The 120,681-nt window shown below is 53.5% G+C and overlaps 3 protein-coding genes across 7 annotated transcripts; all 3 read right to left on the bottom strand.

The window, feature by feature from the left end:
• Window positions 1-1,383: 1,383 nt before the first annotated feature.
• LOC137450671 (protein Wnt-11b-like) lies at window positions 1,384-5,484 on the bottom strand. The gene is made up of 5 exons (XM_068157488.1): window positions 5,410-5,484; window positions 5,065-5,294; window positions 4,238-4,515; window positions 3,383-3,675; window positions 1,384-2,538 (listed from the first exon to the last, which is right to left on the bottom strand). Exons 1-5 carry the CDS (start codon window positions 5,475-5,477, stop codon window positions 2,364-2,366), a joined length of 1,044 nt encoding a protein of 347 aa, XP_068013589.1. The 5' UTR covers window positions 5,478-5,484; the 3' UTR covers window positions 1,384-2,363.
• An 11,262-nt stretch (window positions 5,485-16,746) lies between these two features.
• Window positions 16,747-20,579, bottom strand: LOC137450669 (transforming growth factor beta activator LRRC32-like). The gene is made up of 2 exons (XM_068157487.1): window positions 20,445-20,579; window positions 16,747-19,518 (listed from the first exon to the last, which is right to left on the bottom strand). Exons 1-2 carry the CDS (start codon window positions 20,562-20,564, stop codon window positions 17,566-17,568), a joined length of 2,073 nt encoding a protein of 690 aa, XP_068013588.1. The 5' UTR covers window positions 20,565-20,579; the 3' UTR covers window positions 16,747-17,565.
• A 5,076-nt stretch (window positions 20,580-25,655) lies between these two features.
• EDA (ectodysplasin A) lies at window positions 25,656-115,884 on the bottom strand. Of its 5 annotated transcripts, none has more exons than XM_068157611.1 (8): window positions 115,508-115,884; window positions 62,890-62,995; window positions 39,876-39,905; window positions 35,254-35,433; window positions 33,381-33,415; window positions 32,914-32,965; window positions 29,042-29,172; window positions 25,656-27,006 (listed from the first exon to the last, which is right to left on the bottom strand). In XM_068157611.1, exons 1-8 carry the CDS (start codon window positions 115,796-115,798, stop codon window positions 26,755-26,757), a joined length of 1,077 nt encoding a protein of 358 aa, XP_068013712.1. In that variant the 5' UTR covers window positions 115,799-115,884; the 3' UTR covers window positions 25,656-26,754. The 5 variants fall into 5 exon arrangements, with proteins under 5 accessions (XP_068013712.1, XP_068013711.1, XP_068013709.1 ...); XM_068157610.1 differs by having other exon boundaries at window positions 29,084-29,172; window positions 115,508-115,869; XM_068157608.1 differs by having other exon boundaries at window positions 29,042-29,163; window positions 115,508-115,869.
• Between the last annotated feature and the right edge of the window lie 4,797 nt (window positions 115,885-120,681).

Genomic DNA, 120,681 nt, shown 5'->3' with positions numbered 1-120,681 from the left:
CCACATCTCCCGCGGGCATTCCTTGCTATTGTGACTCCTCTCCTCTACCCCGGGCCAAGTGTGTTTGTAGTTACCAAATGCAAATCACATTTCCCACCCTCCTGGCTGAATCTCTCACTCCACAAGATCCTTCCCCTGTGTTTTTTTTCTCACCAGTTGGTTGTGCAACGCTCTGCGGAGCTCTCAGTCCCTCCTGGTTTCACCTCCCTCTGCCCTGGCCGAGCCCAGAGGTGGCCAGAGGGACGGTAGTTAAGTTAAGCAATCCTCCTAATTGAGTACCTGCATCAGCCCTGGACACAGAAACGGCAGCTGCTTTGCAGCCCAGCGGCTGAAGGCTTCCTTCTAACCCCTGACTGCATTTTGAAAGGAAAACTCGAGATGGCTTTTTGGCCCTGGGCAGCTGTGACTTTCCTCTCCCCCTGGGCAGGCTGGATCTCAGCAGCCAGCCCGAGTCGATGGCAGATTAACGACGGATACCGGTGGCTAACTGGCTTGGTTCGCTAGGTGAGCTTCACCCCTGAGCACTTCAACTTCCAGCTCCCAGCCTTGTCTCAAGCCACCTTTGACTCTCAGCTCTTATTAACCCACAACCCTGCAGCACATTAAGTGGAGGGGATGGTTTACATGTGGAGCTCATAAACTGATTGCATGACCCAGGGCTGTTCAAAGTGATTGACTGGCTCTGGAAGTGAGCAATCCTGCAGCTGGACTCGGGGCTGAGCACAGCCAGCTCCAGTCAGTGCCAGCCACAAATAAAGCAAAGCACACACAGGGCTGCCCAGAGGCTCTAGGTCATGGTGTGAGCTGTGGGGAAGTGCCCAAGGATTCCCATCACCTTTACCTGTCCTCCTCATGCTGTGGCTTCTCCTCAGCTCAGCTCAGTTTACATTCATCCTTTCTCTGCAAAGGCTGCATGGCCAGGAATCTCTCATTCCATGCAAGCACTCAGCCAGCTTCCATGCTAGGGGAGCTGGGGGCCATCAGAGCCCCATCCCTTGCTCTTCACACACACACACACACATGCCTGGCTATTCCAGCCCACATCCACAAGGATCCCAGAATAACCCCAAAGTGCCTTGGCTGAACCCCAGGAAGCCAGACTCCTTGCTGACTGGTCAGAGACCTGAGGAAGCAGGTGACAGAAAGCTTCCAAGAGATCTTCCATCTGTGCAGGATTGCAGAGGCTGACAGACAGCTCTAATTAAAGACAAACCTGGGCCCACAAGCAGCAGGAAGAACTGAAGCCAAACTGTTCCCCCACTGTGTGTAAGGGTATGGACTCAGGGAGCTTTAGGCTCATGCTCCCTGTTGACAGCTCAGGAGATGGAGGAAGGAGGTTGTCCTGGGAAAGATGTTGCAGAGATATGTGATGTAATGCATTTATTTACACACCAGAATCCCACTTACAGTAAGTATGGAGTAAAGGTTCATTCTTACTTCCAAGGGCCTTGGAGTTGTGTCCTCTCTCCACACCAGAGTGCCAGCTTACCTGGTGTCAAAGGGGTGGAAGAAGTGGCTGAAGATTTTAATGGTCTAAAAGGAGCAGGAAGGACAAGCCATGGGTATGCTACACCTTGAGCAGGCTTCCACCTCTGACACAAGCCCAGAGGGCAGAAGTTCCAGCTCTGCCATGGCTGCCTCATTAACACAAGGCTGCTGGGTGCAGTTGTGCCATGCTGCCCTGCTTCTGCAGCTCTGGGACAGCTCCTGACCCATGTGCCATCATCAGGCATCACTGAGAGCAGCAGCAGTCTCCATGCAGGTTGTGGGGAGGACTGATGAGCAATGTGTCTTGGAGCAATACCTGGCTCTGCATCTCAGATGCTGCAAAGGGCACTGGACCAGCATTTGCTCCTGAGGGAGGAACATTCAGCAGTCTTGGGTGAGTCCACAGCAGAAACCTCTCCATGGAGGAGCTGCCCATGACCTCCTCACCCAAAGCAGCTTTCTTCTCCTGCATCCTTCTCCTACCCCACTTCCCATCCATCACTCCTGGCTTTCAGGCCACTGTCAGAAACCTCCTGCCAGGGAGACAATGGCAGCCCAGGGTCCCCATTCAGCCCTGGAGAAAAGGGCTGGCGCAGGCAGAGTGATAAATGGCTTGTCCCCAGCTGGAGACAGAGGGATGGATGCTCCCCATCAGCTGCAGGAGGGCAGCCCTTTGTCTTGCTCTGGAGAGATGGAGCAGAGGTTTGCCTCCAGTCTTCAGCTTCCCAGCATCTCTCAGTTTGGGGTCTTCCATGCTAATGCAGGGGTCCAGGCCTCCTGCCCAGTGCCCTCCTTGCTGTAGCTCAGAACATCCCTGGGGGCTGGCGTGTGGTCTCCAGCTGTGCCCTGGGGCTCTCCTGCTGCCTGCCCTGCTGTTATTTGCAGACATATCTCTCCACCTTCCGCCAGCACCTCTTGCACACCACGTAGCAGCACCAGTGGTACTTGCAGTGACATCTCTCCACCACCTCCTCCGTGTAGGTGTTGTAGCCACGGCCGCAGCACATCAAGTTGCAACTCTCGCTGCCCGTGGAGGTCTTGTTGCACTGCCTGCCAAGGGAAGGATGCAGGAGCAGAGCTGAGGGAACATCCCTGCCCACCCTTGGTGGTGGTACTGACACAGCTACCTGCCCTGGCCTCCTTGGTGGTGGTACTGACACAGCTACCTGCCCTGCCCTCCTTGGTGGTGGTACTGACACAGCTACCTGCCCTGGCCTCCCTCCCACCGCTTAGGTGCTCCTAGCAGGAGGCAGCGAGGTGCAGGGAGCAGCTTGCAAATGGGCTGGTGGCAGCTCAGCGTTGCTGTGGCAGTGTTTGGGCAGCTGTGGCTGAGGTTGGGCACACTCCCTAACATGGTGGGGTCAGGAATGTCCCATGGAGAAGGAAGGGCAGATGCTGGGACCAGGAACTTCTGCTAAAGCTAACAGGGATTGTGAATCACAGCCCTGAGGCAGCCCTGGCTCAGCCCTCAAGAAAGGTTTCTTCATCCCTGTGAAAACTCCCCCCAAGCAGCAATCTCTTCAGGAAGAAGACACCTGGCAAGCACCACAGGCTCCCAGGGCTGCTGAACCAAGCTGGTTCCCAGCAGGTAGCACCCAAAGGTTGCAGGGAAAGGTGGTACTTCTCCTCCTGAGTCTGCCCTGGGTGGCTCCTGTGCTGAAGGCTGGAGCTGATGAGCTCCCAGTGAGAGCCCTCCCTTGCCTTTACACCTGTGTGGCTCTGTAAGAACAACCTCTGCATCCCTGCCCTCCTTGGGACTTTCAGATGCAGAGATTTCACAGCAGTCTGTGGTGTCCACATCTAGCAGGGGTTCGCCCATCCACACCAACCTCTGTGGTGCAGACACTGATGAAATGAGAGGCTGAGCTAGTGTGTATTTGCAGCAGTTTCTTACCTGTCCTGTGTCCCCAGAGAGCCCAGGTGTACATTTGGGGTGCAGTAGTCAGGAGAGTTGATGAGATAGACCAGGTCTGTCTCTTGCACTGGCCTGACACCCATTTCTTTGGCTATCAGCTGCTTCCTGGGCCCTATGAGCCTGTGGGTCACCTTGATGGCTGCCAGGTACTTAGATTTGAGGTCAGAGGCAATTTCATCCAGCTTGGGCAGTCCCTTCCAACAGGTCTTCACCGAGCAGGAGCCTGAAACACCGTGGCATTTACACTTGGTATCCAGGGAGTCACTCACCACCTGCAGGGGACAGGAAAAGAACCACATTTACTTCTGCCTGGCCCTGGCACCCAACCCACAGTCTGATTTGCAAGGGCATCCACGGGGAGTTTCAGGAGATGAATGAGCTCAGCTGCTTATTGCCACCTTTAAATTAACATAATTGGGTGATCAAGGACTCAGCTCTCCTTCATTCCTAACCCTTGGGGAGCTCCTTGCTGGAGCTTGCAGCGGGGCTGGTGGCCTCCCACCCAACACGGGTGCAGGAGGGCATGAAAGCACAAAACCCCACAAGTCTGGGCATGGCTGGGGAGCCCAACGGGCTTCTGCTTCCTGTGAGGGGGTGGAAAGAAGTACTGGAAGTACTGGTGTGGCACTAGCTTGTCCTAGCTGTGGAATGGGTGCAGGGATGCTTGGGGGGTGGGTAGCAGTGGGGGTTGTCTCTGCAAACACTTCTCACTCGGTTTTAACCATTTAGTCCCCTCCTGACAGCATCCCAACAGCCTGGCTGGAGTCTACCCCCTTCCATTAGGCACCTCTGCCCCCCCAGGCTGCCGTGAGCCTTGGTGGGCACCGCACTCACCTGCCTGCCCACCACATTGTTGTGCAGATGCATGGCTTTCAGCGCTCCTGTCCCCAGCTTGCTGGACTTTAAGGGACTGTCAGCGAAAGCAGCACCAAGCTGGAGGCCGTAGGCCAGGTTGTCCCCGCAGCCCCCCCATCTGAAGTCCGGGCTGGGGACCTCCGAGGGGCTGGAGCCGCAGGAGCAGAGGGGGAGCTCTCCCGAGGCGCAGGCTTGGGCGATGGTGTGCGCGACAGCGGCGGCGGCCAGGGCGTAGACAAAGGCAGACTCCCGGGTTCCTGGGAAGAAGAGGGGGAGATGTCCTTCCTCCCTGCCCAGCCGAACACCTCTCCCAACGATCTCACAATGCAAATGAGGATTTTGGGGTTTGTTCCAAGAGGCTAAACCCAAGACACGAGGCTACTCTGGCTCCGTAGTTCTAACCCCTGCCACCCGTGACATTCTGCTGTGTCCCCACCTCTCTCCCCTCCTTTTTGGGGCTTCCAGCAGCTGGGTGGTTCGGTTTTGGTTTTTAATGGAGATTCATCTCCGTCATCTCCTGCAGATCTGAGATGCACAGGGATTAACCACAGTAGAATAAAGGCAAGTAAGGGGTATCCAAGGCAAAACTGAACCCCCTCAGCTACCACCTACTGAAGTGCTGCCCACCTGGAAAGCCAAGTGGGGCAGAAGGAGGAGCACGGACACAGAAGGTGGAGCATGGACACAGAAGGTGGAAGAGCACGGACACAGCAGATGGAACACCTTTTACCTTTCAGGTCAGAGCAAAAGCTGGGAGGCCAGAAGAGGAGCACAAACTCAGCGGGAGGAGGAGGAGCATCCTTTACCTTTGAGGAGGTCAGGGCCGAAGCTAGGGGCGTGCTGGATGGAGGAGCAGTTCCACCTCATGTCTGCAAAGGTCTTCTGGCAGACGCTCTTGGTGTGGTGGGCGGCCCGGACGATGCTGTGCATGACCTCTAAGTTCCTCCGGCACATCTGGAACTGGTCCGGCACCACCCCGGCGAGCAGCCGGCAGTGGTGGCTTTCGTTCCAGGCCACCCTGCTCTCCGTCAGCCCGCTGCGGGGAGAGGATGTGTCAGTGAAGGGGGGACCACAGGCGTCCCTCTGCGGGGAGGGCGAGCCCCGGAGAGGGTACTGGGGAGTGGGGACGTTCCCCTAGGGCCGCTACTCACAGCCACTGGATGGCTGCGGAGAGCCCAAGCTGGCAGAGCAGGGTGGCGGCAGCAGTGGGGTGGCCCATGGCTGGGGCTGGGACCCCGGGGCTGGGGCAGGAGCCGGGGCTGGAGCCGCTCGGCTCCACCGCCCCCTTTTATAGCCTCAGGCAGCTCGGTCCTGCCCCCCCGGGGAGGGGAACAAAGGCGGTTTCGGTGCCATTCACAGCGGGTTAGGGCCGTGGAGAGGGGGGAGTGGAGGGGGACAGGGCTGTTACTAGCTGCGACCATGCCCAAAGCAGCGCCTGGGGAGCGACTGAGAGGTGATGGGGAGCTGGGGGCCACGGGGGCTGGCAGGTCACCCCACTAAGCGCTCAGCTGCTGGGTACCCCTCTGTGTCCTGTGAGCCACAGAGCTGCCCCAGTGCTGGATCCCCTTCTCCACCTTTGGCATCTGGACCGCAAAGCAAATTCACATCTTCGCTCGGCCTGGCAAAACTCCTCCCTGAAACTGGCTGACAGGGCAGGGGAGGGAGGTCAGTAAAGGTCAGAAGTGGTTGGCAGAGGCTGACTGCAATTCCTGCCCTTTTTTTTTCCCCTTCTTATTTTCTTTGCAAGAGGCATTAAAAAAAAAAAACATTTTCCTTGCCCCAGAAAGAGTGAAAGTCTCAGTGTCTGCTTCCTCTGCCCCCAGAAGCCCCTGAGAACAGCCAGGGCTCCGCAATAGCCCAGACTCCAGCTGCACAGATGGACACTGGGCATGGGTGTGAGCTGCAGCAGTGCTCATCTCCTTGCAGGGCCCAAGCTCCAGCTGGCAGCAGGGGTGCAGCAGGGGAAGCAGAGCCTGCTGGGCCGGGGGCGGGGGGCATGGCTTGGTGGGGCATTTCCATGGCTTCCACATGCTTGTCACAAGGTGCTGTGCTCTCAGCCTTTCCCTTCCCTAAGCAGAAAACCAGAAGCACAATCTTGCTGCTGTGGAGACCTTCAGGAACCAGGTAGGCTGGTGTTTTCCCCACAGTGGGAGGTGACATTAGGGAGAAGCCCATCTGACACCAGCTGCTTCTGGGAACAGTCACAGGTTGAGGACCTCTTGCTTTGGGCTTCCACTTTCTCCCTCACTGTACAACTTCCTCTCTCACTGGAAAGTGCTTTCCCTTTACAGAACATAACTGAGTGGTTGGTTTGTATCCACCCCCTCCTCCCCCATGACCTTCCTTTGACTTGCTGTCATGTGCACCAAAGCTAGGACATGCAGCCTGAATTGTTGACCTTCCCAACATATTCCCTTGGGTTGAAAAGGCCAAGGTGCATTGTGCTGGAGCAGTGGCCCATGAGGAAGGGTCCTGCTAGGTCACTCCCAAATCCCAAGCAGAGTTACAAGGGGCTTAATTAAAAGGACAGAGAGAAAAGAAAGAGAAGTTGTGTTCAGTGTCCCTGCAACTGCCTGGCTCCGATCCCATTAACCTTCTCTCCCTGATGCCTCTGGGCTGACACCAAAGAGCTCCAAGCTCTTGTCAGCTGGGGAATGATTTTTTCAGCAGGAGCAGGAAAGGTGCAAGAGAACTGCAGATTTGCTGAGCTGCTCGTGGGGATGCATGGTTTGGATGTCTCTGTGGAGGACATGTGGCAACCATCATCCATGGATTTCTTCTTCGGAGTGGTCTGAGCAGGAAGCCAGCCCAGCTCTGGGCATCCTGCTGGCTGAATATTGCTGAGCTGGGACTCCCTGCTGCAGGGCAAGAGGAGCCTTTTCTTGCTGCAACCAGCACTTAGCTATTTCAGGGTGGGAGATGCAGGAAGCAGAGCCACTCTTGGAGGGGGCAAGGGATAACCCAAGTCTGCAGTCACTAAACACCAAAGCCTCTGTCTCTAAAATGGGGACTAAGATGATTAAAATAACAATCCTGCCTCTTTTTGGGGACAAGATGAAGCCAGAAGGCAGCAATGAGCATACTCTCTCCTCTGCTGCTCCCTCATCAGCCCAACATAGAATCATAGAACTGTCAGGGTTGGAAGGGACCTCAAGGCTCAGCCAGTTCCAACCCCCTGCCATGGCCAGGGACACCTCACACTGCAGCAGGTTGCTCACAGCCACAGCCAGCCTGGCTGCAAACACCTCCAGGCATGAGGCTGCCACCACCTCCCTGGGCAACCTGTGGGAGGGAAGAACTTCTTCCTAACATCCAATCTGAATCTACCCATTTCTAGTTTTGCTCCATCCCCCCCAGTCCTATCCCTCCCTGACACCCTCCAAAGTCCCTCCCCAGCTTTCTTGTAGCCCCCTGCAGACACTGGAAGGCCATAATTAGGTTTCCTTGGAGCCTTCTCTTCTCCAGACTGAACAGCCCCAACTCCCTCAGTCTGTGCTCAACACCTCCCTGAACACCCTTGTTCTTCAGGAAAGATGCTGTTTGCTGTGCTCCCATGGTACCTGGGGCTTGGAACTCATGTCCCACACAAGATCAGACTCCACTTCCAGCTGGCAGAGGTGAACCCAGTCTGCTCCTACCAAGGGCTCTGCAATGAGAGACAGTCCCTGTCAAGTCCCTGGCATCAGGGATTTTGCTTGCACACAGCACAAGACCCCAGGGACTGAGGTAGAAAAGCCCTGTGAAGCAGCAGCCACTGCTGGGGCCAGATGCTGGTGCTGTGTGGGACAGGGTGGCAGCACCCTGGGGTGCCCTGGGACTGTGCCATATGACCAACAACTTGGTGTCATGAGCCTGCCTGGGGCAAAGCTGAGGTCCTTTGCCATGAAGTTATCCTTCCTGCTGATGGAGACTGAGGTCAGGCTGCTCTCATCACAGTGACACGTTGCAGCTTCCACCTTTCTTGACTCAGTTGTGTCCTGCTGGTGCTTGCTGCACTCTGGAAGTCCCTGATATTTCTTCCACATCTCCCCTTCCCACTCCTGGCTTTTGCAGATACTTCTCTGCCCTTGCCCTGAAATCAGACAGGTTCTCCCCTCTGCTAGCCCAAGTGCCCCTTTCACTCCATCCCCAGGGATTCTGGTGGTGTGAAATCAGACTGTCTGTGAGTTCCCTTTTCAGCCCTGGGCCTGGAGGGGGACATTGCAGGGGAATCTGAGCAGCTTCTCAAAGCATTAGGAATTTTCTGACCAGCTCCAGTGGCTTCTGGTCCCTCCCAGTTAGAGTCACCCTGCCCTGGACTCCTCTGTGAAAGGTGTCCTGCACCCAGCCTGCCTGCAGCAGCTGCTTTGCTGGCTGCTGCTCCAGAGTGTCCCATCCCTGCTGAGGGAAGAGGTCTCAGTGCCAGTGCAGGCTCTGCTGGGGATGCTAATGCCTCTGGGGTCATTTCTGATCTCATCTCAGCAGTCACCTGCAGCAGCCCCACAGGGCCCAAGAGAAAGGGCCCATCAGCACACCCTGTGACAGAGGGTCTAAGACAAGAGGGTCAGGAAGGTCACCAGTTCCCTAATCTCTCCTCAGTCAGGCACAAAAGAGGGCAAGCTCACCTCTGGGCAGGTGGAGGGGGAGGAAGGTCTGGCAAAGCTGCTCCAGCTGGGTGGACCCAGCACTTCCTGGTGACTGGGGCTGTCCTTCCCAGGGCAGGACTCTGCACCTCTGCTGTGGAACACCTTCCTTCCAGCTGTGCTGCTCTCACCACCGTGGCCTCCCCAGGAGCTGGATGTCAGGGGTGTCTGACTGCCTGGGTGGGACATGGAGCACTGCCACAGAATCACAGAAACATCCAGGTTGGAGAAGACCCTCAGGACCACCAGGTCCAACCCAGAACCCTGCTCTACAAGGGTCACCCCTAAACCAGGTCCCCAAGCACCACATCCAAACCCCCTTCAAACACACCCAGGGTTGGTGACTCAGCCACCTCCCTGGGCAGCACATTCCAATGCTTGAGCTGTCCTGCCATTGCCATTCCAAAGTGGGGTCTGAGTGGAGTTAGAGCTTCCAAACCGGGCTGGAGGAGGACAGGAGGGGATTACCAGCCCAGGAGAAAGGCTTCCCAGCCCCTGCCTGTCCACACTGGAGAGTCACCATGGGGAGAAAGTGCAGCTGCACTGCTGGGGCTTCATCTACAGCTGCTGAGCAGAGGGAAAGACCAGGAGGAGCAGGGAAAAGTCAACCCCCATCTACCTGCCTGGTGTTGGCTGCCCTTGGGACACAGCCAGGGGGGAAAAGCTCAAGGAGGAGCTCACAGGAGGGAAACAAGAGCTGCTGCTGGGTTGGGGCTGACTTGAATGCAGAGCTTGCTGCTGGGATGAAGGGAATTAGTGGAGCAACATCAAATAGTTGTCCTGGATGGCCAAAGGTTCTTGTCTCCCACTGCTGGGCTTTGGACAAGGGCCAAAAGAAGCTCTGATGGTTTGTGCCCTGTGTGAGCACATGGGGACCGCTCCTTGTGCACCCTCCCAGCTTGCCATAGCTTGTGGCTTCCAGGTTCAGGAGAGGCAGCTTTGTGTGGGGACCACCCAGGGCTTCCCCTGCTCTCTACCTCGTGGCCCCTCAAGCCCCTGGCACCCTCAGTGCTCCCCTGCCCCACACTCACCTGGCAGCTGCCCACATGAGGAGCCACATCCTTGGGTCTGGGAGGCTGTGACATCATGGGGCTGAGGCTGGCAGCAGCCTGCCATGTGGCACTGACATCTGCATGAGGAGCCACTCCTGCTCCCAAAGCCTGGGGGGAGATCTCCACTGGCAGACCCCCAGGTGGGTGCCTGGGAACATCTCGTGCCCTCCAGAGGCTGGGGACACTGGTGAGGGTCCCCCTGGGTGCTCAGTGCCTGCCCTGCTGCAGAGGGCTGCTCTCCCTCCTTCCCCTTTCTGATGCCGTGCTGGAGCCTGGCACCTCCCCACAGGATGGGTACTGAGGAACAGGCTGAGGGTGACAGGAGCTTGTTCCTGCCAGCTGATCTCCAGAGCTGCTTATGCATGGTGCTGCCCCCAGCTTCACCTAGCCCATGGCCTTCCAGTGCCCCAAAGGAGGGAGCAGGGCTCATGGCTCTGCCCTCACCTGAGGGCTCAAGCTGTAAGGAGGCAGAGCACCTGGTGATGCCTCATGTGCTGTGTGCCCTGGGCTGCCCACAGCCCTGGCAATGTCCCCCACAGGCAGCACACACCAAGGCAGGCTCTGCAGCACACCCTGTCCCCAGGGCCCTGGGGGACAGCTAGGGTGAGGGCATCCAGCTGCAGAACATCTGTTGGCATCTGCACTTGCCCAGGGGCAGCTTGGGAAAGCGATGCTGCAGGAGCCAGCACAAGGAGCCAGCAAGGGAGATGTGGGCCTGGGTTGCCCAGAGAGGTGATAGATGTCCCATCCCCACAAAGAGTCCAGCTCAGGCTGAGCCTGAACAACCTGCTCTGGTTGAAGGGCTCCCTGCTGACTGCAAGGGGGTTGGACTAGATGAGCTCTGAAGGCTCCTTCCCACCCAAACCCTTCTGTGATTCCATGCTGGGAGCTGTGCTCCCCAGCCACCCACTGCCAGAGTCTCCTCTGGTTGAAGGTCTGCCTGCTGGAGAGCTGATGACAGGTCACAGCCTGGCTGGAGCCCCACCAGAGAGGAAGAAAGTGTCATGAAGAACACGCCTGACCTCACTGCAAGGCTGGAAATAGCTGCTGGGGGAGCGCTGTGAGTCAGGCAGGAGATGCCGTGGCAGTGAGTGATAATGGAAAGCAGCGCTGGCACAGTCCTGCAGATGGGCTAAAGGCCTGGAGGTGACACATGGGGACAAGCCACTGTCACTAGCCTCCTATCCCAGCCCCAAGCTGCAGAGAAAAATGCCACATTAGCTAGGAGCACACACACAAAAAGCCACCAGGCTGCCGTGAGGGGACAGTGGTTTGTGAGATCAGCTGCCCTTGGGGATGCAGGCTGGGGCAGTGTCAGCAGAAAATGAACTGAAGGAAACCTTCAGCACCTCTGCAGCATCTGGAGCAGCTCTCTGACCAGGAGAGGCTGAGACACTTGGGGTGGTTTAGCCTGGAGAAGAGCAGACTGAGAGGAGAGCTGCTCAATGCTGATCAATAACTGAAGGGCAGGGGGCAAGAAGGTGAGGCCAGACTCTGGTCAGTGGTGCCCAGTGACAGGACAAGGGACAGTGTGCACAAACTGGAACCCAGGAGGCTCCATCTGAACATGAGGAGGGAGGAACTTCTTTGGTGTGAGGATGCTGGAGCCCTGGTCCAGGCTGTCTGAAAGGTTGTGGAGTCTCCACCTCTGGAGAGGTTCCAACCCCCCCTGACCCTGGGCAGGCTGCTGTGGGTGACCCTGCTTTAGCAGGGGGATTGGACTGGATGGTCTCCAGAGGTCCCTTCTAAACCCCACCCTGCTGGGATTCAGCACCCATTGTGGTGCTGTCTGTGCATGGAGGTGGACTTACCTGAGCTCTTAGGCTGGGGAAACCTGGGGCAGGAGCTGCTGGGCAGAAAACATAGTTCACTGCTGCCCCTGCTTCATGTCCTGCAACAGCCTAAAGCACTTACCTTGCACTGTCTTGTCACAGAGGTGGGGAGATGCAGGCCAGCCTGTGCTTCAGCTAAAGCCAGAGGATGAGGAGCACTCCCTGCTCTTCCCTGGGCAGCTCAAGGAGGGATGGGCAGCAGAACAAGAGAGAGGATTCTGCCACTTGGCTCTGGTGAGACCTCACCTGGAGCACTGTGTCCAGCTCTGGAGCCCTCAGCACAGGAAGGACATGGAGCAGGTCCTGAGAATGATCAGGGAGCTGGAGCACCTCTGCTGTGAGGACAGGCTGAGGGAGCTGGGGTTGTTCAGCCTGCAGAAGAGAAGGCTCCAGGGAGACTAACAGCAGCCTGCCAGTACCTGAAGGGGGCTACAAGAAGGCTGCAGAGGAACTGTTCCCAAAGGCCTGCAGGGACAGGGTGAGGGACAATGGCTTGAAATGAGAGAAGAGCAGATTGGATTGGATGTTAGGAACAAGTTCTGCACCCTGAGGCTGGTGGAACACTGGAACAGGATGCCCAGGGAGGTGGTTGAGGCTCCATCCATGGACACACTCAAGGGCAGACTCAACAAGGCTCTGAGCACCCTGCTCTAGTGGAGGATGTCCCTGCTGAGTGCACAGCAGGGTTGGACTGGATGAGCTTTGGAGGTCCCTTCCAACTCAAACCATTCCATGATTCTATGAGGTAGAAGATTCTGTGAGGTAAACCCTGGAGGTGTTTGCAGCCAGGCTGGCTGTGGCTGTGAGCAACCTGCTGTAGTGTGAGGTGTCCCTGCCCATGGCAGGGGGTTGGAGCTGGCTGATCCTCGAGGTCCCTTCCAACCCTGACAGTTCTATGATGCTATGATGCCTGCCAGGCAGTGAGCAGGAGAGTGTGCAGCTCCTGGAGCAGCTGAAGCTCTGCCTGCCTTCTCCAGGGAGAGAAAGAAAGCCCCAAACCCAAACCCAACACAAACAAAGGCTGAAGTGAGCTGCAGAGAAGGTAATTTCCACATGAGTTAGCAGAAGAGCTGGCTGGAAATCTGTGATAAAAATCTCTCTTTCCCTGAAAAGGCAGAGGCAGGGCCATGGGAAGGCTTTCCACTGGAAAGAATGAGCTCTGCTGGATTTCTCAACCAGGGCTCTAGAAAATGTCTCCATGCTCACAGTGCTTAACCACTGCTGCTGGCCTGGCAGCCTCCGGCTCCTGCCGCCCCTGCCTCGCAGCCTCCGGCTCCTGCCGCCCCTGCCCCGCAGCCTCCGGCTCCTGCCGCCCCTGCCTCTCAGCCTCCGGCTCCTGCCGCCCCTGCCCCGCAGCCTCCGGCTCCTGCCGCCCCTGCCCGGCAGCCTCCGGCTCCTGCCGCCCCTGCCTCGCAGCCTCCGGCTCCTGCCGCCCCTGCCCCGCAGCCTCCGGCTCCTGCCGCCCCTGCCCCGCAGCCTCCGGCTCCTGCCGCCCCTGCCTGGCATGGCTCCGGCTCCTGCCGCCCCTGCCTCGCAGCCTCCGGCTCCTGCCGCCCCTGCCCGGCAGCCTCCGGCTCCTGCCGCCCCTGCCCCGCAGCCTCCGGCTCCTGCCGCCCCTGCCCCGCAGCCTCCGGCTCCTGCCGCCCCTGCCCCGCAGCCTCCGGCTCCTGCCGCCCCTGCCCCGCAGCCTCCGGCTCCTGCCGCCCCTGCCTGGCATGGCTCCGGCTCCTGCCGCCCCTGCCCCGCAGCCTCCGGCTCCTGCCGCCCCTGCCCCGCAGCCTCCGGCTCCTGCCGCCCCTGCCTGGCATGGCTCCGGCTCCTGCCGCCCCTGCCTCGCAGCCTCCGGCTCCTGCCGCCCCTGCCCGGCAGCCTCCGGCTCCTGCCGCCCCTGCCCCGCAGCCTCCGGCTCCTGCCGCCCCTGCCCCGCAGCCTCCGGCTCCTGCCGCCCCTGCCCCGCAGCCTCCGGCTCCTGCCGCCCCTGCCCCGCAGCCTCCGGCTCCTGCCGCCCCTGCCCGCAGCCTCCGGCTCCTGCCGCCCCTGCCTCGCAGCTCGACAGGAAAACACAGCCTTCTCTTTTGGCTCTGTCCCTTTATTTGTTTGAACTGCAACATCCTGCAGCTCTTCTCCCCTCCCCTGGGATGGAGAAGGAGCTTGAGATGCCAAGATACCTCCAGGAGAAGGAAACCATTTCCCCTAAGCCATGGGAGGCTCAAGCTGAGGACCACTGCAGACCATGGGCCCTGGGTTCTGCCTGATCTTGTGGTGCCTCATGCTGGTTTCTGCTGACAGGGACTGGGTGCAGCCAGCTAGCTGCCCCCTGTGCCAGCCTGAGCCATGCATGCTCAACTCATACCTCTTCTCCCAGCCAAGCTCAACACAAATCACTTCTGGTGCTGGGAAAAGAAGGCATTGCCCTCAGTGCTGATGTGGACTCAGTTCTTGTTGTCCCCATGAGACCACAACCTCAAATCCTCTTTTGCTTTGAGCTGGGAGAGCACACAGGCATCCATAAAGATAACCTGATGTGTCATTTCTCTACCTCCTCACCCACCCTTTGGCCTTGGGGGTTCTTGTCCAATTTCAGGCACTCCCTTGCACTCTGCCCCCTAGCAAGGACACCCTCTCTGCCACCCTTTCTGCCACCCCAAGCTTTATGTATCTCTGGAGCCTCCCCTGCAGGATAAAACCAGTACCAGGATCCTTTCCCCTGTTTTCAGTTTGTGCTTCAGCAGATGCTTTAATCCCCAGGAGAAAACTTCAGATAGCAGCAGCAAATTGTGCCCCCAGTGCCACTGTCCCTGCACAGCTCACCCACCAGCTGCTGCTGGTCCATGGGGACATGACACTGTGTCAACAGCCCTGGGCAAACATGGCTCTGGAGCACTCAGGAAGCCTCAAGCAGTGCCTGGCAGCTCATTGTGTCCCCAGGCACCCACGGTCCCCACTGTCCCCCCAGCTCAGCGTGGCTGCAAGGCTCCAGCCCTCCACAAGCCTTAGCACGAAGAGTGATGAAAAAGCAGCCCAAAGGGCAGGACAGCCTCTGGTCACACACATGGAAAGTACAGCCTGAGAGGGGCTTTAAATGAGGAACAGAGGCCACACAGAATGTCCCAGGAACACTCATTGAAGGTGACAGCAGTGACTTGGCCTCTGGCTGGGTGGCCCCAAAGAGTGGCCCTGTAATGTCACCATGTGCCTGGGCTGAGGAAGGAGGCTGGCATGGAGATGGGGACAGGCTGAAGCCAGGCTGAGCTCCCCCACCTGCAATACATGGGCATGGAAAGCACTGTCTCTGTCCCAGGGGAGCTCGGGTGCCACCCAGAGACAGGGCACCCAGCTGAGGGGAAGGGCAGGAGAGACCAAGGTGAGCACAGGAGCTCCTGACACCCTGTGCTTCATGCCCAGAGCCCAGCTGGCTGTGTGTCCCCAGGGACATCAGCTGGAGCCCAGGGATGAGAGAGGACAAGGCTTTGTGGTGGCAGTGAGAGGTTGGCTGGCACACACTGGCACTTTGGTGGGCAGCAGGGACAAGGGAGCAGGACCAAAAAGGGGAAAGGTGTGTGGCAGCAGGAGATCCAGCAAAGTGCTGTCCCTGAGCCAGGCACTGGGCTTTCACCAGCACAACAGTCCCAAAGGTCCCTGCAGGGTGGTGACACCACACCAGGCTGCCCACGGCGCCCCAGGCGCTGGCACGGCTGCTTCCTCCTGTGCCAAGGCATTGAGTGCCAGATCAAAGGGAGACTGAGGTGGGGAGGGACAGGCAGGGCCATCAAAGGCCCCCCCAAAGAGAGTCCCTCAGGAGCTGGATGCCCATCAAAGGGCAGGAAGCTGCAGCCCCAGGGGCAGTGAGGGCAGCATGGGGACAGCAGATGTGCTGCAGCAGAAGTTGCCTTTGCTTCACAGTAAAGCCATGGCGAGCACAGGAGGGGAAAAAGGAGTTCACTGCTTGGGATTTTAAGTGGCTTCCAAGCCCTTCTGCTTCCCTGCCCCTAAGCCAGCAGGTGGATACCCAGGAGAGCCAGGGACTTCCAAGGTGGAAGCAAAGAGCTGTGAAATGTAGGTGGTTTCACAGCAGCCTGCCTTTGTTTGTCCTTCCTCAGAGCTGGCCTCAGCCCTTTAGGTCCAGCACTACTCCCCCCTGGGAAGCTGCACCCCTGGGCCAGCCAGGCTGCCATTGTGCACTGGCATCCAGCAGCACCCATCCCACCACACCAGCTGTCCCACCTCACCAGTGCAGCTCACAGCTCACCCAGTGCCTTCCCCCCAGCTGGGGACCCACATCAAACCCTGGCCGTGGGGGGGACAGATGTTCAGAAGGTGTCAGACACGCTGAGGAGCACAGCTCTGCCAGCACTTACCTCTGTGGTGGAGCTCAAGCTGCACTGCTGACTCAGGAGTCCAGGCTCTGAGGGTGGGAAGGTCCTGCACCCCCCTCCAGGAGCCCCTGAGCCAGCATCAGCCCTGCACAGCAGGGGACTGCTTTCCTCTCCTTCTCACTACCTCAGTGGGTGAGGACAGGGCAGATTTCCTGCATCCACAGCAGTGCCTGGGGCTATTTTGAGCCCTGCCAGCTCCACAGCATCCTGCAGATGACAGCTTGGCAGGAAAAGGCAGAAGAGAAGCCAAGGATTCTCCCAGAACACCCTCCCCACCTCAGCCCTGCCACACACCACAGCCAGAGCTGCCACACACCACAGCCAGAGCTGCCACCACCAGGCACCTCTCCCACTCCTTGCAGGGCTAGGGAACAGTTTGGGGAGCAGGAGCAAGTCTTTAGCCTATCAAACCCGCTTAAAAGGCAGACACTGACTGCTGAGGGAGCTGTGAAGTACTCAGGTGGTACCAATGGAGGCAATTCTCCTTCCACAGGTAGCACATGATGGGTTCAGGGTGGGAAAGATCAATCCATTCAAGCAGCCCAGGCCTTGGCTTCTTGTCCATAGGAAGGCAGGGCAGAAAACACACATGAAATGCCTTTCAGAGTGTTTAATTTCTTGCAGGGGCCAGAGCAGATGGGGGAACCTTCCTCTCTCACAAGGACAGGTGGCCCAAAGTCCACCTCTGCCCAGCCAAGAGCTCAGTACCACAGCATCACAGTATGTTAGAAGTTGGAAGGGACCTCAAGAGATCATCAGGTCCACCCCCCCTGCCAGAGCAGGATCAGACAGGGCAGTCTGTGCAGGAATGCAGCCAGGAGGGTTTTGAATGTCTCCAGAGGAGACTCCACAACCCCCCTGGGCAGCCTGCTCCAGGGCTCTGTCACCCTCACTGTAAAGAAGTTTCTCCTCATGTTGAGCTGAAACCTTCTGTGTTCAAGCTTGAACCTGCTGTTTCTTGTCTCATTGCTGTGCACCACCCAAAAGAGCTTGGCCACCTCCCCCTGGCACCCACCCCTCAGATATTTATGCACACTGATGAGATCCCCTCTCAGTCTTCTCCTCTCCAGACTCTCAGTCTCTCTTCACAGGGGAGATGCTCAAGTCCCCTAATCATCCTCATGGCTCTCTGTTGGACTCTCTCCAGCAGTTCTCTGTCTCTCTTGAACTGGGCAGCCCAAAGCTGGACACAGTATTGCAGGTGTGGTCTCCCCAGGGCAGAGTAGAAGGGGAGAAGAACCTCCCCAGCCCTGCTGGCCACGCTTTTCTCGATGCCCCCCAGGATCCCATTGGCTCTTTCAGCACCCAGCACGCTCCCTTCAGGGGGTTTGCAAAGCAGGCAGGGCCCTGGTGTGGAGGTCTGAGACACACTGGAGTGATAAATATTATTAATCAAGAGTTTTGACTGATTGCTGCAGTCCCTGCTCACACTTTGGTGATGCTGTCTGCTGGCTCCTCTCCTTTGGGCTGGAGGGGGAAGACCTTGTTGCCCTGGAGCCCTGCACACTCCGGGGGCTTCTGCCCTCTCTTCAGCAGGAGGCAGCAAGCCCCGGTGCTGAGAAGCAAAAGGCTCAACAGGACCACGAGCAGGGGCAGAGAGCTGGTGCTCCTGGCACTCGGGCACAGCCTCTGAGGGCTGCTGCTTAGCTTGGCTGAGAAGTTCCTGCTCCCGTCCTGGTAGGTGCAGAGGGCCTCGTCCAGGTCCGGCACGGCCACGCTGCTCTCCTGCAGCACCTCCAGCCAGCCCAGCGAGCAGCAGCTGAAGGGGTTTCCAGCAAGGGACATGGCCTGCAGGCTCTGGCACCAGCTCAGCACTGCTGGCTCCTCCAGCCTCAGCAGGCTGTTATGGCGAATGTCCAGGCTCTCCAGGGGGGAGCAGAGAAGACCTGTGGGCAAAAGGCTCAAATTATTGCCTGAGAGGTCCAAGACTTTGAGCATCTCCAGGCAGGGCAGCTCTGCCTTGCTGTCATCCATCTGGTTGCCCCTCAGAGAAAGTTTCTGCAGGGAGAACTCCAAGCCCCTCAGGGCTTCCTTGGGCACAAACAAGTCCTTGTTCTCAGCCAGGTCTAGGGAGAGCAGGAAGGTCTGGTTGAAGGCATAGGGCTGCAGCCTGCTGATGTTGTTCTTGCAAAGGCTCAGATGCTTCAAGTGTGGCACGTTGTAGAAGGGGGTGCAGGTGCCTCCCGGGGCTGGCACCTGAGAGCTCCCTCCTGAAACCTCCCCCTGGTCCTTCCCCAAGCTCTCACAAGGCTGGAGGCTGTTGGAGCTGAGATCAATTGTTTCCAGCTGAGGCAGAGAGGGGAAAAACCAGCGTGGCAGCACACGGATGGCATTGTCGTGGAGGTCCAGCCAGCGCACAGAGAGGGTGGGAGAGTGGTCCCTGGGCTCCATGCCATCAGTCAGTGACTCCCTGGCCACATCCTGGAGACAGTTCCTAGCCAGGCTGAGGCTGTGCAGAGAGCCCAGGCTGTGGAAGAAGGGAAATGGGAACAGCTCCAGCCGGTTGTTGCTGAGATCCAAGTCAGCTACCTGCGTCAGCCCTGCCACGGTGTGCCGGCTGCTGTTGAACTTCGCCATCTCCTCATAGAGCAGGGCAAACTCCCCTGGATGGCTTGAGCCTGGGAGCAGGGAGGCAATAAGGTTGTTGGAGAGGTTTAGGTGTGTGAGCTGCTGGGCTTTGGGGAGTGCTGGAAAATAGAGAAGTCTGTTGTGGCTCAAATCAAGCACTTGAAGCAGGTAGGACTCCGCTCCCTCCTCCCAGACAAAGAGCTCCAGAGCATTGTGGCTCAGATTTAAGACTCGCAGCTGCGTGAGGCTGAAGCCAGAGACACAGTGGAGGGAATTCAAAGCCAAGTTCACCACCTCCAGCTCTTCCAGAGCCTCAAAAGCTCCCTCCTCAATTTCCATGAGGTAGTTGTTGCTGAGGTCGAGCTCACGCAGCCGCGGCGTGCTCCGGAAGATCCCTGCCGGCAGTTGGGTCACCTTGTTCCCGGAGAGATCCAGCACCCTCAGCCTGGTGAGGTTGCTGATGTACCAACCTGCCATGTGGCTCTCCAGGCTGTTCACAGACAGGTCCAGCACCTCTATGTTCCTGAGCAGGTGCAGGGCTCTTCCGTTAGCGATGTAATTGCGGTCCAGGCGGTTCCGTCCCGCCAGGAGCCAGCGCAGCCGGGGCAGCTGCGCCAGGGCGGTGGCTGACACAGCTTCCAGCTGGTTGAAGCACAGGTCCAGGTGCTCAAGCTGCTCCAGGCCTGGCATGGAGCTGCCTGACAGGTTTTGGATGAAATTGTGGGAGAGCTCAAGGTGCTTTACCCCTCGGCCCAGCTCCTTCGGCAGGTCGCGCAGGCCGGCTCCTTTGCATGACACCTTGGTGGGGCTCTGCAGAGAGAGACAGGAGATGCCAGCTGCACCAGGCAGGCTACAAACCACAGCTCCAGCGCAGCCAGCTGGAGCCATCGTGTCCTAGCAACATGGAAATGAGCGCTGTTCCCCCTTCCCAAGCCTGGGGTGGCAAGGAGAGAGACAAAGGCACCGCTCAGAGACAAGCAGCATGTCCCCAGGGTCAAGGAGAGCTCTCCAAGACACTGCTGAGTTGCTCCTGATGGTGCAAGGAGAAGGCTCAGCCTCTGGCCCCACAGGCTGTCCTCCTCTGTGTGCCAGTAAGCAAGATGGGGTGAAAGAAGCACTGTGAGCACTGAAGATGCATCAGGCTGGTGGGGCAAACCCAGCCTCTGAGGGTACTGGGAGAACCCAGGGACTGATCCAGAGCCTGCCTGTCCTGTGTGGGCAGAGGAAGGGCACTATCCTGCTGGGCTTCACCTTCCCTTTCCCTCCAACCTGGTTTCCACCACCAGTTTGGAATTGGGAGCCTGGATGTGGAGCAGTTGGTTTCTACTCCCCTGCCCATGCTTGTGGCAGGGGGCCAGCTGCTTCACACCCAGGCTCCCAGCTGCCTTCCTGACATTCACAACCCCTGTCTGAACCCCCAGGAGACCCTGCACTCCATCCTCCTTCTTGGCAAGCTTCTCAAGCTGACACTCCCATGTCAGGGACTTCTGGAAGGTGCCACCAGCACAGCTCTGACATGGGAGCAGCTGGATGCCAGGAACCAGCTTGCAGGAGACCATCTTGGAGACAGGAGAGCAGAGATCAAAGCTGGAAAGGTTAAAAAGACGGAGGGTGGTGAGAGGTGCGGGGAGAAGACAGATCCTGTGCTTCACAGTGGGATGCTCTCAGACCGGCTCGGACCCAGGGATGCTGCTGGGGCCAGCCCAACCCAGGGGCTCCTCAGAAAGCAGCCTTACCTGCTGGCACGGCATGGACCTGGGCCTCACCTCCTCACTAGACTGGGCTTTGAGGATGAGTGGGAGCAGCCAGAGCAGCAAACAGCCTCTTTCAGCCAGCCCGTGGGCAAACAAGAGCATGTTGGGCTGCGGGTGCCGTGCCGGCCCCGTGCTGCTCCTCCAGGGCTCTCTGGCAAGCTGGGCAGGAGCCGGGCTCTGTATAAATAGGTTGCAGGATGGGATGGGGGAAGGAGATAACCCATGTGGGTGTCGGTAGTTACGGAAGTGGGAAAAGAAAGGCCTAAGATTGCAGAGGGGAAACAACAGTGCAGGAAGCCAGAAGGAAGGGAAAGAGAAAGGGCAGGATGGGAGGCAGGTGCCCGGCCGCACCCTGCGCTGAAAGGGGCTCGGCGCCGGGCTGCATCCACCACGACGCGGAGTGCAGAGCTGCTGCCTGGGAAGCCTGAGGGATTTTGGGGGGGTTCCCCGCGTGGATCCGCGCTTCCTCCAGCTTCCTCTGCCCTGTGCCGGCTCTCCCTGGGCAGCTGCTGCTGAGGACACCAAGCACAGCCGGTGAGGGCTCCCTGGCTATCCCGAGCCGGGGACTGAGCTCCTGGCTGCAGCCGTCGGGGCTCAGCCGGGACTCGCAGCAGCCCTGGGGCCGCGGTGAGCTCCCCGCATGAAGGAAGCGCAAATTTCCCTCCCCACACCACCGCAGCCCAGCCGAGGGGACTCTCCCGTGGCACTTGCCCCTCTTGGGGAACTAACAGCTGCCCAGTGTTCACCACCCGTTCCAGAGGGATGTGCAGAGCTGGCATCTCTCTCTTTCTCCTCCTCTTCTTCCTCCCCAGGAGGTTGTGTTGCAAGTGCTGGGCTCCTTACTGCCACCTCCTGCGTTCCTGCCAGGCATGGAGGCCAACTGCTGTGTCACCTCCTCACCAGACAGGGACTTTCCTTGCAGCAGCTCCAGGTGGTATCAGGGTGCCCACAGGCATTTTACTGTGGTGAACATCTCTATGTCCTTGTGCCACCTACAGCTGGCACTCACTGGGGACATGCTCCTCACATCATGGGACATGCTGCAAAACACAGTGCTCCCTGTGGGCACTTTCCATCTAAAGGAGTAACTCCAGGCAGCTGGCATGGTTGCCCAAGGATTTGTTTGCCTGCAGAACAGTTGCACTGCTCTTAGATTTGCCTGGCAGGAAAAAACCCGAACAGGATGTGACTGTATCTGAACTGCACAGGTATATACACACACACACCTGCTGCTGGTGCCCCTTGCCCTCCTGCCAGCCAACATGCTGGGCTCTTTTACCTCCTGCATGTGGCTCAGCCTTGAGCTAGACCAATGCCACCAGCCAGCCAGGGTGGTGACAGCCAGCTGGGCTCATCCCCAAGGCTGAGGTGTTTTGGGCTGATGCTCCAGCAGCAGCCGGGGCCAGTGGTGAGAGGAGAGCTGTTTTTGGAAGCGTGATGAGGACAGCACATCTGTGCAGATGTGACATCCTGCAAGCTCCAGCCAGGGAAAAATCGACCTCTGGATGAACCTTCGCCTCCAGCATCCCTCATCTGCCATCAGCAGCTGAACACAGAGCCCTGAATGCAGAAGGTGATGCAGGGGAGGAGCTGCGGCTGGGCGAGTGCTCCAGCCCCTGGCACAGCCCCGGTGCCACCTCCCCTGGGGAACCCCAACCCTCTCCTCCCTGCGGCCTGCATTGCTGGACAGGGCTCTGAACAGCAGGCATGGCAGATGAAATCAGCTGAAAAGTCCCTGAGTGGGATCAGGGACTTGTGTGGAGAGCCCCTGGACATCTGCACCCCAGAGTGGTGAACTCCCTGTGAGGGGAGCGAGCTGGGTATGGACCAAGAGCTGACCAAAGCACCCTGGAAATACCAAGAGGCTTTTCATGGACCTTGCTGAGGAAGAGTGAAACACACAGCACCAACAGGAAGAGATTTGCTCCTGCAAAGGACAGGGTATCCCATGCTTCTTACTACTCCTGGTCTCCAGGCTGGCTCCCAGCTCTCCAGAGTGGTCTGTGAAAGCAAGGTACCCCTGTTATCCCCGAGGTACTCACATGAGAGGCCTCCAAAGAATGGGAGAAATCAGCAGCAGGATAGAAGCCTGAGAGAAAATGGCATAAAATCACTTCACCAGTGTCACAGGGGTGAGAGACGCTTGCTCACAGCCTGGCCTTCGAGGAGGCAGGAGGATATGTGGTGACCTAATCATCAAATCTACACTTCTTTCCCAACAAATGCTATTTCCTGCTCATTCCTCTGACTGCAGAGAGCAGCAGGGACTCAGAAGACAAATGCTAAGCAGCTCTGAGCCAGGCAAGGGGACTTGGTGCCTCTTGCAGCAGCTGCATATCAAACTCTCCCTGAAGGATGCCTCCATCCAGCTTCACCTTTCAGCCAGGCCCCCTCGCACGAGCACAGTCAAAATACGTTCCACAGGAACTCCTGGTTTGGCTGGGGAAGGAAGTCCCAGCCAGGACATGGAGCTCAGGAACAAGCTTTATTTGCAATGAAAATCTTGCCAGTTTACATACACTCCCACCCTGATTTCTGTCCTGTGTGGCTATTTTCTGTGCAGACAGCCACTTGCAATGGTGACGTCGAAGCACAAACACCACCAACATCTCTGTGTGCAGCTCCAGCAGCTCATGGCCAGGGGCAGGTCTCTCTTCCTGCAACTCTTCTCCAAGTTTTCCTCTCAGCTTGGGCATGAGGAACGTGGGGTGGGTAGGGGCAGGCTTGTTTGGATGCAGCCATGAAGTACAGCTGTTGTCCCTTCCCTTTCCCCTCAAAGCCTGTGCCAGGGCAGCCAGGTGGCAGGACAGGAACCGGGGCAGGTGCCACCAGCCCACAGCAAGTGGCAAGACCTCCTGTGCTCCACCTCTTATTGGGAAGAGAAGAAACATGGATGAGCCAATTCACTTTGCTCATCTCCCTCCCAGTGCAGCTCAGGTGCCCTTTCCCAAGTACCTGATGCTGTTTGTTCAGTGGAAGAGTGATGAGGACAGTGGGTGGCAGAGGCACCACAGCTGCTTAGCTGGGTGAGAAAGAGAGCCAGGGCCAGGCTGTTTAGGGTGAGAGGCCACAACATAAAGCCTTTCCTGAAGAATGTCCTGCCCTCAAAAGGCTCCTGAGCACAACTGAACTGGCTTCCCTAGAGAGGAGCATGGGAGGGACAATGCTTTCAGGCGATGCATTAAAGACTCATTAGCTGCTCCCTGCCATCTCTGCAGCTGGAGCCCAGCTGGGCACCTTGGCAAGAAGGGAACCAGCAAGCACCACTGGAGAGGAAGGCTGGCACATGGGGAGCCAGTGGTGCCTGGTTTTGTGTCCACCATTTCAGGCACACAGCTGTTTGTCTATAAATGAGGCACCTCTCAAGCAGAGTAGGAACTGAGATACAACAAAACTCAAAGACATCAGAGGGTAAGAGTGGAGCACAGCCCTGCTCCTGAGGGAGTTTGTTCAAACTACCCACAGGCACCCTCCTCGTGCTTCTCTGAGCTACCCCCAGGCCTTTCAGCTCCAGTTTAGGGGAAGAGGCACCAAAGATGGTGGGACACCATCTAGGGAAGCATCACATAGAAGCTATACTACAGCCTAGGCAACCGGCACCGTGATGCTTCACTGATGAGAACTTGTTGCTGGAAGGGCCAAAGGCTTTCAACTATGAAGACTCTCCGTGGCTGCTACAGGACTGGTGATCTGCCTGCTCATCCCAGGGGGGGACACAGCTCCTTGTACCAAGGTATTCTCTGCTCTCCAACTCAGTGCCTCCAACTGAGTTACACCAAGCTCCTGCTTTGGTGGAACACAAGCATCATAAAAAGCCCATTAACACCTTCCACAGCAGAACCTGCTCCCTCCTGCTCTCCTCCCACATCCTGGGCACACACCAGAGAGGGAGCTCAGCAGAGATCCTCCTTTTGCTTCCTCCTTCCCGCAGCCAGAGTCAGGAGCAAATCCCAGAGCCTGCTGGTGGGGGACAAGGAATGCAAAGGACAAGGCACACACACTCCATCCACGGTGCCCTCCCAAGCCACTGCATTATTTATGCTTGTCCCCGAGAGTCCTGCTGCTCGGGCTGCATTCTAGAGCCGCCCTGTTAATGGTTTGCTTAATGTTCTCACTACACACAGTTGTCCCGATTCATTCTTGTCAGAGGGACATGTCCTCCTTAATCCTCTTGTAAAGGAAATAAACCACAACAGACTAGCTGAGTGCCCCTAAGGCTCTCGTTAGTCCAAGAAGTTAAGGCTAGAAAGGAGGAGAACACATTGAAAAAGAAAAGAGCAGGCCGTTTGTCATGCAGTTGTTCTGCAAACTGCATGCCTCCTGTGAATAGCCAGGCTGCAGCCAAGGCTGGGTGCCCCCAAGAAACATTCATCTCCCAGGAACTGCACACTTGGCAAGTGAGATCACTGGCTGCTGAAAGGGAGGGGAAAGAGAGTGGCAGAGCCAAGAATGCTGCAGCCAGGGTGGACCCTTCTGTGGTCACAGCAGCCAGGCTGAGACACGTCCGCTCCCACGTCCCTGCAGGTGGGAGCCACCTCTGGCTGGAGACGGAGGCCATCACCGAGGCCTTGGTCTGGGCTTTGTCCCACTTGCTACCCAGGCTGAAACTTCACCACCCTCTTTGGGTTGGATTGTTTTTTTCCCCCACTTGAAGAGGCTCTGCAAAAGAAATCCATCTGCAAAGCAACCCAACGCGACCCAGCACAAGCCGAGGCGGGGGACACAAAAGAGCAATTAGCGCTTCAGCCTTCTTCCTCAGCTTGAGCACATCTTATAGCTTTAGGTCTCCCCAGCTGAGGGGAGGTGACGGGAGAGAGTTGCTCAAGAAGCCAAAAGAAACAATAGTGTCCCAGCTCTTGTATTAGTCACCAGAAATCGAGTTGGGACTAGACTCAGCAGGGCTCAGAGGAAAGAAAAAGTGGTGACTTCATGCTGGACCAGACTCTTTTGAGACAGTTTGGGGTGTTCTGGGCTTGGTTTTTTTGGTGGGTGTTTTGGTTTTGGGGTTGGTTTTTTTTCCTCTAGGCACTCCATCACCACTTACTGCAGAATATTAGGCAGAAAGGTGGCAAAAGTAAAGGGGCAAGGGGGTGGGGGGGAGGGGGGGAAGAGAGGGGAGGATGAAAACCACCCCTAAAAGCAGGACAGCTGCTATTAAACCCAGCAGAAATGGATAAAATAGAATCATTCCTGTTTGAATATTTTATTCTTAAACATGACAAAACTTCCTCAGAGTGTTTCCACCAAGTACTTGTGTCTGCTCCAGGTGGCTCTCGGTGCAGCCTGCAGAAATGTGTTCTGGTTTGCAAAATATTAGTTCAACAGACACCTCCCCCCCATCCCCCCCACAAAAAAAAACACCCAAACAAACAACCCAAACCAAACCAACCAAACAAAACAAACCCCCCCCAAAAAAAAACAACCAAACAAAAAACCCCCAACCCAAACCAAAACCCCAACCCCAGACAAAACCCCTGACAAAACACAGGTCGCTGGAACAGCAGCAGTACGTTTAAGGCAGCCCCGGTGAGGGCAAGGTCTACCTCTGGGGTAATGGCAGGAGCTGAAAGGAGCAGAGGCGCTGGAACCGGTGGTCAGCCTTCTCGTGGGGACTGGGGGTGACTTCTGCAGTGTGGAGGCAGCTTCCTAGCCACTAAGCCTGCTCTACGAAGGACTCCTCCTCTCCTCTCTTTGCAGCCTGCTTCCAAGCTCTAGGTAGAGGCAACTCTGCCCTCCTGGCTCGCACTCCTGAGGATGAATGTAAACACCACCGACTCCGTCTTTACCCAACCTCCCTTGGCACCCCGTGGCCCTCCCAGCTCCAACTGGCAAGGCCCAAAACCAGAGCCCTCCCTTCCTTGGATTCGTCAGTGTGCGGAACAGGACAATTTGGACACAGCAGTCTTTGCCTTCCCCTGCCGCCGCCTGGGCTGCTCTCGCTAGTGCAACATAAAAGCAGAGACCCACACCGCCCTCCACGAGCCTCCTGCGAGGACCACAGAGCAGAGCATCAGTGCAGTAACACTTGAAATACTGAGACGGGGCGCAGGCGCCGCCAGCCTGCCCTCTTCACCACAGCGCCGCTCCAGCTAAGCCGAGTCTCCACGCGAGTCACAGAAGACAAACATCGTGCTGCCTGCCTTCACATCTAGGAATAAATAGCTTCTGGATCAGTTTTGGTTTTTGCTCTTGATGGCCGGATTACAGAACCCCCTGAAATACTGATAGGCTTATGCACAGCAGCTCGCTCCCCGCGTGCGGGTCCTCCGCTCCTCGGGCACGCCAAGTTCACCTAGGACGCCGGCGCCTCCCCTAGGCGTATGGCCCCGAAGAACGTCGTGTGCTTGCTCATGTTGATGGAGATGTCGGCGTGCACCATCTTCACGGCGATCTTCTGCCGGGCCTTCAGCAGGCACACCCCGGCCGTGTAGCAGGTGTTGAAGTTGGTCTTGCCGGTCTCGATGCTGCGAGTGCACTGCAGGAAGGGCTTCTCGTCCACCACCACCTCGTAGCTGGCGAAATCTGTGAAGTTGATGTAGTACACCTGATGTGAAGCAGCGAGAGGAAAGGGGTTAGGGGCTGGGCTTGGGCGCGCGGGGCCAGTCCGCGTCCCTCTCGGTAAGCAGGTGGAAGCAGCCTCTGCTAACGAGGCCTTCCGGGACACCTAGGCTCAGGGCAGGGCGGCTTGCTGGAGGCAGAAGAGCCCCGAGCCGCCCAAACAGGAGGAAGCTCTGCATTCCGCCTCACACCAACACAAGCAGCCACGAATCCATCCACCTATCTGAGGCTGAGCTATGGATCCTCACTTCGGACCTGGCTTCCCACAGGAGAAACTAGACCTGCACAGGCCTTAAGACAACCCTACCTGCTACAAAGAGCTTCTCATCCAACAATCAGACAGAAACATTTCAGCTCAAGGCCTCTTTCACTTACCTGGCCAGTCCTGCTTTATGGGTCCCATGAGCCTCCTTTAGTGCTGACATCAAAACCGCCCTAAGATGTACTGGGAGTTGTCGCCTTTGCAATGGGACCTGAGGTGCTTGCAAAGGCACAGCAGGGAAGCCACTCTCCCAGCCTCCAAGGCTGGGGAGCAAAGGACCTCGTGGTGTTTGCACTGATTTAACTTGCAGATCTAGCACCAGAGTCCCTGTGACTCCACCACTTGCTACTTAACCACCTCCTACACACTGCTTCTGAAGAACTTCAAGGGTGCCTGGGGAAGACCTGCCCAGAGTGAGGTCAGCCCCACAGAGCTGCTTCTTCCTTCTAGAAGATGACCAGCCATTCTGGTTGCATCTGCTAATTCTCCTGACACTACACCCTAGCCACAGAAGCCACACAGGCCTGAGTGCCCTTTGTTCCTTGATGGACTGCAAATAACAAAGGCTGCAGGGGCATGACAAGGTGGCCAGCAATGAGCATTAAGCACTTGGGAACCAAGTCTGCTTTGGCCCAGGTAGGGTTATCTTTCCTGTCCCCATCCAAACCAAACAGTAACCAGCTCCATGGAAAAGCCCCTAACATGACATCCATGACTCATTTCATCTGATTTGGCACTGTCCCAGTGGGGCTGCCAGATGAACAGGTCCAGCTTGAACTGAACCATTCCAGGTGAGGTTGGTTGGGGTTCTGAGCTATCTGCTCTAGTTGAAGCTCTCCCTGCTGACTGTGGTGGGGTTGGACTGGATGAGTTTTAAGGGTCCCTTCCAACCCAAACCATTCTGATCTATGATTAGAAGCCTGAAGCAAGGTGGAAGTTGCTTGGTTGTGCTTGTCACACACTTGTCTGGCTATAGTCTGCCCCAGAACTAGGACAAGCTTTTAGTCCATGGGTGGATGGACACCCTGCAGCTCTAGAAGGGCTGGGAGAGCTTTGTAGCAACTACTCCACACAGCTCTGAAACTCTGCCCAAGAATTCCAAGATGCTGGAGTGGTGCATTAGGTGATGGTCCACCTCTTGCACACCATTTGACTGGGGACAGGAAATGACATCTTCATTAGCTCTAAACTAACCACCCTACAACAAGCAATTACTCTGTTTAGCAGGTCCATACAGCCATCATCACTACCAGCTAAAGCAGCTGCTGAACCAAATGTGTGGGTCTGGAGCTACACAAAGAAGGTGGAGGCAAAAGGGAGTTACCTGGGTCGGAGTCTGGCCGAGCCACGCAGGCCAAGAGACTTCAGCTTACAAAGAGTGACGTGGCTTCACAGCCATCATGAGCTGCCAGGGTTTTGGTCTGACATCTCTGCTAGAGCACAGAGCCTAAGGTCCTGGAGCTGCAGGGAGGTTTAGATGGGCTGGTGATGGCTGCAGAGGCACCGTGGAGGATTAACTAAAGGTGGCTGGTGGTGTGTGGGGTCTGGATTGGGTAACTAAGCTCTGGTGGCGAGGAAGGTGTGACCTCGCTCTGGGAAACTCTAAAGTCTTCCTCCAACACACATCTCCTAGAGCAGGAAGCAGTGAGAAGCACAGGCAAGTTCTTGGCATTTGGTTGTTGTCTGGAGCCCTCTCGTGGTTCATGCAAGGCTTCCATTGGAACACAAGAATAGGAGTTAGGCCTAGGACCGTACTCACTTCTACCTGACTATAGATGAAGTATGTGCCGTCCACCAGTACCTCCAGCTCCCCACTGCGGGCATGCAGCTTAAACACCTTGGGGTTCATAGTGATGCGAGACCAGTCATTGAGGACTCCACCTGAAAGATCTCAGTATGAGAAAACGGCAGTCACTCAGTACCTGTCAGGATGGAGAGCGCAGGAGCACACAAAACACACAGACACTGCCGGGGCACGGCTACCGCTGCCTCACAGCCAAGCTGAGAAGTCAAGGAAACTTGGGGAGAAACCCCCCAGAGGTAAAGACTCTGCTGAGTTAATCTGGGCTCCTCTCCAGAGCTCTGACTCTGGTGGGCACCCATTCCACAAGTGCACAGCACAACTGATTTTCATCTCTCTTGGTCCTTGTGGAGAGCTTTTCTCCTCGTGCTTGAAAATCAGCTAGGCTGCGTTAATCCCCAGCACTGGATACAGGCTGGATGCCTCCTCCTGACACCAAATGGAGCCTGGCACCATGTCTGAGTGTTTTACAGGCCTGAAAACACATTCCCAGTGTCATCCCCACTCTGGAGCAAAGACAATCTGGCACATGCCAATCAGGTATTTGCTGAGTCTTCCTCTCTCCCTCAAGAGCTCAGGGACTGATTTTCCCCACTACTTCCCTACGATCAGCCACAGATCCCAAATGAGATCAGAGCTGTAATCCCAACAGCAGTTCTTCAGGCTCCTCCTGAAGAGCAGCTGTTCATGGCCCTTGTAAAAGCTTTGTCACTGGTGGCTTCCCTGGCATCCTGGAAGAAACTCTACAGCATAGGCAGGGGCAGTATCCAAGTCTCCAACAAAGATGCTCAGCTGACAGCAGCCAGCCTTGACACCATGAAATCTCCTCTGTACTTTCCATCTCATTTATTCCCCTCCCCATATCTCTCTGCCCAGTTTCCACACTAAACAAAGGGGAGCTTCAGCAGACTGTGTGCTGAGGACCACATCACCAGGTATGTCCTTGAGGACAACAAGTGGCCAAACTGCCTGCCCCCAACCCAGAGCTGCTGGGCTGGAAGATGTGGTGCTGAGGGTCATGCTTTAGTTAATGGTTAATGAGTTCATGGTTGGACTTGAGGGTTTTAAAAGGTCTTTGTGGTTCTGTGCTCTCAGCAGAATGTCTCCACAGAACCTTCACCCTCACTTTAAGCCTTGGGATGGTCCCTAGAAGAAAACTAATCCTTGCAGCAAGGGAGGCAACAGCAGCATGGAAAAACTTGTGTGCAGCTACAGGACCACCCATCTCTTGGGACAGCAGCTTAGGGGTACACAATTGAGTTTAATTCTGGGATTCCTTGACTTCATCATCCTTGACTTTGTAATCAGCATTATTTTAACACCAAAAAAAGCCTCCTTCATCACATCTCCTAGGGTTTCACAACCCCAAATAGCAACAAAGCAAGAAGCTGCCAACGCCCTCATCGGGGTCCTCAACATCAGGGACTTCATAGGTCCACCACCCCCTCCTTTGGTGGTGGAGCCAGGGGGATAACTGACACCATGAGGAGACCTCTACTCTCTGGATGGGTCAATGAGCAGAGGACACATATCACTGTGAGCCCAGAGCAGAGCCATTCTCTGTAGGTGTCTAGTTTTGGGCACCTCACCTCAAGAGGGACACCCAGGGGCTGGAGCATGTCCAAAGAAGGGCAACAAAGCTGGTGAAGGGTCTAGAGCAGAAGTCTTGTGAGGAGTGGCTGAAGGAACTGATGATGTTTAGCCTGGAGAAAAGGAGGCTGAGGGGAGACCTTCTCACTCTCTACAGCTCCCTGAAAGGAGGCTGGAGCCAGGTGGGGGTTTGCCTTGTCTACCAAGTAACAAGTGTCAGGACAAGATAAAAATGTCCTCAAGTTGTGCCAGAGGAGGCTGAGGTTGGAGGTAAGGAACAATTCTGCCCTCAAGTGTTGTCAAGGCCTGGCCCAGGCTGCTCAGGGCAGTGGCTGAGTCCCCATCCCTGCAGAGGTTTCAAAGCCATGGAGATGTGGTGCTGAGGGACATGGCTTAGTGGTGACCTGGCTGTGCTGGGCAAACAGTTGGACCTGATGATCTTAAAGGTCTTTTCCTTGGTTCTTCTATGGTTCTTTCCCCCTCAGCCTTCATCTACTTTGCAGCTCCCTCCCCCAGCTGCAGGCTGGCCCAGGCTGTGTTCTGCTGGCTGTCAGCTGGACAGCATTAATGGCTCACGGGGATGGACTGTTCCTGAGCAGCAGGGAAGGGCACTCAGGGCAATGAGCAGCCTGCACACTATGAACATCAGGGCCTCTTGTTAATGAAGAGATAATTACTCCTTAGCCCTGTCCCTGCTGCACCAATCAGAGGGAGCTGCAACCCTCCAGGTCTGGGTTGAAGGTACCTGCACTGCTCTCCCTGAGGAGCTGCATGTGGGGACTTAGGCAGGGCACAAGCCAGCCAGCTCCTCTCCAGCACTGCCAGACACCAGGAGCAGGGAGGCAGCAGATAATGAATGAGCTCCAGCTGCTGGCAAGATGAGAACTTGAGCAGAAATTGGATTGGGATCCGGGGAGGAAGGAGGAGAGCAAAGAGCTGCCTGTGGATGTGAAGCATCTCAGCAGGACTTGAGCTTCAAGGCTTCAAGGCTGTTATAGAATACCAGTGTGGTGGGGATTGGAAGGGATCTCTGGACATCATCCAGTCCAACCCCCCCTGCTAGAGCAGGGTGACCCCCAGCAGCCTGCCCAGGATCACAGTGTCCAGACAGGTTTGGAATCTCTCCATGCAAGGAGACTCCATAACCTCTCTGGGCAGCCTGCTCCAGGGCACCCTCACAGGAGAGTAATACTTCCTCATGGTCAGATGGAACCTCCTGGGTTCCAGTCTGTTGCCCCTTGCCCTGTCACTGGACACCACTGAAAAGAGTCTGATCCCCTCCTCTTGCCCCCTGCCCTTAGGCTATTGATCAGCATTGAGCAGATCCCCTCTCAGGCTGCTCTTCTCCAGCCTAAACAGCCCCAGGGCTCTCAGCCATTCCTCATCACAGAGATGCTCCAGGCCCTTCAGGATCTCTGTAGCCTCCTTTGGACTCCTTCCAGTAGTTCTGTGTCTCTCTTGAGCTGAGGAGTCCCTGTTGGGGGGGGATGAGATGCACAAAGAACCCCAGAGGCTGCAGGTGTGCATGGCTACAGCGTAACACAGGAGGACCTGGTGGCTTTGCACCTCTCTGTCCTCACACTACAGCTGTGCCTTCCCCTGCCATAAATCACTGGGAAAACTGAGAAAAAACAAAGGTTAATGGGGCTGAGACAGGAAAAGGATACACAGAGGGCTTAAAATAGAAGAGTGAGAAAGGAGGCTGAACACTGAGGGGCTGGGGAAAACTGACGACACAAGAGCAGGGTGGAGGAGGCACAACATCGGTCTGGAGGCTGGAGAGAGATCAGTGGGGAAGTTACTGGGAATTAAAGGACAGAGATCAACTGGGAGATAAATAGAAGAGGGAGGGAAACAGGGATGGAGACTCAGCAGAAGGGTTTGGGCAGGGAAATTTGACTAAGACAGTTTTGGTGCTGTGAATGGTGAGATGCTGGCCCAGGTTACTCAGAGGGGGGGCAGACGCCCCACCTCAGGAACCATTCCAGGTCATGTTGGACAGGGCTCTGAGCAACCTGATCTAGTTCAGGATGTCCCTGCTGACTGCAGAAGGGTTGGACTAGATGAGATTTGGAGGTTCCTTCCAACCCAACCTATTCTATGACTGTGTCTCATGGGGAAGCTAAGAGCAGGGACAATCAGGGATCTTGGACCCAAACAGGATGAACTTGGGCCCAGCTCCCAGCCCGAGGGTGCAGAATGAGCCCTTTACATAACTGCCAACATTATGAGATCCTTACCATTCTTGACTTGGATTGCTGAGCCTTGGCCTTGGAGGTGGACCACAGCTGGCTGCAAATGAGATCACAGGGATTTAAAGTTAATGAGACGCTCTGTGGCATTCTGCAGTCACTCCACACGCCTCCACGGCACTGCTGACCAGCAGAGGGGCAGGAGAGGACCCTGAGAGCATTCATGCTCTATCATAAATGAAACAAGAGGATCAGAGCAGCTGCCAACAATGTGTTTAAGCACTGGAGAAGAGGTGAGAAGCCCAAGATAGACTAAGAAGGCCTTCCTTAGAGCAGCAAAAAGGGTGAGCTCAGGCTGTCGCCCCACGTAGCTCTGATTTAACAGATGGCTGTGGCAGAGCTGCACCATGGAGCAGCAGGTAGAGCTAAGAGAGCTGCCAATGCTTGCCAAAACCCAGCCAAAGCTGGGGTTTGCCCCTTGGAAAGAAGGTCACCTTGAAAGAAGATCAACCAACCTGGATGTCTCTGGAGCCAGCCTTGTCTGTGGCACCTGCAAAATGCAATTTCACATCGTTGAAGAGGAAGCTTGAAAGAGCTGCAGTAAACTCTAAGTTGTTTTACCCCCTCAAACAATCAATCCATTCCCTCTTTTCAAGGAGGAGAACAGTGCCAGTGGTATGGCTGCAGCTTAAAGAAGAACAAAGAGTCCCCCCCAATCTTCCCTGGTTTCTTCCTCTTTTTCTATCTATCACCATCAACATTCCCCAAGGCTAGTCAACCATTTTCCATGAGAAGGACAAATTGCACAATCCTCCTGAGCAGTGATGGCCAAAACACCCCAAAACCCCAAACCCTAAGCCTTTGGGCTGCCAAGAGGACAAGCCTCACTGCACAGTAACTCAGGTCACTCATTGCACTTGGGCTGTGTGCTGAAATCTCTTTGCTCCGAGAGCCAGATTGTTAGAGAGGAGATGCTTGTGGGCAGCACTTGGGAGTGCTAAGGACCTCATGCTGCTCCTGGCCTCTCTTTTGGCAAGCTTTGAGACGCTGAGGAGGTCAACCACGTTTTCTTTTGAGCTATAGGGTGAGCCCCCTGATTTCTCTGGAGATGGATCTTTTCATGCTTGTTTTCACTGTTACTTTAAAGCAATTCAAATACTGTTTTCCTTCAAGGAAAGTCAACTCAGGTCACTCTAAAGTTGGGCTCTCACATTATCCTAGAGATCTCCTAGATCCTAAATCTCCTAAATCTCCTAGGTCACAGAAGCCCAGAGTGGTGTGGGGGTTGGAAGGGCCTTCTGGAGATCACCTAGCTAAAGCAGGGTCACCCCCAGCAGCTTGCCCAGATCATATCCAAGCCTATCTCCTCCTTCTCCTTCCAGCCTGCTCCAGCACCCTCACAGGAAACAATTTTTCCCCTCATGTTCAGAACAAACTGTTCCCAGTTTGTGCCTGTTGTCTTTTTTTCCTGTTGCTGGGCACCACTGAAGAGAGTCTGGCTCCATCCTCCTGTCCCCCAGCCTTTAGCTGTTGATCAGCATTGATCAGATCCTCACTCAGGCTGCTCCTCTCCAGGCTAAACAGCCTCAGATGTCTCAGCCTTGCCTCACCACAGAGATCCTCCAGGCCCCAGCACCTTCACAGCCTCCACTGGACTCTCTCCAGTAGTTCCCTGCCTCTCTTGGACCCAGGACTGGAGCCAATACTCCACACACATATAAAACAACAACACTGGTGTGAACTTTCACTGATCTGCCTGTGAAAGAGTTGTTAAATGCAGAGATTTTAACAAGTAAGTGGCACATGGAGAAACAATAGGGAAAAGGAAACCAAGAACTGCAAGAGAAACTCCTGGGTCCCTCTGGTTGGTCCTGGAGGGGAGCTGCCTGGGTTCATGTGGCTCCTGGGCACACTCAGAGGCTCTGCCAGGCACAAGCCTTCCCTGTATGGATGCCAAGCTTTGCATCAGCTGAAGAAGAACTGACACAAAGACCAAGCCAGCAGGGGAAAGAAACATCTTGCACCCAGTTTGCACCCACAGACTTAAGCCACTGGCTGACTTCAGTGGGAGGTTTAAAAGAAGCTGAGGCTCTGCAGGTCTTGCCTGCTCCTTCTCTGCATCCTCTTCCCCAGACCACTCCCAAGCCACAGCTGCTGGGCTACCAAAGGGCTGCAGAGATTCTGCTGCTCCTCTCATCTCCACCAGGGTGCCAGGATGAGCCCAGGAGCACCCAAGCCCTCTGCGAGGATGTTGCACCCTCGCTTTTGGACCCTTCCTTGCCCTCAGATGGAAACCTGGAGCTTATTTCTTGCTTTGTGACTCTGAGGCATCTTCTGCACCCTGATGATGTGCAAAGGCTCTCAGCAGAGAAGGAGACAAATAGTTACCTGAGGGGCCCTGCAGCCCAGGTGGTCCCTGAGGGCCCGGTGGGCCAGGGGGGCCGGGTGGTCCCATGACAGTTGTGCCAGGAATCCCCGGGATGCCAGGAATGCCAGGGGGACCCTGGGGCCCAGGAGGGCCTGGTGGCCCTTGGGGACCATTGGGCCCTGGAGGACCAGCCTTCTTACCTGCAAAACAGAAGATCAAACGTTAGCTTCTCCATACTCTGACTATGAGAGGGTGTTTTCCCTACAGGAAAGCTCTAGGAACAAGGGAAGCAGAAGCTGAGTGCTGGCTGGAGGGCAGGAGAAGGTCTCAGAGCTCTGCATTGTGAGGACAACGCTGCCAGCAGGGCAGAAGCAGATCACCACCTCCCAGGCTCCTTCCAGCATTAAGTAAATACATTTCAGTGGGGCAGAAGGACTCTGCCAGGCCTCCTAAGACAGGGAGGCTCAGATGGTCTCTGCCTCAGAGCTCTGGCCTGGCAGCTCTGCTCTTGGCACAGGGCTGGGAGCTCCTGCAACCCTCCAAGGCAGAGTGCCTGAGAGCTGGCAGCACCTCGGTGGCAAGGTTAGGATGCTTCCATTGCCCTGCAGCATGAGAGGTCGAGGTGCCTCACTCTGCAGTTGCTCCATTTGCTGTTTGACTGGGGTGTGAATGGTGAGCAGGCAGAGGCTTTTCCACCTGCTGTATACAGTGCCCACGGCTGGATCTCCTGGCTGAAGGACAGAGGTGCCTCCAGAGGGCAGTTCAGAGCTTAACTGCAGCTCCTTCCCACCAGCTCCTGAGCGCCCAGGGCCAGGCAGGAGGCATCCATAGCTCCGTGGTGAGATAAGGATGCACCTCACACACACAAAGAAACGGCACAGTGCCTCCAAAGAGCTCAGTGTGCAGGTGGGGATTTGGATGGAGGGGCAAGGCGAGGACTAACCCAACCAGGAGGATGAAGGAGCTGCAGAACTGCCACCACCCTCAAACACACTCCCCCACAGGGTGAGAAACAGCACAGCCAGGTGAGGAAACCCTCACCAGGCATCCACAGAGCAGAGTGCAGGCAGGTCTGCAGGGAAAGCCTGACCTGTGCTCTCCTGGTTTTCCAGCCCCCCCCGCCAGAAATCGAGTTCTTTGGAGGGAGTTTCGAACATGCAGCTTTGAAACCACTTTTATGCCACAGGGCTCTATTGACACAGCCAAATTGCTTCAATTGCTGAAGCAACACCCTCTGTAGGACAGAATTAAATGCTTTCCTAGATGACAGCAGCAGTTAGGATGTGAAATAATGGGCCCTGGGATGGTTTATGAGTGTATTTATATATTTGTTTCCCTGCTGAACATCCATCTTGGGCATGGAACAAAACTACAAGAGAAACAACAACAACAACAACAACAAAACCCCATTCATTTCAGTCAGCAGAGAAGTGGAGATCTCCACTTGGCCCCTGGCATGTGGAAACCAGTGCAGGACAATGGTGTGCTTTAGTCTCCATATGCAGAGAACAAAGTTAAACCGAGGATGGGTGATTAAAGTAACACAGGGATCCCAGGAGGGCAGCACAGAGCTTAAGGGGAGGAATAATTCACAGCAGCCTTTCTGCCCAGATGAGCAGCCAAAGCCTCCAGAGCTGGCAGCAAGCCAGCCTGCCTCTAATCCAGCAGTGCTCCTCCTCCTCCTCCTCAGGAGAGGGAGATGCTTTGGAAGCTCTCACCTTGCACCAAGCCCCTCACCTATTTCCCCTGGAGCACACTGAGTGAATTCCTCTCGTTCCCACCCGCTCCCGTCGAGGCCATCCCGGGGACCGATCCCACGCAGCACGTCAGGAATCTGGCTGCTGTCACTCCCTGCTCTCCTTCCCAAGAGGGACACCCACTCCAGCTGGTTTAACTCATCTGCCCCAGAAATCTGTCTGCTACCAAATCAGCTGCTGCTGCTGCTGCTGCTTCAGCAGGGAAAGTGCTGCACAGACCTCCAGAGCCACGCAGGGACGCTTCTTTCCCCTGCGTTACTCCTTCAAGCAGCTGCAGCTGCATCTCTGCACGGGTGGGACCTCCTTTCACAAAGTCCCAAGGCTAGAACCCAGATGTTCAGTGAGCACAAAGCTCTTGATTCATCTTCCAACCCAGGGGACTCCAGCACCAGCAGCTCCCCAGGGAGGGTCTCCGGCACCCAGGTCTCACTGTGCCACATCTCCAGCTGCATCCACCCGCAGAAGGCAGGCTCCAGAGCTCAAAGCAGATAGGACCAGCAGCTCCTCACAGACAGGTGGGGGTTGGAAGGGACACCTGGAGATCATCCTGCTAAAGCAGGGTCACCCACAGCAGCTTGCCCAGGTCCACAATGTCCAGGCAGGTTTCAAATCTCCAGAGAAGAAGACTCCACAGCCTCTCTGGGCAGCCTGCTCCAGGGCTGCTCCAGCACCCTCACAGGTAAGACTTTTTCCCCCCCTCATCTCCAGACAGACCTTCCTGTGTTGCATTCTGTGCCCACTGCCCCTTGTCCTGTTGCTGGGCACCACTGAACACGTTCTGGCCTCATCCTCTTGTCCCCTACCCTTTAGCTATTGATCAGCTCTCCTCTCGGGCTGCTCTTCTCCAGGCTGAACAGCCCCAGGGCCCTCAGCTTTGTGTCATCAGAGGGATGCTGCAGTCTCCCTCCACCACCACTCACCAGGCAATAAGCTCTAACTCTGAAAAATACCATAACATTAAACTATTTTATACAGCTGTATGCAATCCAGCTCTGTGAGGTCCCCCTGCTACTGCACAACTGCTGCCACCACCACAGCCATCATTTGTTATTACTTGGGCTGATTTAACACAGGGGTTAGGGTTCCAGAGCTTTCCTGGGACAAGCTTCTCCCACAGCAAATGCTGTGCTGCTTCTGAGGGCAAACATAGATCACAGGAGGATTCAGAGCAATTTGGTGTGCTAGGAAAGTGGCAAAGAGCTTGGCTGCTTCTGCCTGCTGCAGGTCGTGAATGCCGGGCTGGAGCCCAGGCCATGCACAGGCAGGCAGGTCTGAAGGCACACAGCAAAGTGCTGCACAGCTGATTCATTTTGTTTGTTAACTGAATGCACATTAAGTGCCACAGGTAGTAAGCAGAGAGCTGGCACTGCACCAGTCAGTGCTTTGCCTCACAGGCCTGGCCACGAGCTGCTGGCCTCCAGCACTTCAGTATGCTGAGCTGCTCAGGCTTCAGAGGCAGCATCACCCCGAGCTGACCACAGCTTCTGCACCTCCCACAAGCCACAACCCTCTGGGAGCCTGCACTGCAGCTTTGGAAACCTGCACAGAAGGGTTTTGATGGTTACAAGCACAAGTGTGGAATTGTGAAATGGGTTTGGTGGGTTTATTAGAATAAACCTTTATTAGAATAAACCAAACCAGGTTGGAAGAGACCTTCAAGATCATCGTGTCCAACCCCTCAACCAATCCAACCCACCCAAACAGCTAACCCATGGCACCAAGCACCCCAGCAAGTCTCCTTCTGAACACCTTCAATGTTTAGAACCATCCCCCCTTGTCCCATCACAGCAGGCCCTGCTGAAAACTCTGTCCCCAGATTTCTTATCACCTCCTTTAAGCACTGAAAGGCCACCAGAAGGTCTCCCTGAAGCCTCTTCTCCAGGCTGAACAACCCCAACTCTCTCAGCCTGGCCTTACAGCAGAGGGCATCCAGCCCCTGGATCCTTTCTGTGGCCTCCTCTGGTCCCACTCCATGTCTCTGCTGTGCTGAGGATCCCAGATCTGGACCCAGCACTGCAGGTGAGGTCTCAGCAGAGTGGAGCAGCTGGGCAGAATCCCCTCCCTCGACCTGATGACCACACTGCTGGGGATGCAGCCCAGGAGATGGCTGACTTCTGGGCTGTGATTGGGGTGGAGTGACCCTTTGACGTGCTCAAGCTCCAGGTGCCTCACTGGAAGTGATCTCCAGGAGTCCTGAACAAACCTCAGACAGCCCATGGGAACCTGGGGCTGCCTCCTGAACACCTCAAGCCACAACAATTCATCTTTAACCCCAAAACAACAATTAGCCTTTGGCAAACAGCTTGAGGAGCATCAGCAAGTCAGCCCAAATCCCTGTGGGCTGCCACACAAAGGAACCCTTCTGAGCAGAAGGGAGGTGCAGAGCATTATCTGCACTGCCTTTGGGGGGTCTGAAGGAGGCATCCACCTGCCTGGCAAACAGCAAGCAGCTCCTGACAGCTGCTACAGGACCCAGATCCACTCAACTCTTTCATATGGAGCACCCTCAGAATTACTTCTAGAGAAGGTAATTCACTTCCTTTAGCTTTTCAGGACTGCTGTAAGAGTGCCCATGGCTCATGCAGTCTTGCCATGGCACTGTGGCAGTCCACGGTCCTTGTTGTGGGACCAGGCACTGCATCAGTCCCTGCTCTTCCAGGAGGTATTCAGAAAAGGCTTGGATGTGGCACTTGGAGCCATGGTTTGGTTGTCAGGAGGTGTCAGGTATTAGGTAACAGGTTGGACTTGATGATCTCTGAGGTCTTTTCCAGCCTGGTTGATGCTGTGAGAGGAAACCTGTCATTGGTTTCTCCCTCCTGCTGGCTAAAGAGAATTCAGAGCCAGGCACCACAGACACAGCCAGTGAAATGAAAGGTCAAACTTACCCTTCTTCTTGTTTTTCACTGAGCTTGGACCTGGAAAGAAAAGAAAGAAAAGCAGTGAAATGTAGAGATCAGCTCAGGAAATCCTCACTGCCACCAACAGCCACTGACCCAGAGGGTCCCACCCCAGAGCTGGATCACAACTGCTAAACCAAAGCTGTGGAGTCTGCTGTTTCCCACCAACAGCCACTGTGAAGATGCAGAAGACATTACAAGGACCCAGACCTGCTTCCCCCTCTCTCAAACAAGCAACCCATGGCTGGTGCAACACAAGTGAGTGAGTCTCCAGCAGGACATCTCTCCGTAATGCAAAGATGAGTTAGACCTGGCTTGTGGCCAGCAGCAAAGCTCAGCTGACAGATACTCTTCAACCCTGGGCCTAGCTTTCCTCTCAGACACCAGCTTAGCTGAGCTCTGCTGAACATTTGCTTCCAACTGAGCTGGTCTGGCAAAGTTAATGTTGGGGGTGGGGGGTGTGTGTAAATTTCAACCCACCACAACTGCCCAGAGCTTTGCCTAAGCAACCATCAGCTCAAGTCCCCATCAGACCTACAGCCCAGAGCTTTGCCTAAGCAACCATCAGCTCAAGTCCCCATCAGACCTACAGCCCAGAGCTTTGCCTGAACAACCATCAGCTCAAGTCCCCATCAGACCTACAGCCCAGAGCTGTGCCTAAGCAACCATCAGCTCAAGTCCCCATCAGACCTACAGCCCAGAGCTTTGCCTAAGCAACCATCAGCTCAAGTCCCCATCAGACCTACAGCCCAGAGCTTTGCCTGAACAACCATCAGCTCAAGTCCCCATCAGACCTACAGCCCAGAGCTTTGCCTGAACAACCATCAGCTCAAGTCCCCATGAAACCTACGGCCCAGAGCTTTGCCTAGATAGTGTGACTGCTCTGAGCTGAGAGCAGTGACCTCAGCCTGAGGGAGCTGGGGTTGTTCAGCCTGCAGAAGAGAAGGCTCCAGGGAGACTAACAGCAGCCTGCCAGTACCTGAAGGGGGCTACAAGAAGGCTGCAGAGGGACTGCTTGCAAAGGCCTGCAGGGATAGGATGAGGGACAGTGGCTTGAAATAAGAGAAGAGCAGATTTAGATTGGAAGTTAGGAACTAGTTCTGCACTGTGGGGGTGGTGCAACACTGCAACAGGTTGCCCAGGGTGGTAGTTGAGGCCCCATCCTTGGAGACGTTCAAGGTGAGGCTTGAGAAGGCTGTGAGCAACCTGCTCTGGGGGAGGATGTCCCTGCTGAGTGCAGTGGGGGTTGGACTGGATGAGCTTTGGAGGTGCCTTCCAAGCCAGACCACTCTGTGGCTCTATTTAGGAGCCAAGTTGTTTGAAAATAATAACCAAACACTACACCAAAACAAAAGCAAAGGCTGAGCAGGAACTGAGTTATTTAAACAATGGGGATGGGAGCCTCCCTAGCAAGAAATGGAAATATTTACAGCAAAGCTGAGAAGCTGCATGACCTCCTGAGCAGAAGCTGGAGTGTCAAACACTTTCTGCTGCTTCCTCAGAGATTAATCATGGATGGGAACAAGCTGCAAAAAAAAATCCCCACAGTCCTTTGCTCTTCATCACTGAGAGCCCTCTAAAACCTGGGTTTAAACACACATCAGAGACTAAAATCACCTGTAAGGGAGAGATGCTTGTAATGAGGCTGCCTTGAGCCTGCAGTGGCAGAGAAAGAGAAATGACCAATTAGGACAGAGGTGCCAGGCTCCCATGGCTCATGAGAGGCAAGATGAGAGAAGGAGCACAGAAATACTCAGCAACCTCACAGGAGCCTTTTCAGCAGCAATATTCATTTGCCTCCCTCCTGCTCTTGGGCCATGGGGAAATGATGGTGTGGCCTCCTTTATTATTTCTGCTAATTCACCATTTCTGCACCAATCCATTTGTTCACACTATCAAAGCATGCACATGGCACAGCATGGAGGTTTCAGTCTCCCTGCCTCACTACAGAGCAACACCAAAGCCAACCCACCAGATCCTCTCCCCTCTGCTCTGCTGAGCCCCCACCTGCAGTGCTGGGTCCAGCTCTGGAGTCCTCAGCACAGCAGAGACATGGAGCTGTTGCAGCAGGGCCAGGGTGGTTGGTCTTGGGTCTCCTCCTTTGCAGGAAGTTTCCTTCCACTGTGTGACAATGTTTTGCAGACTACCTGGCATGGTCTCTTCTGCATGACAAAACCACTGACCTCATCCTGCCTCCACAACCAATACAACAGGAACCAGCAGGAGACAAAGAGATCCTTCCCAGAGGATGCCTTTGGGTCACTCTCCACTGAGTGTGCTTCTCTCCACACAACCACAGAATGGGCTGGGCTGGAAGGGACCTCCTTAAGTCATCCAGTCAAACCCCCTCTGCAGGTAGCAAGGGCACCCTCAACTGGATCAGGTTGCCCAGAGCCCTGAAGGGAGGTTGTAGCCAGGTAGCCAGCACCAGAACAAGAGGACACAGTCTCACTGACACAGTGGCCAGCAGGAGCAGGGAGGTCATTCTGCCCCTGTACACTGCACTGGTTAGGCCACACCTCGAGTCCTGTGTCCAGTTCTGGGCCCCTCAGTTTAGGAAGGAGGTTGACTTGCTGGAACGAGTCCAGAGAAGGGCAACAAAGTTGGTGAGGGGTTTGGAACACAGCCCTATGAGGAGAGGCTGAGGGAGCTGGGGTTGCTTAGCCTGGAGAAGAGGAGGCTCAGGGAAGACCTTCTTGCTCTCTACAACTACCTGAAGGAAGGTTGCAGCCAGGAGGGGGTTGGTCTCTTCTCCCAGGCAAGCAGCACCAGAACAAGAGGACACAGTCTCAAGCTGCACCAGGGGAGGTTTAGGCTGGATGTTAGGAAGAAGTTCTTCCCAGACAGAGAGATTGGCCACTGGAATGTGCTGCCCAGGGAGGTGGTGGAGTCACCATCACTGGAGGTGTTTAGGAAGAGCCTGGCTGGGGTGCTTGGTGCCATGGTTTAGTTGCTCAGATGGTGCTGGGCGATAGGTTGGACTCGATGGTCTCGAAGGTCTTTTCCAACCTGGTTGATTCTATCCTATCTAATCCTAAGTGCCACATCCAATCCCTTTCTGAACACCTCCAGGGATGGTGACTCCCCCAGCTGGCTGGGCAGCCCATTCCAATGGCCTTTTCCAACCTGACTGTTGGTGTTTCAGAGGGAGAGGCGATCGCACCGGCGACCTCCAGCCGGTTACGAACAAAACCCAGCGGAGGAGGAGAAAAACAACCAACCAACCCCCCCCAAAATGGTTTGAGGGCCACAATTTAAATAACAACAATATATATATATATAAAAAAAAATGAATCCTAGGGCAGCACAATGCTGTGCCTGTGTCTCTTCAGAGCTGGGAGTCACGAGAGTTTATTTCATGTTCCATATATCACACCCCCAGCCCTATAACCAGAGTGAAAGTACAAATAGCTGCGGCCAGCCAAACACATTGCAGCTGGATGGAACCAATTAGCTTCAAAGATGAATGGGGGGAATGAGAACCACATGCAATGTCAATGTTCACAGTCTATATTACAACACACCCATCTGTTCCAGGCACGGCAGAGAGAGATGTTAAGGGCTCTGCAAGTGAATCTTTCGACAGACACAGAAATACTTCTGACACGGGGGGGGAAAAAACCCCAACCGACAACCGCCACCAAGCGCAGCCTCAGCGAGCCCTGGGAGCTGCTCAGCCTCTGGGCTTTGCAGCTGCTCCTCTCTCACTTGGAGGGGGTGGATAATTGAATTGTAGGGTTTCACTGGAAAGGTTTGTCCCAGCCAGCAAGAGGGAATTCTTCCTCCTTTCCCCCCCCTCCTCAAACACTCATAGTATCACAGTATCAGTCAGGGTTGGAAGGGACCACAAGGATCAGCCAGCTCCAACCCCCCTGCCATGGGCAGGGACACCCCACACCAGATCAGGCTGGCCAGAGCCTCATCCAGCCTGGGCTTAAACACCTCCAGGGATGGGGCCTCAACCACCTCCTCAGCTCTTTCTCCGGGTGACAGAGGTGACAAAGAGCTTAGGGGGTTTGGGGAGAGTGCCACCAAAGGAAAGGATCAAGGGCAGGTTTAGGCTGGATGTTAGGGAGAAATTCTTCACAGAAAGAGTGATTGGCCACTGGAATGTGCTGCCCAGGGAGGTGGTGGAGTCACCAGCACTGGAGGTAATAGAATAATAATAGAATAATAAACCAGGTTGGAAGAGACCTTCAAGATCATCGTGTCCAACCCATCAACCAATCCAACCCACCCAAACAGCTAACCCATGGCACCAAGCACCCCAGCAAGTCTCCTCCTGAACACCTCCAGTGATGGTGACTCCACCACCTCCCCAGGCAGCACATTCCAATGGGCAATCACTCTCTCTGTATAGAACTTCTTCCTAACATCCAACCTGAACCTCCCCTGCCTGGATGGGGTGCTTGGTGCCATGGTTTAGTTGATCAGATGGTGTTGGGTGTTAGGTTGGACTCCATGATCTCAAAGGTCTTTTCCAACCTGGCTCATTCTGTGTTCTATTCTGTAATATCAAACCCCTGCTCCCCAGGAGGGCTGGGGAGGGACTGCTTAGAATCATAGAATTGTCTTGGTTGGAAAAGACCTCCAAGATCATCCAGTCCAGCCACTGACCCAACACCACCATGGCCATCAAACCATGTCCCCAAGTGGCATGGCTGCACCTTTCTTGAACACCTCCAGGGATGGTGACTCCACCACCTCCCTGTGTAACCTCTTCCAAAGCCTGACCACTCTTTCCAGGAAGAAAGTTTTCCTAATCTCCAATCTCAACTTCCCCAGCACAATTTCAGGCCATCTTCTCTTGCTCTGGCACCTGATGCTAGGGAGAAGAGACCAATCTCCACCTCACTCCAACCTCTTTTCAGGGAGCTGTAGAGAGTAATGAAGTCTCTCCTTAGCCTCCCCTTCTCCAGACTAAACAACCCCAGCTCCCACAGCCACTCCTCACAAGACTTGTGCTCTAGACCCTTCACCAGCTTGAGTGTCCTCCTCTGGACTTGCTCTAACATCTCAATGTCCTCATTGGAGTGAGGGGCCCAAAACCTAACCCAGTATTCAAAGTGTGGCCTCAGCAGTGCTGAGTGCAGGGGCATGATCACTGCCCTAGAAGGACCTGCAGTGAGAGGCTGAGGGGCAATGGTTTGGAACTGGAGGAGGAGAGGTTTAGGTTGGACATCAGGAAGAAGCTCTGCATGATGAGAGTGGTGAGGCACTGGAGCAGGCTGCCCAGGGATGTGGTTGAGGCCCCATCCCTGGAGACATTCAAGATCAGACTCAATGTGGCCCTGGGCAGCCTGATCTGGTTGGAGATGTCCCTGCTGACTGCAGGGGGGGTGGACAAGATGACCTTGGAGGGTCCCTTCCAGCCCAATGCAATCCCTTGGTATGAAAGGTGCTGAGGTTCAAGACTTGAAAACTTCACTTGATGTCATTGTCCCAAGCTGGACATGCAGAGAAGAGAATTCTTGCTGCCATGCTCTGCTGAGCCACACACCAACATTTATGCAACAAAGCTCAATAAGGCTTAGGTGGTTGGCCACCTATGACCTACTGCTTGGCTGTTAGTTGATGGAGCAGGTTAAATGCCTACATTAGGCAAATGCAAGTCTTTCATAGTCCTCTCCTGCTGTTTAGTACCTTCATCAATGATATAGACTGTGGGAGCAAGTGCACCCTCAGCAAGTTTGCAGGAGACAACAAGCTAAGTGGTGCAGTTGATAAGCCAGAGGGATGGGATGCCATCCAGAGGGACCTGGAGAGGTGGGCCCAGGTGTACCTCATGACATCCCACAAGGCCAAGTGCAAGGTCCTGCACATAGGCTGGGACAATCCATATCATCAGTACAGGCTGAGAGATGATGTGCAAAAGGACTTAGGGGTAGTGGCTGACAAAAAGCTGGCCATGAGCTGGACACTTGCAGCCCAGAAGGGAGATTGCACCCTGGGCTGCACCCAAAGCAGCATGGCCAGCCCTTGAGACCCATGAGGGCTCCCAAACTGGACACAGCACTCAAGGTATGGCCTCAGCAGTGCTGAGCCCAGGGAGACAGCCACTTCCCTGGTCCCTGCTGGGCACACCACTCCTGATGCAGGCCAGGATGCCATGGCATACCAGAAAGAGCAGCAAGCTGTGAGGGAAAAGCACAGAGAGTAAGAGACAGCCACAACAAAAAAAGCCCAAGCAAAAGGAAAGAGCTATGCTGGAAGCCTTCTGCCTGCAGAGCCATCCAGCTGGGCAGCAGCAAGGGGAAGCCTCCAAGCAATGCCAAGCCACTTCCAGCAGAAAGCACTGTGGCCATGGGTCTCAGCAACGAGCCAGCTGAGATGTGAGTTTCCCACTGAAGCTGCAGAAAGGATTTGCACTAGATGAGTTTCTGTGCTGTAAAAAGAGCGCAGCTGTGGCCCAGCAAGCAGCAGAAGACATCTAACCATGCTTCAGGGAGCAGGTTCTAGCCCCCAGCTCCTGGCAGCCCCACCATCTGCTGGATCACTTCCAAGCACTTCAGAAAAGACCAAAAAAAAACCAACCCCAAAACCCCAACAACAACAACAACAAAAACCCTTCCCCAACCAAACCAGATGGTGATGCAACTCAAGGATATTACATCTGACATGTTTTCTCTCATAAAGATTGATAGAGTTTACTTTCTCCCCCCCCCCCCCCTCCTTCCCTGGTTTGTCTTTCTGCACACCACACACTGCTGTGATTTACTATAAATACAAAAGGAGAAGGGAGGGAGGAAAAAAAAAGATACATCTATCAAAACCTTCTCCAGGACATCTGCTGATATAAATAGGAGATGAAAAAACCCAGCCCCCAAGCCCTGGGTTCACTTCTTAGTCCTGTGTGGGGATTAACAAGGCATAGTTTAAATTCCTGCCAAACAGTTCAAACTGGGTTTAGTGAGGGGAGCAGAGCCTTGCAATGATGGTGAGTTTGGTTTTGTCCCTCTCAAGCCTACAAGAGGCTGACCACCCCAGAAATCAAACAGGGGAGCAGCACCCAGGGAGGCTGCTCGAAAGCTCAGCTGCCAAGAGCAGAGTCAACAACTTCCAGTGTCTGAAGGGGGCTACAAGAAGGCTGGGGAGGGACTGCTCAGGATCTCAGGCAGTGATAGGACTAGGGGGGATGGAATGAAGCTGGAGGTGGGGAGATTCAGGCTGGAGGTGAGGAGGAAGTTCTTCACCATGAGAGTGGTGAAGCCCTGGAATGGGTTGTCCAGGGAGGTGGTTGGGGCCCTGTCCCTGGAGGTGTTTAAGCCCAGGCTGGATGAGGCTCTGGCCAGCCTGATCTAGTGTGGGGTGTCCCTGCCCATGGCAGGGGGGTTGGAGCTGGCTGATCCTTGAGGTCCCTTCCAACCCTGACTGATTCTATGACTTCCATGACCACATCCTCGTGGTGCCTACACGCGGCTCAGAACAAAGACATCTACTGAGGAGCAGCCCTGTGGAGAAGGACTTGGCAGTGCTGGTGAGTGAAAAGCTGGAGAGTCCCCAGCAGTGTGCACTCCCAGCCCAGAAGCCAACCATCTCCTGGGCTGCATCCCTAGCAGTGTGGGCAGCAGGACAAGGGAGGGCATTCTGCACCACTGCTTTACTGAGACCCTACCTGCAGCTCCCATGGCTCATGAGAGGCAAGACGAGAGAAGGAGCACAGAAATACTCAGCAACCTCACAGGAGCCTTTTCAACAGCAATATTCATTTGCCTCCCTCATGCTCTTGGGCCATGGGGAAATGATGGTGTGGCCTCCTTTATTATTTCTGCTAATTCACCATTTCTGCACCAATCCATTTGTTCACACTATCAAAGCATGCACATAGCACAGCATGGAGGTTTGAACTATCAATATCAGTCTCCCTGTCTCACTACAGAGCAACACCAAAGCCAACCCACCAGTTCCTCTCCCCTCTGCTCCACTCTGCTGAGACCCCACCTGCAGTGCTGGGTCCAGCTCTGGAGTCCTCAGCACAGCAGAGACATGGAGCTGTTGGAGTGGGTCCAGAGGAGGCCACAGCAATGATGTGAGGACAGATGAAAGTGTTGGGGTTGTTCAGCCTGGAGAAGGCTCCAGGGAAGACCTTAAAGCAGCCTTCTAGTACTTGGAGGGGAGCTACAAGAAAGCTGGGAAGGGACTTTTTGCAAGGGCTTGTAGTGATAGGATAAGAGGAAATGGATTGAAGCTTGAGGAGGGCAGATTTAGACTGGAGGTTAGGAAGAAATTCTGTACAGTGAGGCTGGTGAGACACTGGAAAAGGTTGCCCAGGGAGGCTGTGGATGCCTCTTCCCTGGAAGTGTTCATGGCCAGGCTGGATGAGCAAGCTGAGTCTAGTTGAGAGGCATCCCTGCCCATGGCAGGGGGGTTGGAACTAGATGGTGTTCAAGGTCCTTTCTAACCTAAACCATTCCCTGAATCTCTGAATCAATCAGTCCAGACCAGAAGGAACCATTATGCTGGTTAAGTATTAAAGCAGTCCTACTCATTAAGCCTCCCCTCAATGCCCTATCTCTGTTGGACCAATCCTACTGGTGGAAGGTGTAGAAAGAAGAGCTCAAGTGTTACTATGAGGAATCTACAGCCTTCTTTGATGCAAACTGTCCCAATAAATAGGATCAAACCCCTCCACTTGGGTCAGCCCCCCAAACCTCAGTGGCTCCCTGTAATGACATTTACATGGCCACGAGATACTTAAGGCTCTTCAAATAGTTTTAAGCTCGGTGTTATTAATGCCAGACCAGGCTGGAGCTGGGGAAAGAAGGATGTTAGCTCCCAAACACATGCTTAATCTAGAACATGTGGGGCTTGGGGGGAGGTTTGGAACCAATATGTTTTCAACATCTTCAGGAAATTTGGTGTATCCAGATGAAAGCTTCTTGGACCTGACTAAGGTATCAGTCAGCGATACAAATCCTGAAACAAGAGGATTTCCCCCACAGACTTTCCTGGAGAAGAAAGTGCTTCTTCAACAGGTCCAGAGAGGAAGGCTACAGCTCTTGGAGAGCAGCTCCCGAATACTGAGGAAACATGAGAGATCTGGATAACTCCAGAGAAGGGCAAGGAGGCTGGGGAGAGGGCTCCAGAACAAGTCCCACAAGGAGAGGCTGAGGGAGCTGGGGCTGTTTAGCCTGGAGAAGAGAAGGTTCAGGGGAGACCTTCTTGCTCTCTACAACTACCTGAGGAGAGGTTGTAGCCAGGAAGGGGTTGGTCTCTTCTCCCAGGCAACCAGCACCAGAACAAGAGGACACAGTCTCAAGCTATGCCAGGGGAGGTTTAAGCTGGATGCTAGGAAGAAATTCTTCCCAGCAAGAGAGCTTGGCCATTGGAATGTGCTGCCCAGGGAGGTGGTGGAGTCACCATCACTGGAGGTGTTCAAAAAGGGATTGGATGTGGCACTTGGTGCCATGGTTTAGTTGTTCAGGAGGTGTTGGGTGACAGGTTGGACTTGATGATCTTTGAGGTTTTTTCCAACCTTATTGATTCTATGAAGTATCCTGGAGGTGAAAGCCATTGTGCACTACTCGAAGCTTCTCACATGCCTTGCCAGAGTGGGTTTTTCATACACAGTATCACACTGGGCTGCCCAAGGGAGGTGGTGGAGTCCCCATCCCTGGAGGTGTTCAAGAGGGGATTGGATGTGGCACTTGGTGCCATGGTCTGGTCATGAGGTCTGTGGTGACAAGTTGGACTCGATGATCCTCGAGGTCTCTTCGAACCTTAGTGATCCTGTGATACACAGAATGCTCTGGGTTGGAAGGGGCCTCCAAAGCTCATCCAGCCCAAATTCCCTGCAGTCAGCAGGGACATCCTCCACTAGATCAGGTTACCCTGTTGAACCTCACCTTCAATATCTCCAGGGATGGGGCTCCAACCACCTCCCTGGGCAACCTGTTCCAGTGTTCCACTCCCCTCATGATAAAGAACTTGTTTTGGGGGGTGGGATGAGAAAGGGGGAGGTCTTCTGCTAAATGTGGAGGAAAGCTGCTGCCTGCAGTTACAGGCAGGATGGCTGAAGCCAAGGTGATGTCCTTGCCACAAGGCTGGTGCTGGTTTCAGAACACAGGGAGTCTGTTTTGTAACAGGATGGGGAGCTGACTGTTCAAAGTGGGACAAGGACAAAACAGCACTGCTTGAGACATGAGGATCATCTAGTTGAGGATGTCCCTGCTCACTGCAGGGAGGTTGGACTAGATGGCCTTTAAAGGTCCCTTCCAACCCAAACCATTCCATGGTTCTGTGGCTCTGTAAGGCCACTCCGTCTCTCCTCACTCACCATTGTTGTTTCTCTCTCTTCTTTTGTTTCCATTTGTTTGAAGCTCTTCAAAATTCAAGTGTGAACACAGCCACTCTGTCATCTTTTTTTTCTGGTTATATCTGCTACATGATGGCATCCCATTACCTCCCCTCCTTGTCCTTCACTTGACAGCACCTTCCTTCCACACCAAGCGTCCCTCCCTGGAGGCCACCCCAGCACGCTGCTCAGCCTCACTGCACCTAACCTCTGTGCGCAGCACGAACACAAGCCCTGCATTTCAGGAGGCTTTGTTTAGTGGCAGCCCTGTCATGTTCTGGAGTTATAAGCTGCTGAGTGCCCAAGACTGGCTTAGGGCCAATCTATAGCTGCCACTTCTGATTCCCCCACCCCTGTGCTGAGTGAAGCTGCCTAACGCTCAAAGGCAGTCTCCTCCAGCCCGAAAGATCAAGAAGACTTTGCAGCTCCTCTTGGCAGCCACTCTCTTGGCTACATCCACTTTTTGAGGCTATTCTTCATCTCTCTTACAGGCTTTACCCATGTCTCCATATGCCTGCAGGGGAAGTCTCACATGCTGAGGTCTGCTCTGACACTTCTGGAACACCATGCTGCTCGGCCAGAAGGGCTGAGAGGAGCCTGTGCCTCAACACCAAAGGCTGAGAGTCATTTCTCTTGTGGTGAGTTAGGTATGAGAGTGGCCTTCTGCTGCCTCACTGCTTTACTCCTCTGAACAATCTGTCAAAGGACAAGCCTACATCCATGTGTCATCCAGATGATCAGATGCTGCTCCAGGAGCTCCATGGATCAGTAGCCTGCTCCCTTCTCTGTTCCTCTGATCCTCTTAACACCAGACCCCAATTCAAGCTCATTGCTCTGAAAACAAATGGAGAAAAGTCACAGCTCATCCCTGCCCCATCTCTCAAGTCCCTGGAGCGACACTGGATTCCTCAGAGAGCCACAATCTCTCTTCCTCAGACAGCTTCAGACAATGCAAGATCTCATCAAGTAACAGGTTTTTTTTTCTGCTGTTGCCAAAGATTTTTTCCTCCTGGCAATACTCAAAGAGATTTTTGCCTAGTTTGACAACTGAAAGCCAGGACTCTTCACATCAGGGAATAACTTGGTCAGCCTCAAAAGGAATGGGAGGACAGTTAAATGCAAATATAAAGAGACACTGGCCACCGCTGCCAGTAGGTTGTGATGCTCTTTATACTCGTCCTTAATCATATTAGAGGGGGAAAAAGTCTTTAGGTCACAGATCCATAGAATGGTTTGGGTTGAAAGGGACCTCAAAGATCATCCAGTTCCACCCCCCTGCCATGGAGACACCTTCCACTAGGCCAGGTTGCTCATGGCTTCATCCAACCAGGCTTTGAACACCTCCAGGGGGAGAGCATCCACAACCTCCCTGGGCAACCTGTCCCAGTGTCTCAAGACAGTTCAAGACGATCAGAACTGAAAGAGACAGACCTAGGAGACCATCAGTCAACCACCTGTGTCATGAGTCCAAGTAAAGATGCCTTGCTGAGCACCCATGCTCTGCCTCAGCTGGAAGGAGCAGGGTGAATGGAACTGCTCTCATGGGTTTTCTGCCTTAAAAAGGACAGTGAGACCTGCAGCTCATCAGCTGCTGTTGGAGCAGCAGCCCTGCACATCTCCTAGGGGCTTTTTGGCAGGAGGAACAGCATAGGTGTAGGGCTGCAGAAGCACTAAGCCAGGACAGCAGCCATCCTAAACAGAAGCCTGTCACCTTTGCTGTCATCACCTCTGCCATGGTGTTGGTCCTGCTTTGGGGGACAGGGCTGGGTCCAGTCACCTCCTGGGATGACTACCTTACTCCATGACCTTTCAGCTGCCTGCTTGTTTGAGTAAGGCAGAGGGACTCTCACCCACTGCACCAGGAATTTCCATCACTTTGTATGGCACAAAGAGCAACCAAGTTGATTTATCTCCTCAATCTCATCCAGATCCACCTGGGGCTTGGTGGCAACGTACCAGGACAGCCTACTGATACCATGAAGGCTCTTAGAGAAACAAATCCAGTCTCCACTGAGTAGGTGCAAGCACACCACAGTGCAAATGTGTTGGTGAACAAAGGCAAATCCTGCTCTCAATTAACTGCAGAGCCACTGTTGCTGGCAAAGTAACTGTGCTGCCTTCTCAGAAACTCAAAAACCCCATCAGACATAAATCTCCACCCTCCCAAGCTCACATCACCACTCCCAGCCAAGCTCCTGGAGTTCACAGCAGAACCTGTGGCCATCACATTTCATCCTCCACACTCTCACTGGCTAGGGAAGAGGACTGTGACGTGCCTTGTGTCTTCCCTCAGGCGCTTAGGTTGGATTGCAAAGGCTGGATCTCGACAGCAGAGCTGACAAACAACGTTCCCCTTTCTAATTTGGGTATCTCCAGGCTTTTACTTCCCACCCCCCCCCCCACCACCTCTTTGGCTTGCTGCTTGGACTCCAGGAAAAGCTTCTTTTCTGTAGCCCCCTGCACCCTATTGCTTACTTTCATCAGTCCCCACATCTCCTGAGCCATTTTTAAAGCGTAGTATTACAGCTGTGCTTTTATTTTGTTTGTTTTATCCGCTTGTTGCTTAACACAAACCATCCTGACATTTTAAGTCATATCCCACTAAGATAAACAACTAACATATGTCATGAATTCCAGCAGAAACGATTCCCAAGTGGTGCTGCAGCAAGGTTCTGCCTGAGCCGGCCGAGGGAACAAACCGGCTCGCTCCAAGCGTGCGCTGCAGGCTTCAGCTGCGCCCTTCCCACCGCCGCTCTCCGTCAGGAAGGGAGGGCAGGTGGGAGGAAATCTCCCTGCCTACCTCATCCCCGCAGAGCTTTGCTTGTTCTTCTTCCTCCCCTGTGTAATTCTGCCTAATGGGCTGGAAAGCCTCTGCAGCGTGCAGCAGCTGCCTGTAAGCTCATGGCACAACCACACGGAAGAGCACGGCAGCGACATCCAACAACCTCTGTGCGCGCACAGGGACTGAGGGCCCTGGGAAGCTGAACAGAGGGCTGAAGGAAACCCAAGAGAGACCTCAGCCCTCTTGGGGAAGCCAAGGGCAGGTCCCTGAAGCAGTCAGGACGTGGGGAAGCGCTGCCTGGCTCAGCCAACTCCGGAGTTTATCTGTTCACAGCCTTTCAAACACATTAACGGACCGCACCAAATCCCACTCGCATTAACTGCATCGGTTTCCAGCCAAACAGTCCCACAACCCCAGCATGGTTGGGCTGGGAAGAGACTTCTGCAGATCATTTAGTCCAACTCACCTGCTAAAGCAAGTTTACCCACAGCAGGTTGCCCAGGATTGTGTCCAGGTGGGCTTAGAATCTCTCCAGAGAAGGACACTCCACAGCCTCTCTGGGCAGCCTGGAGCAGTGTTCTGGCACCCTCAAAGTGAAGAAGTTTTTCCTCCTGTCCAGGTGGAACCTCTTGGGTTGTGGTTTTGCCCCTTGTTCTGTCACTGGGCACCACTGCAAAGTGCCTGGATCCACCATCTTGACCCCCACCCTTTAGATATTAGAATCATAGAATCAATAAGGTTGGAAGAGACCTCAGAGATCATCAAGTCCAACCTGTCACCCAAGATCTCCTGCCTACTACACCATGGCACCAAGTGCCATGCCCAATCTCCTCTTGAACACCTCCAGGGACAAATACTCATCAGCCTTGAGCAGATTCCCTCTCAAGCTGCTCTTCTCCAGGCTAAACAGCCCCAGGGCTCTCAGCCTTTCCTCCTCACAGAGATGCTCCAGGCCTCTCAGCAGCTTTGTACCCTCCCCTGGACTGTCTCCAGTTGTTCCTTGCCTCTCTTGAAGCAGGGAGCCCAGAACTGGACCCAGTACTCCAGGTATGGCCTCACTAGGGAGGAGTGAAGGAGAATCTCCCTTGAGCTGCTGGCCACATTATTCTTGAAGCATCTGGTGTCACAGCCAAAAAAGCCCCAATGGAAACAAGTGACTGCCCTGCCTCATTCACAGGTTTTTCCCCCCAAGATTTCCCCTGTGGTGGTGGTCTCCAGCTCTGGGCAGCAGTTCTTTAGTTCTTTCTTTATGCTTACTGTACCTTGTCTACTCTAACCCAGCAGCTGTGTAGTGAGGTCACAGCTGAGGACAACTTCCCCCCATCAGCATGGCAGCTCTGGGTTTGGCTGTTCAGTCCCACCCTTAATCAACCCAAGATGAGCAGAAGGCAGATAGCCTGCAGCAGGACTCTGTGCCTGGCCTGCCACACCTGGCCATCCAGGAAGGTCTGTATCTTCAGCATCAGCTCCTCAGCTCTTTGCAGAATCACAGAACATGAGGGAGCCTCATCCAGTCCAACTCCCCTAGCCAGGGCAGGATCACCCAGAGCAGGGCACACAGGAACACCCCCTGGCAGGTTTTGAAAGTCTCCAGAGAAGAAGACTCCACAACCTCTCTGGGCAGCCTGCTCCAGGGCTCTGACACCCTCACAGAGACAGCTTTTGTGCCAGAGTAGATCTGTGACCAGCTGGGCTCAGCTAGGTGCTGAGCACACTTGTGTCTGCCTGCAGAACACCCTGTGGCCGTGGCCAGAGGAGCTGGTTCATATGCAAGAATCAAAGCTCAGCTGCAAGTACTCCAGCAAGAGACAATGAAGCCTCTCATGCTGTGGGAATCACCAGCTACTAGTTGAGCTCAGCATTTACAAGGCTTGGTGCATGGCATCCACAGTGGAGATGCACACAGAGTTCAGATGCAGTTGCATTCCTGCCTGGCTGGAACATCTGTTCTCCTCTCATTAGCCCTGGCTGTGTTTTGTAACAGAAGAAACTATCTGAGATTCCTCAGCTTCAATATTTGACCCGAGGCATTCTGAAAAGCCCCAGCTTTCAGAAGTGGAATTCATACAGAATCACCAGTCACTTCTAATAACTGCTGCCTGCTTAACATGCAGCTGTAAAGAGGAAGGGGGAAAAAAAACACCCAACAACAACCACCACCACCAAGGCTCCGAGTTTAGATCAAGTTCCAGCAAAGGCTGCTGAAGCACACACCGCAGCCTCAGCGCCCAGCAGCCCAGCCCAGCAGCACAAGCTGCAGTCCACCCAACAATGGAATCAGCACAAAGACCTGAACATGCAGCTGAGGGGGGATTCTGACCAGACGATTTCTCCTCAAGACTTCACAAAATCTCCCAAGGGTCATCCCACCACCTTATGTCAGCCAGGCAGCCCAGGGAAGGACAAACAGACCCCAGAGCAGCTCCAGCAGGGTGGAACAAATCAACAGCACCTCATCAGGGCTTTGTAAACATTAAGAAGAACGAAGCCTGGCCACTTTGAGGGCAATGAAGCACAGGCAGAGGCTGCCCAGAGAGGTTGTGGAGTCTCCTGCTTTGGAGGGGTTCCAAACCTGCACGGATGCCATGCTGGGCAATCTGCTGTGTGCGACCCTGCTTCAGCAGGGGTGGTAGACTAGCTGATCCCTAGGGGTCCCTTCCAATCCCCACCATGCTGAGATTCTGGGAGTTCAGATCACAACTGGAAGGGCTGGTGAAGAAGACAGGAGGCAAACAGAGGTTGTGTATGGACCAGGACACATCAATCATTCTGCTGTGACCTGGAACGATTTCTCATCGTGGCCATCACGCAGTCAGGCTTTGTGCCTCTCCCAGCCAGCTAATTCCTTCTAATATTTTGCATCCAGCTGGCACAGCTCATATCAGAGGTCCAGGAAGAATTCTGGACTCCCATCAGTTTTCAGACTCTGTCTCCTTCTTGCTGGCTGATGCAGTCACATGAAAATACCAGCCTCAACACAGGCTGCAGGGATGAACCTCACCACCCTGCCTTCCAGCTTCCCATGCTAACTGGACACAGAACATGACTTCAAAATCCTTAAGCTGAGCCAGCACATTGACTCAGTCCTAGATGTTCACACCTCTGCTTTTCCATCACACCTGAGGAACATGGAGCTTCTCTCAAATGATGACTTGCTTGGGGATCTGCCACATCATAGATGACACATGATTGTCTGTGGCTTCCCAAGAGAGGCTTCAGCAAAGCTTGGGAATGGATACTGCAGAGAAGGTGAAGTCAAAGTGACTTCAGCACTACAAAGTAAATTCAAGAGTAGTTTGAACCAAAGATATGATGGAAATTTGTCAGGTGTCCAAAAATGTACTGCCTTCACACTTACACCTAGACCAAGAATCACAGAATGCTCTTGGTTGGCATACACCTCCAAGATCATCTAGTCCAACCATTAAACAGCACTGCCAGGTCACCATGTCCCTCAGCTCCACCCCTCCTTGGCTTTTAAAGCCCTCCAGGAATGGTGACTCCATCACTTCCCTGGGCAGTCTGTTCCAGGATTTAACAATGCCTTCAGGTAAGAAGATATCAGATAAGAGATTGTCCTGATTGTGGAATCACAGAACTGTCAGGGTTGGAAGGGACCTCAAGGATCAGCCAGTCCCAACCCCCTGCCATGGACAGGGACACCTCACACTGCAGCAGGTTGCTCACAGCCACATCCAGCCTGGCTGCAAACACCTCCAGGGATGAGGCTTCCACCACCTCCCTGGGCAGCCTGTGCCAGGCTCTCACCACCCTCTTGGGGAAGAACTACTTCCTGACATCTAATCTGCATCTACCCATTTCTATGGTTTTTTCCCATTCCCCCCAGTCCTATCACTCCCTGACACCCTCAAGAGTCCCTCCCCAGCTTTCTTGTAGCCCCCTTCAGATGCTGGAAGGCCACAATTAGGTTTCCTTGGAGCCTTCTCTTCTCCAGACTGAACAGCCCCAACTCCCTCAGTCTGTCCTCACAGCAGAGCAGCTCCAGCCCTCTGCTCATCCTCCTGGCCCTTCTCTGGACACCTTCCAGCACCTCCAGATCCTTCTTGTAATAGAGGCTCCAGAACTGGACACAGTGCTCCAGGTGGGGTCTCAGCAGAGCTGAGTAAAAGGGGAGAATCACCTGCCTCGACCTGCTGGCTCTGCTTCTCTTGCTGCAGCCCAGGATGGGTTTGGCTCTCTGGGCTGCAAGTGCTCACTGCTGGCTCCTGTTGAGCTTCTCCTCCACCAGCACCCCCAGGTCCTGCTCTTCAGGGCTGCTCTCAAGCCAGTCCCTGCCCAGCCTCTATCAGGTACCTGGGATTGCCCCAACTCAGCTGCAGGACCTTGCAGTTGGTCATGCTGAACCTCATGAGGCTGTCACAGGCTCACCTCTCCAGCCTGTCCCTCCTAAACCTCCTCTGAACTTAATTCCCCTCAATCCAGATTCCCTCCTCCTTCCATTTCGAGGGAAAACCAGGGAGAAATCCTGGAGGCAATCAGTCAGTGGAAGCACTTTGTGGTGAGGCTGCCTTGTGGGCCTGCCTGCCGTGCTGCAGCCTCCAGGAAACGCTCTGTATTTACCCAGTGCTCATCACCATGGTTGCGGAGCACAATAAGGCTCTATCGCCCTGCATCCATCTGTGTTTCTGGGAATGCCTGGCCTTTGGGGAGTTGTGCAGGGCTGACACAAAGGCACCCATTGTTCTGGAGGCAGAGGGATGAACCTGCCCTTTCCAAAGGAGAGGAAGCAGGCAGGAAAAGTTGCTATTGTAATCTGGATGTAATAATAATATTAAAGAAAGAGAAGAGGGAGGAAAAAAAAAATGAGGCCCTGTTGCATCAGCAGCAGGAGTGTGGGGGAATGGCCAAGGCAGCACCTGTGGGAACAAGGGCTGCCCTGGGGCAAGAGGGGGAGTCAGGAACCATCTGCCACCTGCTACACCATCCTAAAACCTTCCTAGAACTGTTACTGAGAGCTGCCCTGTGGAGAAGGCCTTGGGGATGCTGGTGAGTGAAGAGCTGGGCATGAGCTGGCAATGTGCACCCCCAGCCCTCTCCTGGGCTGCATCCCCAGCAGTGTGGGCAGCAGGTCAAGGCAGGGGATTCTGCCCCTCTCTGCTGAGACTCCACCTGCAGGACTGGGTCCAGCTCCTCAGCACAGCAGAGTCACGGAGCTGTTGGAGCATGGCCAGAGGAGACCACAGAAATGATGTGAGGGCTGGAACCCCTCTGCTGTAAGGACAGATGAGAGAGTTGGGGTTGTTCAGCCTGCAGAAGAGAAGGCTCCAGGGAGACCTTGTGGTGGCCTTTCAGTACTTGAAGCAGCCTAGAAGAAAGCTGGGAACAGACTCTTTAGCAGGGCCTGATGTGACAGAAGGAGGGGTGACAGTTTTGAACTAAAAGCAGGAGATTTAGACTGAATATGGGGAGGAAATTTGTTACACTGCAGGTGGTGAGAGACTGTCCCAGATTGCCCAGAAGTGGCAGATGCCCCATCCCTGGAAACATTCCACATCAGCTTGGAGGGGGCTTTGAGCAACTCCATCTAGTTGAAGATGCCCCTGCTGACTGTAGGGAGGGTTGGCCTAACAACCATAGAATAGAATAGAATAGAATAGAATAGAATAGAATAGAATAGAATAGAATAGAATAGAATAGAATAGAATAGAATAGAATAGAATAGAATAGAATAGAATAGACCAGACCAGACCAGGTTGGAAGAGACCCTCAAGATCATCATGTCCAACCTATCATCCAACACCACCCAACCAACTAAACCATTGCATCAAGCACCCTATCAAAGTCTCCTCCTGAACACCTCCAGTGATGGTGATATGTCCCTTCCACACTGTCATCCTCTGACTCTAAAATCACCCTAGACCCATCTTAAACCCACCAAGGAACACAACCAACAGGGAGAAACACTGGATCCACCTAGCTGGCACATCACTTCCAAAGCTCTAGGTAGAAGTGTGGGGGATCAAGACAAGCTTCTGCTCTCCCTGAGTTTCATTCCAGCTAAAGCCCTTTGCAGCACTCAAACCTGTGCCTTCTCCTCAAGGACTTTCCTTGGCAGGCAGGACTGCCAAAGGAGTAGGAACCAAACTGTTGTCAGCTAAAGGCCAGCCATCTGCTCAGCCTCTTCCAGCTGCCCTGCTCCCAGTCAAAGAATGGGTAAGGATTGCTGGTGTTTCTCACCAGGATGAAAAACATCCTGGAAAGGAGAAAAAAAAACCAAACCAAACCAAAAGCCCAACCCCAAACCAAAAAGCACAGAAACCCAAACAAACCAGGAAAGCAGCCCAGCAGGGAGCTAACTGAGAACAGAGATGAAAGTAGGAGGAAAAGAAACTGGGCTGGGGCTTTCCCCCCCTGCCCCAGCAATGTTTTTAACAAGTCCTATTGGCATCTCCATCATCGTTTATAAACTCAAGCCCAGGGAATTACCTCTGTACTTAGGACCATGCTACTCCCATCTTTTGGCTCTGTCAGCAAAGAGCCAGCAGCATATTTATTCATTTCCCCCCCCCCCACTGGGGCTCTGGGAATAGAGATCTAACATTTTTGTACACAGTTTATTTAAAAGTGGACTAATTTAACGTTGGGGATGGTTCCTCTTAGCACAACTGTTGCTCATTACCAGCTCCGGAGTGATTTGTTAATCTGGGAGCAAGAGAGGTTCCACAGCAGCATAAATACAGCAGGACAAAGAGGAAAGGGAGACTGAGGGGAAGACAAATAAAAGATATTGGAGAGAGGGTCAAATTATGGTGAACTAAAAAGGGAATTCTGCGGCAGGTGGAGTTGGGAAGGCAGAGTGGGAAGCACATTGTAAAGTGGGGCTGTAAAGGGAATAACTCTGATTTTTAAAGCTGTGTAAATGTTGGGTTTGGTGGCATGGGCAGGAAGTCGCCTTGAAAGATGATCTGTGCTCCTCAGCTGCCCATTAAAGCCATCTGCCTAGGGCAGGGTGACCATGCCAGAGCAAGGCAGGAGAGCCGGCGAGCGGAGCACGGAGCTGGGCAAGCACCTCAGCCTGGGACGTGACCTCGGCTTGTTTAATTGGTTCCAGGGCACTGTGGATGGAAGGGCACCAGCAAACATTAAGCAAGCACAACCATAAAACATGACAAGGGGCTAGGAGGAAGCTGGAATCCTCAAAGGAGGAGCCCTTGAAACACTGGAGCCCTGGTCAGAAGGGCAGGATCCAAGCAGCAGCTCTGCGTCAGCGCACACGACTTGTCTGGGGCTTTTTCAGCAAGCGACAGAGAGGCAACAAAGAGGCAACAAAGGCTTCCCTGCCCATGACCTCCCAAATTCACAGAATCACAGAGTGGTCTGGCTTGGAAGTGACCTCCAAAGGTCATCTAGTCCAACCCACTCTGCAGTACACAGAGGCATCCTCAGCTAGATCAGGTTGCCCAGAGCTCCAGCCACAGCCATGGCCATCACCGTCTCCTAACTCCACGGGACCGATTCTGACCTGTCTCAAATCCACCTTTTTTGGCAGAGGACCTGAAAGGGAATTTTCCTCTACAAAAACCCTCCTAGGAAGGGAACTGTGTTCTCTCTGCTGCATAAATCATCAAAGCCCAGGCTGCTGTGGGTACCAAAGCAAGCAGGACTCCGTGGAAGGGGGACCAGGGCTTCCACGCCTGGATCGCTTTGGTCTTTCGCCGCACGTGCGAAAGGACTTGAAAGTTCATCAAATTAATTCCAGACAAATATTAGCGAGGCCTCAAGTGGAAAGCACATCTTCTTCCTTCTGGGAATTTATAGTCCATCCACTTTTATCTTCTGGGAGGCACTTTGGAGATCAAAGATTGGATCGGCTCCCCGTTTTGCAGAGCCGATGAAGACGCCGGTGTTACCGGGCCCGAGGTTTGATCAGGATCAGCGTTTCGTTTGTTGGTTTTGCCTTTCTTCTTTGTTTCTCCTTTTTTTTTCCCTCCCCCTTTCTCTCTTTCATCATTCATTGTCCCTCCTCTCTAAAAAGTGAGATTCCTTCACGTAGCTCTAAACCAAACAGCACAAAGTGACACCAGAAAGCCGCTCTGTTTATTTACGGCTTTGCAGGGTTGTTACAAGGTCAGGCCCTGCCCCTGACAGTTTACTCTGCTCTGCCCAATAAAGTGGGGATGGCCAAGCACTAAGTAACTGCTGGCCAACACAACCTGCCCTGTTAGTGTCACCAGAAACACGACCTGCTGACCTCATGCCCATCACCCTAGGGGGTCAAATCCCCTCCTTGGCAAAAGGACAGCCAACCAGGGGACGTGTGCTGTGTTTCTGGAGGCACTCAGCTCTGAAGCCTTCCAGGAACATGAAGGAAATTTTGGAAGTAAGGATAAGTTACAGAGCACAACATGCTTGTCACAAGGCTGAGGAAAAAGCTCTTGGTAGCTCATCAACTTTCAGCATCCATTCCTCACAGAGCCACAGAATGGTTTGAGTTGGAAGGGATCTTTAAAGGCCAACTAGTCCAACAGCCCTGCATTCAGCATGGACATCATCAACCAGACCAGGCTGCTCAGAGCCCTGCCTAACCTCACCTGGAATGTTTTCAGGGATGAGGCACCTACTGCCACTCTGGCTAACCTGGGACAGTGTCTCACCACTCTCAAGTGTCAATTTTTCCTTCCTTCTATGTCCTCTGAATCTCCTTTTGTAGTTCGAGCCCATCACCCCTTCTCCTGTCACATCAGGCCCTGCTAACAAGCCTGTCCCCGTCTTTCTTCTAGGCCCCTTTAAGTACTGGCAGGCCACAGCAAGGTCTCCCCATGCAGCTATTCCCTGCACATCTGGCAGTGGAAAGGCAGCTCTTCAGCAGCCCAGCAGCCCAGGCTAATTCCTCCAACATCTGCCTGCAGCACTCCGCTTACACCCTGCGCACAGTGGAAACTTGCTACTTACAGAAGTGCCTTGTGGAGGCACTGGAACACACTGCCAGGAGTCGGTGCAAAAGGACTCCGATCCTGCCTGAGCCATCTGAGCGGCACAGGCTCTGAAGATGATGGACCACAGTTAGCTGGAACCACTCAGGGAGTCTGTACCAAATGCATCATACTTGTCAGCGTTTCAGGGAGGAGGAATCTGGGGAGCTTCATGGAGCTCTGTCTTGGAGCAGAGCCACAGGGAAACGTTTTTCCACTGTGAAACTGCAGAAGGCTTCAGGGGAGATGGGAAACTCACAGAGCTAGAGAGGAAAATGAACGACAGCCTGAGTCCCAACTTGGGCTTAGCAGGCATCAAGCCATGCACAGACCACTGCCCCACTCTTTCCTTCCCTACTTTCTCTGGCATCCAGTCAGAGAATCATAGAAAGCTCTGGGGTGGAAGGGACCTACAAAGGTCATCCAGCCCAACCTCCTCTGCAGTCAGCAGGGGCATCCTCAACTAAATCAGGCTGCCCAGAGCCCTGTTAAGCCTCACCTTGAATAGCTCCAGGATGGGGCCTCAACTACCTCCCTGGGCAACCTGTTGTGTGTTTCACCATCCCCATGGTGCAGAGCTTGTTCCTAACATCCAATTTAAATCTCCTCTTCTCTCATTTCAAACCATTGCCTCTCATCCTGTTGCTGCAGGCCTTTGCAAACAGTCTCTCTCCATCCCTCCTGTAGCCCTCTTCAGGTATTGGAAAGCTGCTACTGGGTATCCCTGGAGCCTTCTCTTCTCCAGGCTGAACAACCCCAGCTCCCTCAGCCTGTCCTTGTAGCAGAGCTGCTCCAACCCCCTGATCATTCCCCTCCCCATATGAAATGGAGCAGTGCTCTTCTGCAGTAGCAAAGCAGGGGAGCTCTTTGAGGAGCTGGACAAGGAGGCAGTTCTCATGTGGCAGGGTAGCTGGACAATTGTGGAAAGAGAGCAGTGGAAATGAAAGTGCTCAGGCTGGCCTCAGCTTGCTGCCCGGGACAGGCAGGACTCACCCTCTGGCCCTTCGCTGCCTTTACTCCTCTTATTGCGACGGACCCTGCGGCCTTCTTCTCCAACGTGCAGCTTGTCCTCAGGGTGGAAGAAGTTCAGCAAGGCCAGCTGGAAGAAAGAGGACAAGGTTAAGTATCTTTGGCAAGGGTGGCTTAGCCTGGACACCAAACCCCCTCCATCAGGGATAGCTGAGCCAAGGAGGAGAGCCCAGAGAGATGTGAGATGTGCCGGTGATCCCAAGAAGAACTTTGAGGAGCTGGTGCCCTGGGAAGCAGTCTAGGGCTTAGGAACACTCAAGATGAAGGGTTTGGCCAGGGAACAGCATCTGCTGGGACATGAAAGGCTGCAGGGAGAGGGATGCAGGAGGCATCAGGGGACATCTATAGCTGGCAAGAAAAGCCCTGAACTCCAAAGCGATCATTTCTAATTCTCTACCAGACTTGCTCAATCCTGGAGCTCTTTCACCACCATTACTCACTGCCAGTAAGTTCTTCCTCTCTCAAGCTCCCTCCTGCAAGCCTCATTAGCTACTGAGATTCAAAGGTCTTCAGGGACCTTTAAACCCAATTCAGTAACACCACAGAAATTAACACTTTAAACCTAGAGCATCTTTAGGACAGGACTCTTGCCAGGAGGCAGAAGAATTTATGCAGCGACCTCTTCTTCATGATAAGTCTTTTTTATTTGCTGCATTAAAAGCTCTTTGGCAGTTAGTTATTAAACCATTTTCCCTGCCCTGAAATGGCAATTTCATCTCAGAAATTTCACCAGCCCAGGGCATGGCAGCTCACCACCAAAAGCTTTTCCCCCTCCCCACCTATTTCCAAGCTCCTAAACCCAGCGATTCCACGAGAGATTAATCAGGAGCCAAGCACCTCGTTCCCCAGCCTCCAGCCAGGGCTGCTCTGACCAGGATGGGCTCTGCTTTCTGCTGATGAATCCCCACCGCAGTTATTTAAGTGGTAATAGACACACAAGGCAAACACAGGCTAAAAGGAGACCCAAAAGGCTTCCAAAACGCAGCACCGAAAGGTATCAAGTGCCTTATTGTCCTGAGAACAAAACCTGCGACATCAAAAGCAACTTTGAAATAGCAGAGGAGAATGAAGTGCTGTGAATTGCCAGCTAAGAGAGTGGCTCTTCAAGGTAGGGGCCATAAAAGTGCCTATCAAAAGTGACCATCACCAAAGACCTCTTTTTGCCTTTGACATACCCCAGGGCTCTCCCCTTCCCTCACCCACCTGCTGGGGTGCAGGGGGTGCAGCCTTCTGATTCCTGCCCCAAAGCAGGAAACTTCCGTGCACACACTCTTAGAACTGCTGTAGTTGCACAAAGATCTTTAACACCATGAAGTCCAACCAAAAGCCCAGTACAGCCAAGCCAGCAGTAAACCACAGAGTCCCAGCATGGTGGGGTTGGAAGGGACCTCTGGGGATCATCTAATCTGCCCCACACCCACAGCAGGCTGCCCAGCATTGCAACATCCAGGTGGGTTGGGAATCTCTCCACAGAAGGAGACTCCACAACCTCTCTGGGCAGCCTGCTCCAGGGATCCAGCAGCCTCACAGCAGAGAAGCTTTTCCTTCTGTTCAGATGGAGCCTCCTGGGTTCCAGTTTGTGCACATTGCCCCTTGTCCTGTTGCTGGGCACCACTGACAAGAGTCTGGCCCCATTCTCTTGCCCCCTGCCCTTTAGCTATGGATCAGCACTGAGAAGATGCCCTCTTCTCCAGGCTAAACAGCCCCAGGTCTCTCAGCCTTTCCTCCTCACAGAGATGCTTCAGGCCCCTCAGCATCTTTGTAGCTTCTGTGGAACTTTCCCCAATAGTTCCCAGTCCCACTGGAACTGGGGAGCCCAGAACTGGACCCAGTACAGCAGAAGTGCCCTCACTAGGGCAGAGCAGAGGGGTAGGAGAACTGCCCTTGACCTGCTGGCCACACTCTTCTTAATGCCCCCCAGGAGACCACCATCCTTCTTTGCCATGAGGGCACATTGCTGGCTCCCATGTCAATGAAGGCCAAATTTCTCTTGGATGACTCAAGGGCTCCCTTGTTCCAGGGGCCACAGCTGTGGGGGAGGTTGGGGGGTGCTGGGCCACAGGGTCAGCCCATGAAGAGCTGAGCTGTCTGTCTGGGGACTGAGGACTTGCACAGCTGTGCTGGTCAGAAGAGCAAGTTACTCTTTTTCCATTCACCAAGCCCTGAGCTATGATTACCAGATTCACTTGCAGCTCTTGGACTCTGCAGCTTATGGTCTGGACACAACAGGGTCCATGTTGCTGTTAACCTCCCCTGCTCCCTGCTATTTGCTGTGGTCACGAGGAGGGAAAGCAGAACGAGCAGATGTTTGCCACCCATCGAGCAAATAAGATGCAGACACCCAGACAGATGCAGAAGGAGAAATAACCTTCAGTGAAACGCTGCTGGCTGGACACTAGCACAGCTTTTCAACAGGAAAGTCTCTGGAAGCAACACTCCACATGCCTGAAAAACAGCCAGAGCACCAAGGGTGGCTTCAGAGGGCTCCCTGCTTACATGGGGAGCACGGGAGGAGGGTGGGCAGGGATCTTGGTCACCCACTGTGGCCATTCTCCCACAGCTGAACACTTCCCAGCATTTTCAAACCACACTGGAATATTTTGGACTGTGGCACCCCAGCCCTTCTAGGGAGGTCTGAAATACATCACTGCTCTGGTGCAGAGTTTGACTCAAACTCCTCATCCTCAAAACCAGGGAGAATGGATCCTCTCAGCCCCTGCACTTGTAGGGCAGAAGAGGTTATTCTTCCCCTGTACTCAGCACTGGTCAGGCCACACCTGAGTACTGTGTCCAGTTCTGGGCCCCTCAGCTCAAGAGAGATGTTGAGGTACTGGAAGGTGTCCAGAGAAGGGCAACAAAGCTGGGGAGGGGTCTGGAGCACAGCCCTGGGAGGAGAGGCTGAGGGAGCTGGGGTTGCTTAGCCTGGAGAAGAGGAGGCTCAGGGGAAACCTTCTTGCTGTCTACAACTACCTGAAGGGAGGTTGTAGCCAGGAGGGGGTTGGTCTCTTCTCCCAGGCAAGCAGCACCAGAACAAGAAGACACAGTCTCGAGCTGCGCCAGGGGAGGTTAAGGATGGATGTTAGGAAGAAGTTCTTCACAGAGAGAGAGAGATTGGCCATTGGAACGTGCTGCCCAGGGAGGTCTTCAAGAAAAGCCTGGATGAGGCACTCAGTGCCATGGTCTGGTTGATTGGCTGGGGCTGGGTGATAGCTCGGACTGGGTGATCTTGGAGGTCTCTTCCAACCTGGTCGATTCTATGATTCTATTTCTGAGGAGGCCCAGCCAGCACCACAAATCAAGCCCTGTTTTCTCTGAAGAGCAGGCAAGAGGGGCAGAAGAGCTTGGAGCAAGCCCTGTTTCCCTCCTCCCCTCACCCTAAAGCCTTCAAATCACCTTAATTTTAGAAACACCACGTAAACCCATCCCGACTTTTCCTCGTCAAGAGAATCGCTCTAGGATGCAAAAAGGTCAAACACCACAAGAGGACAAATCCCAGGGGAAGCCACAGCTGAAAATAACTCCTGAAACAATAGCAGCAGCAGGGCTGGCCAGAGCCAATCCATTCTACCTTGCTTGCTCCCAGCAAAATAACACACAAAGGCAGGCACACAAAGCTCCTCTCTGCAGCCACAGGCAGAACTCGCCCTGAAAGCGCAGGAGAAAACTGCTCTGGGATGTCAAGGGAGCACAGAGGGAACCACCAAATCCACACAGCCTGCAACAGTGCAGAAACTCAGCTGCTCTGGAAGGATGGAGCCTCCACACACTGCAGAAGTGGGAATAAAGAGATGTGGCTGTGCATACAACACAGGAAACCAGCATGGCAGGGGTTGGAAAGGACCTTTGGAGATCATCTAGTCCAACCTCCCTGGTGGAGCAGGGTCACCCACAGCAGGCTGCCCAGGAGCATATGTCCAGGTGGGTTTGGCATCTCTCCAGAAGGGAGTCCACAACCTCTCTGGGCAGCCTGGGTCAGGGCTCTGGCAATCCCACAGCAAAGAAGTTTTTCCCCATGTCAGGTGCCAGGCTCTTTTCAGTGGTGCCCAGTAATAGGACAAGGAACAACTGGTACAGGCTAGAACACAGGAATCACAGAATCAATAAGGCTGGAAAAGACCTCAGAGATCATCAAGTCCAACCTATCACCCAACACCTCCTGACTAACTAAACCATGGCTCCAAGTGCCACATCCAACCCCCTCTTGAACACCTCCAGGGATGGTGACTCCCTGGGCAGCACATCCCAATGGCCAATCTCTCTTGCTGGGAAGAACTTTCTCCTCACCTCCAGCCTAAACCTCCCCTGGCACAGCTTGAGACTGTGTCCTCTGGTTCTGGTGCTGCTTGCCTGGGAGAAGAGCCCAACCCCCACCTGACTACAACCTCCCTTCAGGTAATTGTAGACAGCAATAAGGTCTCCCCAGAGGTTCCACCTCAATTATCAGGAGACACTTCTTTGTGGCAGTAGAATGACAGAGCCCTGGGGCAGGCTGCCTTAGAGAGCTTGTGGAGTCTTTCTCTGTAGAGAGTTTCAAAACCCACCTTGATGTGCTCCTGTGTGACCTGCCCTAGGTGACCCTGCTTTGGCTGGGGGCTGGACTGGATGAGCTCTGGAGGGCCCTTCCAGCCCCTACCATTCTGTGAGCACTTGGAAGATCAAGAGCAGGACGAATCTCCATGGAGACATTCTTTGCAGGCAGTGCTGCTGTTTTCCTGGTGCTCTGAAGTTCAGCCCTCAGAGGCTGCAGCTCAGAGCAGCAGCTCCTTGAACATCAGCCCCATTGTCCTCCCTCAGGAATCTGCCTCTGGTCACACGTGGTGTGGAACACCACCACCAAACAGGAGTAGATGATTTTCAACAGGCTAAAAAGCAGCTTGGGGAACAGCTTGGCTTTATTAGGAGTCAAAAAAAAAAGCCCCCAACCCATTCAACACATTTTATAGGTCTTGCTTTTGTCATCATTGCTTTTGCCTCATAAAAATCCCAGAGCAAACAGTTCCCATCACACCACCATGGGGATTTACAGATGCCAAGCCACAGGACAAGGCACCCTCCTGAACACACAACTCTTCCACCACTGGCCAGAATGTGGTCAGAGATGGTGATGGAGAGAGGACACTTCCTCTGTCCTAGAAATCTTGTCACCCATCTTGTTGCCCAATCTCTGGTGGTTTCAGCCCAGCTCAGCTGCATGCATCCACTCCAGGGTCTGGAGGGGGTTACACATCATCCTCTGCAAAGCCCTCCCTCCACCAGCTTCTCTCCTGTGAGAAAGCTCAAGTTTCCTCTCCTTCAAGACTGCCCTTAACTCCTCTCATCCCTATTGCTTCACCTCTCTCATCACTCCCTGTCATACTCCCACCCCATGCCCTTGCTCTCACCAGCTGCTCACCCTCCAGCCCAAGGTCCCCAAGGCAGCCACCATCAGCTTCCAGTTGATACCAAGCCCAGGACAAGCCCCCTCACCCTGATCTTCTCCCCAGGATCCTCACAGAGGCTGTTAGACCCAACTGTCATCTTCAACAGCTTTTTCCACCCAAAGCCATGAGGCAAAGCCATTCTACCATCTAGAGAATAGAAGCACCAGGAGCTTATCCAAAGCCAAGTGGAAGTTAGGGTTGATGGAGGGACTGAGCAATGCCTCTAGGCAGAAGCTGTAACAGCAGAGGCACCTCCATCCCAGGACTCATGAGGAGCTTCAGAACAAATGACAACCTTTAGAAACCAGAAATTACCTTGGTCTCACAGAAAAATCACAGAATGGTAGCAACACAGAGCCATAGGATGCTTTGGCTTGGAGGGACCTCCAAAGCTCACCCAGTCCAACTCCCTCTGCACTCAGCAGGGACATCCTCTACTAGATCAGGCTGCCCAGAGCCCTGTTGAGCATCACCTTGAATACTCCAGGGACAGGGCCCCAACCACCTCCCTGGGCAGCCTGTTCCAGTGTTCCACCTCCCTCCTGGTGCAGAACTTGCTCCTAACATCCAAAGAAGGTGGCCCAGGCAATGCCATGGACCAGTGGCACTGCACTAGCTACGTCCAGTAGAGAGAAATGCCCACCTCAGCAAACCCCCAGCCCTCAACAGGCCCCCACTGCTTTTAAAGCAGCAGACTGGAGATGCTTTCAATCTGCTGAGCATTTCTGCCCCTGGCTTGAGAAGCCTTTCCACAGAGGACTGCGCAATTCTCATTTTCAGAAGGCCAGTGTGAGCCACCCTCCAGGGTCTTCTAGGCACTGTGGTAACAGAACTCCATTAGAGAACAATAAAAGAGGAGGGAGCATATTTTCCTAAGCTTTTATTGGTATTTTAGCTTCCTCACCCAGGAAAGCCACTGCAGTTTTCAGCACAGAGCATTACATGTGACATCCACTTCTCGGCTCAAGCCTCACTACAAAGCGAGGAACACAGGGAAGGAATCAGGGAATCACAGAATCACTTTGGTTGGAAGAGACCTCTGAGATCATCAGGTCCAACTCTTAACCCAGCACTGCCAGGCCACCACTGAGCCATGGCCCTCAGCACCACATCCACAAATTGGATGTTAGGAACAAGTTCTTTGCCATGAGCGCAGTGGAAGGCTGGCACAGGTTGCTCAGGGAGGTGGCTGGGGCCCTATCCCTGGAGATATTCAAGGTGAGGCTCAACAGGACTCTGGGCAACCTGATCTAGTTGAGGATGCCCCTGTTGACTGCAGTGGGAGTTGGACTAGATGACCTTTGGAGGCCCCTTCCATCCCAAAGCATCCTATGGCTCTGTGTTGCCACCACTGCAGGCAGACACCACCTCAGCAGGGCATGCCCAGAGCACACAGCAAGGGCTGAGGTTTCCCATGCCTTACACCTGTAAAGAGGAAGCTACAAAACACAACCCAGATGTGAGGCAGAATGAGGTCACAGCCAAGCTGAACACCACCTATGAAGACACCTGCAGGGAAGCTTTTAATGGTAGGAAGAGATTCCTGCTGCAGGCTTCCCAGGTGGGGCAGAGCAGAGCTGCAGGACTTTGCTGGGAGCACGCCAGTTAAACTGTTGGAAAGTATCAATGTCAGGGCAAGGTGAGGAACTTAAATCAGTTCCTTTTGTCTCCTGAGATCAGGTTTAGCTGTGAACCAGCTCCAGACAGAGATCTGCTGCCTATCAGCATGGATTCTCAGGTTTGCACATTTTAATCACTCTTCATAGCCTTTTTCAGCCCCATTTTCAGCCAGCTGGGCTGTGTCCCCCTCCATATGGAGGTCATGGTTTCTTCTCCTGCATACCAACAGCAATGCTTCTCTTCACTGAGCTTTATCAAAGCAGTTGTGCACAGATAAAGAGCACTGAGCAGGCTTGCTGCAGGGGGAAAGCCTCTAAGCTGAAGGGACTCACTGTTAGCCTTGTTGTTTCCTTTTGCCTCTTTCTCCATCTGGACCTTTCCTCATGCTTTCTCCTGACCTGGATCTTCTCCAGTACCACCAGGACAGCAGGCAGTCAACAGCAGAATAATGCTGCTTAAAACAAAATATCTCCTGAAATCAGCTGCTGCTTCAGCAAAGAGCTTCAGGGCTCTGCTGCTCCACTTGGAGCACCTCCTGTGGACAGACAGACCTGGGTTCCCTCCAGCCTGCAAAGGTTTGCCTTCAACCACCCTTGGGGCTCCTGCTTTGCAGGAAGTTTCCTTCCACTGTGTGTGACAATGTTTTGCAGACTACCTGGCATGGTCTCTTCTGCATGACAAAACCACTGACCTCATCCTGCCTCCACAACCAATACAACAGGAACCAGCAGGAGACAAAGAGATCCTTCCCAGAGGATGCCTTTGGGTCACTCTCCACTGAGTGTGCTTCTCTCCACACAACCACAGAATGGGCTGGGCTGGAAGGGACCTCCTTAAGTCATCCAGTCAAACCCCCTCTGCAGGTAGCAAGGGCACCCTCAACTGGATCAGGTTGCCCAGAGCCCTGAAGGGAGGTTGTAGCCAGGTAGCCAGCACCAGAACAAGAGGACACAGTCTCAAGCTGTGCCAGGGGATGTTCAGGCTGGATGTTAGGAAGAAGTTCTTCACAGAAAGAGAGATTAACCATGGGAATGTGCTGCCCAGGGAGGTGATGGAGTCACCATCACTGGAGGTGTTTAGGAAGAGCCTGGATGAGGCACTTGGTGCCATGGTTTAGTTGATGAGATGGTGTTGGGTGATAGGTTGGACTCCATGATCTGAAAGGTCTTCTCCAACCTGGTCTGGTCTATTCTATTCTATCAAGCCTCACCTTGCACATCCCCAGGGATGGGGCCTCAACTACCTCCCTGAGCAACCTGTTCCAGTGTTCCACCACCCTCATGGTGCAGAACTTGTTCCTAGCATTCAATCTAAATCTCCTCTTGTCCTGTTTGAAGCCACTGCCCCTCAACCTATCACTACAAGCCTTCCACCCAACGCCTTCAACTTGCAGACATTTCCTGTGAGACAGGAGCACCAAAGTCCCAACATCTGAGGGAGCTGAGGAGAGCTTCTTGAACAGGCATCTGTGTTTTGAAGGCTATCTCCACAGCAGAGACACACTCAGGGTGAGAAATCACACAACATAGCATGGTTGGGATTGGAAGAGACCTCTGAAGATCATCCAGTCCCAGCCCCCTGCCAAAGCAGGGGCACCCAGAGCAGGTTGCTCAAGGTGGCATTCAGGCAGGTTTAGAGGCTCTCCAGAGAAGGAGACTCCACAACCTCTGCGGGCAGCCTGGTCCTGCTCACCCTCCCACCAAAGCAGCAGAGCCACCTCTTCTTGCCAGCAGTGAGTGACCAGCAGAAGAGACACAAGCAGATGGTGTTCTGGAGCTTTCCACCGAGAGCACAGCTGCAACACCTGAGCTCAGGCTGCTTCCCAGTCCTCTGGCATTTCTCCTTTTATCTTCTGAACCGCTGCACAAAGCCACAGCTTGGAGCAACGAGACAGGCCTGGATTCACTCACTGGGGTGATTCCTCCAGTAGAAGGTTACAGGAGAACATCTGTCAGACACTGCAACTGGAGCACTTCACTCTGCCTTTGCTATGAGACCTTTTCTTTGGGAATCTTGAAAAACCTTCATCATTGGGGAATCTTGCCTCGCTATAAACCCTTCAGACAAAACTTTTACAACTGCTTCTCCTTGCTCCATAACAGAACAAAGCTGAACTGTGCTCTTCCTCTCAGCACAAGGGCTTGGAAAATCCTCTTTTCTACAGCTGGATGCTAAAATTGACCTTCAGCTATGATTAATTTTTATGACATTTCACTGGATAGAGAAGGACAGAAGGGAAGGAAACAGGAGGAGGGAATCAAGTAGTCCAAATCAAACAGCGTTACCATGAGAAGACAAACAAGTCCCAGAAGCACAGAATGGTGGGGGCTGGAAGGAGCCTCTGGAGATGATCTAATTCAAGCCCCTCTCAGCTAAAGCAGGGTCATCACCCACAGCAGCTTGCCCAGGATCACAATGTCCAGGCAGGTTTTGAATGTCTCCAGAGAAGGAGACTCCACAACCTCTCTGGGCAGCCTGCCCCAGGGATCCAGCAGCCTCACAGCAGAGAAGCTTTTCCTCCTGTTCAGATGGAACCTCCTGGGTTCCAGTTTGTGCACACTGCCCCTTGTCCTGTCGCTGGGCACCACTGACAAGAGTCTGGCCTCATCCTCTTGCCCTTTAGCTATTGATCAGCATTGATCAGATCCCCTCTCTGCCTGCTCTTCTCCAGGCTAAACAGCCCCAGGGCTCTCAGCCTTTCTTTATCAGAGAGGTATTTCAGTTCCCTCAGCAGCTTTGCAGCTTCTGCTGGACTCTCTCCAGTAGTTTCTTGTCTCTGCTACTGGGGAGCCCTGCACTGGGCTCAATACTCCAGATGTGGCCTCACTAGGGCAGAGTATAGGAGGAGGAGAACCTTCCTCAATGTGCTGGCCACAGCTTTCTTAATGCACCTCAGAAGACCATTAGCCTTCCTAGCCAATGCAAAGGTAAGACCACTGTAAATGTAACACCCCTGAAATAACACAGCCAAAAAAGAGGGAAAAATCCACTACAGCACAGCACCATGGTTGAAAAAGACCATCTAAGACCATCCAGGCCAACCACTGACCTGACACCACCATGGCCATGTTCAGCAATGCAAGCCAGCCACTTCCTGTGCATTTCATTGTTTCCATGCTTGAGTCCTCCCTGGAAAAGCCTGAAATTCACAGATCAATCAATCAATTCTCCACCTTTTCCTTTCATGCAAGTGGAACAACCCTAATCACAGGGGCTGGACACCAGCACCACAGCATGCTGGGATCTTCTGAGCCAGCACATCGGACCAGCAGCAAGTGCAACCAACCACATCCAACCCAACTTTGGACTTGAAAGGCTTTTATCAAGCTGCCTGTGTAGAGAGTGAAGGTTTTCAGGTTGAGCCCCAAGGCTGCACAGTGTTGTGGTGGGAGATGGTGGCTGCCAGTTTAATCCCATAAAAAAAGCTTATCCATTCAAATAAATTATGCTTTGCTGCCTAATTAACCAGATCCACTGCAATTAATGTCAAAAGGGGACCATGACCTCATACAAACAGGATTAAGAGCTCTCAGAGGCTCATTTGGTTGCAGGGCACAGCGATGCAAACAAGTCACCGCAAGGCAGAGCCAGGCGTGGTGCCGCAGCGCTGCCAGCAGTGCTCCCTCTGCACAGGAACTGCCAAACACTGCAGCCCGGTAAGGAAAGTGGAGCAAACTGAGACTTGGGGGAAGCCATGAGACACAGCATGGAAACAGGAGGAAGAGAGAGTGTCCCCTCAAGCTTCCAGAAAGCAGGAGGCAGCGGGGTGTTGCTCAGCACATGGCACTCGGGAAGCAAGTGACAGAATCCCAGCATGGAGGGGTTCTAAGGGACCTCTGGAGATCATCTAGCCCAGGGTCACCCCCAGGATCATGTCCAGGCAGGTTTAGTATCTCTCCATGGGAGGAGACTCCACAGCCTCTCTGGGCAGCCTGCTCCAGGGCTCCAGCAGCCTCAAAAGCAAGAAGTTTTCCCTCCTCTTCAGATGGAGCCTCCTGGGTTCCAGTTTGTGCCTGTTGCCCCTTGTCCTGTCACTGAGCACCACTGACAAGAGCCTGGTCCTATCCTCTTGCCCCCTGCCCTTTAGATATCAATAAGCATCGATCAGATCCCCTCTTAGTCTTCTCCATTACTGAGAGGCTGCCTCCAGATAAAAGCAGCCCTTGCCAAATACTGAAATGCTGCTGCTGTTTGGGTCCTTCCTGGCTTGACTTCACCTGAACCTTAGGAGCTGTGTCCCCTGGAAGTGGAGTCACCAGAGACACAGCCCCCACCCCAACCACCACTACAAGGATGTAACCCCCCCCCCCCCCCAGCACTCCACTCAGGGCTCCTTCAAGCAGCAAACCCTATGGCAGCCTGACTGCATCAGCTGGCTGTGCCATCTCCTTGCCCTTCACAACTTCAGACACTGGAACAGCTTGCCCAGGGAGGCTGTTGATGCCCCCTCCCTGGGAGGTGTTTAAGGCCAGGCTGGATGAGGCCTTGAGCAACCAGGGCTAGCAGGAGGTGTCCCTGCCTGTGGCAGGGGGCTTGGAACTCGAGGATCTTAGAGGTCCCATTCTATGAATCGGTGAACTTGCCCTGCCCCGTGTTCTTGGAGGAGCTCAAGAAGCAAGAGGTGGCACAGAGGACAACAGGAAAATTCAGAGTGACTTCCCTTCAGCAGCTCTGATGGCTCCCCAAAGGCTGGCTCTACCCAGGGGGACTTCAGAGCCCAGCATTTCACCTGCAGTGGCAAATGGAGCTCGTGGTGCCTGGCTGAGCCGAACGAGACACACCGCACGCAGCGGCAGAAACAGAAACTTGGGGCCAAGAGCTGGGAGGAATTCAGGAATCTGGACTTTCCAGAAGCCACTCTCTCACACAGTTGGTCCTGAAGGCAGCAATGTGCACATCCCCAGCTGTCTCCTAGACTGAGCTTCGGGGCTGCCAAATAACCCAGCTCCACTTGCTGCAGCAAGGACCAGACAGGCTCGTAATCAAAACAACACTCTGCTGTTGCTCCCTGCATGGAAGCAGGAGGGCTGCTTTGAAAGGGAATGAAACACACCAAGGTGCCCCACAGCCTGAGGAGCCATGCACCAAGTGTGGCACAGCACCAGCAAGTGCACTTTGAAACCTAACTGAGGAAATGCTGCTGGAAGCTTGTCCAAAGTACGGCATCGAAGCTGGCAAAGGGTCAGAGCACAGCCCTGTGAGGAGAGGCTGAGGGAGCTGGGGTTGCTTAGCCTGGAGAAGAGGAGGCTCAGGGAAGAGCTCACTCTCTACAGTGCCCTGAAAGGAGGTTGGAGCCAGGTGTGGGATGGTCTCTTCTCCCAAAGAACAAGCAAGAGGACAAGAGGAAATGGCCATGAGTTGTGCCAGGGGAGGTTTAGGTTGGACATGAGGAACAATTGATTTCCTGCAAGGGCTGTGAAGCCCTGGAACAGGCTGCTCAGGGCTGCTGTGGAGTCCCCATCCCTAGAAGGACTAAAAAGCCTTGTGAATGTGCTGCTGAGGGATATGGCTTAGTGGTGACCCGGCAGGGCTGGGTTAAGGGTTGGACTTGCTGCTCTTAAAGGTCTTTCCCAGCCCGAAGCATTGAGTGATTCTGCGTTGATCTGCTCAGAGAAGAGCCCTCGGTCACACCCCCAGCTGCGGGCAGGAGCCGCAGCAGCAGCAGCAGACAAGAAAGGCGAGGTGTGAGCTGTGTGCAAGCCAAGGCTTTCTGCTGCAGGCTTTGATGTGAGGAGCAGCAGGGCACGTCTTGCAAGCAGGCGGGAGCAGCCCCGGCGAGAGGCTGCACACAGCAGCAGGCAGCACCGCGGCTCCCTGCGCCGTCGGACCAGCCAGATGTTCCCTGCCCCGGTGCCAGCCCAGCTGCTGCACAGCTGCCTCACCGCCCGCTCGCTGAGCTCGAGTGTGACAGCAGGGCTGGGGAAGCTCTTGCTTGCAGCTCGCTTAAGGGTTCCCAGAATCACAGAGTTGTCAGGGTTGGAAGGGACCTCAAGGCTCAGCCAGTTCCCATCAGCCGTGGGCAGGGACACCTCACACTACAGCAGGTTGCTCACAGCCACATCCAGCCTGGCTGCAAACACCTCCAGGGATGAGGCTGCCACCACCTCCCTGGGCAACCTGTGCCAGGCTCTCACCACCCTCATGGGGAACAACTTCTTCCTGACATCTAATCTAAATCTCCCCTCCTCTAGCTTGGCTCTACCTCCCCCTCCAGTCCTATCACACTGACACCCTAAAAGGTCCCTCCCCAGCTTTCTTGTAGGCTCCCTTCAGATACTAGAAGGCCACAATAAAGCCTCTTCAGAGCCTTCTCCTCTCCAGATTGAACAACCTCAGCCTGCCCTCACAGCAGAGCAGCTCCAGCCCTCTGCTCATCCTCCTGGCCCTTCTCTGGACACCTTCCGGTACCTCCAGATCCTTCTTGTAACAGTGGCTCCAGAACTGGACTCAGTGCTCCAGGTGGGGTCTCATGAGAGTGGAGCAGAGGGGGAGAATCACCTGCCTTGACCTGCTGGCTCTGCTTCTCTTGATGCAGCCTAGGCTATGGTTGGCTCTCTGGGCTGCAAGTGTACACTGGCTCCTACTTTCCAGCCAGAAACAAAATGCTTTGGTATGGTCCTGCTTGTCTGTCAGGACAGGCAGAGTATTTAAGTGTTGGTTCTAAATATTAAGTTGAAGATGCCCCTGCTGACTGCAGAGAGGTTGGACTAGATGATCATTAAAGGGTCCCTTCCAACCCAGACCATTCCATGATTCTATGACTATTATACAGATTTAGAATAGAATTAACCAGGCTGGAAAAGACCTTTGAGAGCATTGAGTCCAACCTATCACCCAACACCATCTGATCAACTAAACCATGGCACCAAGGAGTCACAGACTGCATGGGTTGGAAGGGACCCTCCAAGGTCATCTTGTCCAACCCCCCTGCAGTCAGCAGGGACATCTCCAACTAGATCAGGCTGCCCAGGGCCACATTGAGTCTAAGTGTCTCCAGGGACAGGGCCTCAACCACCTCCCTGGGCAGCCTGCTCCAGTGCCTCACCGCTCTCACTGTGCAGAACTTCCTCCTGGTGTCCAACCTCAATCTGCCCTGCTCCAGTTCCAAACCATTGTCCCTTGTCCTATCACCACAGGCCCTTCCAAGCAGTCCCTCCCCAGCCTTCCTGTAGGTCCCCTTCAGATATTGGAACACAGCTCTAAAGTCTCTCTGGAGCCTTCTTGTCTCCAGGCTGCACAGCCCCAATCCTTTAAGCGGGTGGATTCTGCCTGTGCCACTGCAGTAGCTCTGAGGTCCCTTCCAACCCAAGCCATTGTATGGCCCTGTGATTCTGGGGAAACATGAAAGAAAATTAGGAAAACAAGCCAATCCTGCAGCCAGGGAGGATCTTCCTGCTTCTCTGGGTGAGATGAGCAGCTAGATGGCTTGGGGCTCACTGTAAGAGTAAATAAATAAATAAGCCAACCCTGTTTACAGACAGAATTTTGCAACTCCTCCAAATGTCACCTCAGGTCATACTTTGCCTTCTGATGGGGACACACACACGAAAACAAACCCCCAACCTCTCAACTGAGAAGAGTCCAGAGCTTATGCAGCCCCACACGTGTTCACAGCAGCCCCACGTGTGCCCAGAGCAGCCCCACAGCGCTGCCAGCACAGGAGTGTGGACAAGGACAGGCAGCCACTCGTCTTAAAGGGGGACCCACAAACCTTCTCAAGGCTGGAAACTGAAGAAGGATGGAAACTCTTTGACTTGTGCCAGGAAAAAGTATCAGATGTACCCTCACTGGATTTTTCAGTTGGGTTTGGGTTGGTTTGTTGTACTTTGGGGTTTTTTTCCCCCCCTAGAGCTGGAACTTTCTAAATCATCCTGGACAAACAAACAGGGATGTGACACTGATTCAATACCCAAGCAGAGCTGGTTCCACTGGCCAGGGTTTGCACAAATTAGGGGTTCCAAAGACTTCATTTTCCCCACAGTGCACTCACATCACCTGCAAAGCCCAAGGTCATGGGATGCATCTGACTGAAACCCTGAGAAGCAAGCACACCAGCAACCAGCTGGACCCAGCAGTGCCTGGGTCACACCAGAGCTTTCAGGATCACCATGATTTAGTGGCTGGACTCTTCTTAGTGCATCCCAGGAGACCACTGACCTTCTTGGCTACCAGGGCACTTGGCTGGCTTCTGGGGAACTTGTCCAGCAGCACTCCCTTCTCTGTGGAGCTGCCCTCCAGCTGGTCATCCCCTTACTTGCACTGGTGCAGGGAGTTATTCCTCCACACTTATCCTCATTAAACTTCATAGTATCACAGTATCAGTCAGGGTTGGAAGGGACCACAAGGATCATCTAGTTCCAACCCCCCTGCCATGGGCAGGGACACCCCACACTAGATCAGGCTGGCCAGAGCCTCATCCAGCCTGGGCTTAAACACCTCCAGGGATGGGGCCTCAACCACCTCCCTGGACAACACATTCCAGGGCTTGACCACTCTCATGGGGAAGAATTTCCTCCTCACATCCAGCCTGAATCTCTCCACCTCCAGCTTCATTCCATTCCCCCTAGTCCTATCACTACCTGAGATCCTGAGCAGTCCCTCCCCAGCCTTCCTGTAGCCCCCTTCAGATACTGGAAGGCCACAATGAGGTCACCTTGGAGCCTTCTCTTCTCCAGACTGAACAGCCCCAATTCCTTCAGTCTGTCCTCACAGGAGAGGTGCTCCAGCCCTCTGCTCATCCTCATGGCCCTTCATGAGGTTCCCCCTCCACCCAACTCTCCAGCCTGTCCAGCTTAAAATCCTCTTCCAACCAAAGCAATTCTCTCTGTGATGTTTATTCCCCCTGACCCCTGGGATCAGCCAAACCAGGAGAGGCTCCCACACATCCCTGTTTTATCATAACCTTAAATAAACAAGAGGCCAAGGAGAGAAGATCCTGCCAGGAACTACAAAGGGCAACTGTAAACACAACAGCAGATCAACAACCACTTGCACTGGAGGACAGCCCTTGGGCTGTGTCTCCATGCCTGTGGGGAAAGAACTTGCTGCAGCCAGCAACCACGTTACTCAGGCAAATTTCACTCCACAAGCATCACTGGTTTGCACTGAAAAACCCCACAGATGAAATCCAAGACAGGAGCAATTAGGAACCTTGCAAGGAGACAAAAAGAAATGATGGAGGATCCCACACAGAGAGAAGGCAGATGGAAATCCTGATGCCACAGTCTTGAGGCCTCAAGGTGAGAAATGCTTCTGGTGGGCTTACTACCAGAGAGATCTGACATGCCACAGCCAAAAGGAGATGGAGATGTCCAGCCTGGGTCACATCCAGACTCAGTTCTGACCCTCTTTAGCTTTTCACACACTGAGAGAACAACGTAGAGGTTCATTAGAAGGCTGGAGAAGGTTGGGCTGGTAAGCAGAGTGACCACAGCCATCCTGAGGAGCCAGCTTCTTGTGCTAGAGCTCACTGATTTCACCCCCAAAAAAGACACACCCCCTAAACAGAAAGCAGCAATAAAACCAGAAACTACCCAAAGACCAGCCCTGTAAAATTGTTTTGGCTCTAGACAATGGTATTTTGGTAGCAGCAGCCCACAGGATTCATGCCCCTTCAGATGGCCTCTTCCCTGGCAGCACTTTCACCCACAGCCCCATGGCTGGATTCTTTCACTGAAAAAAAATTCAACCTGTTGTAAAAGTGATGAGGCCTGTGGTGCTGTCTGGTCCCTCACCCTCAGCTTCCTCCCCAGGACCTGTGAAATCTGGCAAACACACCCAAGCAGCACCAGGCAAGGCCAGTATTCAGCTAGACTGGGATTTAAAGGGTTTTAAACCCTGCTTCCTACCACAAACTTGGCTGCTTGCACTCAGCTGACACTCAGTAGGTCAACAACTCACTGCCCAGCTTAGCCCACATCTGATCTGAAGGCCACTTCTCAGAAGGGGTGACTTACAAGTGTCCTGTGGAAGAACAAAACCACAGAGAAACTATGAGAGCAGTGCTGACACACAGGGATGGGGCTTGACACTCAGTGTGGGAGCAAGCTGAGAAGGAGAAGGGAGGTTATGCAAACCCAGGCTGCCTACACACTGTGGCAAACCCAGGCTGAGCTCATTTCTGGTCTCCAGGCATGGAAATGCCATCAAGAGCAGAGCAAGATGCTGAGATGCAGCTATGCCAAGAAGAGAAGCATCAGAGCTGGAGGTTTCTCTGCACCAAGTGGCTGGAAAGGGTGGACAGGCTCCTGATGTAGCTGAAGATGTCCCTGCTCACTGCAGGGGGGTTGGACTAGATGAGCTCTAAAGGTCCCTTCCAACCCAATCCATCCCATGACTCTACTCTAGCCCCTCAGAAGGGCACACTGACCACTTTGCTTTGCTAAGGGGGGAGGCTCTGCCAGCGGCCCCACACACCATGGCTCTGGATTCAGGGCTGGACTCAGCAATACTGGGAAGAGATCCTGAAGGACAGGTGTGAAATTCAGCCACAGAAATTCAGCACTGATCAGCAGCCCCCTCCTCATTCCCAGATGCTCACATATATCACTTGGCAGGGAGAGCAGGCAGTCAGACAGCTTTATGCAGCAAGGTCAACACTCAAAAGGAGGACAAACCCAAGGCCTCTTTCAACTTTTAGAGTCAAGTTAAAAAAAAAGCCCAAACAACAAAACAACCAAGAAAAGGAGCAAGACCATCTGAAAGGGATGAAATATCCACAGCCAGCACCCCGGCAGCACAGACTGTAACCCCCCCCAAGGTCAGCTGAATCTCCTCAGCAACCAATTCCACCTCAGCTGAACGTGTGAGCCACCCTGCAGCTCCTGAGCTTGCTTCCTCCTGGGATGCTGTCATTTTTCCATTAGCAAAGGAGGGGAGGGCTTTGTGGAACAGCTGTTTCTGTGCAGACTGTACCCAGCAGCATGTCCCAACACCTTCCCCTTCGCTCCTGCCTTATCGTCTCGCCCACACCCCTTGAGTGGCTCTTTGTCAGACACCAGAGTGTTGACACATCCTGTTCTGGGGATTTATGCAGGGTGGAAAGCAACAAAAGGTTGGGCTGTGCATGTTTCTGTGGATTAGCTTGCTCTCAGCCTCCTAGCCAGGAGCAGGACTCGTCCTGGGTATTCACCATGCGTTAAGCAGAGGGCCCAATAAAGGTTAGCCATGGTTGAGAGCCCCACAACAAACAGGCACTGCCCTTGAGCTCCACACTGAAGCAGGTTTGCATTGAGACCCTCTCAAAAGTGCTTCACTTCCAGTGAAAAAGCAAATCCTCACCACTTTCTGCAAGCAGAGCAGGAAAGAGAGGCAGGGAACACCCAAACAGGCAGTGGTGGAAGGGGTTCTTCCACTTTGCTTCCACTTTAACATCTCCAAACCAGCTTCCAGCATGGACCTCACAAATGTTCAGCCATGTTCCAGCATCTCTTCCTGATGGCAGTGTCAGGTAACGTCCTTGAGATCAGTTATTAACTAGCAAGAAGGGTCTGAGATATGCAGTTACATGCTGCTGGAGGTCTTGTCATCACCACAGCCCTCTGACTGTGCTCAACCCTTTTCACCAGCCTTACACAGCTGAGAAGTGCTGTTGGCAGACTCTGGTGTAGCCAGTGAGATCAGAGAACTGTTAAGGTTGGGTTAGACCTCTAAGATCATCAATTCCAACCATCAAGCCAGCACTGCCAGGTCACCACTAAACCATGTGCCTCAGCACCACATCTGTATGGCTTATAAACTCCTCCAGGGATGGGGACTCCACTACCTCCTTGGGTAGCCAGCTCCAGGGCTTGACAATTCTATTGGGTTCTCAGCTGAGCAATTTCTTTGCCTGGTCCAACCTAAACTTCCCCTGGCACAACCCTCTCACCCTTTCAGGGAGAAGGTTCCCCTGGCACAATCCTCTCACCCTTTCAGGGAGAGGGTTCCCCTTTTGAGGAAAGGAATCTATCCTCATGTCCTTGCACCACCTTTCCTGGTGCAACTTGAGGAGGTCTCCTCTTGTCCCTTGCAGAAGAGATTGACCTCAACCTGGATCCAACCTCCTTTAAGGGAGCTAAAGAGAGCAAGAACCCATGGCTTTGAAACCCTTTCAGGGATGGGAACTCCACCACTGCCCTGAGCAGCCTGTTCCAAGGCTCAACAACCCTTTTTGGGGAAGAAATTGTTTCTCATGTGCAGCCTAAACCTCCCCTGGTGCAACCTGGGGCTGTTTCTTCTTGTCCTATTGCCTGTTCCTCGAGAGAAGAGACCAAACCCCACCTTACTCCAACCTCCTTTCAAGGAGCTGTAGAGAGCAATGAGATCTCCCTTCAGCCTCATTTTCTGCAGGCTAAACAACCCCAGTTCCCTCAGCTGCCCCTCACAAGGCTTGGCCTCTAGACTTTTTTATAGAATAGAATAGACCAGGTTGGAAGAGACCTTTGAGATCACTGTGTCCAACTATCATCCAACACCACCTAATCAACTAACCCATGGCACCAAGCACCCCATCAAGTCTCCTCCTGAACACCTCCAGTGATGGTGACTCCACCACCTCCCCAGTCAGCCCATTCCAATGGGAAATCACTCTCTCTGTCTAGAACTTACTCCTAACCTCCAGCCTAAACCTCCCCTGGTGCAGCCTGAGACTGTGTCCTCTTGTTCTGGTGCTGCTTGCCTGGGAGAAGAGACCAACCTCTGCCTGTCTACAACCTCCCTTCAGGTAGTTGTAGAGAGCAATAAGGTCACCCCTGAGTCTCCTCTTCTCCAGGCTAAGCAACCCCAGCTCCCTTCTGGTGATGTTTCTCAGATGCTTCTTCCTCTTGGTTCATCCTAACAGCTTTTGCAGGATTAATTCCCCAGGCTCTGGAGCCCCCACTCCCCAGGCTCTGGGAGCCCCCACTCCCCAGGCTCTGGGAGCCCCCACTCCCCAGGCTCTGGGAGCCCCCACTCCCCAGGCTCTGGGAGCCCCACTCCTCAGGCTCTGGAGCCCCCACTCCCCAGGCTCTGGAAGCCCCACTCCCCAGGCTCTGGAAGCCCCACTCCCCAGGCTCTGGGAGCCCCCACTCCCCAGGCTCTGGAAGCCCCACTCCCCAGGCTCTGGAGCCCCCACTCCCCAGGCTCTGGAAGCCCCCACTCCCCAGGCTCTGGAGCCCCCACTCCCCAGGCTCTGGAGCCCCACTCCCCAGGCTCTGGAGCCCCCACTCCCCAGGCTCTGGGAGCCCCCACTCCCCAGGCTCTGGAGCCCCCACTCCCCAGGCTCTGGGAGCCCCCCCTCCCCAGGCTCCGGAGCTCTGCCTTTCAAGCAGCAAAGTTAAAAAAGAGGATTTAAATAAGACACAAAACATGAGCCTCTGCATAGCTTGAGGTCATCTTTGTCTCTCTTCTGGTGGCAGGACAATGCTCCCCTCCAGTGCACTGGGCAGCTAGGGCCTGCAGAGATAAAATGGGGAGGCAGGGAGAGAAGCTTTCACGGACACGAAGGGAAGAATTCAAACACTCCGCTCATTTTTCAGCGCCGACGGAGAAGTGAAGCAACTTCCAGCGGCGCTTCCAAGAGTTGTAACAAAAACATGCACATGGGCTGGAGATGCACTTGGCCAGCTTGGAGTCATATGTTGCCTAAGAGACTTCCTAAGCTGGAGAAAAGAGCAGCACATTACCACAGTGCCTACATAAGCAGAGAGCCTTGAAAGAAAGCAAACACACAACAAAACAAAAAGCAAACCAACAAAAACAACAGAAGAAGAAGAAAGGTTACCAAACACTCTGGCAGGGTTTGAAAGAGATTCTCTAGCAGCTGCCAATCTTCCCCAGCTCAAGATAGATAACAGAGATAACTGCAAAGAGCAGCCACGGAATGGAGGAGCAATATGAGCTTGATCCAAAAATAAAAGGGGCTTTTCAAAGGGAGAACAAACCAACGCTGAAGAGTTCCTGCTGCAGAGGGACAGCAAAAAAACCAACCACTGAACACTCTGCTGGTCTGAGCTTGACCTGCCCAAGAGAGTTTAGTTTCACAGAATGCCAGCGTGGTGGGGGTTGGAAGGGACCTCTGAAGATCATCTATAGTCCAACCCCCTCCCTCCCCCCTGATAAATCATCCACAGCAGGTTGCCCAAGACGGCAATGCCCAGGTGGGTTTGGAATCTCTCCAGAGAAGGAGACTCCACAACCTCTCTGGGCAAGCAGACCCCTCATGATGTCATGCTCTCAGACAGGGTGCTGCTCAGGTCCTGCAACCATCTGAGCAGCAGTGCTGCAGGACATGGTGCTCCATGCCAGCTCTGTGTCTGCCCACCTTGATGCCAGCTCCACAGGACTCAGAGGCTCACAGGAAAGACACAACCATGCTGGGCAAGATCCTGCTCTGAAACATGACAGAGCAGTTGCCACCACACACAGATATTAACAGGGAATAGATATCTTGGTGTTTAAGGCCAGACTGGATGAAGCCTTGGGCAACAAAGTCTAGTTGAGAGGCATCCCTGCCCTTGGCAAGGGAGCTCCAAAAACCCCATAGAATCAACCAGGTTGGAAAAGACTTCAGAGATCATCAAGTCCAATCTGTGTTACCTAATACCTCCTGACAACTAAACCATGGTTCCAAATGGGCCATTGGAATGTGCTGCCCAGGGAGGTGGTGGAGTCACCATCACTGGAGGTGTTTAGGAAGAGACTGGATGGGGTGCTTGGTGCCATGGTTTAGTTGATTAGATGGTGCTGGGTGATAGGTTGGACTGGATGATCTCAAAGGTCTCTTCCAACCTGGTTGATCCTACCCTATCCCATCCTATCCTATCCTTTTTGGAACACCACCAGGGATTGTGACTCCACCACCTCCCTGGGCAGCACATTCCAATGGCCAATCTCTCTTGCTGGGAAGAACTTTCTCCTCATCTCCAGCCTAAACCTCCCCTGGCACAGCTTGAGACTGTGTCCTGTTGTTCTGGTGCTGCTTGCCTGGGAGAAGAGACCAACCCCCACCTGGGTACAACCTCCCTTCAGGTAGCTGCTGGGAGCAAGAAGGTCTCCCCTGAGCCTCCTCTTCTCCAGGCTAAGTTGGAGTAGATGATCTCTGAAGTACCTTCCAACTGGAGCTCCCTGTTGCCTCCAAGAGAGTTGCTAGAGCCTGGAAAAATGGGGAAGTCAAGGCACCATGCCAGCCAGAGGTCCTGCTGGCAGCATCTGCTGCAGGTTTTCAGGGCATGCACCTCTCCCAGCCGAAATGGTTAAGCTTCCCCTCACCAGTGCCGGCCGGGCTGCTCCTCCAGCGGCTTGGGAAGCCTTTTTCTCATTAAATCCCTCCCTCCCAGTCAAGAGCCCTCCACAAATTCAATTTGAGCAAATGGCTTTCTTGCCAAAGGAGGGGAAACAACCCAAAGGTTTCTCTTTAATGCCACTGGAGTGGATGCCTGCAAATTGAATTTCTATCTGTGCTTTGCTTTAATCATCTCACAGCGCCGGCCGCGGCGAGCGAGGCAGCCATCAGCCGGCCCCGGCGATACCAGGCTGCTGGGACGGAGGAGAAAGAGCTCTGGAGCAGCAGCTCATCAAGGTGCTGCTCGAGGCTGTGCTCTGCCTCACAGGTGGAGATGAAAGACCTTGACCCCACAGCCAGGCTGAGGATCTTTGCGGCCGCCGGGAGCCGCGAGTGCTGACGCAGAAGGGCACATTCTTTCCAAAGGAAGATCCTGAAACCAAAGACATGGAAACCAGAAACCTCAGTGTCTGGACTGGGGACTCCAAATGAGCTATTTGAGGCAGGTACCAGGGAGCACTGCTGCTGTTCCCTCTTAAACACAACCATTTCAATGCCGACCTCGCTGCAGAGAAGCAATTTCTTTGTTTAGACAGTTAGTAAGTTATTTAAATACTTAATAAGTCATTTCTTTCTTCAAATAACCAATAAGTTATTTAAATAATCAATAAGTTATTGAAATACTTAATAAGTCACTTCTTTGTTTAAGTGTGCCCAGGTGGCCAAGGAGGCCAATGGCATCCTGGCCTGCATCAGGAACAGTGTGGCCAGCAGGAGCAGGGAGGTCATTCTGCCCCTGTGCTCAGCACTGGTCAGGCCACACCTTGAGTCCTGTGTCCAGGTCTTGGCTTAGGAAAGATGTTTTAGTTTAGGAAAGATGTTGAGTTGCTGGAAGGTGTCCAGAGAAGGGCAACAAAGCTGGGGAGGGGTCTGGAGCACAGCCCTGGGAGGAGAGGCTGAGGGAGCTGGGGTTGCTTAGCCTGGAGAAGAGGAGGCTCAGGGGAGACCTTCTTGCTCTCTCCAACTACCTGAAGGGAGGTTGCAGCCAGGTGGGGGTTGGTCTCTTCTCCCAGGCACCCAGCACCAGAACAAGAGGACACAGTCTCAAGCTGTGCCAGGGGAGGTTTAGGCTGGAGGTGAGGAAGAAGTTCTTCACAGACAGAGAGACTGGCCATTAGAATGTGCTGCCCAGAGAGGTGGTGGAGTCACCATCACTGGAGGTGTTTAAGAAGAGACTGGATGAGGCACTTGGTGCTATGGTTTAGTTGATTAGATGGTGTTGGGTGACAGGTTGCACTTGATGATCTCTGAGGTCTTCTTCAACCTGGTTAATTCTATTCTATTCTAAATAACTGATATCCTCCAAGCCATGCAATCCTCATTCCCTCGCTAAGGCCTGTAGGGAAAAACAGCTGAAGGATGAAGGATGTCCATTCCTTGCAGTATTTGCAGGATGAGCTCACAGAATCACAGGATGTTAGGGGTTGGAACAGACCGCCAGAGATTGAGTTCAACCCCCCTGCCAAAGCAGGATCACGTAGGGCAGGCTGCACAGGAACACATCTAAGAGAGTTTTGAAAGCCTCCAGAGAAAGAAACTCCACATCCTCTCTGGGCAGCCTGCTCCTGGGCTCTGCCACCTTCACAGTACAGAAGTGTCTCCTCATGTGGAGGTGGAACCTCCTGTGTACTGGCTTGTACCCACTGTTCCTTGTCCTGTCACTGAGAAGCACCTGGCACCTTCATCTTGACACTCCTTGGATACTTAGAGACACTGATCAGCACCTTTCTGGTGTTCCACAAGGACCTGAAACCATTCTGACTTCTCAAGAGCCAGGAGAGGCTCAGCAGACCTAGAGCCAAGCAGCAAAGTGCTCCTTGCTGGACTCCAAGGACAGCTACAGGCTACACAGGAGCTGAGGACATCTGGTTGATCTTCCCCTCGTGATCCCAAAGGCAGGGAAAGATGAAGGTTGCCTGCCGACACACTCACAGGCCTGATCTGCTCCTGACACAAAGCCAGAAGAGACTCACCACTTCCAACCAGGAGCAGGTGACTTGCTGATATGAAACACAGCAGAGCTGCTGCCAGCCAAGGCTAGTATGGAATCCCTCTCTATCCAATGGACACCACTCAGCAGCCCTGCTCTAGGGCACACAGACTTCTGCACACCCCACAGTGATGTATGCAGTGTCCTTACACCTAGGGCCACCATGTCCCTTGAGGCAGATCTCAGCCCTCAACCTGCACAGGTGCTGCTGCAGCTATGCTCTGGGACCACCCCACAGTGATGCATGCAGTGTCCTTACACCTAGGGCCACCATGTCCCTTGAGGCAGATCTCAGCCCTCAACCTCCACAGGTGCTGCTGCAGCTACGCTCTGGGACTGAGCCACGGAGAGACTTAAGATATAGTCAGTGAGCAAAAGGGAGATCTCACAGGTAGAAGTGAGGCAGGGACATGAACACAAGCACCTTGCTGGTCAGCAGGACACTAGACCCATTCTCTGGACCTCACCATCCTTAGCTTACACCCCTGTCACTCTACCATTTATGAGCTGGAATAACACTATCCCCAGCCCAACCATGTCCTCCTGCTCTGCAGAGCTCTTGCAAGGATGAAGTCCCCCACCACTTGCAAACATGACTCAAAACCAAAAGCAAAGCCTACATTTGCAGCTAAAAACGAAGAGGCTTGACCAGATCCTCCAAATGTATCAAATAATCACAACCTGCAAGAAAGAGGATGGAGCTGAGGCTTGGAGAGAGGAAGAAATGGAGGCCAGACCCCAGGAATCCCAGAATGGCTTAGGTAGGAAGGGCCCTCAGAGATCCTCTACTCCAACCTCCCTGCCATGGGCAGGGACACCTCTCAGCCAGACTCAGCTGCTCAAGGCCTTGTCCAACCTGGCCTTGAACACTCCCAAGGAGGCTGCAGCCACAACCTCCCTGGGCAGCCTGTTCCAGAGTCTCACCACCCTCCTACAGAAGAACTTCTTCCTAAGGTCCAGTCTAAAGCCACTCTCAACCATTTCCCCTTGTCCTGTCTCTAGATACCATCATGGAAAGTCCCTCTGCAGCCTTCCTGGAGGATCCCTTCAGGTATTGGAAGCCAGCTCTGAGGTCCCCCCCCAAGTCTTCTCTAGGCTGAAAACAGAACATGTAAAAGTGAGGTGCACAGCAGAACATTGTGCCCTTTTGGGGTCATACAGGAGGTCTGAAGGAGGTTTGGGTCAGTTCAACCCAAGGGTGAGTGGAGAGGCAAGAAGCCTCCAGCTCAAGCTGGGGAAACATAAGCCTCATTGATTCCTCCTGGCAGAAGCAGGGCAGCAGCTAGAGCGAGATCTGGTAGGTTCCCAGTGTAAAAAGAGAATGGCACAAGGCAGCCAAGGAGGAATTTTCCATTCAGAATTAATTTGTTTTCATTAACACCCAATTCCATCAGAAGAAAAGTGCTTTTGTGAGCATTCCTAGGGGCTGAAAAGGCCAAGGAAAGGCTGGAAACGTTCCTCCCCACAACCGTGGATCCGCTGCACCAGGCAGGACGTGGCAAGAAACTCTATCAGCCTTCACAGTCCTGACACTCCTGAGGCTGCAAAGTGTAGGGAACCCCCTTAAAAAGCAGAGTTTGGTCTCCCCTTGCCATTAACAGCCAAGTTACTTTGTCTTCCAACACAGGAATCCCACAAACCCCAGAGAAAGCAGCAGCCATAGAAGGCATCTGAGCATCTTCAGAAATAGTGTGGCCAGCAGGAGCAGGGAGGTCATTCTGCCCTGTGCTCAGCACTGGTCAGGCCACACCTTGAGTACTGTGTCCAGCTCTGGGCCCCTCAGTTTAAGAAGGACACTGAGATACTTGAACATGTCCAGAGAAGGGCAACAAAGCTGGGGAGGGGTCTGGGGCACAGCCCTGTGAGGAGAGGCTGAGGGAGCTGGGGTTGCTTAGCCTGGAGAAGAGGAGGCTCAGGGGAGACCTTCTTGCTGTCTACAGCTCCCTGAAGGGAGGTTGGAGCCAGGTGGGGGTTGGTCTCTTCTCCCAGGCAACCAGCACTAGAACAAGAGGACACAGTCTCAAGCTGTGCCAGGGGAGGTTTAGGCTGGAGGTGAGGAGAAAGGTCTTCACAGAGAGAGAGATTGGCCATTGGAATGTGCTGCCCAGGGAGGTGGTGGAGTCACCATCACTGGAGGTGTTCCAAAAGGGATTTGATGTGGCACTTGGAGCCATGATTTAGTAGTCATGAGGTGTTGGGTGACAGGTTGGATTTGATGATCCCTGAGGTCTTTTCCAACCTTACTGATTCTATGATCTTTAGATCATCAGCAGTGCAGAGTCTGGTTGGTGGCTTGCAGCTTGTGGTGTTCCCAAGGGGTCAGAACTGGACCCAGTCTTGTTCAACATCTTCATCAATGACCTGGGTGAAGGGATGGAGTGGATCCTCAGTCAGTTTGATGACACAGAATGGGGAGCAGTGGCTGACACCATCGGGCTGTGCTGCCAGCCTGTGAGGCCTGGACAGGCTGCAGCGTTGGGCCAAGAGGAACCTTATGAAGTTCGACAAGTGCAAGTGTAGGGTCCTGCATTTGGGGAGGAATAACCTTCTGCACTAGGACAGGTGAAGGCTTGATTGCTGGAAAAGAGCTCTGCAGAGAAGGACCTGGGAATGTTGGTGGACAAGTTCACCACGAACCAGCAATGTGCCCTTGTAGCCGAGAAGGCAAACGGTGTCCTGGGGTGGATGAAGAAGAGTGTGGCCAGTAGGTCAAGGAAAGTTCTCCTCCCTCTCCAGCCTGTTCTAGTGAGGCCATATCTGGAATACCAGGTCCAGTGCAGGGCTCCCCAGTTCAAAAGAGACAGGGAACTACTGGAGAGAGTCCAGTGGAGGCTGTGAAGATGCTGAGGGGCCTGAAGCATCTCTGCGAGGAGGAAAGGCTGAGAGCTCTGGGGCTGTTGAGCCTGGAGAAGAGCAGCATGATGGGGGACCTGATCAATAATGATCAATAGTTAAAGAGTAGAGGGGAAGAGCATGGGACCAGACTCTTTCCAGTGGTTTCCAGCAACAGTAAAAGGGGCAATGGGCACAAACTGGAATCCAGCAGATACCATCTGAACATGAGAAGAAAATTCTTCCCTGTGAGGATTTCTGGAGTCTGGATCAGGTCACCCAGAGGGGTTGTGGAGTCTCCTCTAGAGAGATTCCAGACCCACCTGGTTTGCCCTTCTGAGCAAACTGCTGTGGGTGACCCTGCTTTAGCAGGGAGGTTGGACTGGATGACCTCCAGACATCCTTTCTACCCCTGCAAAAAATACTCTCCACGATGCCAGGATTCTGTGATGGTAGAGGTCACAGCGAGCACCCTCATCAGAAACCACCTTCCATACTGCAGGATAATTACTGGCTGGTAGAGAGGGAAGCATAACCCAGTGAAGGTGTTGGAACAAGGAGAGAAATCCAGGGGAATCAGATTAAGATGGAAACAACCAGTGAGGCGACTCTGTCCTCCTTTGAGGACAAAAGTGAAGTGAAAAATGCTGAGGCAGCCCTTACAGATAAATAAAAGGAATCAAAGCCACTGAGCAGGTTGCAAAATAAGTTGGGTTGGGGTGGTTGGTTTTTTTTCTTCCCCAAACTAGTGTATGTTTCACAGATGAGAAATGTAATACTGCCTTCTCTTACTGCAGAGTTGCTGCAAAACTCTGGGCAATCCACAATCAGCTGTAAATATTTACTCCTGATAAAGTTCTTTGAACAAGCAAAAGGGGATTTCACAGAGGAGTAAAAGTCTGCAGAGCTGGAGGATGCAGCTTCATAAAAGCCCTAGAAAACAGCACAGAAAACACTCCATGGTTGGCCTCTTTCTAGGTGCCATGAACAATGTTGGCTTCCTACACTCATTCAAAGCCCTTTCGTGGTGGACACCAGAGCACAGCAGCCAAGCTGGTGCAAACTTCTATGCAGCTGCTGTGCAAGCCCTGCTCTGGCACTGCCATCATTACGTGCCGGCTTGGACTTTGGCACCCTGCAGTTGAGAGGCACAGAGGGCTTGCACCCCTTCCTCAGTCACCACTGCTGGATAAAGCAGGGCTAGGAGACCTGTAAAAGCCCTAGGCTTTGCAGGTGACAGGTCTGAAGCTGCAGAGCTCAGTGGAGCTCTCAGAAACCTGCCCCCAGGAGTGGGATGACCCTACCACTGCCAGGGCAGAAACTGGATCCCGATGGCAGTGTTCTGCTCCCTGCCTGTGTTTCAATGCCCAGCTGTATTTTTACTTACAAAGGAGTGAATGCCCCCAAAACTCAGGTGATGGTAACTTCAGAGATGGATGGAAACAGACAAGGAATGGAATTCTCAGCAGCACAGACACATTGAGACATGCAGAGGAGAGGACTACAGCCACTTGAGCACTGTACCTTGTACCGCAGCACAGGAAAGAAGAATCAAGGAAGGGTTTGGGTGGGAAGAGATCTTCAAAGCTCATCTAGTCCAAACTCCCAGCACTGAGCTGAGAGGTAGGGATATCTGCAACTAGATCAGCTTGCTCAGAGCCCCAAACAATCTAAGCAGGAATGGTTCCCAGGATGGGGCATCTACCACCCCTCTGGGCAAGCTGGGACAGTGTTTCACCACACTCGATGTAAACAATGTCCTCTTACCTAGTCTAAGTCTCCCTCTTTCTGTTTCAAACCATCACCATTCTCCTGTCACAGCAAGCCCTGCTAAAAAGTCTGTCCCCAGCTTTGTTACAGGGCTCTTTAAGTATTGTAAGGTCACAAGAAGCTCTCCCTGTCGTCTTCTCCAGGCTGAAGAACCCCAACTCTCTCAGCCTGTCTTTACAGCAGAGGGCTCCAGCCTTTGGATCATCTTTGTGGCCTCCTCTGGCCCCACTCCAACAGGTCCATGTCCCTCCCATGCTGAGCAATGTACATGGCACATGCACACAGTGCTGCCCATTCATCATTCACAATGGAACTACCTCAGAACTGCACAGGGTGTCCTAGGAAAGGTTCTCACTGCTCAAGCAGGGATGAAGATGAAAGGTTCCATTTCCAGACCAGGCTGCAGCAGTCACCAAGTCTGGGCATGGGAATGTCCTGCTGCCTTGGCCCTTCCTGGAGCTTGGATAGGAATAAAAGATGAATTTAATGGTAGTACAGGTGGCAAACAATGAGCTGGATGAGTAGGTGGATGTGAACATCACAACCCAGGTTGAGCACTGACCTGCACAAATCTGCAGCTACCACAAGCCCTGTGAACACAAGATGCAGCATCCCAGCGACCAAAGATACTCAACTGCCTGCAGGGAGCCCCAAAATAGAACCACAGAATCACAACATTGTTAGGGTTGGAAGGGACCTCAAGGATCACCTAGTTCCAACCCCACTGCCATGGGCAGGGACACCTCACACTCCAGCAGGCTGTCCAGAGTCACATCCAGCCTGGCTGCAAACACCTCCAGGGATGAGGCTTCCACCACTTCTTTGAGCAACTTGTTCCTGTGTCTCACCACCCTCACGGTAAGGAACTTCTTCCTGATGTCTAACCTAAATCTCCCCTCCTCTAGGCTTGGATCTATCTTCCCCAGCCCTATCAGTCCCTGACACCCTCAAAAGTCCCTCCCCAGCTTTCTTGTAGCCCCCTTCAGATACTGGAAGGCCACAATTAGGTCTCATCAGAGCCTTCTCTTCTCCAGACCGAATCACCCCAACTCTCAGCCTGCCCTCACAGCAGAGCAGCTCCAGCCCTCTGCTCATCCTCGTGGCCCTTCTCTGGACACCTTCCAGCACCTCCAGATCGTTCTTGTAGTAGGGGCTCCAGAACTGGATGCAGTGCTCCTGTGGAGTCCTATCACTCCTTGACACCCTCCAAAGTCCCTCCCTGGCTTTCCTGTAGGCTCCCTTCCAATCCTGGAAGGCGACACTGGGCTGGAAGATGCAAACCACACCGAGGCATCCCTTGCCCCTCGCTCCTCACTGGAGATGCCAAGCGTGCTGGAGATGCCCCCGTGAGGAGCTGGGGGGAGCAGGGGGCAGCCAGGGAGGGCAGCTGAGAAAGGCCAGGGACATACACCACACGCTTCCCGGCGCGGCCCCGGAGCCAGGCGGCTCTGCTGGGGGCCCTGGTGGTTTCCACATCGCCCCTCAGCTACCAGCACTCCCGCAGCCCAGTCACGTCCTGCAGCCCGGCGTGAGCTGACACCGCTGGCTCCTCTGAACCCCAGCCTGGGTCTGTCTGGGGAGGGGGGGGAGGGGACATCATCCACTGCCCCCCCCCAAACCCAGACAGGCACCCCCAGGAAGCCCCACAGGGCACCCAGCTTCTTCCTCTGCTTCCTCAAACTTGGCAGGTTCCACCTCCCTGTGCACTTAGCTGTGATACAGCCCAACTCCTGCTTTGTTAGGGGGGGTTGATTGTATTTTAATCCTAGAGCCCAAATTCTGCTTTGTTAGGGGTTCTGGGCTGGTTTGGAGGTTAAGGGGGGGAGGGTGGGGGGGTGGGTTTGTATTTTATTCGCTTCTTAATCCTATGTTTAAAGTTGTATATTGTTCCAAAGCTTCCTTGTTTCATGTCATTGTTTGTTGCTGCGCTTGAAAGTTGGCACATATTTCTTCAATTACAGATTTTATTTGGGCTATTTGTTGAATAAAGATTATTCTTGCTAAAAGCTAAATAAAGTTGCACAAAAAACTCACACATCCCCATCAACAACAACAAAAAAACACAATGCCCCTGTCCAGAAAAAAAAATAAAAGGGGAGGGGGGGGGTGGGGGGGAAAAAAAAAATAAAGAGAAAAAGGGTTGCACAAAGCATTTCAAAATCACTCCAATTCATTATACAATAAATCCACACACAAAATAACAAGGCCTGGCCAGAATACATCATAAAACCTCATTACAACACTTTCAGACCCCAGCTTCAAAGCAGCAACACAAAGCCTCCATGAAAACCCTTGGCCCTCAAAAAAAAAAACAACCTGAATAAATTACCAACAGCCTGGCTGGAGAGACTCCCTGCTCCCTCCTAAGAGCCTCCACAACTCCAAGCAGCACCCATGGGTGCCAGCTCTCTGCCCTCTCGGCTCTGAGCCCGCAGCGGCTCCCGGCCAGCGGGGTCCTCCCCTGCCTCGGGCTCAACCCGTTGCCATTGTGCAGCTCCTCGTGGCTGGAGCAAAGATGCTCCCTCACGGCCCCAGCAGCACATAAAAGAGCTGGCAAACCACGGGGCCCGAAGGCGAGCAGGGCTTCCAGCAGCATCAGGAGGAGTCAGCACAATTGCTCCACGAGCCCCGAAAGCAGAGCCCCAGCTCTTCATTAAAGCATCGGGAGGAGCTCCGAAGCGCCGCGGAGCCTTCCAGAGCCCAGCACATTAATAACCGCCTTGATGACGGTGACAAGTTGGCTTTCCAAAGCCCAGCCAGTGAAGAAAAGAAATCCTTGCAGTTTGCCATGAGGTTTGGGGCAGAAAGTCGTGTTGCAATGCCATCAGGGAATCCCAGCCATGCAAAAGCATCCCCAGCGCTCCCGGGCTCGGCGACAGCCCTTGGCTCCGGCGGCAAAGCACAACGGCAGCCCTGGCCGGTTTATGGGGTGGTTTGAGTTGGAAGGGAGCTTTAAAGGTCACCTAGTCCAACTCCCCTGAAGTGAGCAGGGACATCTTCAACTATCAGGCTGCTCAGAGCCCTCTCTAACCTGATCTGGAATGTATCCAGGGATGGGACATCTACCACCTCTCTGGGCTACCTGATTCAGGCACCCAAAGGCATCCCAACCTGCTGCAGAAGATGCTTTAGCAATGGGATTGGCCTAGATGATCTCCAGAGGTTCCTTCCAACCTCCACCATTCTGTGACTCTGTAACAGTGGCATTTGTTATCCAACTAAAACTGCCACCTTCCCTGTCACACCAAAACTCGTTTTGGCTAAACCTTCTCCAATCCCAAGCCAAGAAGCCATGGTGTGAAAGCCATGCCAGCACACACAATGCCACTCTTATCTCCAGGTCACCTTGTGGTTATGTGCAAAGGTCTCCATCCCTGAGCAATCTTTGCTGCTCCAGTGCACTGCAACACCCAGGGCAGTGCTGGAGTCACCACCCCTGGAAGGGTTTCAAAGCCACACAGATGTGGTGCTGAGGGACATGCTTTAGGGATGACCTGGCAGCACTGGGTTAACAGTTAGACTTGATGTTAAAGCTCTCTTCCAACCTAAATGTTTCTGTGAAAGACAGCCCAGCTCATTTACAACTCCACAACTCCTTGATCCTCCCCATTGACCAGACTTTGGCATTTTGGGGCATATTTTTCTCATGTTCAGTGCCATAAGGAAAGCTCCAGGACGGAGTGGCTGCCATGCACCAGCTGCACCAGCTGCCCCGTGCTCCCAAAAGCTTTATGGCTGCAGTTACCTACTCCCCTCTGAGCAGCAGCTGTCCATGTGGATTCAGTTATTCCAGAGCAGCTACTCTGCCACGGCGCTGGCCAGGAGCCCTCCATGCAGAGAAGCCCTCAGCAGACAGCAAAGAGCCAAGAGAGATAAGAGGAAAGCCGATGGCAACGTCCAAGACACGCCAAGTCGGGTGTGACATTGCTCTCGGGCTCAGCTGAGCACGGAAAACTCTGGACTAATGCTAGGAAGACCCTGCTGAGAGGGATGAGGCTATGGAACAGCTTTCCAAGAAACATGGAAGCGGAGGTGGCTCTGCTGCCCAAAGGGGAAATGAAGAAGAGCAGCAGAACAAGGAGCACAGTGGTGAGGTCTATATCCTGACAGCCCAGGTGCCCACAGACATTTCCCACCAGGATAAACTCCTTTGCTGAATGAAAGTAAGCTTCTGCAGCTGATGCCACAGGCTGGGGGACAGGGAGGGGACAAAGACCCTTGAAAGGGCCCTTGGGGAGAAGAGCCAAGATGAAGAGAAGTCATCTCCACCCCAAAGCAGGGGTTAAAGCTATTTTTTCCCTGCCACTTCAAGCACATAATCACTTGCATTAGTCGCTAGAGACTCCTCCCTCCTGATTCTCCACCAAGCACATTGTCCCACCAGGCAGAGCAGTATGAACTCATCGTGGTTTCCCAACCCTGACCGGGGGCTCCTCCAGCTACTGGCAATACATTTAATAAGTTATTATGCAAATAAAATAATAATAATTATAATAAAAAAACCCCCTCCACCCCAAACCCAACAACAAAAAAACCAACAACTGGCCTTGGCCAAGGGAAATATGCTGTGGCTCCCCAAGCCCCATCTGCATCGCAGCGAGGAGCTCAATGAACTTTAAAATCCTTATTGTCACCACAATGGGCAATGTTCTATTCTCGTTTGGATCTGTTCCTCCCCAGCCTTAGCTTCTCATTTGTGGGTATTTTTAGACCTTCCTATCCCACTCCTCATTATGAAACTCTGGAGCTGCAGATTGATTTATTTCTTAAAAGCAAGTTGCTGTTTGCCCAATAACAGCTTTAACAAATTTGTTCCACCTGCTCAGTTATGCTCCCAACGTCTTTTTTGTGGTTTCCTTGAAGTTTTTTTTCATCCAAACCTCAAAGACTCTCAGCTCAGCATTAAAAGACAAGCTCAGCATCAGCACTACCACTCACAATTCAAATGCTGCTCCAAATTACTGCAAGCTTTCAGGCCTAAGTCGATACAGACAGCAAGATGATGAAGCGTAATGGCTGCGGGCACAGGCACGCTCTTCGCAGGGCACTCTCCTACTGGAAGCCCTACCTCGGCAGCATGCAGGGCTTGCTGCATCAGCCCCAGCATCTTCCACCATCACCTCAGCTAACCTCAGGCACCAGTTACAAACAGATCTAGTAAAAAAACCTACATATATATATATATGTGTGTGTTTGATGATCTTACCCACATTCAGAGGAGCCCAGGAGTTTTTAATCACACCAGCATGTGTCAGACGCCCCTGGGAAAGACGACAGCGTGCAAGGGATCCTTCTGGTCTGGAGGTAGTGGATGCCATGAACCTCCCTCCCCTTTTTATTCCAATAGGCAGCACTTTGAGCACAAAACATGAAAGGGAATCTCGGTGCTTTGGCCCCATCCCTGGAAATGTTGGGGCTGGCAAGAGGCTGGCCCCAGGTTGCCCAGGGAAGCGGTAGATGTCCCACCCCTGGAAACATTCCAGGTAAGGTTGGATGGGGCTCTGAGCAACCTGCTGTAGTTGAAAATGGCCCTGCTCTCTGCAGGGGGTTTGGACAAGATGAGCTGTAAAGGTCCCTTCCAAGCCAAATCATTCCATGATGATATGATTTTCATTAGCCTGATGACAAGCAGCTTTCTTGCACATCCAGCTGAGGAGCTTGATGGGTCAGTAACAGCAGATGTGCAGTCACCTCGGCAGCCAGAAATCACCTGTTATGGCAGCTCTTCAGAACTAGGACAATAATTAATGCTCTCAAACCACTCCAGTTGCTAATTCTGACAGAGGTCAAAACAGAAGCATGGAATGCCAGGAGAGCCCAATGCATTCAGCCTTTCACATGAAACCAGAACCCCAGGGTGATAAGCAGCTCCATGGAGGAGGACCTGAGAATGCTGCTGGACAAGTTCACTATGAGGCAGAAACAGACTCTTGTGACCAAGAAGGCAAACAATCTCCTGAGGGGCATTAAGAAGAGTGTGACCAGCAGGTCAAGGGAGGTTCTCCTTCCCCTCTACTCTGCTCTATTGAGGCCACATCTGGGGTACTAGTTCCAGTTCTGCACTCCCCAGTTCAAGAGAGACAAGGAACTACTGGAGGGAGTCCAGCAGAAGCTACAAAGATGCTGAGTGGACTGAGAGACCTGGGGCCATTGGATCTGGAGAAGAGCAGCCTGAGAGGGCATCTTCTCCATGCTGACCAATAGCTAAAGGGCAGAGGGCAAGAGGATGGGGCCAGACTCTTGTCAGCGGTGCCCAGCAACAGGAGAGGGGGCAGTGGGCACAAATGAGAACCCAGGAGGTGGAAGGGACCTCTGGAGATCACCTAGTCCAACCTCTCTGCTAAAGCAGGGTCACTCACAGCAGGCTGCCCAGGATCATGTCTAGGTAGGTTTGGAATCTCTCAAGAGGAGGAGACTCCAAACCTCCCTGGGCAGCCTGTCCTAGTGTTGTATTTTCACACAGCTTTAATTCATACCTGACCATAGAAGAAGCCCAAGTCTTAGAAGGATATTTTTTAGCTTTCCAAAGTAATTCCTCAGCAAATATTTCAGAAGCAACCTTTACATTTATTGGCAGAACACAGGAGCACCCAGGTGTGCATGACAGCTGCCCAGAGTTCTGCTTCATTTATGTGGCAATAGATTTTAAACTAAAAAAGTGGAAGTTCAGACTAGATATGAGGAAGAAAGGTTTGACACTGAGGGTAGTGAGACACTGGCCCAGGTTGCCCAGGGAGATGCTAGATGCACCACAGCTGCAACCATTCCAGGTCAGGTTGAAGAGAGCTCTGAGCAACCTGCTCAGTGCAGAGGATTTGGACCAGATGGGCTTTAAAGGTCTTTTCCAACCCAAAGCACTGTGTGATTCTGTGATCTATGGAGGGCTGTCTGTAGCCTGAGGGTGAACCAAAACCTGAAAGTCATCAGGGTGTTGGAGAAAGCAATGAACAGAAGAAGAGCAGCAGAAGGGAAGTCCTACCACAGACATACAATTTGCACGTGCACTCTCCTGCCTCTCTCCAACCCTTGAAGCAGGAGCTGTTCCTCCCAGCCATCACAGATTTGAGTGACAGCTTTACAGGCCTGAAAGCCATTTGGTGTTGGGAACCCACAGCACGACACAGCCCGCGCCGTCCAGACACGAGCCCCCCACGCCGGGTGCTGCACAGAGCTGTCAACATCCTGCACCCACAGACCGAACTGAGGACCTACAGAGCTGCCTGCAACACCCTCTGCTGCCTCCAGCCCGACAGAAACAGCTCTGAAACCTGACAGAGCTCCAAAACTTTCAAATCAGTCGTTTCTTGCTGCAGAACAGACCCAGGCTGGCCAGAGGAGCAGCAGGTAGCACCACGCTGTCGATCCAGAGAGAAAAGCACCCACAAAAGTGGGCAAGGCTTGGAGAGGCTGAGGTTGCTCAGCCTGGAGAAGGCTCCAGGGAGAGCTGATAGTGACTTTTCAGTGCTTAAAGGGGCCTGCAAGAAAGATGGGAACAGACTTCTGAGCAGGGCCTGTTGTGACAGGACAAGGGGTGATGGTTTCAAATGAAAAGAGGGAAATTTAGACTCGATGGAAGGAAGAGTTTTTAACTCTGATGGTGGCGAGACCCTGATCCAGGTTGCCCAAAGAGGTGGTCAATGCCTCATCCCTGGAAACATTTCAGGTCATAAAATGGTTTGAATTAGAAGAAACCTTTAAAGGTCATCTAGCCCAACCCCCCTGCACTGAGCAGGGACATTGTCAAGTAGAGCAGGTTGCTCAGAGCCCCTAATAACCTGACCTGCAATGGTTCCAGGGATGAAGCATCTAACACCTGTCTGGGCAACCTGGGCCAGTGTCTCACCACCCTCAGCATAAAAGAATGTCTTGTCTGTGTCTAGGCTGTATCTCCTCTCTTTTAGTTTAGCCCCACCACCCCTTGACACATCTCTCTTCCCTGTGGACAACAACCCTGGTAGAGGGTGATGGAGAAAACGTTTTGTAGCTGAAGAGCCCAAACTCATCTCAAACCAACCCCTGGTTCATGAAGTCTGCACAACTTACTGCACCTAAAGTTAAAACTGAGCACTCTGTGAGCCTGTTCATCCTTCCTGCAACTCAAGGTGTCAAACATCTTCACTAGCTTTCAGTAAACCTCCATCAACACAGCTTCCTACAGGAGCTCTTCCTAAATCCCTCATCTTAAGGTATGAAAGCGATGAGTACACCAAGCCCAGCTATAGTAACCAACCTAAAAGCTACCACAGCAGCTGCTGCATGGGAGTAACATCATGGACAACCTCTTCAGACCCTAAACCTCTGGTAACCACCATAACATTTCCCCATAGAAGTCCAAGATATTCAAATCCAGAGTACTGGCCTAAAAAAATCCAACACAAAGCCAGGGAACAACCCCCAGAAAGTGCCCCAAAGTGTTGTGACCCTGGAAGCAGCACACACACCAGAGCCCACAGCACAACCCAAGCAGCAGCCCATGGGGCTGTCCAGCTCGCTCCAGCTCTTCTCTGTCAAGCTGTTCCCAGAAGCACAACTTATCTGTGCTTTCCCCTCACAAACAGCCTCCTGACTGGCAGGGACATTTAATCTAGGTCCATTGTGGGACAAGACCAAAAAGAAAAAGCCAAGGAAGAAGAGGAGAAGCAATAACTCCAGCTCAGCCTTGCAGCTGTGAGGCACATTTCGCGTTGTCAGCATTTGATGTTGACACTGTCATCTGCCCTGCAGCTAGAAGACAGCCGTGGAAGCAACCCCAACTAAACCAAAGCTTCCCCACTGCAGAGCTTTCCTGCAAGGAATCACAGCTGCAGGCTCATGTTCCTTACACCCTCCCTTGCACAACCACCCTCCCAGCCCGAGCTCACAATGTCTGAGGGCTCGGGATCGCGCACGCCAAGGATGTCAGAGCATCCTGGATGCTCTTTGGACCAGCTTCAACGTCAGTGTCCTCCTGCCTCGTGCCAACGAATACTGAAAGCAAGGATCAGAATTACCACTACCACTGTATAAACAGAATGACTGACTTCTCAGAGCAGAGTGTCCCTGTTTCATACAAACGCAGTCTGGCTTCATGCTCCAGCCAAGCAGAAGGCCCGGGACAGACAGGGTGGCAGGTGAACACATGGCATGGTGGCCCACCTCCTGCAAGCAGCATTCAAGACCAACTCCAGGGCAAGGCAATGCCATGAAGTCCAGCTGGGATGGGAAGAATTGGATATTAGGAACAATTTAATCCCTCAAAGGCTTGTCAAGCCCTGGAACAGCCTGCTCAAGCCAGCACTGGAATCCCCATCCCTGGAGGGATTGAAGACCATGGTCCAGTGGTGACCTGGCACTGCTGGGTTGGACTTGATGATCTTAGAGGCCTTTTCCAACCTCACCACTTCTGTCATTCTATGGAAGTTGGCTCTTTGGGTGCCACCCTTACAGCACCCACAGCACACATCCTGCTGCACAAGCTCTGTCCCTCCGTCCTCTCCAACCCCAAACTTCTACTGCCCTAACCCAGGGTTTACTCCTGGTTGTTTCTAAGCTGCTGCTTTGCCTGCCCTCTACCAGCCTTGTGAACTTAAGTTAACACACATTCACGAATGGTTTGGGCTGGAAATGACCTCCAAAGGGCATCTAGTCCAACCCCCATGCAGTCAGGAGGGGCATCCTCAACTTGCTCAGGCTGCCCAGAGCCCTGTTAAGCCTCACCTTGAATATCTCCAGGGACAGGGCCCCAACCACCTCCCTGAACAACCCAAACCCACCAGCCCAAACCTTTCAATTCTAGAGCTTTTAAAGCATTATGAACTATCTAACTCTCGCTGGCTTCACTCTGATGAACCACTAAATGCCAAGTAGTCAAACAAAGAGCAGAAATCATTTGCTATCTTGACACTGCATCTGCTCACAAACCCTGCAGTGGTTTGGGGTTTTTTTGGGTGGTTTCTTTTTTTGTGTGTGTGGCTATTGTTCCTGGGGTTTGGGCTTTTTGAGAGAGCACTCTCCAGGATAACAAAATCCCTGGGTAAACATGTCAGGGGGACCTTCCCTGTCAGCCATCCCCTCGGGGTGTGACTGCTGCTCTCGACAGAAAAATGATTGCTGTGTGCCAGATTTCAGAGAGCAAATGTGGATCCCCCCTGCAAGGTACCTGGCACTGCTCTTGTACATCAGCAGGGATAGTTAACTGCTTCAGTACCTGATCCAGACAAGGAGCTTGAAGCCAGCTTCTCTGGGACCTGACTGAAAGTTGAACTGTCCCCATCTTCTATCATTTCTGCCCATTATCTCTTGTCCTGTCACTGGGCACCACTGACAAGAGTCTGGCCACATCCTTTTGACCCTTGTCCTTTAGCTATTGATCAGGATTGAGCAGATCCCCTCTCAGGCTGCTCTTCTCCAGGCTAAACAGTCCCAGCTCGCTCAGCCTTTCCTCCTCAGAGATGCTCCAGGTCCCTCAGCAGCTTTGTAGCCTTCACTGTATCCTCTCCAGTAGTTCCCTGTCTCTCGACCTGGGGAGCCCAAAATTGGACACAGCACTCCAGATGTGGCCTCACTAGGGCAGAGAAGAGGGGGAGGGCAACCTCCCACAACCTGCTGACTTAATGCATCTTAGGACATCAATGTCTTCCTTGGCCACAAGAACACATTACTGCCTCTTGGGGAATTCTTAGTCCACCAGCACTCCCAGGTCCTTCACAGAGCTTCTTTCTAGCTAAGGTTATCCTGAAAAGCAAGAGAAAAATCCACCTGGCAGCCTAGGGAGCAAAGAGCTGAGAGCAATCAGCTGTATCCAGAGTTCCTTGGCAAATCCAGGCTGTTGGAAATGTAGGACAGAGTCTAGAGCTCTGTGGGGCTTGATGTGGGGCTTGGGCTTTTTGATTCTCAGACAGCTTGATTCTTGGGTGCACCATGAAGGTGGTGACCAGCAGGTTGAGGGATGTTATCCTACCCTTACACTCTAGTGAGGGCACAGCTGGAGTCCTGGGTCAAGTTCTGGGTTCCCCAGTTCAAGAGAGACAGGAAACTACTGGAGAGAGTTCAGCCAAAGGAGCCCAAACAACTCCTTTCAACAGCAAGTTGTTCAGCCTAGAGAAAAGCAGACTGAGGGGACCTTAGAGCTGCCTTCCAGTACCTGAAGGGATCCTTACAGCAAGGCTGGAGAGGGACTTTTCATGAGGGTGTCTAGAGACAGGGCAAGGGGGAATGGTTTGAAGCTGAGGGAGAGCAGGGTTAGACTGGAGCTTAGGAAGAGGTTCTTCAGTATGAGGGTGGTGAGACTCTGAAACAGGCTGCCCAGGAAGGTTGTGGAAGCCTCTTCCCTGGGGGTGTTCAAGACCAGGCTGGATGAGGCCTTGAGCAGCGGAGTCTAGTCGAGAGGTGTCCCTGCCCATGGCAGGGAGGGGTTGGAGCAGATGATCTCTACCCTTCCTTCCAACCTGAGCCATTCTATGATAGGTGAAGACTCCAAGCCAACACTAAAGATGTGGCTAAGAGGATGATCCTTGAATCCTTTAAACATTACAACACTTTCACACTTTACATTTCCCAGCACACAGAAAAGTCTCCTTTCCACCTCTGAAGGAGAAAACCTCTTTTAATTTACTCCAGACACAAGCTGGGCTTCCCCTCACCCCAGGACCCCTCAGCCAGGATCCCAGATTTCTCAGCAAGGGCTAACCCCCAAATCCAGCAAGCACCAACAAGCCCACCCATAACTCAGAGGCAGCCAACCTACAAGTTTACCTCATTCTCACTAAAAAGATATTAACAGCTGCAGTTAGCACCCAGCCCTTTGTGTGTTTTTCATCTCTGCATACACCTCATCAGATTTGCAGGTCCAGCAAATCCCACAAGTCTTGTGAGAAGCAGCTGAGGTTGGTTAGCCTGGAGAAAAGGAGGCTGAGGGGAGACCTCATTGCTCCCTACAGCTCCCTGAAAGGAGGTTGGAACCAGCTGAGGTTGGTTAGTCTGGAGAAAAGGAAGCTGAAGGGAGACCTCATTGCTCCCTACAGCTCCCTGAAAGGAGGTTGGAACCAGCTGAGGTTGGTTAGTCTGGAGAAAAGGAGGCTGAGGGGAGACCTCATTGCTCCCTACAGCTCCCTGAAAGGAGGTTGGAACCAGCTGAGGTTGGTTAGTCTGGAGAAAAGGAAGCTGAAGGGAGACCTCATTGCTCCCTACAGCTCCCTGAAAGGAGGTTGGAACTAGGTGGGGTTCAGCCTCTCCTCTCAAGGAACAAGCAACAAGACAAGAGGAAATGGCACAGGGGGAGGTTTAGGTTGGACATGAGGAACAATTTCTTCCCCCAAAAGGGTTGTCAAGCCCTGGAACAGGCTGCTCAGGGCAGTGGTGGAGTCTCCACCCTGACAGGGTTTAAAAGCCATGGAGATGTGGTGCCGAGGGACATGGTTTAGCGGTGAGCTGGCAGTGCTGGGTTAGTGTTGGGAGTTGATGATCTGAAAGGCCTCCTCCAACCAAAACAATTCTGTGACTCTGGGTGAAACAGCATCACTCTGCAACTACACTGACAACCATGAAAGTCTCATTTCTGGGGCTGAACTGCCAATTTCCCTCAGTGTCAGCAACAGTTCCAGTTCCAATCAGCTTTAAACGCTTCATTCCATTTCCCCGCCCCCATGGGAAAACACAAAACCCAGTGCTAGTTAAGGTTATCAGCAGCAAGATGACTTATTTGCCAGGTTGAAGGAAATAATTGCTCCCAAATTATTTCCTGGAGGAGTTTTGCTGAGCCCAGCAGGCAGCGAAGCCTGAAAGGCTCACGCGACGTCTGTTCAGACCATCAGCATCTGCCCCACGTGTGTCCACAGCCCCAAGCCTCCCTGGGAACGGGGAAGAGCTGCTGCAGCTCCATGCACAGGAAAATAAAAGCAAGGAGCCAAAGACAGTTTTGCTGTCTGCTGGCCAAGGGACACTAAATCTGTGGTTTCTTGCTGTGTATCTGGACACACAACATTGACCTGCCCTAAGCAGCCCCCTCTTAACTGGGTCAGCCTGGGAGGGAGCAGGAGTGGGGTCAGATGAGCATCTGTAGCCAATGCATCCTAAATACCTTCTTGCCCCAGCAAGGGACCACAGGATCACAGGGTGTCAGGGGTTGGAAGGGACCCAAAGATATCATCAAGTCCAACCCCCCTGCCAGAGCAGGACCATACAATCTAGCTCAGGTCACAGAGGAATGCATCCAGATAGGCCTTGAAAGTCTCCAGAGGAGGAGACTCCACAACCTCTCTGGGCAGCCTGTTCCAGTGCTCTGAGACCCTTACAGTAAAGAAGTTCCTCCTTGTGTTGAGGTGGAACCTCCTGTGCTGCAGCTTACATCCATTGCTCCTTGTCCTAACCCAGGGAGCAAGTGAGCAGAGCCTGTCCCTGTCCCCTCCCTCCTGAACCTCAGTCCTCAGATATTTATAAACATTGATTAAATCCCCTCTCAGTCTTCTCATTTCCAGACTAAAAAGCCCCAGGTCCCTCAGCCTCTCCTCATAAGGCAGTGCTGCAGTCAGAAGCTCTGGTGTCATCTCCTCTCCTTTTGAAAGCCCTCAGTGGGGTTTTCTTCCATCAGGAAAAACCTCCTTGCAGAGATGCTGACTGCAATGGAGATGGAGAACATGGAATCATAGACTGACTGTGGTTAGAACAGGTTCTCAAATGTCATGCAGTCCATCTGCAACTAGAAGAGGTTGTTCAGAGCCCTGTCCAACCTGCCCTGGAATGTTTCCAGGCATGGGGCATCTGCCACCTCTCTGGGCAACCCTCAGTGCCCTCAATTTCTTCTATCTAGTCTAAATCTCCCTCTTTAGAATCATCAGCTCTTGTCCTGTCACAACAGGCCCTGCTGACAAGTCTGTCCCCATCTTTCTTACAGGCCACTTTAACCGCTACAAGAAGGTCTTCCTGGAGCCTTCTCTTCTCCAGGCTGAACAACCCCAACTCTCTCAGCCTGGCCTCATCCTTTCTGTGGCCTCCCCTGGCTCTGCTCCAGCAGGTTCACATCCTGCTGAAATGATTATCTCCATCAATTAAAGTGAAACAACCAAAGGCCAAGGGAAGCCTTATTCTGGAAGACAGAAGATCTCTTCCAAAGAGAGCACCTGGCCACCTCCTGCCCCCCAGCTGGTGCTGGTGCAGCAGCAAAGGGCTGAAGGAGAAGGAAATGCTCCTTTAGAAGGAATGCCAACACTGAAGTCATGAAAAATATGGAAGAGAGAAAGGGTAACACAACAGTAAAGCTGGTTCAGAAGCATGACAAAGTCACTGAGGGAGCACAGTGCAGGAGAGTCAGCACCCAACTCAACCATCATGGGACAGCCAGAAAAGCTGCAAGACATCCAGAGCAGGACCAGAAGCACCAGTGCTGGTCCCAGCATGGAGCCAGAGCCACCACGGTTATGGAGAAGACCACAACACAGCAGCTCCTCAGCTCTTATGCCCACATAGAGATTGCTATTCTAGACCTGTTCCATGCTTTGAGGTGGATGCGACTAAAGGGCTGGCTTAAACTCTCTCACCATCTCCCCCCTTCCCCTTGTTATGTGCCTCAGGAGACATCTGAAACACAGAGGTGAAGAAAATTGCAAAGAGGGATTAAAGGGGCCAGACAAAGGCAGCACAGGAGGGACAGGGCTGTGACACTGCCCTGGGGACAGGGTATTTAACTCGGCTTTGTCACCAAGAGGCTGCCACTGGGACATTGTGTCTGTTGTAAAGGAGATGAAACCAGCAGGGACAAGGAGGGACTGATCTCCTAAACCCACACTGCCATGTCTGTGGCTGTCTGGCAGCTCAGTGCTGGCCCACGCTGGGTCCAACCTAGACCCAGCAGCTACCAGCCAGCACGCCAAAGCCCAGCTGCAAAGCCACACAACACAGAGCCACCAGGACCCTGCGCATCACAGCCCCTCACTGTGCCATACAGCACCTGCTGCAGCACCACGTTAAAGCCAAGCAATGCCACCCCATGCCATGCAACACCTACTCTGGTAGAGCCATGCCATGCCATTTCACATGAGATCCACCACAGCATCATGCCACATGGTGCCCACTGCTGCAAGCCACTCAATGCCACACTGCTTCATGCTTGCTGCTGCAAACCCCTGCAGCACAGCCCCGTGCCCTGCAGTGCTCACTGCTGCAAAGCCATGCAGGGCAAACCCATGCCATCCCATGCATATCCCTGCCAAGCAATGCCATGCAACAGTGCCTATCCTGTCATGCACTGCCCACTGCTGCAAGGCCAATTCCTCCCAGTGCCACACACTGCCCACTGCTGCAAGGCCAAGCAATGTGATGCCTGCTGCTGGCATCCCATGCTTTTCTCCACCCATTTAGGTCCCTGAATGAATAGGATTAAGGAGGGCTCCAGCTGGTGTGTCCCCTCCCCACACTCCAACAGGAAGCACATCCCATAGCACAAGATCACCTGCAGGCTGAGGGATCATTTCAAGTCACCAGGGTGCTCCTCCTGCTCCAGAGCCATTCTTGAGGTGCTCCAGAGCCATTCTTGAGGCTCTCCCGAGATGTGGAGACTCCAGAGATCAGGCAGAGATCAGGCAGAGGTGCAGCTGCAGCGGGACCTGGCTGCTGGCACGGACATTTGGAAGGCATTACAGCCCTGGCATCCCATCAATGCACTCTTGCATATTTAGTACTTTGCACTTACAACAGAATTTTACTCGGGCTTATGGCAAGAGCTTGGTTTAATATCCATCCATCTGCGAGTAATTATTCTGGTTAGAGCAGCGCTCAGGCCCCACTGGCATCAGCACCAGCAGCAGACAAAACCAGCACCGTCCCAAGGGTCTAACCAGGGGGCTCTTATGACTGCCCCGTGTCAAAGCTGAGGCAAGAGCTTTTATTTCCCTCCCCTATAAAGGCACTTAAGCATTTTACAATGGTGCCCCCAATCTCCCTCTGATGCTGCACAATGAACTCTGACAGATTACACCTCCTCAGCCGCACGCTCACCACGCTGAACTCGCCCCCACGGAGCTCGCTCGGTGTTTCACGCGCCGGCGCGCCCCCTCAGCCCCGCGTGCGCAAGCTACCTTCGGCAGCCAGACACCTCCAGAAACAACATCCTCTAAAAAGTGTTGAAAGGTATTAAAATATCGAGTCATTAGCATGTAATGAGGCTGGGAATGGCAGCTCTGCGTGCTCTGAAGCGCTCAGGGTTTGGCTTCCAGTCAAGGAAAATAGACTGGATTAGTGGGGGAGCGAAATTAGGGGAGCGCGCGGTTTAATTAGCACTACAAGATACTACACGTGGAGGGAAAGAGCAGGGAAGATTTATGGCATCATGTGGTAAGGCAAACAATGTTAGGAGGTTAGAATAATATTGGTTTGAAACGGCACCGTGTACTCTCGAGGTGCAAATGGAAGAGAACTCTGGAATGCCACCGAGCGTCCTCAGGGACAGGGGCTTGGAGCACTGGCCGAGGGAGAACAGCCGAGAAGCCCTGCAGCTTTGGTCACGTGAAGGGTCAAAAGCCTTGGCAACAACAACCTTCTCCATCAAGGAATTCCATAACTGCTGATAAAGAAATAAAGCCCTGAGTCCTTGCACCGAGTGGCAGTGTTTATGGAGCGAGCAGGGAAGAGAGAATCGAGCGGCAAGCGCCGCTCCGGAAGGGGAAGACGAGGCAGAGCTCGGAAGTGCCTGGAGAGGAAGGAAGCACCCTGGTCACGTTGTCCCACAGCCCACCCTCCTTGGGCTGAAGACACAGGTCCTCAGCTCGTCCCTTCAGACACTGACTCACTCAATCCTCTACCACACGTGCTCTGTGCACGCTGCTGAGCTCTTCCCTCTGCTGCCGCTCCTCCCAGCACGGGCAGGACGCTGCCGCTGACCCCCTCCTGGTGAGCCCTTCTCACGTTATTCCTGGCTTTCTGCTTCCAGCAAGGTGAGAGCCTGGCACAGGCTGCCCAGGGAGGTGGTGGAAGCCTCATCCCTGGAGGTTTTTAAGGCCAGGTTGGATGTGGCTGTGAGCAACCTGCTGCAGTGTGAGGTGTCCCTGCAGTGTGAGGTGTCCCTGGCCATGGCAGGGGGGTTGGAGCTGGATGGTCCTTGATGTCCCTTCCAACCCAGGACTAGGGGGAATGGAATGAAGCTGGAGGTGGGGAGATTCAGGCTGGATGTGAGGAGGAGGTTCTTCACCATGAGAGTGGTGAAGCACTGGAATGTGTTGTCCAGGGAGGTGGTCGAGGCCCCATCCCTGGAGGTGTTTAAGAGCAGGCTGGATGAGGCTCTGTCCAGCCTGGTCTAGTGTGGGGTGTCCCTGCCCATGGCAGGGGGGTTGGAACTAGATGATCCTTGTGGTCCCTTCCAACCCTGAATGAAACTATGAAACTATGATAGCAGTCTGCTGAAACCTGTCCTCCTCCCTAGCCTGGCCATTGCTGGATTAGAACCATAGAAGCATTTTGGTTGGAAAAGGCCTTCAATATCATTAAATTCAACCACTCTCTAACTCAAACCCGTGTCCCTCAGCACCACATCTCTGCCTCTTTTAAACACCTCCAGAAAAAGGTGATCCAACCACCTCCCTGGGCAGCCTGTTCCAGTGCTTGAGAACCCTTTCAGTGAAGAAGTTTCTTCTAACATCCAACCTAAACCTCCCCTGGTGCAACTTGAGGCCATTTCCTCTCATCCTGTCTTTCGTTACTAGGGATAAGAGACCAACTTCCACCTGGCTCCAACCTCCTTTTAGGTACTTGTAGAGAGACAGGTGGTCTCCTCTCAGCCTCCTTTTCTCCAGGCTAAACGACCCCAGTTCCCCCAGCTGCTCCTCATAAAACCTGTCCTCCAGACCCTAGACCTGTTCTCCAGACCCTCAATTAATTCCATGCTTGCCCCCACACACTCTCTGGATAGCTAACACAGCTGACATGCTCACAAGCTTAGAGACAGAGCATTTCTTATCTTCCATCTAATTCTCTCTTAGATGTCAGATTGTTCTTTATTTTACACCTTTGCTACCCTCACCACCACCCCTCATGAGACATACCTGCAGCTGACTTGCACTTGGGGATCCCAGAGCTGCAGTTAGTTTTCTGCCTGAGTTTCCCTGTTTCCAAAGGGGAGTTGCTGAGCTCCAGCCCTTGCCGGTGCAGTGACACCCCACTGCAGACAACAAGGTGTCCATCTCACCTGCTTGGTGTAAGGAGGAGAGAAATACACCCAAACAGCATCATAAAGTGATCAGAAGGGTGCCCAAGGCAGGAACAGGGGCACCAGCTGGGCACTGCCCATGCTACCAAAGGAGATGGTTCCTCCACACACCCAGAGTTAAACCTACACATGGATGTGCCTCAGACCTGTGGGGCAAAGCTCACATCACAAAGCCACTGTCACTCTCCTGCCACTCTCTTGATGCTCTGCACCACTGTCTCCTTTCACAGGAAAAGCTGATGGATCCCTAGCAGACTGCACAGAATATTCATAGGAATGGCAGCAGAAATGTGTTTTCTAGCTGTTAGCAGGCAACCTTCTCTCCTCAGCACAGACCCTAAGCATCACACAGTCTCAGGAATGCCACCCTCTCCATCAAGGGATGGGCACCACTAAAATGTGGATGAAGGTCACCAGAGCCCTGACATGTTTGTCAGATAGCAACTGTTACCTCCCTTTTTTGCTCTCTAAGAGCTTCCTCCAGCTAGACTCAAGACCACCAAATTGTAATTGGAGGGAAGCCCCACCATGAAGCACAACCCAGCACTACCTACATTCTGGCTGCCTAGAGAGGTGGCAGATGCTCCATCCCAGGAAACATTCCAGGTGAGGTTGGACTGGGCTCTGAGCAACCTCCTCTAGTTGAAGATGTCCATGCTCACTGCAGGAGAGCTGAACTAGATAAGATTTAGAGGTCTCTTCCAACCCAAGCCATGCTGTGGTTCTGTTCCACCGTGCCCACCTGGGGTTTCCACCACCTGAGGTCAGAAGTCATAGAACCCCAAAACATGAGCCCTCAACACATACTGAAAGGTTTGTGTCCTGCACAAGTCTCTTCAGAGGAGGCTAACACTGGGGAAGTGTTTCCAGCAGGACACTCAAAGCTTTCAGCACAGTTTCAGCTCAGGCCTACTCCATCGTGCACCAGGGTAAGTACGCATGGATGGGCTGAAGGGATGCTCCTGGGGGAGGGAGGAGTCTCTACAGCACCTCTAGAGCCTACCCACAGCACATGGTGTAAACCTCACCTCAGTGCCATTTTTCACTCTGGAGCAGGAATTGAGAAGAAAGGGCAAAATAATGTTCACTTCATGTTAGTCAACCAAGAGATACCTTGTGGCTGAGCCTGGCCAGGCCAGCCCTAGCTTCCAACAGCACTAAAACTCTTCTGCTTTTCCACTACATCCTGCCTAGGTGTCCTGGCTGGCCTGCCAAGCACCATTTCAGTGTAGAGCTACTTAAACAATGACAACATGATCATGAGAAACACCACACAATCGTTTTGAGGGCAGCAGAAAACACCTGCCCCAAAGGCCTTACTTTCAGTCACAGCCCTTCAGTGGCACAGGGTGGACAACAGGCTGAGTACGAGTGACAATGCAACGTCCATCTGTCTTCTACAACCAACAGTCAGAGGCCAATGTGCTACAAGCCCAGCCTGGGTGAAACCACCCCAAATAAAGCACCAAGAATCACCCTGCCACAGCATCCTGACAAGAACCATAGAAGGGCTTAGGTTGGAAGTGACCTCAGAGATCATCTACTCCAACCTCCCTGCCATGGGCAGGGACACCTCTCTACGCAACTCAGCTGCTCAAGGCCTTTCCCAACCTGGCCTTGAAGACCCCCAAGGAGGAGACATCCACAACCTCCCTTATAATAGCATCAATAAGGTGTTCAAGAGGGGATTGGACGTGGTACTTGGTGCCATGGTCGAGTAGTCACAAGGTCTTGGGTGACAGGTTGGACTTGATGATCCTTGAGGTCTTTTCCAACCTTGTTGATTCTATGATTCTATTCTATTCTCCCCATCAAATAAAGCAAATGCTTCAGTCTTGAAGGAACACCCCTGGCAGTGCATGTATTGTGTCCCTGCCCATGGCAGAGGGCTTGGAGGAGACATAAACCATTCTAGGATTTTCATTAAACAGCACAACAAGCAGCATGCAGAGCCTCAGCTGCACCCTCTCACTCTCCTTTATCCACAACTACTCTCCCTCAAAACCTTTATTCCTGTCATTTCCTAATCAAAGGAGCTTTTAGAGCTAGACAGGAATTAAAAGGGCCTGATGACTGCTGGAAGAGGAGGACCCTGGCTGCTGTGCCAGGAGGTAGAGGAGTAAGGTAGGAAAGGGAATGAAAACAGGTTAATGGAGAGTTAGCGGGGGTTAGACAAGGTGAGATCAATAAAACCAGCAGGAAAGCAATGATGCTGTTGGGAATGCTGATGGGAGCAGGTCCCTCCCTTGCTGAAGCGGCGAGTGGTAGAGACGGAGCGACCACCTTTGGAGGTGGTGAAGGTAAATGCTGGTATCCCATCTCCTGCTCAGCACACTCTTTCAGGTGACTTGGCAGCAGCCACCCCTGGCCAGCCCCAAGCACCTCCATGACAAGTCAGGTCTGATGGATACTCAACAGGACTCCAAGAGGCAGACACTGGCAGCTCCAAAGCCCACCATGGGATGCTCACAGGGACGAGGCACTTTGCCTGGACCTCAGGAAGAAACAGATTTTGGCAGAAATGTGGCACAACATAGACTTGCTCAAAGGAGCAGCACTAAAATGAAGCTCAGCTACTACAGGGATGAATTTTTGGACAACCAGACCCCATCTTGTTTCAGGACAAGATATTCTAACGAGCGGCACGCAGCACCCTGCTGCCTGTTCCCCGCAAGCACAGCCGTTAACAAAGCAGCCCCTAAGGAACACACTGAGAGAACCACTTTGGTGCTCCACAGCACAGCCACCTGAAGGGATTATTTGGACTTCAGAACAGCCACCTCAGCCCAAATCCTCCGTCCCATCTCCGAGGGGCAGCAATGGAAGAGTCAATGAATTAAAAGCGGCATTAAACCAAGTTTTCATCTGGAAGCCAAGGAGGTGATGCAACACCCAGCGGCTTCTGGGACAAAGATGTGAACTACAATGCCTCAACCTCTGCCATGAAAAATTGCCCTTGTATCCCAAATGAGTTACATATTCAGCTACCCTGTGAGATAGGGAAGTGGAGGTTATCGAGCTGCCAAATCTCACTCCTGTCATGAGGTCATTTCTGGCCAGCGGCCAGCAGAGATTTGCTTGCCAAGCTCTCGGTGCTGACCATCGCTCCCCATCCTTCCCCCTGCTCCTTTCTCTCCTGCCTCAGGTCAGGAAAAGGGAAAAAAAGGGAAAAAATTAAAGAAAGAAAACGGGCTCAGGAAGGGGAATATTTTGTGCTTGTTTCAAATCAGCTTGTACAATCACAATACAGGCAGCAGCCACTCAGCCTCTACTGCAAATACTCTGCATAGCAAAACGACTGCTTGAGGGCTCGGGGCAGCGTGTTCATCAGGATGCTGGGTTCCCCAGAGGCATCCCAGGTCCCTGGGACAGGGATCTCCTCGATCAGATCCTTGGAAACAATTATTTACTCATTTCTGCCAGTGTCTGTCTCCCGACACAAGGGTATGGGAGAGACTTTGGGCTCACCAGAATCACAGCTTGGCTTCTATGGGCTGGAAAAGTGCTCAGAACATGCTCAGGGCTCTAAATTTATAGTATCAACAACATTTTAAGGAAGGCTTCTTGGCAAACAGCTCATTTCACTGCTTCAATCCCAGCAGGGACAGACTCACAGCACCCTAGGACATGGAAGGTGGCTGGTTGGAACTGTGCACAGACTCAAGGAGAAAAGGAGCAACAGTACCACAAATATTAACCACACGTTGTCACAGGTTTCCAAATGGGAGCATTTTGCAGCTGGGCTGCAACCACCCAGGGGGTCCACACACCAGTGCGGAAAAGAAGAGGCAGAAACCAACCTGCTCTTGCACAGTTTAGCCTTAGAAGGTGCTTGCAGGGGGGGGACACACAACTCAACAGGCTGCTGCATCTTGCTCGCAGGGCAAGAGGAGCGGGGGAGGGGGTGAAATTCCCAGGGCTTTGCGTGCCCATAACACAGGGAAACTTTCTCTCAACCAACTGCTTCAATATGGCCACAGGAATTTTTCATCTTATGCCCGACGGGCCAGATGTAAAATAAAGAAGTAATTAGCGTTACCTTATCTGGAGTATGTCAGCTGCAGCGAGCGACGCTTGGATCTTCGTCCACATCCAGAGACAAACTATCTAACGCCGTAATTTATGGACGCCTCAACTATTTACCCTGGTATTTCATTATACAGGCGCTGGAAAGAAGAGCTCTAAAGACTAAACAGATCCAGCACGATAACACGAAAGGAACTTCAGCCGCATGCTATTACAAGACAACCTAAGAATTCCACCGCCGCATCAAGCCGCTCCAGCTCTATGTTGACACCGCTTAAGCACCGAGGGGCAAAAACAAAAGGGATGCCCGGACGTCCCGGGATCTCTCCCCTTCAATGCTTTCTCGGATTTTATCGTCGGAAGCTGGAAATACCCCCTGGAAGGGGCGAGCCCGGCTTTCCCGGGAGCAGCCGAGGCCAGCGAGCAGAACGGCTGCCGGCTGCCAAGTAGGAGGGAAGAGTTTCCAAACTCGCAGCTTTATCAAAGCTATTTTTGTCCGTGCATTGATAACCAGCAAAGCACGGACTGTGAGGGCAGGGCTTTGTGTCTCAGCTGCCCCCTGGCTAAGCCACCCGGCACTTTTGGGGAGCGGGCCATCGGCTCGTGAGGCTCTAAAGGGAGGAAACTCCTTCCTTCAGCTTGTCCTGCTTGCAAGCGAGGTTTCGTGCCTGGAAAAAATGAGCTAAGTTTGGGAGCGGAGGCCCCAGCAACGCTCCTGCTCTCCCAGAGGCTCTCGGGACAAGCAAGCCCCCCCCCCCGCCCCCCCCGGGCACCATCGCTCCCAGGGGCTGGACGCACCAGTGAGGACAACTGGAGCGTGAAACCAACCTGGTCTTGGACAGGTCAGACTACGGAGGTGCTGGGGGGAGCACAGCTCAAAAGTCTGCTGCAACGCACGGCAAAGCGGGATAAAAAAAATCCAAATAATCCAGAACACCCCAAGAGGGCAGAGGCAAGCGTGGGGTGTGCAGGGCTGAGGGTTTGCAGCGCTCACCGAGGTGGGATTCAGAGCCGAGCCGCGCAGAGCTCCCCGGCTCCAGCCTGCCCCCCTCCCAGGGGAGCAGACCCCCGGCTCCGGCCACCTCCTTCAGCCGGTACCGCTCTCGCCGCCCCCCGGGGCTGTCGGCATCGGGGCCGACATGGCGGGGCTGTCACGACAGGCAGCAGGTGGAGCGCAGGCGGCCCTCGGAGCCCCCCGCAGCACCGGCTCCCCCTTACGCTTCCCAGCCAAGAATACTGAGTTCTCTTCAAATTTAACCCCCGCCAGCGCCGCCCGGGGGCTTTTGCCTCCTTTTTACTCCTCAGTAAACACATATTTGGGGTAATCAAGAAGTTGGTCGGAAGAATGGAGACGGGGGACTGCAGGACAGGGGGAAAGGGACGTGGGGGTCCGTGACAAGTGCGGTCCCGCCCGGCCGCGACCCCCCCACTTTCCCAAGCCCGGGACCCACCTGCTGGCGGCGGTCCCCGCCCTCGGCGGGCCGCTGGGGGCGACCGGTGACCGGGGAGCCCGGAGCTGCGGCCGCCGTCCCGTCCCGCCGCGGGGATGCCGCGGGCTGTGGGCCTCGGTCGCGGCGGAGTTCGGAGCGCAGCTCCAGGTAACAGCCCAGCGTCAGGACGTGCAGCGCCAGCGACAGCGCAAAGAAGCCGAGGAAGAGCCGCCAGCTGCCGCCGCCGCCGCAGGCGCAAGCACCGCGGGGTGTTGCTGCTGCCGCCGCCTCCGCTCTGCGCTCCGCACCCATGGCCGGCGGGACGGAGCGGCGAGGCGCCGTGCTGCTACTGCTCCATGCTCGGCCGGGGCGAGCCGAGCCGAGCCGAGCCGCCGCGGGGCTGCGCGGCCGGGGCCGCCCCAGCGCCCCGCCAGGGGGCGGGGCTTCACGCGGGGCGGGGCCAGGACTGGGCTGGGGCGGGGCCGAAGCACGCCATGGCCACACCCCGGGGCGGGCAGCAGAGGGCAGCGCCCCGCCCCGCGGGGAGCTGCGGGGACCTGAGGCGGGGTCACCCCGGGGAGACGGGGACCGAAAGTGGGGTGCTGGCAGGAGGCTGCTTGTGGGGAAGATTATGTGCATGAGAGAAGGGTTTCAAGAGCAGCTGGAAAAGAGAATCACAGAATGGGTTTGATTGGAAGAGATCTTTGAGATGACGGAGTCCAACCCTTAACCCAGCACCGCCAGGCAACCACTAAACCGTGTCCCTCAGCACCACATCTACACAGCTTCGAACCCCCCAGGGATGAGGACTCTCACCACTTTTTTTACTGCTCTTCTGCTAAGACATGCAGCCTGTTCCAGGCCTTGACAACCCTTTGGGGGAAGAAATTGTTCTTCATGCCAAATCTAAACCTTCACTGGTGCAACTTGAGGCCATTTCTTCTTGTCCTTGGCAGAAGAGACTGATCCCAGCATGGCTCCAGCCTCATTTCAGGGAGTTAAAACAATAAAACCCAGGAAGGTCTTCTCTCAGCCTCCTTTTCCCCAAGCTGAACAACTCCAGTTCCCTCAGCCACTCCTCACAAGAATTATGCTCTAGGTCTTCTACCAGTTCCATTGCTCTTCTCTGGACCCACTCCAGGACCTCAATGTCCTTGTAGTAAGGGGCCCAAAACTGAATCCAGTATTCAAGGTGTAACCTCACCCAAGCCAAGTACAGGGAGGCAATCACTGCCCTGGTCCTGCTGGCCCCACTGTTGTTGATACAAGCCAGGACACTGTCAGCCTGGGCACACACCAGTTCACATTCAGCTGTCAGCCAACACACCAGGCAGTTTCCAGCCACTCTGTCCCAAGCCTGGCACATTCATGGGGTTATTGTGACCCAAGAGCAGCACACAGCTGCACTGTCTTGCTGCCTCTCCTAAATCTCAGGGCTCAGCAGGTGGACCTTAATTCTGTAGGTCCCACCTGGAAGGTGAACACAGCCCTGGGCACATAGCAGGTTTTGGAACGTTTGGGGGACAACTGTCAACACCTTCCTTGTGTTTTGAAAGGTTGGTTCTGACTGCTGGGAGCAAATCAAAGGTGGAAAGCAGCCTTGGCAGAAGTTATTCAGGAAGAAGTGTGGGTTTGTAGAGGGAAGACTGTGAACTTCCAGAAAGCAGACTTGAGTAAGTTTGGGTCTCTCTCTCACAGTAAACAAGGAGTGGGAGAAGACATCCAGGGAGGTGCCAGCTCCTGACTGAAACATCTGCAGACCATCCCTGTGCCGAAGCGAGGTAGGAAGAATAGCATGAGTTCAGCTTGGTCATCTCCAGCACAATAAGGAGCACGCACAGAAAGTATAAATCAGCCCAAGCCCTGCTACCAAGTGCAAGGCAGAGAGAGTGTGTGAGGACAGAGCTGGGAGCAGCGAGGCGGCAGCTGCAGGGCAGCCTCAGGACAGACAGACACGGAGGGAGAGGTGTGGGAGATAAGGACACATCAGTGAGGGTGTCAGGAAACAAGGAGAGGGAAGCCAGGTGGTGGTTCTTGGCAAGGAGGGACACAAGTGACTGCAAGGAGGGAGCAGAAGGGCTGGGGCTGTTTCAGTGAGGAATTGTACTGGGAAGCATCCAGCCAGGGTTCAGTCAGGCAACTGCTAACAGCAGCCACAAGTAAGGGAAGGGGAGGCGGTCTGCAGAGGGAGACATCAGGGGGGTTGTGAATCACAGAATGGCTGCAAGAGCAGATGCAGGAGGAAGGCAGGACCCCATGGCTGAGCTCCTTAAATCATAGAATAGCTTATGTTGGAAGGGACCTCAGAGATCACAGAAGGGCTCAATCTGTGAGTTCCCTTCCAACTTATCTGCTCCAACTTCCCCACCATGGGCAGGCATGCACCTCAACTAGACTTGGTTGCCCATGGCCTCATCCAGTCTGACCTTAAACACCTCCAGGGAGGGGGCATCCACAACCACCCTGGGCAGCCTATTCCAGAGTCTCACCACCCTCATACTGAAGATCTTCCTCAGATCCAGTCTAACCCTGCTCTCCCTCAACTTCAAACCATTCACTCCTGTCCTGTTGCTAGACAGCCTCATGACAAGTCCCTCCCCAGCTTTCCTGTAGGATCCCTTTGGGTATTAGAAGCAATTTAGAGCCAGGAAAGACCCTCAGAAATGATCTTAAACTGGAGAGGTGGCCTGAAGAAAATAGGATGTGATTTGAAAGAAGGAGAGAAAAAAGGAGGAAAAGAGGAGTGCAAAGGTCTTAACAGCAGGCAGAAGGAGCAGCTGAGGCCAGAGTGGCTAGGTGGCACTGCTGAGGAGCGCTTCCAGCTGGGCTTACAGTATCTGAGGATGCAGAGCAGATCATCAGGGACACAAAGATGATCCAGCAGCTGGAACACTTCTGCTGAGGGGACAGACAGAGAGCTGGAGTTGTTCAGCCTAAAGAGAAGGCTGCAGGGAGAGCTGCTTGTGGCCTTTCAGTACTTAAAGGGGGCTGTAAGAAAGAAGGGGGCAGACTTTTTAGCAGGGCCCGCTGTGAGAGGAGAAGGGTGATGGGTTTATATTTAGAAAGGGACATTCAGACTAGATAGAGGGAAGATTTTTTTTACTCTGAGTGTGGTGAGACACAGTCCCAGGTTGCACAGAGAGGTGACAGATGCCCCATCCCTGGAGACATTCCATGAAAGGCTGTTTGGAGCTCTGAACAGCCTGCTCTAGTTGCAGCTGTCCCTGCTGACTGCAGGGAGGAGGGACTAGATGAGCTTTAATGGTCCCTTCCAACCTCAAGCACTCTGTGGTTCTCTGATCAGTGCTGCAGAAGCAAGCAGTGAGAGGGAATGTTCTCATTACTGTCAAATCATCAGCAAGGATACTTGCACCGAGGACCACTGCACACAGCACATCCCCTGGCTTCAGGGACTGATGCTGGTAAAGCTCCCTGGAACATCAGAGCTGTGGCTCTTGGCCATGCACTGCAGGAAGTTCTTGTGTGCCCTGTTATGCCTAAGGACATATCCTGGGAGCACACCTGGAGGCACTTCTGCTGCCTGGCTGTCAGAGCAGGGCTTGGAGAGTTGGGTGGTCCCCTGCAGGTCTTGTGCTCTGTCATACCTTGGGCAGGGTGAGTTTTGCACAAGGCTGTCCTTTCCCAGGGGAAGGCTTCCAAGCCCTGGAGATCTGTGGAGGTCTTCTTCACTCAGTATTTCAGATTCCACTCTAAACAATACTACAGGTGCCATTCATCCTAGTTTTAGGAAGGAAGAGGACCTCTTTGTAGTCATAGTATACCTAACTTTAGGAAGGAAGAGGTAGCCAGGAGGGGGTTGGTCTCTTCTCCCAGGCAACCAGCCCCAGAACAAGAGGACACAGTCTCAAGCTGTGCCAGGGGAGGTTTAGGCTCAAGGAGAAAGTTCTTCACAGAGAGAGTTGTTAGCCACTGGAATGTGCTGCCAGGGAGGTGGTGGAGTCACCATCACTGGAGGTGTTCGGGGGGGGATTGGATGTGGCACTTGGGGCCATGGTTTAGCAGTCATGAAGTCTTGGGTGACAGGTTGGACTTGATCTTTGAGGTCTTTTCCAACCTTATTCATTCTGTGATTCTCTTTGTAGTCACAGAATCATTTTGGCTGAAAGAGTCCTTTAAGATAGAGCCCAACCATTAACCCAGCCCTGCCAGGTCACCATCAACCCATGCCCCTCAGCACCACATCTACACAGCTTTGAAACCCCTCCAGGGATGTCCTTCCTAGCCTTCTTTTCCTGCAACAGGAGGGTTTGGGGATTTCTTTCCCCTTAAGTTCTGTGTCATACTCCTGAAATTACATGAGAGGCTCTGTTTTCAGTTAAGGGAGAAATGTTTCCCTAATATTTGTGAGGGGGGAAAAACAAAAAAAGGAAGCATTAACCACTGCCAACCCTAACAACTCCACAGCAAAAGGCAAATAAACCCAAATGAAGCCTCTTCACAGAGCCCTCCAATTATTTTATGATGATTTATGGCTGCTTGAATCCTCAGGCTTGTGACTGCCTCTCAAGATGGAGATCCAAATGGCTGTAAAACAAACTCAGAAGGCCCTACTTAGACTTGCAATAGCTTAGTTCCACTTTTTAAGAGCAATCTGTGTTACTTTTAATTTTCTGAGGTCAAGCAAGTCCAGAAGTCCCTGAAAGCACACTTTGTACTCTGGGTGTTTTTAGGGTCTTAAATCCAAGCTGTATAGGCTCAGTTATTGAGTGCTCCTAAGAGGGAGGTCACCCTTCCTGCTCAGCTCTCATCCTTGATTTGAGGTCCTCCTGCCTCCTAGGGCAGATCATCATGCAACAGCCCACCAGTGAAAAAGAAGTACCACCTGATTACCTAGGGAATAGAATTGTCAGGTGCCAGCCCAGATCCAAGAGAGCTCCTCACACACTGACCATGGAACACTGGTCAAACTCTACCAGCTGAGGCCTTGCACTGTTTCTCCAGCATTTTGCTTTAATTCCTCTTGCTGTAAGCATTGCAGCTAGCTTCAGGCTTTGGTCAGAAGCCCTTCCCTGCCACAGATGTTTCCTCTCTGAACCATTTATCCTTTTCCTCCACTGAGTGCAAGCAGTGCCTTTCCTTTTCCAAGTTTCCTCCCCTTTTACTAGGCCATGCCTGATAAGCTTCAGTATATGGATAGGATGAAGAATTCTTCAGTATGGATGAAGAACCTCAAA

Source organism: Melanerpes formicivorus, unplaced genomic scaffold, assembly GCF_026170545.1.
Source record: "Melanerpes formicivorus ecotype bairdi unplaced genomic scaffold, bMelFor1.0.p_v2 SCAF_37, whole genome shotgun sequence".
NCBI classification, from domain to species: Eukaryota; Metazoa; Chordata; class Aves; order Piciformes; family Picidae; genus Melanerpes; species Melanerpes formicivorus.
The sequence above is the reverse complement of the archived record's forward strand: the minus strand, read 5'-3'. Positions and strand labels throughout refer to the sequence as shown.

Coding starts and splice junctions, on each gene's coding strand:
- LOC137450671 (XM_068157488.1), bottom strand. CDS start 5,477: ATGGGCCACCCCACTGCTGCCGCCACCCTGCTCTGCCAGCTTGGGCTC. Junction 5,295..5,409: donor TCCGCAGCCATCCAGTGGCT/GTGAGTAGCGGC, acceptor CTCTCCCCGCAG/CGGGCTGACGGAGAGCAGGG. Junction 4,516..5,064: donor CGGCCCTGACCTCCTCAAAG/GTAAAGGATGCT, acceptor TCTTCTTCCCAG/GAACCCGGGAGTCTGCCTTT.
- LOC137450669 (XM_068157487.1), bottom strand. CDS start 20,564: ATGCTCTTGTTTGCCCACGGGCTGGCTGAAAGAGGCTGTTTGCTGCTC. Junction 19,519..20,444: donor GGTCCATGCCGTGCCAGCAG/GTAAGGCTGCTT, acceptor CTCTCTCTGCAG/AGCCCCACCAAGGTGTCATG.
- EDA (XM_068157611.1), bottom strand. CDS start 115,798: ATGGGTGCGGAGCGCAGAGCGGAGGCGGCGGCAGCAGCAACACCCCGC. Junction 33,416..35,253: donor TGGGCTGCAGGGCCCCTCAG/GTAACTATTTGT, acceptor TGCATTTTGCAG/GTGCCACAGACAAGGCTGGC. Junction 27,007..29,041: donor TCATCTATAGTCAGGTAGAA/GTGAGTACGGTC, acceptor GCTTCACATCAG/GTGTACTACATCAACTTCAC.